Source organism: Lactuca serriola, chromosome 4 (genome assembly GCF_051521515.1).
Source record: "Lactuca serriola cultivar US96UC23 chromosome 4, Lser_US96UC23_V15, whole genome shotgun sequence".
Taxonomy (NCBI): Eukaryota; Viridiplantae; Streptophyta; class Magnoliopsida; order Asterales; family Asteraceae; genus Lactuca; species Lactuca serriola.
Window position 1 is genome coordinate 12,816,974 of NC_136411.1, and position 144,179 is coordinate 12,961,152.

Here is a 144,179-nt window from a genome sequence, read left to right on the forward strand (position 1 = left end):
TTGAGAATTTGAGGAGGAAGCAATGAGCAAGTCGACCTTCTCATGCAGCTCCTTAAGGTGCTTCTTTGTTACTGGAGCTTCCTTATCATCGTCGCTTTGCACCTGAAACGGACTGTAATAGACCGAATCAAATGTCATGTTCTCCCCGCCAAGGAAAGGGTTATCTCCATCAGAGGCATGACCTGGAGATGGTGGTGGTGGTGAAGCTGGTGGTGTTGTGGTATGAGTAGGTTCAGGTTGAGTGTGAGTAGGTTCGGGTGGTAGTTAGGTTTCGGTTGTGTGTATGGTTTCAGTTACTGGGGGTGGTTCGGTTGCATCGGTATGAACCCCCGTATTAGATACGTTGGTTGTAACCTTTGCAGTAGATGTGGTTGTTGAATCGGTGAAAATGGGTGGTGGTATAGGGAAAGAGGTTTTAGGAATGGTGGTAGAGGGGTTTATGGTGGGAAAGGAAGTAGGAATTGTTTGAGTGGGAGAGGGAATTGGTGAGTTATGGATTTCCATGTCAGGGGTAGGTGATCTGGGTGGGGTATTGCCTCTTGGAGGGGTTTCGCCTCTTTGAGAGCCATCCGAATCCGAACTCTCACCGTCCGATTCACTCGAAGAGGAAGCGATAATGAGCTTTCGCTTCGGTAGAGTCTTTCGCCTCTTCTTCTGCGGGGACTGTGCAGCTTTCGTTGATTTCCTCTTCCTAGGAGAGGGACCTTTAGCCCCTTTGGCCACCTGCTTGCCTTTATCTGCCTTTTTGCCTCTCGAAACAGGCTTATCGACATCATGAATGGACTTGAGCATCTCCGGCGTGAGATCCCTCGGACCAGACTTCTTGAACTCCTTGTAAGTCCTGATGATCCTGCTGTCAGCTGGGACATCAGCGTACATGGTTACCGGGATGGAACCATTGAAAGGAAATTTTGATGCATCTGAGACGATAATCTTCGTGGTATGGAATGTACCGATCGAAGACATCGATGCACCGGCAACAGTGGGGACATCGTGCTTATCCATCGCCCACTTAGTGATGAGGGTCCAAAACCTTGCATACGACACCTCAGAATGTCGTGAAGAAGAAGATAAACTCTGGATGAGTTGTTACCAGAGAACCAACCCATAGTTGACGTTGATGCCATTGTAAACTCCGTACATAATGGACAGGAATAGTCGACTGGAGCCATCTGAACCTGAGCTCCTTTCTGAGAGACCCTTGAAAAGTACAGTGAACATACCGTTCCACTGTGGCGGCAAACACGACTTTTTGAACTTTGCGACGGAGGAGAGCGCCTCCGTGTACCCCATATTGTAGAACATATTTTAGAGGTGCCCTATCGGAATCGTCTCCGGATTAACCCTTGAAGGGTCAGCAGCAAACCCTAGCAGTGAGCCAAATCGTTGCTTGGAAATAGAGGCTTTGTGATCAGAAACCTCGAAGAAGATCCTATCGACCGCTTTATCATAATGTGCAGTCGCATAAATCTGCGATAAGAGCTCCATGGGCACTGATTCCACCCTAGAAAGCGCAGGAGCTATGGGCGAATATTTCAGACACTCGATGATTGGGAACATACAGGAGTCGTATGCCTGAGGGGTTAAATCGATTACCAAACACTGTTGAGGGCGAATGGGAAGGATGTGAGAGGTAGCATGAACGGAGGATGAATCTGCCACTGTTGAAGTTGGGAAGAAGATGATGAACAGTAAGGGTTTCAGGGAATTTTTGCTCTCTTGGGAATTTTGATGCAGTAAAGAGGTAAATGAGAGAGAATGTCGCCTTTTATAGTGGGTGTAAGGAGAGAGAAAAATCTGCCCAAATCGTCTATCGAAATACGAAGAGTTTTTCCGGAATTTAACCGATGCGTGACAGTTAAGGTAAGCGATGATCACGCATGAGAGAGAGTGTCAGATTCCTTGGAACACGCCTCCCATCAAGCGTCGTTTCTGATAAACCATTTCAAATCCACACGCGCTTTTTTGTGCTTTTTAGAGAAGAACCGTTTCAAATTCGTACATGCGTTTGCGACGTCATTTGGAGATTGGACGTTTCAAACTCGCATGCGTTCCCTTTTTACCGCCGTTTGAAATTAAATTAATTAGACTCCCGCCAGAGTCAGCAACCCTTCATCTTATCCCTGTAACGGCATCTTTTGAATAAGACTCCCACGTGGATTATTTTTTACCACATCTTTATAATTAACCACCAATTCAATAAAACAGCCTGTAATTATTAGTACCATAATTTTGGAAAATCAAAGATTTTCGTGCTAAGAGTGTAAAAGAAAATAAATAAAGCAAATATTTTTGGGAATAATTGTGATGTCAATAATGACACGAAACAAATGATCCCGGGCACGAATCTCTTCCTTCAAAGTCAAGAGAGACCTTAAAGTGTTAGTGTAGTTTCCCGTTGAATAACGATCAAACACTTATTAAGAAGTGTTGAAAGGCTTCTTTTAATTAGGCATATTTGAGTGGCTTTAGCTTTGATTCAACAATCCTAATCTTGAAATAAGATAGAAAGTGAACAAAGTACTTGTGAGACCGGTGTAGTCTGTTGAACAAGTAGGTAGGAAATGTGTTTAAAGTGGCTTGGAAAATACAAAATCTCAACAAAAAATTAAAAACTGGATCCCAAGGGAAGAAATGTTATGGTGTTTAACAATTTCATAGTAATCACACGAAATAAAAATTTGAGATTTCATGAAGATACATCCGTCAATTCTTTGGTGAAAACTTGAGCAAATTTATTGTTCACCGTCAATTCAGATTTGGTATTGAATTTTGGGTTTCACTCAGCTCGTAGTGGCATGAAACTAAGATCATAAACACAGTGTTTGAGTAACCATAAACCTCAGTGGTAATTTCTGAGAGTCTAAAGGGTTACGTTGATGAAACGAATTTGATGAAGAAATGTAATGGAGATGGTGTAAGAAAGCAAAGTACCTCTGCTGTGAAAAGTAGGACTAAGTAGGAAACTCTTATCTCATGTGAGAAGAGAGTGAGGTAGCTCATGATTAGAATAAATGTGATAGCCTAATTGGGAAGACAAGTTTTGTGTATACCAAGTCATTAAGGCTATTATTCAGAATCTTATGAGGCTTGGGACACATACAGTAGCATGCTTCTAGGGACACTTAACTAATCCAACAATTATATCCCCATAAACGAACGAACACAAAAATAAAATGAAAGACAAAAATTAAATAAAAATAAAATATTTTTGGAGTTTTTGAAAAAAAATAAATAAACAAGACAGTAAAAAAAATAAGACTCAGAAAGAAAATAAAAAAGAGTAAAAAAAACTTTGCAAAATTTTGGAACCGAACCCGAGCGTTCGGTTGGTTTCGGTTGAGAAAAATTTTGAAAAACCGAACCCGAGCGTTCGGTTGGTTTCGCTTTTGAAAAATTTTAGAAACCGAACCCGAGCGTTCGGTTGGTTTCAGTTTTGAAAAATTTTAGAAACCGAACCCAAGCGTTCGGTTGGTTTCCGTTTTGAAAAATTTTGAAAAACCGAACCTGAGCGTTCGGTTGGTTTCGGTTTTGCAAAATTTTGAAAAACCAAACCCGAACCTTCGGTTGATTTCGGTTTTGAAAAATTTTGAAAAACCGAACCCGAACCTTCGGTTGATTTCGGTTTTGAAAAATTTTGGAAAACCAAGGAATTTAGACTTTCAAATAGGAAGTACTTTAGACAATTAGATAAACAACTTTGTACATGAAATTTACAACCAAGAAAACTACCTTTGAAATGATGAGCGAGTGCAGATGATTCAACCGAACCCGAACGTTCGGTCTATTTCGCTTCTGACGTTTGAGTTTGAGAGGTAGTTTGTGGTACTGACTCTGATTCCATCATACCTAGCCCTTGTAGTATTTTGTTGAATGACGCTTCAGGAAGAGCTTTGGTAAAGACATCAGCCAGTTGATCAGTCGTTCTAACAAAGTGTACTTCAACGTTTCCATCTTCCACATGATCTTTAATGAAGTGATACCTTAGTGCTATGTGTTTGGTTTTGGAGTGTTGCACTGGGTTATGACAGATCCTAATTGCACTTTCAGAGTCACAATATAGTGGGATCTTTTTCATATTGAGTCCATAGTCTCGAAGTTGACTCTGGATCCAAATCACTTGAAAGGTGCAGGATGCAGCTGCAATGTATTCTGCTTCAGCTGTAGACAAAGACACGCACGTTTGTTTCTTTGATTGCCAGCTAACCAACTTCCCGTCAAGGAATTGGCAGCCACCAGTGGTGCTTTTTCTGTAGAGTCCACAACCTCCAAGGTCTGCATCTGAGTAGGCTTGAACGAAGAAGCCTGAGTTGGAAGGATACCATAGACCTAAAGAGGTAGTTCGCTTGAGATATCGTAGAATGTTCTTCACTGCAAGCATGTGAGGTTCGCATGGGTTTGCCTGAAATCTAGCACAGTAACAAACAGAAAACATTATGTCAGGCCTGCTAGCAGTGAGATACATCAGTGAGCCTATCATCTGACGATAAAGCGTTATATCAACAGCCGGTTTGTCCAAGGATGGGGTGAGCTTGGTGCCGAACGCCATTGGAACTTTGACTTTAGAATCTCCCATCATGCCAAATTTTTCTAGGAGAGTCTTCGTGTAAGCTTCGTGATTAATAAAGATGCCTTCGGGTCCCTGTCTAATATTTAAACCAAGGAAAAAGTTAATAGGACCCATTGAGCTCATTTCAAATTTAGTCTCCATCAGCTTTTTGAATTCAGCTGTTAGGCTAGGATTCGTTGAGCCAAAGATGATATCATCAACATAAATTTGAACGATCATAAGGTGGTTACCTTCCTTCTTGCGAAAGAAGGTTGGGTCAACCGAACCTTGCTTGAATTTGGACATCTTTAAAAATTTAGTAAGTGTTTCATACCAGGCTCTCAGAGCTTGTTTCAGTCCATACACGGCTTTATCCAAAATGTAACAATGATTAGGATACTTTTCGTTCACGAATCCAGGAGGTTGCTCCACATACACAGTTTCTTCGAGTTCTCCATTGAGAAATGCACACTTGACGTCAATTTGGTAGACCTCAAAGTTTTTGTGGGCAACATAAGCTAGAAATATTCTTACTGATTCAGGCCTAGCTATAGGAGCGAAAGTCTCTTCATAATCAATCCCTTCCTCCTGACAGTATCCTTTCACGACCAGACGAGCTTTGTTTCGAATTACGTTTCCTTCCTTGTCCATTTTGTTCCTAAAGACCCATTTAAGACCAACAACCGAGGCATCTGGAGGAGTTGGAATAAGGCGCCAGACTTTGTTCCTCTCGAATTCGTTCAGTTCATCTTGCATGGCTTGAACCCAATCGGAGTGATCAAAAGCAGTATTAACTGTCTTTGGTTCAACTTTTGATACGAAGGAGTTAAACATGCAGAATTCAACTTTGGAAAATAAGGAGGTCTGTTTTTCCTAGAGTTGTGATCGAGTCAGAACCTTTTCAGATACATCACCAACAACTTGAGAGACAGGATGATCTCTTGTCCATTTTGTGAGAGGAGGGTAGTTAGGATCAAAGGTTGGATCTAATTCAGCATTTATCATTTCTACTGGTTCGGACTGACTTTCATAGTCGTAAGACATATCAGCATGCTCCCCCTCGATAGATGAGCTTTCAGGAATGCCTTTCGAATCTTGAGGTTCAGAGGTTTCTTGTGGTGTGGAGCTTTCGGGAAATGATGCACCTTCGGATGGTGAGGCACTTTCGGTTGGTGAAGTGCTTTCGGGAGCAGTTTGAGACTTTGGCTCTCCCTCAACATGTGAGGTCGGCTGAGATGACGATGCATGATCCTCCCCCTCGACTGAAGCATTGTGTGGTGGAGGTTCGTTAGAACTTGATCCTCCTTCATTCATTCTCCTGGCAGCTTCTTCGACAATTTGCTTCATATGATCTACCTTGTTGTCTGCTGCGCCTGCTTCTGAGAGAGTGGCTTTCTCTGGTTCATCAAAGAGCTCCATGAACTTCTCGAATAGATTAGCGATCGAGGCTGTGACTTGGCCAGTTTGAGGAAAGATTTTCCCAGTTTTGTCTTCGTTGGCCTTTAGCTTTTTGACATAGCTATCATCAAAAGTCACATAGTAAGTTTCTTCGATTTTCCTCGAACGCTTGTTTAATACCCTGTACGCTTTAGAAGTAAGAGAATAGCCCCGAAATTGATGGGTTTTAGCCATAAGAACATTCATATGTGCGCATGCAAAACCCTATTGCTTGGATCTAGGCTTTCTAATAAACATGCTTTGAATCCAAGACTTCTAATGACTAATTAGGTTAAATAACAACATTGAAACAGATCTAGAATCATACCTTTGAGTTCCTTGTTGATCTTCAGGTCTTGGAGCTTTTAGAGTCATAAATGTCACTCCTCTAATGGCTTACAAACACCAATAGCAAGAAGAATGATTTAGGAGAGAGGAGAGGGGAGGAATTCGGCTGTGACATCCCCAAAATCTCGGCCAGAAAAGACCGATTTTCATTTATGCTTTTAAATATTTTCAGAGTAAATCCTTTTGATTTGAAAGAGTTGCGGAATTTGTTCCCAAAAACAAAACATGATAAAACAATGTTTACCGAAGCATTTCATAAAAGAAATGTATTTTCATTATAATCAAAACTCGGGGTGTCATGTTCCGATACAGACCAATAAGCATAAACGAATACATTACAAGTCATATAACAAATATAAACATATGCAGACTTGTAAACAAAACAACTTTATGGTTCATCCATCTCATGCCCTTCCGCCACTTCCTGTAATACAATTTAAAACTGAGTGGGTCAGGCTTGGGAGCCTGGTGAGCATATAGGGTTTTCAACCCACAATAAATATCATATTTAATTTTCACCAAACAACAATAACCCAATTACCCATTCCCGTTATTCTCACTTTAATGTCCGTAAAACAACTAACATAAGGGACCTAGTCTAAGAATATTTCATCGGGGCGACAACACATGCTTCGGGGGTACCTCAGCAATACAAGTCAAATAAGGCAACCATGAGGGGGATGGAGTACAGCGAATGAACACCCAAGTTCATTAACACCTACAGGTGGCGAACCTGCTAATGTTTCCACAAGACTCTCTAGAAAAGTATGTGGTCGTCATCTAAACTCCGCTAGATGACTAAATCAAACAACAACGAGGCCTCTCATCTGTTTATTACACACCAACTATCTACCCATGTTCTACCCAACATATTAGTAGATAAAAATATACATTTGTATACATAGTTTAAAGAAAACTTGTATAGCATGCTTTAATCAACACATATATCACATAACAGATGAGGCACAACACACATAACACATATCTCATAAAGAAATAAGCAGATCTATAAGATAGAAGAGAATGAATACACATTCACACATAACACAACCAAATATATACACATAGCACGTATTTTATATAAAATACTTCGTATTATTCTATTAGAAAGAAAATAACTACACACTCACATGATCAGAAGACGATCGGACAGCACTACGGCTTATAGAAGTAGTAATGCACAGCAGATCTGGAAGATCTTCACAAAAATCGAACTTCTCGCGGGCAGAGCTTCGACTCGGAAACCGCACTTCTCGGGATCTTCGGGATCTCGGGACTTGCCTCGGGGCTCGAGTATGATACCGGGGCTTCGGGGTATTTCTGGCACGCAAAATGATGCAAAACGGGAGAGAGAAGAGAAGAAATTGGCAATTGGGTCGGCTGCCTTCGGTTCCTATTTATAGGAGGCTGGAGCCTCGGAGTACGTGGGGCGTACTGCCCATAACGTCATTGCTTACGTATCCGAAGTGCTCGAGTGCGAGTGTCGACATCCCTCGGAGTACGCGGGGCGTACCTCGGATCAGATCGGTGACTCCTTCGGATAATGCTTCCGAATTTCCAATTAAATTTAAATACAAAATATTAAATAAACTTCGGAAATTCATATCTTCATCATACGAACTCCGTTTTCGACGTTCTTTATATCCACGCGAAGGTGAGACTACGCTCTACAACTTTCGTTTCGACTCCGTCGGCTAATTTCGAATTTATTTTTATTATTTATTTTTAATAGGCCGCGACAGAAAAACTTCGTTATAAATTCATAACTTCTTCGTTTGACGTCCGTTCTCGCCTAACTTTTTATCGCTTCGATACCAACAACGAGACCTTCGATTCTCGTTTACATTGCTTCGGTTAACAACCGCTCGATCTCAAATCGAGTAAAACAGGCTGTATACTGCTAAGCCGGAACTTCGATAAATCATAACTTCCTCATACGAAGTCAGATTTGGGCGTTCTATATATATTCGGAAACCTCGTTTCAACTACTACAACATTATTCAAAGATATTAAGTTTATTTTACACTTAAATTTTGACGCTTATTTTTATTCTTAATTATTCAAACCACATAATTAAGCAATTAAGCACAAAACACACAATACTCAAATAATACAATCTTATTATTTCAAAACGGGTTACAAAGGTTAACCTAGACTATTACATTGCTACAAGTGGCAAGCCCGGAAACACAGGCGTTACAATTCTCTCCACCTTAGAATGATTCCGTCCCCGGAATCACACATCGACAAACAAATGCGGATAGCGACTCAACATGTCACTCTCCGTCTCCCAGGTGAGATTCGGCCCATTCGTGTGTTTCCATCGGACAAGCACTAACCCAACCATTTTGCGTCGCAACTTCTTAGTCTTTCGGTCAACAATTGCCTCTGGTTCTTCAATCAACCTTTTGTTCTCATCAATTCTCAATTCAGAAATTGGAATTATATCGAGAACTTCTCCCGTGAACTTCCTCATATAACACACATGGAAAGTGTTGTGAATTCCATTCAGTTCTTCGGGTAATTCGAGCTTGTAAGCTTGATTCCCAATCCTCTGAAGGACTTTAAACGGTCCAATAAACCTTGGACTCAACTTTCCCCTTTTACCAAATCTTATAAGTCCCTTCCACGGCGAGACTTTAAGCAAAACCGAATCTCCAACCTCAAAAGTCATCGGTCTTCGCTTCTTGTCAGCATAGCTCTTTTGACGATCTTGAGCTGCTAACATTCTTTCCCTAATTATTTTCAACTTCTCAGCAGTTTGATGAACCAACTCTGGTCCCGTAAACTGCTTTTCCCCAGCCTCAAGCCAACAAGACGGCGTACGACACTTTTATCCATACAAAGCTTGATAAGGTGCCATCTTAATGCTCGAGTGAAAGCTATTATTATAGGAAAATTCTACCAACGGTAAATGTTCATCCCAATTACCTAGGAATTCCAAGGTACATGCTCGCAGCATATCTTCAAGTGTTTGTATTGTTCTTTCACTCTGACCATCAGTCTGCGGATGGTAAGCTGTGCTTAAACATAACTTGGTACCCATTTCCTCTTGTAGACTTTTCCAAAACCTTGAGGTGAAACGGCTATCACGATCCGATACAATCGTTAACGGAACACCGTGAAGCCTCACAATTTCCTTCACGTAAGAATTCGCAAGCTTTTCCATAGACCATTTCTCCCTGGCCGCTATGAAATGAGCACTCTTAGTGAATCGATCAACGACCACCCAAATCATGTCGTGACCATTCTTTGTTCTGGGCAGTTTAGTGACAAAATCCATAGCAATGTCTTCCCACTTACCCATAGGCACAGGAAATGGTTCTAAACTCCCGTAAGGTTTCTGATGTTGTGTCTTGACTCTCGCACAAGTCACACACTCGGCCACATACTTTGCAACATCAAGCTTCATCGTCGGCCACCAGTAGTAGGGTTTCAGGTCCCTATACATTTTAGTGCTACCCGGATGAATTGAGTACACGGTTTTGTGAGCTTCTTCCATCAGAAGGTCCCTAATTCCTCCTGACTTAGGTACCCAAATATGATCTTGGAATACCTTCAGTCCATGACCGTTAGTACCAAACACCAACGTTTTACCCAAACGTTCCTCCTTTCGGTCATTTTTCTCAGAAGCTTCCTCTTGAGCTTTCTTTATACTTTCCACAATAGTCGAGACAACTTCAATTCTCAACGCTCTTGGCCTTTTCCTTTCAAGATTGACTTTCCGACTGAGAGCATCAACAACAACATTAGCTTTACCGGGGTGGTAAAGTATCTCACAGTCGTAGTCTTTAAGTAATTCTAGCCAGCATCGTTGCCTCATATTCAATTCTTTCTGATTAAAGAGACATTGGAGACTCTTATAATCAGTGAAAAGTTTGCACTTCGTGCCATAGAGGTAATGCCTCCATATTTTCAGAGCGAAAACTACCGCTGCCAACTCCAAATCATGAGTCGGGTAATTCTTTTCATGCTCTTTCAGCAGTCGAGACGCATATGCTATCACCTTTTCTCTTTGGGTCAAAACACAACCCAATCCAACCCCAGACGCATCGCTATAAACAGCGAAGTCTTCAACTCCATCGGGTAGAGAAAGTATCGGTGCCTCGCATAACTTTTTCTTTAACTTCTCGAATGCTTCTTTATGCTTCTCACTCCAAGCATAAGTAGCTCCTTTATGGGTCAAAGTTGTTAATGGTGTAGCAATCGAAGAAAAACCTTGGATAAACCTGCGGTAATATCCGGCTAATCCCAAAAAGCTTCGAATCTCCGTGGGACTTTTCGGTTGTTCCCACTTCGTTACAGCTTCGATCTTCGCTGGATCAACCATTATCCCCTCTTGGTTGACCACGTGACCCAAGAATTGGACTTCTCGAATCCAAAAATCACATTTGGAGAACTTTGCATACAACTTCTCCTTCTTCAAGACTTCTAACACTTCTCGCAAGTGCCTGCCATGCTCCTCCTGGCTTTTCGAGTAAATCAGAATGTCGTCTATGAACACTATCACAGATTTATCAAGGAACGGGTTACAAACCCTATTCATCAAATCCATGAACGCTGCTAGAGCATTGGTTAGTCCAAACGACATAACCAAGAACTCGTAGTGTCCATATCTAGTTCTGAATGCAGTCTTCTCGATATCTTGCTCTCTTACTTTCAGCTGATGATATCCTGACCTAAGATCGATCTTCAAGAAATAGCTCGAACCTTGCAATTGATCAAACAGGTCATGAATCCTCGACAACGGATATCTATTCTTTATTGTTCCCTTGTTCAGCTCTCTGTAATCAATGCACATTCTCATGCTTCCATCTTTCTTCTGTACAAATAACACCGGAGCTCCCCAGGGTGATGAACTAGGTCTAATGAAACCTTTGTCCAATAACTCCTGAAGTTGCATCATCAGCTCCTTCATCTCCGTCGGTGCTAATCGATAAGGTGCTTTTGCTATTGGCGTGGTTCCTGGTAACAAGTCTATTCTGAACTCCACTTGTCTATCAGGTGGTAATCCAGGAAGATCCTCGGGGAACACTTCCGGAAAATCACACACCACTGGAATGCTCTGCATCACCTTCTTTTCCTTCTTAGCATCAATCACAAATGCTAAATATGATGTACATCCCTTGGTCAAACACTTTCTGGCTTTCATTAGAGAAATGATCCCAGAATTCACTCTTCGTTTGTCCCCATACACCATAAACGAATCTTTTCCAGGCGGGTTTACTTTAACTATCTTCTTCTTGCACAAAATTTCGGCATCATTGGCGCTAAGCCAATCCATTCCCAACACGATGTCGAAACCATTAAGTTCGATAGGCAATAACGCCTCGTGAAACTTATTCCCATTAAGGTCGATCAAGACGTTTTTCATACAATGGCTAACAGGTACAAACTTGCCACTAGCTACTTCGACTAATAAAGCATTATCTAGTCTATCAATAGGCAAAACTAGCTTTCTACCAAACTCATGTGAAATAAAGGAGTAGTTGGCTCCAGAATCAAACAATATTTGAGCAGGTAATTCGTTTACGAGAAAGGTACCTGAAGCGACATCAGCTTCATCCTTCGCAGCCTCAAGTGTCATCTGGAAGGCTCTCGCCTTCGGCTTTGGTGGAATGTTGGGCCTAGCTGCCTCCTTCTTCTTCGGACAGTCTTTCAAAATATGCCCCTCTTGATTGCAACCAAAACACATCCTTTTGTTGTTCGGACATTCATTGGCAAAATGTCCAACCTTTCCACACTTGTAGCTGGTCACATCCTCGCTACATTTCCCAAAGTGCTTTTTCCTACACTTATCACACCACTTCGCTTCGCCTCCTTTTCCTCCAAACTTTTTCGAATCAGATTTCGAAAATTTGCTCTTCTTATTGGAACCAGATGTTCCTTCAAACTTCCTTTTCTCACCAACCTCAACCTTGACGGTGGTTCTCCCCTTGGTCATGTTCTCCACAGACTTGGCAGCCCAGATAGCTGCCTCTAGAGTAAGTGCCTGACGTACTGGCACCTCGTACTCCCATGGAAGTCCCTTCGCATACCGATCCACCTTCGTCAGCTCGTCTGGAACGATACGCAAGGCAAACTCCATCTTATCGGTGAAGTTATTGGTGTATTCATCAACTGACATGCTACCCTTCGTCAATGTCAAAAACTTATTCTCCAACTCCAACAGATTTTGAGCCGAGCAGAACTTGCGCTTGAACTGCACTAAGAACTCTGCCCATGACAATTGCAGTGGCTCATTAGGGCTTAAGGTCTTCCCTAGAGTGTTCCACCAACGAACGGCTCCACCTCGGAATTGTCGCACGGCATAGATAGTCTGCAACTTGCCTCTACAGCCACATGTCATAAAGGCTAACTCCATTTCGGAGATCCAATCCATAACCCCAATCGGATCCTCCCTTCCAGTGAAGGTCGATGGTTTGCAAGTCAAAAAGTCCTTGTACTTGCATCCCATTCCATCGTTCCTTCCATCACGGTTATCTTGCCTAACTATCGGTGGGTTGGCTGGACCAAGAGACCCACTGAAGTTTCCACCTTCTGAGTGCCCTTCATTTAATTCAGGCTCTTCCACACGAATCGACAGTTCTTCACGATTTTGGTGAAGCAACCGTCTAGTTTCATCCATCTGACGATCCAACATCGTCTGAATCATCAATTGCACACCAGCCATGGTTATTGGCTCAGGTGCTGCTGCTACGACAGGTATTGGCTCAATCACTGGTGGTTGATTCCTGTTTTCGTCAGCATTTCCAACTCCACTTCTTGTTCTCACGATTTTGATGTACACACCGAATAAGGTGAAATTAGATCCTCAATCATGATAGATATTCAAATCATCCTTATCACTCCGAAACATTTACATGATAGTTCTAATATCGTAGACGTACGCTTAGAATCCTACACACATAAGGTTTCTAGATCCGGTCGGCAACAGACCATAGATCCGAACAAATAATATCATATATGGCAACATATAACATTTAGCACATAAAGCATTTTAGGCAACTTTCCTAAAATAAACTAGTGCTCGTGTCTAAATCACAACAGACACACATCTCAAAATTTCACTTAGCATTCTAAATCAAAAGTCACGTAGTAAGTTTCTTCGATTTTCCTCGAACGCTTGTTTAATACCCTGTACGCTTTAGAAGTAAGAGAATAGCCCAGAAATTGATGGGTTTTAGCCATAAGAACTTTCCTATGTGCGCATGCAAAACCCTATTGCTTGGATCTAGGCTTTCTAATAAACATGCTTTGAATCCAAGACTTCTAATGACTAATTAGGTTAAATAACAACATTGAAACAGATCTAGAATCATACCTTTGAGTTCCTTGTTGATCTTGTGGTCTTGGAGCTTTTAGAGTCATAAATGTCACTCCTCTAATGGCTTACAAACACCAATAGCAAGAAGAATGATTTAGGAGAGAGGAGAGGGGAGGAATTCGGCTGTGACATCCCCAAAATCTCGGCCAGAAAATACCGATTTTCATTTATGCTTTTAAATATTTTCAGAGTAAATCCTTTTGATTTGAAAGAGTTGCGGAATTTGTTCCCAAAAACAAAACATGATAAAACAATGTTTACCGAAGCATTTCATAAAAGAAATGTATTTTCATTATAATCAAAACTCGGGGTGTCATGTTCCGATACAGACCAATAAGCATAAACGAATACATTACAAGTCATATAACAAATATAAACATATGCAGACTTGTAAACAAAACAACTTTATGGTTCATCCATCTCATGCCCTTCCGCCACTTCCTGTAATACAATTTAAAACTGAGTGGGTCAGGCTTGGGAGCCTGGTGAGCATATAGGGTTTTCAACCCACAATAAATATCATATTTAATTTTCACCAACCAACAATAACCCAATTACCCATTCCCGTTATTCTCACTTTAATGTCCTTAAAACAACTAACATAAGGGACCTAGTCTAAGAATATTTCATCGGGGCGACAACACATGCTTCGGGGGTACCTCAGCAACATAAGTCAAATAAGGCAACCATGAGGGGGATGGAGTACAACGAATGAACACCCAAGTTCATTAACACCTACAGGTGGCGAACCTGCTAATGTTTCCACAAGACTATCTAGAAAAGTATGTGGTCGTCATCTAAACTCCGCTAGATGACTAAATCAAACAACAACGAGGCCTCTCATCTGTTTATTACACACCAACTATCTACCCATGTTCTACCCAACATATTAGTAGATAAAAATATACATTGTATACATAGTTTAAAGAAAACCTGTATAGCATGCTTTAATCAACACATATATCACATAACAGATGAGGCACAACACACATAACACATATCTCATAAAGAAATAAGCAGATCTATAAGATAGAAGAGAATGAATACACATTCACACATAACACAACCAAATATATACACATAGCACGTATTTTATATAAAATACTTCGTATTATTGTATTAGAAAGAAAATAACTACACACTCACATGATCAGAAGACGATCGGACAGCACTACGGCTTATAGAAGTAGTAATCCACAGCAGATCTGGAAGATCTTCACAAAAATCGAACTTCTCGCGGGCAGAGCTTCGACTCGGAAACCGCACTTCTCGGGATCTTCGGGATCTCGGGACTTGCCTCGGGGCTCGAGTATGATACCGGGGCTTCGGGGTATTTCTGGCACGCAAAATGATGCAAAACGGGAGAGAGAAGAGAAGAAATTGGCAATTGGGTCGGCTGCCTTCGGTTCCTATTTATAGGAGGCTGGAGCCTCGGAGTACGCGGGGCGTACTGCCCAAAACGTGATTGCTTACGTATACGAAGTGCTCGAGTGCGAGTGTCGACATCCCTCGGAGTACGCGGGGCGTACCTCGGATCAGATCGGTGACTCCTTCGGATAATGCTTCCGAATTTCCAATTAAATTTAAATACAAAATATTAAATAAACTTCGGAAATTCATATCTTCATCATATGAACTCCGTTTTCGACGTTCTTTATATCCACGCGAATGTGAGACTACGCTCTACAACTTTCGTTTAGACTCTGTCGGCTAATTTCGAATTTATTTTTATTATTTATTTTTAATAGGCCGCGACAGAAAAACGTCGTTATAAATTCATAACTTCTTCGTTTGACGTCCGTTCTCGCCTAAATTTTTATCGCTTCGATACCAACAACGAGACCTTCGATTCTCGTTTAGATTGCTTCGGCTAACAACCGCTCGATCTCAAATCGAGTAAAACAGGTTGTATACTGCTAAGCCGGAACTTCGATAAATCATAACTTCCTCATACGAAGTCAGATTTGGGCGTTCTATATATATTCGGAAACCTCGTTTCAACTACTACAACATTATTCAAAGATATTAAGTTTATTTTACACTTAAATTTTGACGCTTATTTTTATTCTTAATTATTCAAACCACATAATTAAGTAATTAAGCACAAAACACACAATACTCAAATAATACAATCTTATTATTTCAAAACGGGTTACAAAGGTTAACCTAGACTATTACATTGCTACAAGTGGCAAGCCCGGAAACACAGGCGTTAGATCGGCCAGGGTTCTCTTACTTTAGGAGATGTGTCGAATTCCCTATGCCATGGGGTCTATTTATACTTGTAGACTCCTTAAGGGTTACAACCTAAACCCTAATTGGATAATCTTCTCTTAAGGCTATCCAAATCCATTCCTTAGATATCTATATGGACGATTTTAGCTATCCTAAAACCCTTAGAATTCGTCCAAAGCATATCCTAATGGATTTACAATCTAAAGCTTAACTATCAAACAATTGACAGTTTATACCCCTTTATTTAATTAATCTCTTTAAGTCACCAAATTAATTCTAGTTAATTCTATGACTTATATTAATCAAATAACAAATATATTATTCATTATATTATTCTCATAATATATTAATAATATTTACTCTCTCTTAATAAATCATCCTATCAAGTTGCTATGGTGAAGGCAACCCAAAAGGACCATGCATAACCGGGTCAAATACTTGTCTAATATAGTTGCAGCCTTAGACACTATTCCAACAGTCTCCCACTTGGATAAGTCTAGTAACTATATTCACAAGTACAATTCGGTTTGCAATCGTAGCTCTCAAAGACGCTGTCAACTCTGATCTAATCAATCTTGTCCTTCAAATAAGGGAACGTACAGTCCTCTGTTAGATATCATGCTGACAATCCTATGGAATGGTTAGTCAAGCATTTAGGTTTCTCGATCTCTGATTTATTTGACATAGAATTTAATCGAACACATCAATTCAGTTCTGACCGGGCCCAGCACATAAGTCAAATCAAATCATCGAGCGGCCGAGATATCGCTTTTACCTTCTTAGATAAAAGTTACAGATAAACTTTGACTTATATGCATTTACTTATTCATTAACCAACTATTCACAACAATACGTTTTATAACACCAAGTTACTGATGCGTTTTCGTATTATCAATGTACAATCAATTAACAAATAATAAACCATATATCTAGGTTTTAAGACTATATGATATTATCGTCTTGCGATCACCTTTTATATCGTATTCCATAAGGTGATTCCAGCAAGCGCGGGTTTATTCCAATGCTCAAAACTAGTTCATAAGCACTCATGAACGTTGCAACAATCTTTTGCTATGTCTAACACCATTTAGACATTCTACACACCAATTCATGACAATCTTCATTCATATCTACTCCCAACATATGAACGATTGTGGTCCATTTGAACAATTCGATTATTCCTAATAAACTCAATTATTCTGGAAGTCAAAACATGCAAAGTGAAATAATAGCTAAACAATTAACATAAGATAGTAACATTACTCATAAATAAAACTCCTTTATTTAATCATCAAATGTCAATTACATTTATCTATTACACGTTTCTAATACTATCTAATCTATGCTAATATCATCCTTCAGCCCAATACTCCTAGCATGCTGCAAGTGCTTAACCCTACTCAGTCCCTTCGTAAGCGGATCTGTTGGGTTATCTTCTGATGATATCCTCTTCACTACGAGTTGTCCTTCTTCTACACGATGTCTAATGAAGTGGTACTTTCTGTCGATATGTCTTGATCTACCATGATCCCTCGGTTCCTTGGTCAAGGCAACCGCGCCTTCGTTATCACAGAAAATCTCCATTGGCTCCTTTATGGCAGGTACAACTCCAAGATCACCGATGAAGTTCTTTAGCCAAATTGCCTCCTTCGACGCTTCGCTCACTGCAATGTACTTTGATTCGCACGTAGAATCAGCTACGGTCTCCTGCTTGGAACTCTTCCATGTCACTGCTCCTCCATTTAGGGTAAAGACCCAGCCCGACTGCGAACGGTAGTTGTCCCTGTCGGTCTGAAAGCTAGCGTCACTATACCCTCGCACCTTCAAGTCATCACTCCCTCCGAGGACTATGAACCATTCCTTCGTCCTCCGAAGGTACTTAAGTATGTTTTTTTCACCGCAATCCAATGTGCCTTGCCAGGATTCCCTTGATATCTACTAACCATGCTCAAAGCGAAGGCTACATCAGGGCGAGTACAAGTCATAGCGTACATGATTGAGCCAACTGCGGAAGTGTATGGTACTCGGCTCATTTCTACTATCTCAGCTTCGGTACTCGGACTTTGAGTCTTACTCAATTTGGCATTACTTTGTATCGGTAGTTCTCACTTCTTTGAGTTTTCCATACTAAAACGTTTTAGTACCTTCTCTAAGTAAGTATTCTGACTAAGTCCAATTAGTCTCTTACTTCTTTCTCTTACTATCCTTATTCCCAAAATGTAAGAAGCCTCTCCGAGGTCCTTCATAGCGAAGCACTTCCCGAGTCAGGACTTAACCTCCTGCAGAGTCGGGATGTCGTTTTCTATGAGTAATATGTCATCGACATATAGAACGAGGAAGCTTACTATACTCCCACTGGCTTTAACATATACACAAGATTCGTCTTCGCTTCGTACAAATCCAAACTCTTTGACTTTCTCATCGAAGCAAAGATTCCATCTGCGAGACGCTTGCTTAAGTCCATAAATGGACTTCTCAAGCTTACACACTCTATTCGGATGCTTCGGATCCACAAACCCCTTTGGCTGAGCCATGTAAACATCCTCAGCCAACTTTCCGTTAAGGAAAGCGGTCTTGACATCCATTTGCCAAATCTCATAATCATGAAGTGCGGCAATTGCTAGCATCACTCTAATAGATTTAATCTTCGCAACTGGTGAGAAGGTCTCATCATAGTCAACTCCGGGAGTTTGAGTAAAGCCCTTCGCGACCAATCGCGCTTTATATGTGTGTACGTTCCCATCCACGTCGGTCTTCTTCTTGAAGATCCATTTGCACCCCACGGTCTTATGTCCGGGCACGTAATCAACCAAATTCCAAACTTGGTTATCATACATGGATTGGATCTCGCTATCCATTGCCTCTTTCCACTTTACAGACTCCGGGCCTGCCATGGCTTCCTTATAGCTATTAGGTTCATCAAGATTTACTAGTGTACCATCACTAATATACGTGTCCCCTTCGGTAGTAATATGAAAGCCATAAAACTGGGGATGAATTCTAACTCTATCGGAACGTCTAAGAGGTAAGGATTTGTCAATCGGTTCAACCGGAGTTTCCTCCTCGGGTTGAATGCCAGCGGTAGAGGTTCCTTCATCTATCGACTCTTGAATCTCTTCAATTTCGATTTGCCTCCCACTGTCTCCTTGGCTTATGAGTTCTTGCTCTCGGAAAACTCCTCTCCTCGCAACGAAGACAACATTGTCCTTCGGTCTATAGAAGAGATATCCAAAGGATATCTGCGGGTAACCAATGAAAATACATCGCTCACTTCGAGGTTCAAGCTTGTCGTGAGTATCTCGTCTTACGAAAGCCTCGCAACCCCAAACCTTGATATGTGCCAACGAGGGAGCTTTCCCTGTCCACATCTCGTGAGGTGTTTTGGCAACCTTCTTAGTAGGGACTCGGTTAAGGATATGGGCGGCAGTTTCTAAGACATACCCCCAAAAAGAGATTGGTAGTGAAGCACGACTCATCATAGAGCGAACCATATCTAATAAGGTTCGATTACGCGTTTCTGCCACACCATTCAACTGCGGTGTCCTAGGAGGCGTCAATTGTGAAACTATTCCACACTCCTTGAGATAATCGTGGAATTCAAGACTTAGGTACTCTCCTCCTCGATCGGATCGAAGTATCTTGATTTTCCTGCCCAATTGATTCTCCACTTCATTCTTGAACTCTTTGAACTTTTCAAAGGTGTCTGACTTTTGCTTGATTAAGTAGATATACCCATATCTACTATAGTCATCGGTAAAAGTCACATAGAAGCAGTTCCCATCCTTCGTGGTTGATCTAAACAGTCCATATACATCGGTATGTATTAGATCCAATAGACCCTCGCCCCTTTCACATGTACTCGTGAAGGGTGACTTAGTCATCTTTCCAAGCAAACAAGACTCGCATGTGTCATCTTCCCTAAGGTCGAATGACTCCAACACTCCATCCTTTTGGAGTTGGGCTATGCGTTTCTTGTTGACATGTCCAAGACGACAATGCCACAAGGATGCTTTATCCGTACTAGTGGAAGAATCAATATTCAAAACATCATTACCTAAGTTATCAACAATCATAACGGTTTCATATATTCCATTACATGGTATAGCTTCAAAGTAAAAGACACCATTTAGATAAGCCAAAATAGAACCATTCTCATTATTAAAAGAAAATCTAAATCCTTGTCTATATAAACCACGAAAAGAAATGATGTTTCTAGGCATTTCTGGCGAATAGCAACAATTGTTCAAATCTAAAACCAAACTATTCCTAAGCACTAAAGAATACACTCCAATCTTGGTCACATGCGACGATCTTCTGTTCCCCATGATTAGATTGATCCTTCCTTGCTCCACATCCCTACTTCTTCTTAGTCCCTGCACATTAGAACAAATGTGATAACCACAACCGGTATCAAGAACCCAAGAAATAGCATGATTAGAATCGTTAGATTTGATTGTGTATATACCTGCGAAAGATGGCTTGATCTTTCCCTCTTTGATTGCTTGCAGGTAATCCGGGCAGCTTCTCTTCCAATGTCCTATCTTGTGGCAGTGGTGGCACTCTGCCTCCTTCGGGTTAGAGCAGGGCTTAGCGGGATCAACTTTGGTCCCACTAGAAGAGGCACCATCTCGGGCTTTCGCCTTGCGATAGTTCTTCGATGAAGCTTTCCTCTTCTTTCCCTTCCCTTGACCAATAGCCAAGACAGGAGCAGCGGACGGATTGGGAGTAGGTGCAACAGACTTATCCTTGAAGTTGCTCTCAACGACCCTCAAGAGACCTTGGAGTTTGCTTAGGGTGACCTCTTCTTTTTTCATGTGGTAGGTCATCCTAAATTGGTTGTACATCGGAGGCAAAGAGTGAAGCACCATGTCGATCGCCAAGTCCTCACCGAAGTCAACATTTAACTTGCGAAGGCGGTCGACATACCTTTGCATCTTTTGCAGGTGCACGGTAAGAGATTCTCCATGACCCATCTTCGCGGAAATCATGTTGGTGAAAATCTCATAACGCTCTTGTCTCGCGTTTTGATGGTATCTCTCCAATAAGTCTTGGTGCATCTCGTATGGGTACATGTCCTCGTAGGACTTTTGGAATTCGGAGTTCATGGTGGCGATCATGATGCAATGTACCTTCGTTGCATCTCGCTCATGAGTTTCAAAGGCGGTGATTTCGGCGGGAGTAGCAACTTCGGGGTTGATTTTCTCGAGCTTCTCATCGAGGACATACTCCTTATCCTCATAGCGAGCAATGGTGCGAATGTATCTTATCCATTCGCTAAAGTTCGTTCCATCGAAGGTGACCTTTTGGCAAAGGCTCATCAACGTGAAAGAACTAGCAGCAACATTGTTTGCGTTTGACATCTACAATTAGAAAAGGACAAAGATAGATTAGAATAAGAATCCCTAATTATCACCCAATAAGAAAAATTAGGGCTAGGATCCAACAATAACATTTACATACTAGAAAAGGGATGCCGTAATCTAACATGCAAATAAATTGAAGGTAAGTGAATGACGATTCACTAATTCTCCATTACAAAACTTAAACTATTAGTCCTAAGTGTTTTTGAGAATTCCTAGGTTCGGATGAGATTCATTGAAACTATTCAATGGCATGTTTAAATCTCGATATGCCCCTCTTGTTTGTGACTGGGATGCCGAGGATCACAAAGCGGGTGTGAATTACCATGCAAATTCACATGGTTCCTTCATTGTAACGATCACCTATTCGATGTGCCGGTAAACCACACACGCTCCATCGAACTATGATAAACAATGAATCACCCTTTGCCACCTTCGCTTAGAACCAATTAGTGTGTCAGTAAACCACACACACTCCACTAACTTCTTAGCAAGGTGCAAAGTGTAATTTCATGGGATTGCATTAATTCACTTTTCCTAAAGTAACTAGGATTGGAAAATTTTAAAAAATGTGTAGTTACTTTATATTTCTTATTATACTTTTAGTGAGAGGATGAGGTAGCCCTATCCTACCCGTTCGGCTAACGACCCTCCACCAATCAAGCAAGCGGTGGGTGTGAGTGTACACCCATTAAGCGCCATTTTATAGGCCGCAACCTTATACCCACCTTATAGATCGGCTTCGTGAATGAGGCCTAATAACGGTAAGACTAGCATTTAGTTATACATATATATATTATTCTAGTAATATCATATTAGTATAGGGTTGTATTTTAAAACTTTTAAAATCTAGGGTTTGAAATTTAAGTTGTCTAAATTAAAACTTTTAATCACAAATATAAATTTCAAAACTTGAGGGTAGGTTTTAAACATTTAAAACATGGAGGATCAAATAACAAATAATTCCAATTAACAATTAATATCCTAATTATCTATATTTGATTTTATTCAAGATAATTACCAAAATAATTAAAATAATTAATTAATTATCATATAAGGAAATTAAATATTTTATTAGTTGATAAATACCTTTAACTAGATCAAGATAATAGTCATATATATCAAAAAATCGGATTTAGATTGATCTATTATGATTAAGGTAAGTTTCCATAAGATAATCATGAAAAAATCCCGAATCTGGCCATTGCTGACGCCTGGACTCGCCGAGTGCACAAGGGGACTCGTCGAGTCAGGCCTACTCGCCGAGTCCACCTTGGGACTCGCCGAGTCAGTGACTCAGAAACCTAAAAATCGAATTTTGCAGGTTTGTTTCAGTTAATCAAGCAACAATTTAAATAAAACCAAGCTAGTCTTTGATACCACTGATGGGTTTTAGCCATAAGAACTTTCCTATGTGCGCATGCAAAACCCTATTGCTTGGATCTAGGCTTTCTAATAAACATGCTTTGAATCCAAGACTTCTAATGACTAATTAGGTTAAATAACAACATTGAAACAGATCTAGAATCATACCTTTGAGTTCCTTGTTGATCTTGAGGTCTTGGCGCTTTTAGAGTCACAAATGTCACTCCTCTAATGGCTTACAAACACCAATAGCAAGAAGAATGATTTAGGAGAGAGGAGAGGGGAGGAACTCGGCCAGGGTTCTCTTACTTTAGGAGATGTGTCGAATTCCCTATGCCATGGGGTCTATTTATACTTGTAGACTCCTTAAGGGTTACAACCTAAACCCTAATTGGATAATCTTCTCTTAAGGCTATCCAAATCCATTCCTTAGATATCTATATGGACGATTTTAGCTATCCTAAAACCCTTAGAATTCGTCCAAAGCATATCCTAATGGATTTACAATCTAAAGCTTAACTATCAAACAATTGACAGTTTATACCCCTTTATTTAATTAATCTCTTTAAGTCACCAAATTAATTCTAATTAATTCTATGACTTATATTAATCAAATAACAAATATATTATTCATTATATTATTCTCATAATATATTAATAATATTTACTCTCTCTTAATAAATCATCCTATCGAGTTGCTGTGGTGAAGGCAACCCAAAAGGACCATGCATAACCGGGTCAAATACTTGTCTAATATAGTTGCAGCCTTAGACACTATTCCAACAGAAATATGTTGGAATAGTGTCTAAGGCTGCAACTATATTAGGCAAGTATTTGACCCGGTTGTGCATGGTCCTTTTAGGTTGTCTTCACCATAGCAACTTGATAGGATGATTTATTACGAGAGAGTAAATATTATTAATATGTTATGAGAATAATATAATGAATAATATATTTGTTATTTGATTAATATAAGTCATAGAATTAATTAGAATTAATTTGGTGACTTAAAGAGATTAATTAAATAAAGGGGTATAAACTGTCAATTGTTTGATAGTTAAGCTTTAGACTGTAAATCCATTAGGATATGGTATGGACGAATTCTAAGAGTTTTAGGATAGCTAAAATCGTCCATATAGATATCTAAGGAATGGATTTGGATAGCCTTAAGAGAAGATTATCCAATTAGGGTTTAGATTGTAACCCTTAAGGAGTCTACTAGTATAAATAGACCCCATGGCATAGGGAATTCGACACCTCTCCTAAAGTAAGAGAACCGTGGCCGATTTCCTCCCCTCTCCTCTCTCCTAAATCATCTTTCTTGCTATTGGTGTTTGTAAGCCATTAGAGGAGTGACATTTGTGACTTTAGAAGCTCCAAGACCTCAAGATCAACAAGGAACTCAAAGGTATGATTCTAGATCTGTTTCAATGTTGTTATTTAACCTAATTAGTCATTAGAAGTCTTGGATTCAAAGCATGTTTATTAGAAAGCCTAGATCCAAGCATTAGGGTTTTGCATGCGCACATAGGAAAGTTCTTATGGCTAAAACCCATCAGTGGTATCAGAGCCTAGCTTGGTTTTCTTTAAATTGTTGCTTGATTAACTGAAACAAACCTGCAAAATTCGTTTTTTTAGGTTTCTGAGTCATGGACTCGGCGAGTTCCAAGGTGGACTCGGCGAGTAGGCCTGACTCGGCGAGTCCCCTTGTGCACTCGGCGAGTCCAGGCGTCAGGAATGGCCAGATTCGGGATTTCTTTGTAATTATCTTATCTAAACTTTCCATAAACTAATTAGATCAATGTTAATTCGTTTTTCTTATAAATATAACTGCAATCTTGATCTAATTAAAGATATTTATCATATAATAAAATATTTAATTTCCTTATATGATAATTAATTAATTATTTTGATTATTTTGGTAATTATCTTAAAAAGAAATCTTGAATAAATCAAATATAGATAATTAGGATATTAATTGTTAATTGGAATTATTTGTTATTTGATCCTCCATGTTTTAAATGTTTAAAACTTGTCCTCAAGTTTTGAAATTTATATTTGTGATTAAAAGTTTTAATTTAGACAACTTAAATTTCAAACCCTAAATTTTAAAAGTTTTAAAATACAACCCTATACTAATATGATATTATTAGAATAATATATATATATATATATATATATATATATATATATGTATAACTAAATGCTAGTCTTACCATTAGTGGCCTCATTCACGAAGCCGATCTATAAGGTGGGTATAAGGTTGCGGCCTATAAAATGGCGCTTAATGGGTGTACACTCACACCCACCGCTTGCTTGATTGGTGGAGGGTCGTTAGCCGAACGGGTAGGATAGGGCAACCTCATCCTCTCATTAAAAGTATAATAAGAAATATAAAGTAACTACACTTATTTTTAATATTTCCCAATCCTAGTTACTTTAGGAAAAGTGAATTGATGCAATCCCATGAAATTACACTTTGCACCTTGCTAAGAAGTTAGTGGAGCGCGTGTGGTTTACCGGCACACTAATTGGTTCTAAGCGAAGGTGGCAAAGGGTGATTCATTGTTTATCATAGTTCGATGGAGCGTGTGTGGTTTACCGGCACATCGAATAGGTGATCATTACAATGAAGGCACCATGTGAATTTGCATGGTAATTCACACCCGCTTTGTGATCCTCGGTATCCCAGTCACAAACAAGAGGGGCATATCGAGATTTAAACATGCCATTGAATAGTTTCAATGAATCTCATACGAACCTAGGAATTCTCAAAAAACACTTAGGACTAATAGTTTAAGTTTTGTGATGGAGAATTAGTGAATCGTCATTCACTTACCTTCAATTTATTTGCATGTTAGATTACGGCATCCCTTTTCTAGTATGTAAATGTTATTGTTGGATCCTAGCCCTAATTTTTCTTATTGGGTGATAATTAGGGATTCTTACTCTAATCTATCTTTGTCCTTTCTAATTGTAGATGTCGAACGCAAACAACGCTACTGCTAGTTCTTTCACGTTGATGAGCCTTTGCCAAAAGGTCACCTTCGATGGAACGAACTTTAGCGAATGGATAAGATACATTCGCACCATTGCTCGCTATGAGGATAAGGAGTATGTCCTCGATGAGAAGCTCGAGAAAATCAACCCCGAAGTTGCTACTCCCGCCGAAATCACCGCTTTTGAAACTCATGAGCGAGATGCAACGAAGGTACATTGCATCATGATCGCTACCATGAACTCCGAATTCCAAAAGTCCTACGAGGACATGTACCCATACGAAATGCACCAAGACTTATTGGAGAGATACCACGAGAACGCGAGACAAGAGCGTTATGAGATTTTCACTAACATGATTTCCGCTAAGATGGGTCATGGAGAATCTCTTACCGTGCACCTGCAAAAGATGCAAAGGTATGTCGACCGCCTTTGCAAGTTAAATGTTGACTTCGGTGAAGACTTGGCGATCGATATGGTGCTTCACTCTTTGCCTCTGATGTACAAGGTCACCCTAAGCAAACTCCAAGGTCTCTTGAGGGTCGCTGAGAGCAACTTCAAGGACAAGTCTATTGCACCTACTCCCAATCCGCCCGTTGCTCCTGTCTTGGCTATTCGTCAAGGAATGGGAAAGAAAAGGAAAGCTTCATCGAAGAACTATCGCAAGGTGAAAGCCCGAGATGGTGCCTCTTCTAGTGGGACCAAAGTTGATCCCGCTAAACCCTTCTCTAACCCAAAGGAGGCAGAGTGCCACCACTGCCACAAGATAGGACATTGGAAGAGAAGCTGCCCAGATTACCTGCAAGCAATCAAAGAAGGAAAGATCAAGCCATCTTTCGTAGGTATATACACAATCAAATCTAACGATTCCAATCATGCTATTTCTTGGGTTCTTGATACCGGTTGTGGTTATCACATTTGTTCTAATGTGCAGGGACTAAGAAGAAGTAGGGATGTGGAGAAAGGAAGGATAAATCTAATCATGGGGAACAGAAGATCCTCGCCTGTGACCAAGATTGGAGTGTATTCTTTAGTGCTTAGGAATAGTTTGGTTTTAGATTTGAACAATTGTTGCTATTCGCCAAAAATGGCTAGAAACATCATTTCATTTCATGGTTTATATAGACAAGGATTTAGATTTTCTTTTAATAATGAGAATGGTTCTATTTTGGCTTATCTAAATGGTGTCTTTTACTTTGAAGCTATACCATGTAATGGAATATATGAAACCGTTATGATTGTTGATAACTTAGGAAATGATGTTTTGAATATTGATTCTTCCACTAGTATGGATAAAGCATCCTTGTGGCATTGTCATCTTGGACATGTCAACAAGAAACGCATAGCCCAACTCCAAAAGGATGGAGTGTTGGAGTCATTCGAACTTAGGGAAGATGACACATGCGAGTCTTGTTTGCTTGGAAAGATGACTATGTCACCCTTCACGAGTACATGTGCAAGGGGCGATGGTCTATTGGACCTAATACATACCGATGTATGTGGACCGTTTAGATCAACCACGAAGGATGGAAACCGCTTCTATGTGACTTTTACCGATGACTATAGTAGATATGGGTATATCTACTTAATCAAGCAAAAGTCAGACACCTTTGAAAAGTTCAAAGAGTTCAAGAATGAAGTGGAGAATCAATTGGGCAAGAAAATCAAGATGCTTCGATCCGATCGAGGAGGAGAGTACCTAAGTCTTGAATTCCACGATTATCTCAAGGAGTGTGGAATAGTTTCACAATTGACGCCTCCTAGGACACCGCAGTTGAATGGTGTGGCAGAAAGGCGTAATCGAACCTTATTAGATATGGTTCGCTCTATGATGAGTCGTGCTTCACTACCTATCTCTTTTTGGGGGTATGCCTTAGAGACTGCCGCCCATATCCTTAACCGAGTCCCTACTAAGAAGGTTGCCAAAACACCTCACGAGATGTGGACAGGGAAAGCTCCCTCGTTGGCACATATCAAGGTTTGGGGTTGCGAGGCTTTCGTAAGACGAGATACTCACGACAAGCTTGAACCTCGAAGTGAGCGATGTATTTTCATCGGCTACCCGCAGACATCCTTTGGATATCTCTTCTATAGACCGAAGGACAATGTTGTCTTCGTTGCGAGGAGAGGAGTTTTCCGAGAGCGAGAACTCATGAGCCAAGGAGACAGTGGGAGGCAAATCGAACTTGAAGAGATTCAAGAGTCGATAGATGAAGGAACCTCTACCGCTGGCATTCAACCCGGGGAGGAAACTCCGGTTGAACCAATTGACGAATCCTTACCTCTTAGACATTCCGATAGAGTTAGAGTTCATCCCCAGTTTTATGGCTTTCATATTACTACCGAAGGGGACACGTATATTAGTGATGGTACACTAGTAAACCTTGATGAACCTAATAGCTATAAGGAAGCCATGGCAGGCCCGGAGTCTGCAAAGTGGAAAGAGGCAATGGATAGCGAGATCCAATCCATGTATGATAACCAAGTTTGGAATTTGGTTGATTATGTGCCCGGACGTAAGACCGTTGGGTGCAAATGGATCTTCATGAAGAAGACCGACGTGGATGGAAACGCACACACATATAAAGCGCGATTGGTCGCGAAGGGCTTTACTCAAACTCCCGGAATTGACTATGATGAGACCTTCTCACCAGTTGCGAAGATTAAATCTATTAGAGTGATGCTAGCAATTGCCGCATTTCATGATTATGAGATTTGGCAAATGGATGTCAAGACCGCTTTCCTTAACGGAAAGTTGGCTGAGGATGTTTACATGGCTCAGCCAGAGGGGTTTGTGGATCCGAAGCATCCGAATAGAGTGTGTAAGCTTGAGAAGTCCATTTATGGACTTAAGCAAGCGTCTCGCAGATGGAATCTTTGCTTCGATGAGAAAGTCAAAGAGTTTGGATTTGTACGAAGCGAAGACGAATCTTGTGTATATGTCAAAGCCAGTGGGAGTATAGTAAGCTTCCTCGTTCTATATGTCGATGACATATTACTCATAGGAAACGACATCCCGACTCTGCAGGAGGTTAAGTCCTGGCTCGGGAAGTGCTTCGCTATGAAGGACCTCGGAGAGGCTTCTTACATTTTGGGAATAAGGATAGTAAGAGAAAGAAGTAAGAGACTAATTGGACTTAGTCAGAATACTTACTTAGAGAAGGTACTAAAACATTTTAGTATGGAAAACTCAAAGAAGGGAGAACTACTGATACAAAGTAATGCCAAATTAAGTAAGACTCAAAGTCCGAGTACCGAAGCTGAGATAGCAGAAATGAGCCGAGTACCATACGCTTCCGCAGTTGGCTCAATCATGTACGCTATGACTTGTACTCGCCCTGATGTAGCCTTCGCTTTGAGCATGGTTAGCAGATATCAAGGGAATCCTGGCAAAGCACATTGGATTGTGGTGAAAAACATCCTTAAGTACCTTCGGAAGACGAAGGAATGGTTCTTAGTCCTCGGAGGGAGTGATGACTTGAATGTGCAAGGGTATAGTGACCCCAGCTTTCAGACCAACAGGGACAACTACCGTTCGCAGTCGGGCTGGGTCTTTACCCTAAATGGAGGAGCAGTGACATGGAAGAGTTCCAAGCAGGAAACCGTAGTTGATTCAACGTGCGAATCAGACTACATTGCAGCGAGCGAAGTGTCGAAGGAGGCAATATGGCTAAAGAACTTCATCGGTGATCTTGGAGTTGTACCTGCCATAAAGGAGCCAATGGAGATTTTCTGTGATAACGAAGGCACGGTTGCCTTGACCAAGGAACCGAGGGATCATGGTAGATCAAGACATATCGACAGAAAGTATCACTTCATTAGACATCGTGTAGAAGAAGGACAACTCGTAGTAAAGAGGATATCATCAGAAGATAACCCAGCATATCCGCTTACGAAGGGACTGAGTAGGGTTAAGCACTTGCAGCATGCTAGGAGTATTGGGCTGAAGGATGATATTAGCATAGATTAGATAGTATTAGAAACATGTAATAGATAAATGTAATTAACATTTGATGATTAAATAAAGGAGTTTTGTTTATGAGTAATGTTACTATCTTATGTTAATTGTTTAGCTATTGTTTCATTTTGCATTTTTTGACTTCCAGAATAATTAAGATTATTAAGAATAATAGAAATTGTTCAAATGGTCCACAATCGTTCATATGTTGGAAGTAGATATGAATGAAGATTGTCATGAATTGGTGTGTAGAATGTCTAAATGTTAGACATAGCAAAGGATTGCTACAACGTTCATGAGTGCTTATGAACTAGTTTTGAGCATTGGAATAAACCCGCGCTTGCTGGAATCACCTTATGGAATACGATATAAAAGGTGATCGCAAGACGATAATATCATATGGTCTTAAAACCTAGATATATGATTTGTTATTTGTTAATTGATTGTACATTGATAATACGAAAACGCATCAGTAACTTGGTGTTATAAAACGTATTGTTGTGTATAGTTGGTTAATGAATAAGTAAATGCATATAATTCGAAGTTTATCTGTAACTTTTATCTAAGAAGGTAAAAGTGATATCTCGGCCGCTCGATGATTAGATTTGACTTATGTGCCGGGCCCGGTCAGAACTAAATTGATGTGTTCGATTAAGTTCTATGTCAAATAAATCAGAGATCGAGAAACCTAAATGCTTGACTAACCATTCCATAGGATTGTCAGCATGATATCTAACAGAGGACTGTACGTTCCCTTATCTAAAGGACAAGATTGATTAGACCAGAGTTGATAGCGTCTTTGAGAGCTACGATTGCAAACCGAATTGTACTTGTGTATATAGATACTAGACTTATCCAAGTGGGAGACTGTTGGAATAGTGTCTAAGGCTGCAACTATATTAGGCAAGTATTTGACCCGGTTGTGCATGGTCCTTTTAGGTTGCCTTCACCATAGCAACTTGATAGGATGATTTATTACGAGAGAGTAAATATTATTAATATGTTATGAGAATAATATATTGAATAATATATTTGTTATTTGATTAATATAAGTCATAGAATTAATTAGAATTAATTTGGTGACTTAAAGAGATTAATTAAATAAAGGGGTATAAACTGTCAATTGTTTGATAGTTAAGCTTTAGACTGTAAATCCATTAGGATATGGTATGGACAAATTCTAAGAGTTTTAGGATAGCTAAAATCGTCCATATAGATATCTAAGGAATGGATTTGGATAGCCTTAAGAGAAGATTATCCAATTAGGGTTTAGATTGTAACCCTTAAGGAGTCTACAAGTATAAATAGACCCCATGGCATAGGGAATTCGACACCTCTCCTAAAGTAAGAGAACCCTGGCCAATTTCCTTCCCTCTCCTCTCTCCTAAATCATCTTTCTTGCTATTGGTGTTTGTAAGCCATTAGAGGAGTGACATTTGTGACTCTAGAAGCTCCAAGACCTCAAGATCAACAAGGAACTCAAAGGTATGATTCTAGATCTGTTTCAATGTTTTTATTTAACCTAATTAGTCATTAGAAGTCTTGGATTCAAAGCATGTTTATTTGAAAGCCTAGATCCAAGCATTAGGGTTTTGCATGCGCAAATAGGAAAGTTCTTATGGCTAAAACCCATCAAAATATTCCTTCGTCGGCTTTGACATCGAACTTGTTGCGGTGTTCTTTAGAGTTAAAGATGAAACACCGTGAACCGAACACATGGAAAATTTTCACATTTGGCTTCCTGTTGTTGAGAATCTCATAAGGAGTGAGCGTGAATCGCTTGTTGAGATATGACCTGTTCTGTGTAAAACAAGCAGAAGAAATAGCATCAGCCCAAAAATAAAGAGGTAAGGAAGCGAAACTTAACATGGTTCGGGCTGCTTCACACAAAGATCGATTTCGTCGTTCGACAATCCCGTTTTGTTGAGGTGTGTAGGGAGCTGAGAAGTTGTGACTAATTCCCTTTTCTGCCAGGAATTCTTCGAATTCTCTATTTTTGAATTCCAGACCATTGTCGCTCCTGATGTTGCGAACGACCTTCTTCAGTTGTACTTCAATCTGCTTGATGAACACCTTTAGCTTATGAGTCGCTTCAGATTTAAGCTTCAGAAAGAACACCCATGTAAAACGCGAAAAGTCATCTATAATAACAAGAATGTACTTGCTACCGCCGATGCTTTCGATAGATGATGGACCACATAAATCAATATAAAGTAATTCAAGTGGTTCAACAACTTTAGTGTTTATTATAGATGGATGACTTTGACGACTCTGCTTCCCCATTTCGCATGCAGCACACAAATGATCTCTATCGAACTTGAGCAATGGAAGACCACGAACATGGCCTCCTGTGACAAGTTTGTTGATGTCTTTAAAGTTGAGATGAGAGAGCCTTCGGTGCCACAGCCAGCTTTCGTCAGATTGTGCTTTTGATAACAGGCAGATAGTTGGGTTTCCTTTGATGGGTTTGAGGTTAAGAGGAAACATTTCACCTTTACGTTCAGATTTGAGAATAACTCTTTTCGTCTTCTTCTCTATTATTTTAGAACCCTCATCGTCGAATGAGACTTTGAGACCGGTACCTCCAACAAGCTGAGATACACTGATGATGTTGTGTTGTAGCCCTTCCACGTATGCAACCTTCCTTATTGTGAAATCACCGTTAGTAATCATTCCATAGCCTTTTATGGTGCTGAAGGAGTTGTTTCCAAACTTGAAGTTTCCACCATTTGAAAGAGATCTGTATTCCCTTAGCTCTTCCTTCCTTCCTGTCATGTGACGCGAGCAGCCACTATCAATGTACCATTCTTCGTCAAACTGCTCGTCACTGATAACCTGCAAAAATTAAGCAGATTTAGGAACCCAAAACTTCTTCGGTCCACGTGAGCCTTTCACAGGAACAGGAATAGTAAGAGAGATGTCAATAATATATGTTCATTTTATTATTGTTGTTTCATCTTTCTTTTTGATGGTAAAAACTTTAATTTTATTAGGATTTGGTGCTTTCGGTTTTGACTCTGGTTTAACCACTGAAACCTTCTGTTTTCCTTTTTGTTCAGCTGATGATTGAGATTTTAGAGAAGGAACAGAATGGAACTTAGGACGAGATGGAGAAGAGTTAGAAGAGTTTGAAGAATTGGAAGAGTTAGAATGAGAGAGCTTAGATTAAGATGACTTCTTGGCTGGAGACTCTAGGTGACCCTTTTGCTTTTGATCATTAGAGGGTTCGACCCTAGAGTTTTGATCTCTTTTGATTTCAGAACCGAACCGTTGCTTTCGGTTGATGTAGTTCTCTGAACCGAACTTCTGCTTTCGGTTGGAGTCATTTTCAGAACCGAACCTTTGCTTTCGGTTGGAATCATTTTCTGAACCGAACATTTGCTTTCGGTTGATGTTTTTCTCAGAACCGAACCTCTGCTTTCGGTTGTTGTTGCTCTCTTGTGTTTTAACAGGATTTTTCTCCGACTTTAAGTTCCTGTCTTGATGTGAGAAATAGGCATTCTGGGATTGCCAAAACTGTTTTCTTTCAGAGAGATTCTTCCTGTATCTCTTATTCCTTTGACGTTTTTGATTTCTCATCTGTTTCGGTTGATGATGGATGTTAGCTTTCGGTTTTGGTTTTTCTTTGGCTGGTTCACTCTGAACTGAGGAAGTTTCACTTGAAGATGTGACTTGTTTTGCTGGAATTCCTTTTTCTTGAGGAATGTCTTTCGTACCGCTAGTACTTGGCACATCGAAGTTATCAGGTTTATTCAAGGGTTCTGGCATGTATCTGCCTTTGCTTTTCCATGAGGTCCTTTCAGACAAACCTACTGTTTCATCAGCATTATCGATTGGAGCTGACCAGAAGAACTCATCACAGCCATCAACATTGTCTTCGTTTACAATAGCTGTGAGTTCAGCAGTCTGATGTTCGGTTACGCCTGTGACCTTGTACACCTGATTTGGAGTGGTTCTAACCTTTTGATATACAACTGCCTTCTCTACAAGATTCGGGGACTTTTGTTGGGACATACGAGCGAACTCCACTGAATTTTCTGAAATTAGATTCATGTGGTTTTCAGGTTCGCTTTTTACAAATTATGAACAGTCAACCATGTCCTCTATATAAATTTCACTCATATTGTCGTCCTCATTAAGCTCAGATGCATTTTCAACATCAATCTTATTTTCTGAGCTCAAGTTGGCGTTTAAAGAGTCAAATTTTTGTATGGTTTCGGTTCTCAGTTTCAGTTTATCATTTTCATCCAAAAGGTTTTTAAGCATGTCCTTATGGTCCTTGGACTTAACAAAAGATTCGATTTTGTCCAGTCCATACATGTAGGTAGGATTAACGTCCTCAGATGATATAACACTCTCACAATTATAAGCTTCAGCATCAATTTCATCCTCCTTAAACTCAAGGAAGGATAAAATCATGCGATGAATCTTTTGTCCTATTTCACAATCCAAATGAAGCTGAGTAATATTAGTGTAAAGACGTTTAGCAATCAAACAAAAAACATTTCGCTGTTTTAAAAGCTTTAAATTGTCTCTTTGCAAATAAATGTTTTCATCTTTTGTTTTGATTAACTCCGATTCCTTCAGTTCGATCCACATCCGCCGTTCCTCACTCTTCGAAGACACCCTGCTTAATTGGTCAGTTAGGTTAGAGTTGGTGACTCGAGTTTGAGTTAAACTACTATCTAGATGAGAGATTCTTGAATTAACACTTTTTAGTTCTTTTTCATATGAGCTTTGTGGGACTCTAAATGAGACAAAGATGGATCGTACCTTCTTGATCAGTTCGTCAAGTTCGTTGAACTGCATGCTAAGCGGTTTAGCTGTAAATCACATATCATGTTGCTCCTTCGGTTCATTACTCCCACTATCAGTGTTGTATCCCCTCATCTGAGATACGTCGGATACCATCAAGCATCTTCCTCCACTGCTTTCTTCTTTATCCACATAAGCCTTTCCATGAGAAGGCTTCCTCACTTCATCATCTTCAGAGTCGGTTGACCAAACCTCCACGCCACCGAACTCATCATCAGCAACCGAACCTTGCACAATTAGAGCATTCATAGAAGGGTTAGCGGTAGATTTCTTCTTCCTAATTTCATCCAGCTTTGTCTGCAACAAAGCTTCTTCATCCTTTTCCTCATCCTTTTCTGCCATCTTTTTTAGGACGCAATCTTTTGCGTAGTGGTTCTTTCCTCCACAATAGTAGCAGCTTACTCCAGAATCACCCTCAGCCTTCGGTTCCTTCTTTGATTCTTCAGCCTTCGGTTCATCTTTAACCTTTTCAAAACTATAACTCCCCTGCCTATTTCGGTTTTTGTTGGTGGGGAATCTCTTCTTGATGAACCGCTTGGGGTTCGACACCATCATAGCAAAGTCCTCAGAAGTGAGGTCATAGTCCTCCAAGTTGAGGTCTTCTTCATCCATCACAACTTTACTTTTGGACAGGAGGGCCAACGAACCTAGGCTTGAAACCACACTTTTCTCCTGTAGCACGATCTTTTCTTGAGATTTTAGAATGCCCACCAGTTTCGCCAAAGAATATGATTTAAATTGCTCGTGGGCTTTAACAGTAGACACAACTGCTCTCCACTCTGATCTGAGACCGTTCAAAAATGTAACCTTCTGCTCAATAAGCTTCCTATCGATGTCGTGTTTGATCATCTTGCTAAGAAGATGATTGAAGCGATCGAACGTTTGGGTCACAGTTTCTTCGGCTCCTTGCTTGAATTCACCAAACTCAGACAAGAGTAAGGTTTGAATGGAGTGTTCAAGATCTTCGTCTGTAGAGTACAATTCACGTAGCCTGTCCCATATCTCTTTTGCCGTCGTGCATGAACTCACCAGCCTGAACGTATCGGACTGAAGGGCGAATCTGATCAATCGTAACGCTTTGATATTGCACTGAAATTTATCTTTTTCATCTTGCACAATATCTTTAACATCTTTCAGAAGATCATTATACTCCTTTTGAGTTTTAATAATTCTTGAAGTTGCCGAGTGAGAAAACAGTCCAGAAACAATTGCTTCCCAGATGAGGTATCCATTATCCTCAGATCCTATAACATAATCTTCAAAGTGATGCGCCCAGACTTCATAATCATGGGTGTACAGGATGGGAATCTTCGTTGTTGATCCAATGTTGTTTGAAATATTAATAGGATTGGATTGCGACTCGTCCATAATGATTGAATAACCTGTTCAAAGATCAGACTTGTAATAAATCAAATTAGGGCAAAACAATAAATATCGAGATACGTCAATAATGAGATGACGGCTCAATAAATATCAGTAATTGCGGAATAACCCTAATCGAAACCTTTTTCACAGAAAAGAAGTGTATCGATTACACAGCCTCCTGCTCTGATACCAATTGTTAAGTTTAAAACTTAAACTTGAAGATCGATTAGATCTTAAACAGCTAAAACAAAGAACACGAAAACAGTAAATAACTCAAGAATGGATCGAACAATGTCGAATGATTGATCAACAATCCTCAGAAGAGCTCGATAAAGAACTTCTACTGTAGAGGATTAAAGGGTTTACAAGAACGATGAAGAAAATATTCTAAGAACAATTGTAATCGCTATCGTCTTCTAGATCGTTAACCTAATATGCATGCAAGCACATTATTATATAGTAAACCCTACAAGCTCACGGTTGGACAGGCCCAAACCGGAGCAAAAAAAACTTTGGACTATTAACCGAGCCCAATGACGCAACATAAAATAAATCTGCTACCCAACACGCTGTTTAATGAAACCCTAATTTCTCGAGTTTGAGGCCTATTTAAAGGGCCTTATGGCCGTCATTTTCACTCATCAGTCCCCAGAGTGAGATCCTAGAGCATTTGAGTGATTCAAGTGAGGGAAGGAGCCATTGTTGATCTTGGAGTTATTGTCTAGCAAGGGAAGAGGAGATCTAGCCAAGAGGAAGCAAGAGAGGGGTGGATTCTTGAAGAACTGAGGTCCAGGACATCACAACTGAGATACCATTTCGAATTCTTCCTTGTTATTGTGATGTTCATATAGATTTAGGGCTTTTGAACCCATTTGTGGCTAGATCTAGTATCCCCATGGTCCCTTGGCGAGTTATGGCTCTGAATCTGGACCCATAGAGGTCCAGAGCACCTCTTTGCCGAAGCTTTATATGCATCCATGGAGGTTTTGGGTTGCGATCAATGTATTTGAGGCTAAAACACCATTAATGAGCTATTTGATGCTTAATGAGCACCAAGACTTGGACTTTACATGGTCAATAAGCTTAAGGGGACTGGATCTATGAGTTAGTAGAGTGGATCTGACCTCAGAAGGTCGTTTGGGGTTGTGCATGGAATGCACTCACCGAGTCCACTCCCAGACTCGACGAGTTGGTGCAGGTTGTTCAGTGATTTCGAACCAGGGGCTGAGTAACCGAGTCGGGTGAGTGACTCGGTGAGTTGGAAGAGATTCAGAGGGATCGGGTTCCCGTAGGGACTCGGCGAGTCCACGCCAGACTCGGCGAGTCGGGTCAACCGTTGACCGTTGACTAGTTTGACTTTGTAGTGTTAGTCAGCCAGGGTCAAGGTGGTATTAAGTAGAGATATGCTTGTGTTGTAGGAGGACGATAGCTCGGGAGATCGAGCACTAGTAGTTACGAGATTTACGAGTTACTGAGATACGCGAGGTGAGTCTTCTCACTATTCATTACCTTGAGTAGGTATTTCGAGTTGACCAGAGGGTCTCATGTGCTATGTATGAGTTTATGTGTTGTCTTAGAGATTTCGTGCTATGTGTTATTTGTATGCTGTATGGTTATATAGACCGGGCCGGAGGGTCCAACGATTCTGACCGGGCCGGAGGGCCCAACGAGCTATGACTAGACCGGAGGGTCCGACGAGCTGTGGGACTGGAGGTTCCCGCTGAGACATCTTGATCGGAGGGTCGGGTTTAGCCTTGAGTGGCGTATTTGTGATATGTGGTATTTTGGGGAACTCACTAAGCATTTATGCTTACAGTTGTTGTGTATGATGTCTCAAGTACCAGCGAGGACCGTGGGAAGGCGAAGGCTTGACTCGTACACACCCACACCGATGGAGTTCATGTTAGAGAGATCTTGGGATTTGTTTTGAAAACATTGTTGTTATGGATTTGAGATTTTGATATGTTATACATTTTTTGGTTTGAAAATGAAAAATTAAATTGGAAATTTTACTTTGTTACATTATCCAATTGATTCAAAGCCATTTTGCACCATAAAACACCCCACCATGAGTTTACAGCTGTAAACTCATGGGGAATGGGACTTAGGGCCGAAAAATCTAGTATGAGTTTACTCTTGAAGAGTAAACTCCATATCCAAACCATATGTGTCCTTAAATGCCACCCGGGTCCCTCCAAACGCTTGTAATGGAGTGTTTTCGCGATTAGAAGTGTTTGTCCCTAGCTAATAAATAATTCAAGTCCTAATTAGATACAAATGTGTATCTTTTCAAAATACATAGGAATCTTGTGCGTTCGCAAACCCAGAACTGACGTTTAGGATCCAAACCGACGCGTTCCTCTACCGGTGAGTTCATACCCCTACCCTTTTTCAAATGTTTTCAGGAGGGGAATACAAGCAAAAGTACAAGGAAATCTTGTGCTCATACTTATTGTTTTCAGTTTAAATGTCTATATTATGTATGTTTTAATATCGAAAACTGTGTTTATCAAATAGTTTGAATTACGAAGTTAGCTTTTAGACTAATCATAGATTTCTTGATAAAATGTTACAATCTAAATTATATTTCATAATCTACGAATAATTCATACTAATCATCATTTAGAACTAATACAAATACGAATACGAAAGTACAACTAGGAACAGAACGAATATGAAAGTATAACTAGGAATAGAACAAATAGGAATACTAAAATAATAATGCGAATACGAATACGAATACGAATACAAATAGGATTAGGATTAGGAGTAGGAATACGAATACGAATGCGAATACGAATACGAATACGAATAGGATTAGGATTAGGAGTAGGAATATGAATACGAATACGAATACGAATACGAACATGAATAGGATTAGGATTAGGAGTAGGAATACGAATATGAATGCGAATACGAATACGAATACGAATATGAATACGAATACGAATAGTATTAGGAGTAGGAATAGGGATATGAATATGACTGCGAATGCGAATACGAATACGAATATGAATACAAATAGTATTAGGAGTAGGAATAGGGATGCGAATACGACTGCGAATACGAATGTGAATACGAATACGAATAGGAATATGAATAGGATTAGGATTTGGAGTAGGAATACGAATACGAATACGAATAGGACTACAAATATAAATACGAATACAAATATAAAATATAAATATGAATATGATTAAGAATAGAAATACAAATACGAAGGCATGTATCTAGGTAAATTCAAGTGTAACACCATTAGGATATCAGAATACCTAGCTAATATAACAAGTACGAAAGGTAATCAAAAATTACATCGAAACTCAATAACTAAACTTACTTTTAGGAAAATATAGGATTTTCCTGGGATATCAATTGTACATAACTACATTTGTGTAATAAAACAGTTAATCAAGCTTTACCTATAAGAAAATATAGGATTTTCTTAGATATCAATCTTTTCGGAAAACTAAAGGGAACTTGTACATTTTCAGAAAACAAACATCTTATGAACTCACCAGCTTTATGCTGATTTTCAAACTGCTTGTATTCTCAGGTCCATTTTAGACAGGTACCCAACGATCCTTTTTTGAGAAGACAGAGCGTACAGAAGACTCGTCTCTACTTTTGTATATATATATATATATATATATATATATATATATATACATATGTATCATCACTTGTAGCACTTTACTTTTGAACATATGTAAATTCTAATATGTAATGTAATGGTTGTTTACTTGCTTACTATGTACATTGGATTCGATACTCAACATGGAGTCCACCCCGGAACGTTTCCGCATTCGGTTTCGGGGTGCGACACTCCGAGGCACGAAAACACTTCATTTCAAGTGTTATGAGTGATCCGTGTAGCATCTAAGGGTGTATATGGCCTAAATATGGAGTTTGCTCTTCAAGAGTAAACTCCTAATGGAGATTACGGCCCTAAGAACATATCCGCATGAGCTTACGGCCGTAAACTCATGGGTGGTGGGTTCTTGGTTGCTAAATGGTCTTACAACACTTGTGGGTTGATGCTAGGCTTAGTTCTAAGGAATTAGAAGGGGATTTGATCAACATATGGACCATTTAAGGAGTTTATGGCAGTAAACTTGGAGCTTACAGCCTTAAACTCTCAAGTACTCTCTCCTTATGTGTTTTGTGGATCCTAGGTCAAGTATAAGTGTTTCTAGTCCAAAGTACAAGCCATGGAAGGAAGTTAGGGCACCATTTGACCACCATATAGGAGTTTAGGGCCCAGGAACCATTCCTTGTGGGTTTTACGGCTGTAATCTCCTAAAGGGATGGTTTATTTCATGTCTAAGGTCCCTAACACAAAGTTGGATGGTTCTAGACATTATACCAAGGCTTAGGAGGTGTTTAAGGGGCATCTTAACACCTAAAAAGGTGTTTGCAGCCTAAGAAATGGTGTTTACGGTACAAGCATGTTCTTGGGCCATAAATTCATGTTTACTCCTCAAATGTTAAGGTTTTGGTATTCTAAGTCCAATCTTGTAAGCCCCTAAGTCGTATCTAGGCTCCAGAAGTGGTTTGGAAGGATTTTGGGGCTCCAAAACCCCATTTGTGTGTTTTTACGGTTTGGGATAGTTCCTGGGCCGTAAACACAAGTTGTTGGTCCTATTTCATGATTTAAACACGAATTTGAAAGCCAAACATGTTATACTATGAGCTAGGATGGATTTCTTACCAAATAGGAACTTGAAATGGATGATTTTGGATCAAAACTTGGATTTGATGAGAGAGAGTAGAGAGAGAGAGAGAGAGTGGAAAAGTCTTAAATGAGGTCCACTCAACTTTATATGTGATTTGATTTTGAGACCCGGTGGAAATCTACCCGATACTGACGTTAAACGAGGCATATGGTCGTACTCGATTTAGTTGTTGTAACCCGATGTGGTCGAAACTAAAAATTTTCTAAATAATAATTTGGGATGTTTTCATGTTTTTCTAACAGGTTTGGATCCTCATGAGGTCATAATAAAAGTCTTAAATTAAATGACCTAATCCAAAATGTTAACGGAAAAATTGCAAGACAAACGGGTTTTACTGACGGGAACAAGATACCGTGACGGAAAATTTTTCGGATTGTCACACTCCGGTCCCATAAATTGCTTCTCCCCAGCCTCAAGCCAACAAGACGGCGTACGACACTTCTGTCCGTACAAAGCTTGATAAGGTGCCATCTTTATGCTCGATGGAAACTATTATTGTAGCAAAATTCTACCAATGATAAATGTTCATCCCAGTTACCTTGGAATTCTAGGGTACATGCTCTTAGAATATCTTCAAGCGTTTGTATCGTTCGTTCTCTCTGAGTTGAAATGGCTATCACGATCCGACATAAACATTATTTTACGTAAGAATTCGCAAGCGTCTCCATAGACCATTTCTCGTTGGCTGCTATGAAATGCACACTCTTAGTGAGTCGATCAACGACCACCCAAATCATGTCATGACCATTCTTTGTCCTGGGCAGTTTAGTGACAAAATCCATCGTGATGTCCTCCCAATTTCCTATAGGCACAGGCAAAGGTTCTAAACTCTTGTATGGTTTCTGATGTTGTGCCTTGACTCTCGCATAGGTCACACACTCCGCCACATACTTCGCAATGTTGAGCTTCGCCGTCGGCCACCAGTATTAGGGTTTCAGGTCCCTATACATCATTGTGCTACCGGGATGAATGGAGTACATGGTTTTGTGAGCTTCTTCCATCAGAAGATCTCTTAATCCTCCTAACTTAGGTACCCAAACCCGATCTTGGAATACCTCCAGTCCATGACCGTTTGTATCAAACACCAACATTTTACCCAAACGTTCCTCTTTCCGGTCATTCTTTTCAGAAGCTTCGCTTTGAGCTTTCTTTATACTTTGCAAAATAGTCGAGACTGTTGGATTGATGTCTAAGTCCATAACTATAATTGGTAAGACTTGACCCGACCCGACATGGTCCATTTGGGTTGCATGGCATCATGCATTTGGATAGACTTTAATGAGAGAAATAAAACTTAAGGATTATTAATATATGATAAGTTCTAATATATTAATAGGATTATTTAATTAATATTGATCAAGAATTAATTTAGAATTAATTAAGTGATCAAAAGAAGACTAATTAAATATATGGTTTGATTGTGTAAATCATCCATACTTGTATAGTGGGCTAATGCTCCATGGATTATCAAGTTGGGCTAAACCCATAGGATGCTCCATGATTGCTCCATGGTGTATTTGAACCCATGGATCCAAGGAAATGGAAAGCCATGACAATTAGGGTTTACCCTAATTGTGACACCATACAAAAATCATATTGTTGGGAAAAATCGGCCACTATGAGTAATAGAAAGGGCTAGCTGGTTTTTCATGAAGTGTGGAATTCACTCAAGTCTTCCAAGTGCATATGATGTTGTGTGAACCATTTGAGGTGTCACACTTGGGGCACTAGGCACTCAAGCTTCATGAAGACATTCTACATCAAAGAGGTATGCATTCTATCTTGTTATATTTATTGTTTTGTGTGTTAGATCAGGATATTACCTTGGAAAGTTCATATTTGCATGTATAATAGAGAAAACATAGATCCAAGGTATTTAGGGTTGCATGTACACTTAGGAGTGTTAGAATGCTCAAAACCCAACAGTGGTATCAGAGCGTAGGCTTGTTTTCTTGTTATACTTGCAAAATTGGCTAAAAAAATCGAGTTTTTATGTTGTCTGCTCAGCAGACTCGCCGAGTCAACTGATGGACTCGCCGAGTCCAAGGCAAAATGCATCCAACTCGCCGAGTTTGTTCGTGCACTCGACGAGTTGGACCCCCAGACAACATATATTCGATTGTTTTGGCTGGAATTGGACTAGGAACATTACCCTAAGATGTTTTTGGGCTGATAAACTGTTTTTTGATGTGGTAAGGTTCATGCTAATCCAATTTCAAAGATAATTGTCAATAGATTCAGTTTTTGTATTAGTTTAAGGTTTAGACTAATTATATGAAAATTTTGAATTATCTTGTTCTTATTAGTTGCTTAGATTAATAGAAAAGTTAATTGATTATGTGTTTTCAGTCCATTTTAATCTAAGAGTTGATTCTAAAATGTGTTTTTGTAACTTTTCCTCAAGTTATATGGAAAGTCACATTTAAGTTTCATAAAACTCATAAAAGTTGACAATGGTTACAAAAATGAAGAGTCTTGTCCTCAAGTTATGGAGGTTCAAGAGTCACTTCATTAAGTAATAAAATGTGTAACCTTAATTAATTCCATAAGTTAAAAAATAAAGAAAAAGTTACATTCTTTTATTAGTTTGAAGTCTTCCATAACTTGTCCTTAGTTATGGAACTTGAGGAGGTTTTTAATTAAAAGTACTTTAAACACATAAGTTATGGAATTAATTAGTTTTGACTAGTTTCAAAACTTGCCCTCAAGTTTTGGAATTTGAAATTTTTTTCACTTATGAATACTTTAATTCCAAGTTATCCCTTAGATTTTTAAAAGTTAAAATTCAACCCTTATACTTTATAATACTATAAGTTAATAATATTTATATATATATATATATATATATATATATATATATATATGTATAAGAGTAAAGTCAGTCTTACTGTTAGTAGGCCTCATTCATGAAGCCGGTCTATAAGGGGGTATAAGGTTATTGCCTATAAAATGGCAGTTTAATGGGTGTCCCCTCTCACCCACCGCTTCCTTGACTGGTGGAGGGTCGTTAGCCGAATGGGTAGGACAAGGACTATAATTCTCCCTTCATTAAAAGTATTAATGATAAATACTAAGTAACTAAACCTTTTATAAATACCCAATCTTAGTTACTTAGGAAAAAGTGAATAAGATGCTAATCCATGAAATTGCACTTTGCACTTTGTTTAAGTCGTTAGTGGAGCGTGTGTGGTTAACCGGCACACTAACCTGGACTTAACAACGTAGGCAAAAGGTAACTTAATATTTATCATAGCATCAGTGGAGCGTGTGTGGTTAACCGGCACATTGATTAAGGGGTAAACATTAAGGGTACCAAGTATATTTTCATGGTTACTTCACACCTTGTTTTGTGATCCTCGGCATCCCAGTCACAAAACCTGAAGAGCACACTCGAGATTGAAACATGCCATTGAAAAGTTTAATGAATCTCAAAGATCTAGGAGTTTCAAAACCAGATAAAACCTAATATTGCATTTCGTTTATGTTGGTGGAAATTGGTGAATCTTCATTCACCTACCTTCAAATATTTTATAGCTTGGATTACGACATCCCTCTTCTAAGTTATAAAATAGTTTGTTGGCTCATAGCCTTAATATTTCATATTGGATGTTATATTAAGGACTTTTAATCAACTATCTTGAACATCTCCCAAAAAGATGTCTGGTTTAGACATTTATGATCTTCCCAAATCTCTTGAAACAAGCTTTCCTAAATAAAGATGATGTCCCATGGAAATCATACTTCTTTCACCTCCTCCAATTATTCTCCCTAACCCACAAGTTCTTGAAAAATTTAAGGTCACTCAAACCCTATTGGTAAGTAAAGGTCTATGTGTGGTCACATCTTGGAGATGTAGTCACATATTGACAAGCCGGGAGAGTTGGGTGTCAAAGTCTTGAGAAAGTTGGTGGTTCAACTACTTTCTAAGTTACATAGTGAGTTCCTTTGGCACTCCTATGAAACACACTATGACAAGACCCTTAATGATCTTATCTATTTGCTAAGATCAACTTCCTAAAACTTTATAGACATTGACAATGATGACATTGGATATCCAGTAAAGGTCTCTCTTCCCAATGGAAAGGGATCGGCCATAGTTAACCTGGTTCACCAAATGGTAAAGAAAGAGGCTAAGTCTAAGATAGTCCCATTATCAAGGGTCCATTGCCAAAGAAAGGGGCATTAGTTGCAAAGTTGCCAAATTTACCTAAGGATGGTAAAGTCAATAAGTTTGACTCTACTTCAAGTAAATTCCACTATCTAACTCTGCTAAGTTTCTATTCTGAGATCTTTGATACATGATGTGACTAGGTCACATGTTGATGTTTTAAAAATCAAAGAAAAGTGAAGAAACATAAAGAAAGAATATGTTGAATCTGATCGCGTAGATGGATTTCTATCGCATAGTTTGAAGATCGGATTCTTGAGCTACTTCTTAGGAGTTATGAGATATTGCTTAGGAATAGATAACAAGAAGTTTTCATATGGGTTGTAAGGATAAGTTTTTCCGCAAAGTTTTTAAAAACAAAAGGAAAATTTTGATTTTATTTATTTTAGTCTCCTTACAATGGCGTTTGTGAAAAAAATTGTTGCTTATATGATTCCATTAATACAAGAGTGGAAATATGAAATTGATTCTTTCATTTGTGGTAATGTCTAAATTTACCAAATAAGGAAAGATCCTCATCACCCAAGTTTCAATTGGATCGGAACTTGGAATCCAGCAAGTTGTATAGCATGATGAATGAGAACTTTCAAGCATTGGAAGAATTAAGACTAACTACTTGTTTACATGGATGTGTGAGTCAAGTACAAGACTAAGGGATCGAGTACACATTCTTGTGCACTGGTCAAGTCCACCACAAAATATCGATATGATTATTCGTCATAATTTATTAAAGCTCAATAAATATGGTTATACTTACAAGCTTAAGTGTAATGATTAGACATTGGAAAAGGTTCCAATGTATGGCACAACGAATAAGAAGAATCAAATTAGGCAGAAGGATAAAAGTTTCTCAATTTTGAAAAGATGAGAGAGTACTTTAGTATCAGTTTTTGTGATCATCTTAATGATTAAGAAACCATAGCACAATTAGTTCTCTAAGGAAATCTTAGTGCATTCTTAACAAGAGGAATATTGAATTGTTGAAATGGTTAAATCAAGAAGATGAGTCATACTTCGTACCAATACAACTCTTAGAGTCGTTCTCCAAGATTGTAACTTGAGTGACATGTTTTAGAGAAGGTTTAAAACACATGTGAAATGTAAGAGTAAAAGTTTTATACTCTTGTACATTTGAAATTGGTAAGTTGTGATGTTTTGGATAAAACAAAGACCAACTAAGGCCAATTGTGTGAAGTGTTTGTCTTGATTAGAATCCACACTATCTCTTGAATATCTGACAAGAAAGTCTTATATGTCAAGAGGAGAGTAGGAGTCTTAAAGGTCTTGAAAGTCTCAAGAACTAATCAAGAATAAAACCTGAAGTTCTTCACTAGCATACGACTTGAGGTTCATAACCTATCGTGTTGACATATTCTGTGCCTATTCCAATTAAAGTTGGCTTTGCATATGAATTCTTAGAGTTCTCAATTGGTTGCACAACAACTTGGAAGCAATGGCAGGCCCTTGAGCTGCTAGGTGGCAAGAAATTAAGATTGAGTTCAGTCCATATGAGTTTGAATTTGTCATTATCCTTGTCTTGTGACTATGGTTTTCACAATTCACATGTATAAGAACACATACACCATTAAATCTAAGTGTCATAAGGTTTCTCTCCTATTCATGTAAATGATGGTGAGGAAACACTTTCACTAAGTAGAATTTAGCTAGATGGCAATTGTGATATTTGCATTCTCAAAGTCGTCAGTGGAGCGTGTGTGGTTAACCGGCACACTAACATGGACTTGTGAGAAGTGGCAAAGGTCGAAACAATCAATACTATGATTACGACATCCCTTTTCATAGTTCTTAAAATTGTTTAGACACACCTGTGAGCTATCTAAGACAAGGTGTATGATTATGATAAAGTTTTATCAATGAAATATAGTATTAGAAATCTGAACTATGGTAACAAGACAATAAAGTATTGATTTCTAGAAGTCCAACTGATTTCTGAGTACATGTCAAAGCTATTGGGAGCATAAGTGTTATGCTAATAATCACCATGTTAGTGGGAGCATGATAATTATGATAAAAGTTGCAAGTTATCAATGTTAATTATAGAAAACAAAAGTTTCAATTGGGAAAGAGTTGTTTTCCTATATTTAAGGGAGAGGAAATTGTCACTCCCCGAAAACCAAGGCGGAAACATTTCCGGGGCAGACTCCATGTTGAGTATCAAATCCAATGTACATAGTAAGCAAAGTAAACAACCATTACATTGCATATTTGAATTTATATTTGTTCAAAAGTAAAGTGTTACAAGTGTTATACATATATCATATGAACAAAAGTAGAGACGAGTCTTCTGTACGCTCCGTCTTCTCCAAAAGGATCATTGGGTACCTGTCTAATATGGACCTGAGAATATAAGCAGTTTGAAAATCAGCATAAAGCTGGTGAGTTCATAATATGTTTGTTTTTCTAAAAATGTACAAGTTCCCCTTGGTTTTCCGAAAACGTTTGTTATCCAAGAAAATCCCATATTTTCTTATATGTAAAGTTTGAGTAACTGTTTTATTACACGAATCTGGTTATGTACAATTCCCAGGAAAATCCTATATTTTCCTAAAAGTAAGTTTAGTTATTGAATCCCAATATAATTTTTGATTATCTATCATACTTGTCATATTAGCTAGGTATTCTAATATCCTAATTTGTGTTACACTTGAATGTACCTAGATGCGTACCTTCGTATTCGTATTCCTATTCTTAATCATATTCATATTCGTATTTTATATTTGTATTCGTATTCATATTTATATTTGTATTCCTATTCATATTCGTATTCGCATTTGTATTCATATTTATATTTTTATTCCTGTTCGTATTCGTATTCGCATTCGTATTCCTAGTCCTATTCCTAATCCTATTTGTATTCGTATTTGTATTCGCATTCGTATTTGCATTCGTGTTCGCATTCGTATTCGTATTCCTAGTCCTATTCCTAATCCTATTCGTATTCGTATTCGTATTCGCCTTCGTCTTCGCTTTCGTATTCCTACTCCTAATCCTAATACTATTCGTATTCGTATTCATATTCGCATTCGTATTCGCATTCGTATCCGTATTCCTACTCCTAATCCTAATACTATTCGTATTCGTATTCATATTCGCATTCGTATTCGTATTCCTACTCCTAATCCTAATACTATTCGTATTCGTATTCGTACTCGCATTCGTATTCGCATTAGTATTCGTATTAGTTCTAATTGATGATTACTACGAAGTATTCGTAGATTATGAAATACAATTTAGATTGTAACATCTTATCAAGAAATCTATGATTAGTCTGAAAGCTAACTTCGTAATTCGAACTATTTGAATAAAACAATTTTCGATATTAAAACATACAGAATATAGAGATTTAAAATGAAAAAAATAAGTATGAGTACAAGATTTCCTTGTACTTTTGCTTGTATTCCCCCCACCTGAAAACATTTGAAAAAGGGTAGTGGTATGAACTCACCGGTCGAGAAACGTGTCGGATTGGATGCCAAGTGTCGGTTCGGGGCTTGATAATGTGTGAGGATAATATGTAATATGAAATGATATACAAATGTATCTAATTAGACTTTAAATCACTAATTAGATATGATTATACACTCCAAAACGCGAAAACACTTCAAATCAAGTGTTTAGAGTGACCCGGGTGACATCTAGGGATGTATAAAGCTCGGATATAGAGTTTACTCCTCAAGAGTAAACTCATAAGAGGGTTTACGGCTCTAATGACCCATTCCCCATGATTTTACGTCCGTAAACTCATGGTGGGGTGTTCTATGGTGCTAAATGGCCTTATATGACTTGGGAAAATTAGCTAGGATGAAATCTAGGGCTTAGGAATGTATTAAACTCACATATGGACCATTTAAAGGAGTTTACAGCCTAAGAAGATGTTCTTGCGAGGTTTACGGTCGTAAACATCCATAGGGTTAGTTTTGGCATGATTTAAGCTCCTTAACTTGATTGTGGTTGCTTCTAGATTCATTTCTAAGACTCATGGTGTGTTTAAGTGGCATATTAACACATAAAAAATGAGTTTAAGGTCTAAGGAGGTGAGTTTACGGTCCAAGAATGTTCTTGGGCTGTAAAATCAAGATTGTCCCTTTTGTGTGAGTTTTGGAGCATTTCTTGCAAGGTTATAATGTTCTATACTCTCATGGAAGCTTGTTGGAGGTGTTTATGGGCAAACTAACACCTTAAAATGAGTTTACTCCCCATGTATAGGTGTTTACGGTTCAAGCATGTGCTTGGGCCATAAACTCATGCTTATACCCCAAATGATGAGTTTAAGATGTTCTAAGTACATGCAACTAGGTCTTTAAGTCATATCTAGGCTCCAAATGAGGTTTGGAAGGGTTTTATGGCACAAAAACCCCATTTACATGAGTTCACGGCCTAGGGATGTTCTAGGACCGTAAACTCATGCTAATGGTCCTAATCCTCATATAAAACTCGAATTTGAAGGCCAAATGTGTTAAACTAGGAGCTAGGATAGTTACCTTGATGATTTGAAGCTTGATTTGGATGATTTTGGCTCAAAAATCGGATTTTAGAGAGAGAGTAGAGAGAGAAAGTAGAGAGAGAGTGGAAAGGCTTCAAATGAGGCTCTCTCAACTTTATATATGCTGAAAGTTTGGGACACAGTAGAATTCTACCCGATACTGTCGTCAAGTGAGGCTTTTGGTCGTACCCAATTTAATTATTTTTATAACTTGACGGAATAAAACAATTATTTTTCAAATTAATAAATTGAAGCGTTTCCATGGATTTCTAACGTATTTGGACAATTATTAAGTCATAATAACAAACTTAAAATAAATGACTTAATTTAGAAATGAACGAAAACAATTTAAGACGACCATTTTTTAATGACGTATCAGGTTACGACGACGGAACGAACTTCGGGTTGTCACATTATCCCCCCGTTAGAGAGAATTTCGTCCCGAAATTCAAACTTTAGAAGCGAGTCACGGAATTGGAAAGAGGATACGGATACTTTTGTTCTATCGGATCATCACGCTTCCAAGTGAATTCAGATTCTCGCATGGCATTTCATGGAACCTTTTACTTATCGGGAGACGGCTTGTTTCATACATTTAATCTTTTGATCTATGATTTCGATTGATTCTACCATGAAGTTCAGACTTTCGTTGATTTCGGTCTCATCAAAGGGATTACTATGGTTTCATCGTGTAGGCACTTCTTAAGGATAGAGGCGTGGAATGTCGGGTGGATGCTACTAAATCCTGAGGGTAGTCGGAGTTCGTAGGTTACGGGATCAATCCTAATGGGGATTTCGAAAAGTTCTATGTACCTTGGGATACGTGTTTCAGAATGTAACATGTCTTCTTTCTCATTGTTGGCTACCTTGATGGTGGACGTTTCGGTTACTAACTGAGGACTATGTTTATGAAGATGTTCGAATGAATAACTAAGAGTTCATCTTTCAATACTAGAATTGAAAAGGATTACAAGCAGAAGGGTTGTCGAAGAGGAATATACCTGTGGCAATGGTGGGATCGGCGGCTGTCTAACCTTGTCCTATAGCTAAGACTCTTCCAGTGTTGCCAGTTGTTGCTGCATTGGGGCAGTTTCTCTTATAATATCTGACTTTACCGCAACCAGAACAGGCCTGACTGATGCCCACTCCGGAAGCTTGATTTGTTGGTGTTCTGCAACTTCGCACAATGTGACCCTCTTGGCCATAATTTTTTCAAAATTTAACACGACAAGGACCAGGGATGCGGTGGTGGTAACTGCACTAGTTACACCACGGAAAAACACCGGCATATCCAGTGATAGGTTCTTGAGTTGAAGAACCGATGACAGAAACAGTGGCAGGAGTAGTTGCAGCGTAGACTGCCACTATCTGTTGTTTCTTCGAGAACTCGTTTGAAGGCTGACATTTCTCCCCCGCCTCCCAAAACTTTCTTTTCTCACCACTTCTTTCTGTCGATTCAGGAATGGTGGCTGCTTCCTCTACATCCTCACTATGGTCGATCAATATTTGCGCTAGGCATTTGGCACTGTCATATGTATCCGGTTTCACAACTAAAACGTTCCCTTTGGTTGGATGGGTCAGCCCCCATATGAACCTCTCTACCTTTTTGCTTTCCAGGGTAACCATCCCTGTACAAAGAAACTCCAAGTCGTCAAACCTTGAAGTGTAAGCGGTGATATCGGAACCTTTCATCTTCAGGTTCCAGAGTTCATGCTCCAACTTCTGAATTTCATGCCGAGGGCAATACTCCACGCACAGAAGTTCCTTCATAACTTCCCAACCCATAGCATTGGCTACAGGTAGAGTTAGGGATTTGACTCGGCCGTTCCACCAAGTCAGAGCTTTATCGATGAGAGTGCAGGCGACAAATTTCACCTTGTCGGATTCTGAACAAGCACAGATCTCGAAGATAGATTCGATTTTCTCTAACCACCTAGTTAGAGAAATGACACCTCCTATGCCCTCGAAGAACGTAGGTTTCGCACTCATGAAATCTTTATAAGAACCATCTTTTCGGTGTCTCTGGCTATCATCTATTTTTAGGGCTGGGGACCACCTCCTGAACTACCAGGGTTCATTTGTGACATGGCGGTTATCACTGCGGCAGTAATGGCTGCCTGAAGTGTTACCAGATCGATTTGAGGAGAAGGTGGTGGTGGAGGGTTGTTGGTCTTTGAGCTGGGTCTCTTTCTTGGAGGCATCTTGATCTAAAAAGATCAGGAAAGAGAGGATGGTAAGTCCTCTGAATTGAATCGAGAGATATGACACAAGGGATATCTCATTATGACAGATATAGAATTCTATTAAGCGATAAAGCAGGAAAGAGTTATCAAAGCAGATAAATTATTGCTAAAGGAATGATTAAGGAGCAACGTTGGGATAAGGATTTCTATACCGAATTTGGCTCGAGAAATACTCCCATAGTATTTCTTGTCTCGCTGCAACGTCGGCTCATTGTTTGGGTATTGGGTAAGTTTTAGGCATGCCGCACACCACAGTTACTCCCAAGCACATGTTGGCCATGTCTCGAATGAATATAGTTGGCCATGCTATATTGATCCTAGACACGACTACATAACTGCCCAGGTTTAACCGCAACGTACAACACCCATTTACTTATGTTCTGTTCTACTTGTAGTTACGGATCTCGGCGGTTGGGTATACTTGTATACTTTTGAAAATACTTATATTTTGAGGTATACTTTTAGTTCAGAGCACTTAGGCCCCTTAGTGTTTATAGTCTTATACCATGTAAGGTTTCGTATACTAGTTCACTATAAACAAGGGCTCTGATACCAATCTGTCACACCTCAAAAACCAAGGCGGAAACATTTCTGGGGCAGACTCCACGTTGAGTATCAAATCCAATGTACATGGTAAGCAAAGTAAACAACCATTACATTACATATTTGAATTTACATTTGTTCAATAGTAAAGTGTTACAAGTGTTATACATATATCATATGAATAAAAGTAGAGACGAGTCTTCTGGACGCTCCGTCTTCTCCAAAAAGATCGATGGGTACCTGTCTAATATGGACCTGAGAATACAACCAGTTTGAAAATCAGCATAAAGCTGGTGAATTCATAAGATGTTTGTTTTTCTGAAAATGTACAAGTTCCCTTTGGTTTTCCGAAAAAGTTTGTTATCCAAGAAAATCCCATATTTTCTTATATGTAAAGTTTGAGTAACTGTTTTATTACACGAATCTGGTTATGTACAACTGCTATCTTAGGAAAATCCTATATTTTCCTAAAAGTAAGTTTAGTTATTGAATCCAAATGTAATGTTTGATTATCTATCATACTTGTCATATTAGCTAGGTATTCTGATATCCTAATTTGTGTTACACTTGAATGTACCTAGATGCGTACCTTCGTATTCGTATTCCTATTCTTAATCATATTCATATTCGTATTTTATATTTTTATTCGTATTCATATTTATATTTGTATTCCTATTCGTATTCGTATTTGCATTCGTATTCGTATTCGTATTTATATTTGTATTCCTAGTCGTATTCGTATTCGCATTCGCATTCGTATTCGTATTCCTGGTCCTATTCACAATCCTATTCGTATTCGTATTCGTAGTTGCATTCGTATTCGCATTCGTATTCGTATTCCTACTCCTAATCCTAATCCTATTCGTATTCGTATTCGTATTCGCATTCGTATTCCTACTCCTAATCCTAATACTATTCGTATTTGTATTCGTATTCGCATTCGTATTCGCATTCGTATTCGCATTTGTATTCGTATTCCTACTCCTAATCCTAATACTATTAGTATTCGTAATCGTATTTGCATTCATATTCGCATTCGTATTGGCATTCGTATTCATATTCCTACTCCTAATCCTAATACTGTTCGTATTTGCATTCGTGTTCGCATTCGTATTCGCCTTAGTATTCGTATTAGTTCTAATTGATGATTAGTATGAATTATTTGTATATTATGAAATACAATTTAGATTGTAACACTTTATCAAGAAATCTATGATTAGTCTGAAAGCTAACTTCGTAATTCGAACTATTTTATCAACGCAGTTTTCGATATTAAAAACATATAGAATATAGATATTTGAACTAAAAATAATAAGTTTGAGTACAAGATTTCCTTGTACTTTTGCTTGTATTCCCCCCTGAAAACATTTGAAAAACATTTGAAAAAGCGTAGGGTAAGAACTCACCGGTCGAGAAACGTGTCGGATTGGATGCTAAGTGTCGGTTCGGGACTTGATAACGCGTGAGGTTCCTATGTAATATGAAATGATATACAAATGTATCTAATTAGACTTTAAATCACTAATTAGATATAATTATACACTCCAAGACGCGAAAACACTTCAAATCAAGTGTTTGGAGTGACCCAGGTGACATCTAGGGACGTATAAGGCTCGGATATGGAGTTTACTCCTCAAGAGTAAACTCATAAGAGGGTTTACGGTTCTAATGACCCATTCCCCATGAGTTTACGGCCGTAAACTCATGGTGGGGTGTTCTATGGTGCTAAATGGCCTTATATGACTTGGGAAAATTAGCTAGGATGAAATCTAGGGCTTAGGAATGGATTAAACTCACATATGGACCACTTAATGTAGTTTACGGCCTAAGATGTGACAACCCGAAATTTCCATTTCTACGAACATTATCTATTCAATAGAAGCTAGTCCAGTTTCAGTGATTTTCATACTTTTTCGAACAAGTTTGTGTACATTAGGGTTTACGTTTAAGGAGATATTAGGAGAGTGGATGCTCCTGGACTTGTGAAATTTGAACATTCCAAGTTTCATAGTGTTACAGTCCAATATCCAGAACAAAAATATTTTCTGCCAAAATATTTCAGGACTATAAATAGTTTTCTGAATTAAATTAATTCATTATTCACAATTCCAAATAGAGAAAAGCCATTTTCTCTCTGACGGATCTTCGGGTTTTCATCCCAGATTGTGAGTCTACTTTCCTAGATGTGTTTCATTACTTGTTAGATGCTTTATAACATCAATTACATGTTCAAAATGCAAGATCCGGGAGTTTACCGCCCAAGAACTTTCTTGGGGAGTAAACTCCAAAATGGAGCTTTAAGGCTACCTAGTCCCATTTCCTTGATAGACAACTTGTTAAGGACTAGTGTATGATCTTTAGAGACTAGAAAGCAATCAAGAAACACAAGTAATAGGAGTTTACGGCCAAGGACTTTTCTTGGGCCGTAAACCCCTTTTCAAGGGCTTTAAGTGCCCTAAACCACCCCTAAAGCTTAAGGACAATTACCCTCTAATGCTTGTGGCTATTTTGGACTTCAAAACACTCCAAAGTCATTAAGTTTTAGGAGTTTACGGCCAAGATATGCTCTTGGGCCGTAAACCCCTTTTTCAAAGGCTAAGTGTACCACAAACACCCCTAAGGCCTTAAGACTATTACCCTTAAATGCATAGGACTTGAATGGGGATTTAACTACATCAAAACCATCCCTGAAAGGGAGTTTACGGCCAAGGAACATTACTTGGGCCGTAAACTCCAAGTGAAGGCACAAATGTGTGCCTCTTGTCCCCTTTAGCCTTAGATAAAAACATGGAAGCTATCCTACACGTGCAAGGGCCTCAAATGAATTAAAAACCATCACCCCATAGGAGTTTACGGCCGTAAACTCTAGGGGACATGGACATTAGGCCGTAAACTCCCCTATGGAGCATTCTAGGGCCTTAAACTACTTCAAGGGTTATTCCAACAAAGCTAGGCTAATTCTAGGATCAAGATTACACCTTAAAACACCCAAAACCACCAAGTGAGGAGTTCACGGCCATAAAACCATGAGTTTACGGCCGTAAACTCCAAAGGGTGGGGTTTGTTGGGTGGTGAACTCATATACAAGCCATTTGATGCTTCAAACCCTTTTGCCTTGTCCCGTAGCAACTTAGATGCAACCATTAGGACCTTTAACACTTATGAAAAGTCTTTACATGTTCCTAAGTGTCTTAACTTATTTGTTAAGTTATTATTTGGCTAATTAGTTATATATATGCTTATTATATGATAACTAGGCTCGTGCGTGTAAACAAGTCTCCGTTTGCCACCTAGCACGGTATCCGACACTGCAATTCGTCGACTCACCACAAGTGAGTTCATACCCCTTTAATCAACCTTTGAAATGATTTTAAATGTTTTAAATACTTTATGGGGTGGAATACAAGTCAAATACTTATAGTTATTGCTTCAATCACATGTGATTGCATTTAATCACATGTGATTAATAACTAGGAAACCAATGATTTTTACCACTGTTCAACTGTTTATCAAACTGCTTTACTTTGAAATGTTTTACAAACCCTTTTACTATCCAAACTTATTTACAAACTGTGATTCAAAGAAATGTTTCTTATACTTAAAACTGTTTTATCAACATATGCCTTCAAATTGTTTTATAAATTGACATCAAGTCGATCTTCTCTTGAAATTATATTTATGTTTCAAATGTCTTATGAAAACTTATTTATGCTTTTATATATTCAATTGCATGCCCATATATGTATAGATGTATGAATAATGTTTAAAGGACTTAGGAAGGCCATCCGCCCTATTTCCTTTTCGCGCCTTGAGATGTGGTCTGGTGGGATTTCGGGTGACCATCCGAAGGTCGTTTCAATATTAGTTATATATCATATATACATATATAGACATAAAAGTACTTCCATATTCATACTTATCAATACATCAATAGTTAGTTACCATCGGGGTAACGCAGGAACATATACAACTATACTAGAAACATCTACATATACAACTATACTAGAAACATGAACATATACAGCTATACTAGAAACATGTACATATACAGCTATACTAGAAACATGAACATATACAGCTATACTAGAAACATGTACATATACAGCTATACTAGAAACATGAACATATACAGCTATACTAGAAACATGAACAGATACAGATATACTAGAAACATGAACATATACAACTATACTAGAAACATGTACATATACAGCTATACTAGAAACATGAACATATACAACTATACTAGAAACATGAACATATACAGCTATACTAGAACGAGAAACATTACATATACATGAATACGTTAACAATTGTGATCCACTGTGTCGGAGCATGCCTTAAATGTCATGGCCCGTGTTGTAGCCAGAATTCTCTTGGAGGGAGAGCGTGAGTTTGCGTATAGATCTATACTTGATTGACTATCCTACACCTTGCTGCTAGCTACAGCCGGACTTGCAGGTCTGCGGGTGCCAAACGTCATACCTTTATTACGACCATTCATTATGTCGTTCTTACCAGTCGATAGTATGGTGCAATTTTGATCACATTATACCTTAATATAAATCCGGTTTAAGGTAGTTAGTACAACAGTAGTTCTTATTATACAAAACTACAATACTACAATGATTTACCCATTACATATTTTAGTGATAATCTCACTTAAGCATTAATGTACAAACTATATTTTATTAAATGATAGTTATACTTGGGTAATTACGCACTTTTACAACGAACGAGTATACAAGACAGTTAAGCCTTGGTAGAAGGTTACTTTAATAGAAAATATAGGATTTTCTGAGAGATTCAAACTTTTACAACCACTTTCAAACGTTTACTTACATTTTTACAAACTTATACATTGAGACAGGTTCAAACGTTTTTGACAACAAACATTGACACTAAAATACTTATGAACTCACCAGCTTAATGCTGATAAACTCTTTCAAAATAACTTGTATTCTCAGGTCATCAGTAGACAGGTACCGATGCCAGCTTTTGAGAAGATGGAGTGCATTCAAGACTCATCTCATATTATTTTGTGTTGCATTATTTTTGGTGTCTATAACTGTACAGAACACACTTGTATTAAAATTATGTATTTAATGCAATGGATGATGTTGTTTGCTTATTTACATTTACTGTGTTGTGATACTATACATGACGTCCTCCGCCCCAGAACGTTTCCGCCGTTCTTGGTTTTGGGGTGTGACAGATTGGTATCAGAGCATTGTTTATAGTGAATTAAGTATATCAACCCATAAAAGATATACTAACTATAAATACATAAGGGACTAAAAACACTCTGACCAAGAGTCTATACTTTAAATAGTAAAATATTTAATTAAGTATACTAGTCTGCATTCATACTAAAATCAGTGTCACAACGACAAGAACAAAAAGTATTACGATTGTTAAATATCACAAATGAGCTCGGGGATGTATGGTCAGTCCTGGGAATGGCATAGCCTGATCAACTATGCTGGTCCTAGGAGTGATTAGCATATGCCCTAGAATGGTTGTGATATGTTAACAAGTCTAAAAACTTACCAACAATACCACAAGAAGATCAGTAGAACTTAAACTTAAAATACAATAGGTGTATTTTTGTGCTAGTAGTTACACGTATACTATATCCTTATACCTCTCTTCTTGCGTAGATCTAAATGGCTGGATTCCATCATGGCGACCCGTACTTTCCAAATGAAGGCAATGCCGGGTGGATCGATGAAGAGCCCGAAGATGAGCATCCAATTCCTCTAGATGATCACCTCGCAGAAGGCTTTTCTGATGGATCTGACTCCGAGCCTGAAGTCAATAACCTACCGCTTGTAGGTCAAGCCCCGAACAACAACCCTCGACCAGCTTTTCCAGGTCCTACTCCCATGTGGGCAAACAACTTGAATCGTTGGAGTGATGAGCAGGGTCAACCCTTACCATACTTTGGGGACCGAACCTTTTACAACGTCAACGATGGTGGCTCTGCTGACAGAGCTCTGCCTGTCATTATCCACAGAATAGCTCGTAATGTCGAGCAAGGTCAAGCAGCCATCGACCGGGTCATGGAGATTGATGCCAACTCAGGTGTCAATACAGTCCGCATCTGCTGCCTTGAAGAAGACACGGAACGGACCCAGAGAACCAACGAAACCCTGCAGCAACAGCTGACTGCCTCCCGTGCTGAAGTCTTAGAACTTCGAGCTCGTCAGAGAGCTCATGATCGACACCTTCAAGAGGTGTTTCGCCAAGTGTCCGACCTCAGGGCTCGCCCGAGGAATTCCCATCGCCATTAGATGATGTCTAGTACATCTCTGGCTTTTGATTTAGGAATAGCCTTGAACATCTGTGCTCTAAGTAGCGCGTGTCTGTGAAATATTCCTAACTTTCAGTACTCTAATTAGGAATCTAAGAACTGTCAAACTTATCCTTTTGGTATGATGTAAGACCTACTGTTAGGTCGATTTTCCTTGAACTTATTACATCAGTAATACCCGTACTATTGAAATCTATCTAATCTGTGGGAAAAATCTATACACTTGTGTATTCCTACTGATATTTCTTATTGTGATTTCAAACACTCATTCAACTGTTGGGCTATGGTTAGTTAGTCCATGTGTCACTCTCACGTTGCTTACAAATTGATTCTTACCATCTTTCTTATCTTTATAACCTTATAGCTGAAAGATGCCTCCTCGCAAATCTCCCAGGAATAGGAATAACCCTACGCCTCCACCGCCTCCGGTCATCAATACTGCAGCCCTGAATGCTGTCGTAGCTGCAGCAGTGGCAACTGCCATGGCTCAGTATCACTCATCAGATGCCAGCAGAGGTGGAACCCCTGTTGAATCTATTCCAATCGAAATCCATGTGTGCTCGAGAGAGTGCTCTTACAAGGATTTCACAAACTGCAAGCCGAACCCTTTGTATGGCACCGGCGGAGTTATTGCCCTCTCGCAATGGTTCGAGAAGACTGAATCAGTCTTCGAAATCTGTTCATGCCCTGTTGCGTGCAAAGTGAAATACGCCGCATGCACCTTTGAGGGAAAAGCCCTAACTCTCGTCGTGGCTAACGACATGGGCTGGGAGACGATGAAGGACCTCATGACTGAGGAATACTGCCCGAGGGGCGAAATCCAGAAGTTGGAACATGAACTCTGGAACCTGACCATGAAGGGCACCAATGTGATCGCTTACACTGCCCGATTTAGCGAACTGGTGGCCCTCTGCCCCAATATGGTTCCCACTGAACGGAAAAAGATCGAACGGTACGTATGGGGGCTAATGCCTCCGTATCAGGGGAATGTCTTATCATCGAACCCCGCTACCTTCGACAGTGCCAAGCATTTGGCACAGAGACTCATTGAACATGGAGTCAAAACCCCTGCAACCACAACCACCCTAGCCATCCCAGAACCCTCCAAACCCGCTGGCACTAAGCGGAAGTTCTGGGATGAGAGGAAGAAGCAGCGAGCTGCAAAGAAACAACAAATCGTGGCAGTGCATGTCGTGGTAGCCCCTACTGTTGTTACTGCTCCGGGGAAGCAGTATGCTGGAAGTTTGCCGAAGTGCAAGAAATCCAACTTCCACCACAACGGCGCCTGCCGTGAAATGCAGTGTTCTAACTGCAACAGAAAAGGACACACCGTCCGTTTCTGTAAGTTCCCGGCACAACCGATCTCCCAAGTTCCTGGCTCAGGGGCGAGCCCAACTTGCTATGGATGTGGTGAAACATGCCACTTTAAAAGGAACTGCCCCAAAGCGAGGAACGCTGGAGGAGCAGGGAGGGTACTAGCTATAGGCCACGGGGAAGCAGTTGCTGACCCGACAGTGGTAACTGGTACGTTCCTCCTTGATAACTCATATGCATGCATTCTGTTCGATAGTGGAGCGGAGCGAAGCTTCGTAAACCACAAATTTGCTCGCATGCTTAAGCAACAACCACACGCACTTAATGAACAATTCACAGTAGAAATGGCCAATGGAAAAACTGAAAGTACTAATAGCATATACTAAGGTTGTCTCCTAACCTTAGATAACCATTCATTCCCAATCGACCTTATGCCGGTCTCAATAAAAAGTTTCGACGTTATTATCGGCATGGATTGGTTAAGTCTTCATCGCGCCGACATCATGTGCTACGAGAAAGCAGTCCGTCTAAACCTCCCATCTAACGAAAATCTTATAGTCTACGGCGACAAACCTGGTGCGAGTCTTCGCATTATATCAAGTATTCAAGCACAGAAATATATGCGCAAAGAATACCACGCATTCCTTGCTCACGTCGTCAACACGAACCTAGAAACGAAAGAACTAAAGAACATCCCAGTAGTGAGCGACTTCCCCGAAATTTTCCCAGAAGAGCTACCTGGATTACCTCCGCAACGACAAGTCGAGTTCAAAATCGACTTAGTCCCAGGAGCTACCCCAGTAGCCAAGTTGCCCTACCGTTTAGCACCGACTGAGATGCAGGAACTCTCTAGTCAACTTAACGAACTGCTCAGCAAGGGCTTTATAAGACCGAGTTTCTCACCTTGGGGAGCACTGGTCTTGTTCGTTAAAAAGAAAGACGGATCATTCCGTATGTGTATTGACTACAGAGAACTCAACAAATTGACGATAAAGAATCGTTACCCTCTGCCACGCATAGATGATCTATTCGACCAACTACAAGGGGCGAACTATTTTTCCAAGATTGATCTGAGATCCGGATATCACCAGTTACGAGTGCTAGAGGAGGATGTGCCGAAGACAGCCTTCCGAACTCGTTACGGACACTACGAGTTCGTGGTGATGCCATTCGGATTGACCAATGCGCCCGCAGTCTTCATAGATCTGATGAATAGAGTATGCCGACCTTACTTAGATCAGTTCGTCATCATTTTCATTGACGACATCCTGATCTACTCCAGAAGTAAGAAAGAACATGGCGATCACCTGCGACAAGTTCTAGAGACATTATGAAAAGAGAAACTTTATGCGAAGTTCACGAAATGTGAATTTTGGATCCGAAGAGTCGAATTCTTAGGACACGTGGTAAGCGAAGAGGGAATCCACGTGGACCCATCCAAAATAAAAGCCATTGAGAAATGGTCAGCGCCAAAGACGCCTATAGAAATTCGTCAATTTCTAGGTCTCGTTGGCTACTACCGCAGGTTCATTCAGAACTTCTCCCGAATAGCGAAACCTCTTACGACCCTGACCCAGAAAGGCGTGGCCTTTGACTAGGAAGAGAAACAAGAAAGAGCGTTCCAAACGCTCAAACGAGCCTTGTGCACCGCGCCAATACTATCCCTTTCCGAAGGGATAGAAGACTTCGTAGTCTATTGCGATGCATCCAATCAAGGACTCGGATGTGTTCTGATGCAGCGAGGTAAGGTCATTGCCTACGCCTCGAGACAGTTGAAGACACACGAGGTTAACTACACGACCCACGATCTTGAACTAGGAGCAGTAGTGTTTGCTCTGAAGATCTGGAGACACTACTTGTATGGAACGAAGAGCACTATCTTTACCGACCACAAGAGTTTACAACATATTTTCGATCAGAAGGAGCTCAACATGAGACAACGACGGTGGGTCGAGCTACTCAGTGATTACGAATGCGATATTCGTTATCATCCGGGTAAAGCCAACGTAGTAGCAGACGCCCTAAGTCGGAAGGAATATTTTGGTCGCAAAGTCAAGTCATTATCAATAACTATCCATTCACACCTGACTAAGCAAATTTAGGCGGCTCAACTTGAGGCCATGAAACCTGAAAATGTGTCGAGTGAATCCTTTAGAGGAATGGACAAGAACTTCGAAGCCAAGGGTGACGGAGCTTTATATTTCATGAACCGGATCTGGACACCGAAACACGGTGGTTTCCGAGACTTGGTCATGACCGAGGCGCACAACACTCGGTATTCCATCCACCCAGGTTCAGATAAGATGTATCTGGATCTTAAAAAGCTATACTGGTGGCCTAATATGAAATCAGAGATTGCTACCTTCGTAAGTAAATGCCTTACTTGCGCAAAGGTTAAGCTCAAGTACCAGAAGCCCTCTGGTTTACTGCAACAACCAGAGATTCCGGAATGGAAGTGGGAGCAGATCACTATGGATTTCATAACCAAGTTGCCCAAGACAACGGGTGGACTTGACACCATATGGGTCATCGTTGATAGATTGACCAAGTCTGCACACTTCCTGCCTATCAAAGAAACCGACAAGATGGAGAAACTTACGAGAACATACATTAGGGAAATTGTACGACTACATGGTGTACCTATGTCCATTATCTCCGATAGAGATAGTAGGTTCACCTCAAGATTTTGGCAATCACTACAACATTCCCTAGGAACAAGGCTGGACATGAGCACAGCCTACCATCCACAGACCGACGGACAGAGTGAGAGGACCATCCAAACACTGGAAGATATGTTGCGAGCCTGTGTGATTGATTTTGGGAAAGCTTGGGATACTCATTTACCCCTTGTCGAATTTTCCTATAATAATAGTTGTCACACGAGCATCAAGGCTGCTCCATTCGAAGCTCTCTACGGCCGAAAGTGTAGATCCCCTCTGTGTTGGGCTGAGGTGGGTGATACCCAATTAGCAAGGGGGCAAGCTTCCGACAGTACTCTCACCGGTCCGGAAATCATTCGGGAAATGACAGAGAAAATCGTTCAGATCCGTGAACGATTGAAAGGCTCTAGAGATCGACGGAAGAGCTACGCTGATAAACGAAGAAAACCTTTGGAATTTCAGGTAGGAGACCGAGTCCTTCTCAAAGTCTCACCCTGGAAAGGCTTGATACGCTTCGGCAAGCGTGGGAAGCTTAATCCGAGGTGCATAGGGCCTTTCGAGATTCTGGCCAGAGTCGGCCCCGTAGCTTACAAACTCGACCTACCCGACACACTTCGTAACGTACATTCTACATTCCACGTATCTAACTTGAAAAAGTGTCTGTCCGATGAGACTCTTGTAATGCCACTCGACGAGATCGAGATCAACGAGAGCCTCAACTTCGTGGAAGAACCTGTAGAGATCATGGACCGTGAGGTCAAGCAGACGAAGCAAAGCCGTATCCCTATCGTGAAGGTTCGCTGGAACGCCAAGCGAGGACCGGAATTCACTTTGGAACGCGAGGATCAGATGAAGCTGAAATACCCTCATCTTTTCGCTTAATTATTTGTAACTCTTATATGCTTAAATTCTAATTTCGGGACGAAATTCCCTCTAACAGGGGGATGATGTGACAACCCGAAATTTCCATTTGTACGAACATTATCTATTCAATAGAAGCTAGTCCAGTTTCAGTGATTTTCATACTTTTCCGAACAAGTTTGTGTACATTAGGGTTTACGTTTAAGGAGATATTAGGAGAGTGGATGCTCCTGGACTTGTGAAATTTGAACATTCCAAGTTTCATAGTGTTACAGTCCAATATCCAGAACAAAAATATTTTCTGCCAAAATATTTCAGGACTATAAATAGTTTTCTGAATTAAATTAATTCATTATTCACAATTCCAAATAGAGAAAAGCCATTTTCTCTCTGACGGATCTTCGGGTTTTCATCCCAGATTGTGAGTCTACTTTCCTAGATGTGTTTCATTACTTGTTAGATGCTTTATAACATCAATTACATGTTCAAAATGCAAGATCCGGGAGTTTACCGCCCAAGAACTTTCTTGGGGAGTAAACTCCAAAATGGAGCTTTAAGGCTACCTAGTCCCATTTCCTTGATAGACAACTTGTTAAGGACTAGTGTATGATCTTTAGAGACTAGAAAGCAATCAAGAAACACAAGTAATAGGAGTTTACGGCCAAGGACTTTTCTTGGGCCGTAAACCCCTTTTCAAGGGCTTTAAGTGCCCTAAACCACCCCTAAAGCTTAAGGACAATTACCCTCTAATGCTTGTGGCTATTTTGGACTTCAAAACACTCCAAAGTCATTAAGTTTTAGGAGTTTACGGCCAAGATATGCTCTTGGGCCGTAAACCCCTTTTTCAAAGGCTAAGTGTACCACAAACACCCCTAAGGCCTTAAGACTATTACCCTTAAATGCATAGGACTTGAATGGGGATTTAACTACATCCAAACCATCCCTGAAAGGGAGTTTACGGCCAAGGAACATTACTTGGGCCGTAAACTCCAAGTGAAGGCACAAATGTGTGCCTCTTGTCCCCTTTAGCGTTAGATAAAAACATGGAAGCTATCCTACACGTGAAAGGGCCTCAAATGAAATAAAAACCATCACCCCATAGGAGTTTACGGCCGTAAACTCTAAGGGACATGGACATTAGGCCGTAAACTCCCCTATGGAGCATTCTAGGGCCTTAAACTACTTCAAGGGTTATTCCAACAAAGCTAGGCTAATTCTAGGATCAAGATTACACCTTAAAACACCCAAAACCACCAAGTGAGGAGTTCACGGCCATAAAACCATGAGTTTACGGCCGTAAACTCCAAAGGGTGGGGTTTGTTGGGTGGTGAACTCATATACAAGCCATTTGATGCTTCAAACCCTTTTGCCTTGTCCCGTAGCAACTTAGATGCAACCATTAGGACCTTTAACACTTATGAAAAGTCTTTACATGTTCCTAAGTGTCTTAACTTATTTGTTAAGTTATTATTTGGCTAATTAGTTATATATATGCTTATTATATGATAACTAGGCTCGTGCGTGTAAACAAGTCTCCGTTTGCCACCTAGCACGGTATCCGACACTGCAATTCGTACAGCTCACCACAAGTGAGTTCATACCCCTTTAATCAACCTTTGAAATGATTTTAAATGTTTTAAATACTTTATGGGGGGGAATACAAGTCAAATACTTATAGTTATTGCTTCAATCACATGTGATTGCATTTAATCACATGTGATTAATAACTAGGAAACCAATGATTTTTACCACTGTTCAACTGTTTATCAAACTGCTTTACTTTGAAATGTTTTACAAACCCTTTTACTATCCAAACTTATTTACAAACTGTGATTCAAACAAATGTTTCTTATACTTAAAACTGTTTTATCAACATATGCCTTCAAATTGTTTTATAAATTGACATCAAGTCGATCTTCTCTTGAAATTATATTTATGTTTCAAATGTCTTATGAAAACTTATTTATGCTTTTATATATTCAATTGCATGCCCATATATGTATAGATGTATGAATAATGTTTAAAGGACTTAGGAAGGCCATCCGCCCTATTTCCTTTTCGCGCCTTGAGATGTGGTATGGTGGGATTTCGGGTGACCATCCGAAGGTCGTTTCAATATTAGTTATATATCATATATACATATATAGACATAAAAGTACTTCCATATTCATACTTATCAATACATCAATAGTTAGTTACCATCGGGGTAACGCAGGAACATATACAACTATACTAGAAACATCTACATATACAACTATACTAGAAACATGAACATATACATCTATACTAGAAACATGTACATATACAGCTATACTAGAAACATGAACATATACAGCTATACTAGAAACATGTACATATACAGCTATACTAGAAACATGAACATATACAGCTATACTAGAAACATGAATATATACAGATATACTAGAAACATGAACATATACAGCTATACTAGAAACATGTACATATACAGCTATACTAGAAACATGAACATATACAGCTATACTAGAAACATGAACATATACAGCTATACTAGAACGAGAAACATTACATATACATGAATACGTTAACAATTGTGATCCACTGTGTCGGAGCATGCCTTAAATGTCATGGCCCGTGTTGTAGCCAGAATTCTCTTGGAGGGAGAGCGTGAGTTTGCGAATAGATCTATACTGGATTGACTATCCTACACCTTGCTGCTAGCTACAGCCGGACTTGCAGGTCTGCGGGTGCCAAACGTCATACCTTTATTACGACCATTCATTATGTCGTTGTTACCAGTCGATAGCATGGTGCAATTTTGATCACATTATACCTTAATATAAATCCGGTTTAAGGTAGTTAGTACAACAGTAGTTCTTATTATACAAAACTACAATACTACAACGATTTACCCATTACATATTTTAGTGATAATCTCACTTAAGCATTAATGTACAACCTATATTTTATTAAATGATAGTTATACTTGGGTAATTACGCACTTTTACAACGAACGAGTATACAAGACAGTTAAGCCTTGGTAGAAGGTTACTTTAATAGAAAATATAGGATTTTCTGAGAGATTCAAACTTTTACAACCACTTTCAAACGTTTACTTACATTTTTACAAACTTATACATTGAGACAGGTTCAAACGTTTTTGACAACAAACATTGACACTAAAATACTTATGAACTCACCAGCTTAATGCTGATAAACTCTTTCAAAATAACTTGTATTCTCAGGTCATCAGTAGACAGGTACCAATGCCAGCTTTTGAGAAGATGGAGTGCATTCAAGACTCATCTCATATTATTTTGTGTTACATTATTTTTGGTGTCTATAACTGTACAGAACACACTTGTATTAAAATTATATATTTAATGCAATGGATGATGTTGTTTGCTTATTTACATTTACTGTGTTGTGATACTATACATGACGTCCTCCGCCCCAGAACGTTTCCGCCGTTCTTGATTTTGGGGTGTGACATAAGAAGATGTTCCTGGGAGGTTTACGGCCGTAAACATCCATAGGGGTAGTTTTGGCATGATTTAAGGTCCTTAACTTGATTGTGGTTGCTTCTAGACTCATTTCTAAGGCTCATGGTGTGTTTAAGTGGCATCTTAACACAAAAAAATGAGTTTAAGGTCTAAGGAGATGATTTTACGGTCCAAGAATGTTCTTGGGCCATAAACTCAAGCTTGTCCCATTTGTGTGAGTTTTGGAGCATTTCTTGCAAGGTTATAATGTTCTATACTCTCATGGAAGCTTGTTGGAGGTGTTTAGGGGCAAACTAACACCTTAAAATGAGTTTACTCCCCATGTATAGGTGTTTACGGTCCAAGCATGTGCTTGGGCCGTAAACTCATGCTTATACCCCAATTGATGAGTTTAAGATGTTCTAAGTACATGCAACTAGGTCTTTAAGTCATATCTAGGCACCAAATGAGGTTTGGAAGGGTTTTATGGCACAAAAACCCCATTTACATGAGTTCACGGCCTAGGGATGTTCTAGGACCGTAAACTCATGCTAATGGTCCTAATCCTCATATAAAACTCGAATTTGAAGGCCAAATGTGTTAAACTAGGAGCTAGGATAGTTATCTTGATGATTTGAAGCTTTATTTGGATGATTTTGGCTCAAAAATCGGATTTTAGAGAGAGAGTTGAGAGATAGTGGAAAGGCTTCAAATGAGGCTTTCTCAACTTTATATATGCTGAAAGTTTGGGACACGGTGGAATTCTACCTGATATTGTCGTCAAGTGAGGCTTTTGGTCGTACCCAATTTAATTTTTTTTATAAGTTGACGGAATAAAACAATTATTTTTCAAATTAATAAATTGAAGTGTTTCCATGGATTTCTAACGTATAACAAACTTAAAACAAATGACTTAATTTAGAAACGAACGGAAGCAATTTAAGACGACGAATTTTTAATGACGTATCGGGTTACGACGACGGAACGAACTTCGAGTTGTCACAAAAATTATACTTTATCTCAAATCTAAAAGCTATATTGAGGTTTTAATCGTATTTAGTCAAGAATATATATATATATATATATATATATATATATATATATATATATATATATATATATATATATATACTAGTGGTGTACCCGCGCGATGCGGCGGTATCGATTTGCTTTATCTGGTAACTTCTGTTTGTTAATTTAGTTATATTATTAGATATTTATACAATCTAGTTATCTTAGTTTTGTATTTGTAAATAATTTTTATTTTAAGTAAGATGTGTTAATGCTAATACATAAGATTGTATTAATTAAAATGATAAGGGAAAAATGCAGAAAAGCCCAAGCAGTTATACATGTATATGCAGAAAAACCTTTATATAATTTTTATATTCAGAAAAACCCTTATATTAATAGTTATCTTTCGAAAAAGACCAAAATACAAGGTTTTAAGAGAAATTGGCAACTAAAAATCTAATGTCGCTTACATTTTTGTTTATCAATACGACATTGGTTTTAATTGGGATAAAAACAATTAGTTAAGAAAGAAAAAATCAAACATATTCAGCTTAAAGTCGGATGAAAGTAATCGAAATTGACATGTTTTTGCATATAATCAAAGAAGTATAATCGATATGTATATCATATCATATTTTTAGCTGACCGTTTCTTCTAAAAATCTATAATTTGGTTTTATTTGAAATGTAAATAATAATATAAAGGGTTTTTCTCAACATAAAAATAATATAAGGGTTTTTCTGCATATACATGTATAATTGGTTGGACTTTTCTGCATTTTTCCCAAATGATAACTTAGAATTCCATACATGTTTTATAATGTTTAATCGCATTTTTCCCAAATGATAACTTAGAATTCCATACATGTTTTATAATGTTTAATCGGAGCATTATTGATAGGAGAGTTCTAAACCATGTATCCAAATTTTCCGATACTAAGTCTGATACTAACATTGGGTATCCGAAAATTTTTACATTTCAAATAAAAACTCTTAAATTTTTTTATTTACACCTTCCAAGTCCATGGATTGTGCAAACTTCAAAAACCTTATTTTGAAAATAGATTAAGACACTCAAAATCTACAATCCAAAAATGGATAATTAGCAAACCCAAAATCTAATAAAAAAAAGAAAAAAAAAGACACATTGATTTAAGAGTAAATAAACAACTTTTTTTATTATAATTATTTTTATCAAACACCAGGCCAAAGCAATCTCGTTCGTGGAATATAGGATTTGAAAACCAATATGAATTACATACATTAAAAATTTTAATTTATGGGTTTCAAATGAGAATTAAATTAAGATTTTGTCTGTTGCGATGTGGCATCATTAAATTTTGTAATTGTAATAGCTCATTAGCTTGGCCTTTTAATTTAATTCTATGAAAATGTCGGTTAACCAAAATGTATCCGACGGAGCTTAATCAGGATTGATCATTGCCAAGCACGACTAACCGAAATTTGTCGGGATTGTCAACCATGAAGCCAAACAAAAAAATGTTTTCCAATTATAACAAAGCAATGCCTTTTGGATTTTTAGTTTCCGTTTTTCGCCTTTCATCATATTGGTTGATTATATTTATTTTATAACTAAAATTACCTTTGGCCTTTAAAAAAAATGAAAAACTGCAACCATCCCAATGTTATTTACATTCTTTTCAAAAGTGTTTGTGCGAGTTAGTAGTTGAAATTCACATGATATATCGTAAACATGATTTATATTACAAGCTCAAATAGCTCAAATTAAAATGACAATACACCAATATCAAGCTTCAGCCGAGACTTTCTTTGTAGCTTTTGCTTGCCTTTTGGCCAGGGTTAAAAAGCGAGAATACATGTTAAGACTATTGATTGTATAATTTCTTTCTATGCTAATTGAGATTTTCCTTTGCATATATATATATATATATATATATATATATATATATATATATATATATATATATATATATATATATATATATATATATATATATATATATATATATAATAGCTGTAAAAATGGGGTATGACATATCAAATAAGATTCTAATAAAAAAATATACACTTATCAAAATATCCAAATCAACATCTATTATGGTCATTCTCCTATTTCACATTAATATCTCATTTTTAAAGCAGAACACAATTCACCATATCATTAACTTTTTTTGATGCTATGATACTTTGTTAAAATGTTTATGAGTTCCTTATTGAATGAAAAATACGAAGGAAGAAGGGTAAATTGCATTTTACTACAACTAAAGCAATTATCGAGTCTTATTCCATAGACTCTTGTATCAGCATACACATTTTCCAAATGGAGTATGGCTTTCATTTCACTTATCTGTTTTCTTCCGAAAGAGATTGAACCTGCAGTAAGAGTGCTTCGGAGGGAATGGATTTAAAATGAAAATTTGGTGTGAGGAAGTCTTTAGAGGATAATCACAGAAACCAAGAGTCGGTGATTAAATGAAGAGTCACGCATGGAGGTTTGCTTGAAAAATTAAATGACTGAAAAGCATAACATTTTTTGGGAGTAGTGTTTAAGCAACCGATCCATCCCATATCCGATTAAAGTGTATTGCATATTGCTTAGTACTAATATTCATATATACTTTTATAAGTTTTATAACTAAAAAAAATTCATATTTCAACTAAATAACTAAGAAAGGCATAACATTTTTGTTGTAAATCGTCGGTACCATGCTCTCATTTTGCATCTACTTCTAGAAATCATGCACGACAAGAATTTTCACCTATTTTCTTTTTGTTCGACTTGATGATTTTGTTTCTTTGACGTCATATATTACCATATCAAAAATTAAACAACACAATCACAAAAATAATTAACGAAGTTAGAAAAATACCATGCACATTATACTTCTAATTAAAAACTATTTTTCATACAAATCTGAAAAGAATGAAGGGTTTATTACTATTTTTTCCAACCAAAAACTTCATAAAAAAACACATAGTTACACTTCTCTTACAACAACACTCTCTGATTTACATGAACCCAGCAACAATAATCGTTTGATAGCAGAAAACATTTTCAAGGCATACCAAGAAGGAGGTGACGACGGTGGTGGTAGGGTTGCACGGTAATGGTTGTTGTCGAGTCTTTGTGACTTTGTGAATGTCAAGTCTTTCTGAAATTGTGCATAATCATTACAAGAGGATCAATGAATATAAGTTTAGAATCTAATAGATTTTAGTAAATGTCATGAATTTGGAATTCTTGCATTTGCAGTAAGGATTTGGGACTGTGAAAAGAGGATCATTGGAGTTATGTTCAGTTGATCTATTTCGCAAAGTAAAGATCATAGACAAACATAGTATGCATACTTGGTGTATGGCATGACTAGTGTTTAGAAAACATAGTGTACATGCTTGTAGTATGGGGCAACTATTGTTTTAAATTCAAGAATAAAGTTGATAGCTGAAACAGTATACAATGAATAATATGTAATCATATGGTGATAAATAAAAGGTGTTTTATTTATACTCATAGGTTTTGATACCATATTGGATTCAATTATTATTGTGTTTCAGTTTGCATGTTTTAACTTCTTGAATAACTAGGTCATTGTTCTGGATGACTAAGTTATTCAAACCATCCACAGTCGGTCATATGTTGGAAGTAGATATGAATTAAGACTGTCATAGGTTGGCTTGTAGAGGTCTAAGATGTTGGACAAAAGGCTACAACACTCATGAGTGCTCATAAGTTCTGTGTACTGGATTCAACCCGCGCTCATTGGAATCACTTCATGGATTTTATCACGAGTGATCATGAGATGATAATATCTTATATTCTTCAAACCTAGAGATATGAGTTATTACTATGAGTTGGTAGTACATTGATTGCACGAAAACGCATTAGTAACTCGATGTTATAAAACGTGCCTTTGTGTATGATTCAACAAGTAGTAGAACAAGCCATATGAGTCGAAGTTTATCCATTCCTTTTATCCTCCTCGATGATTTGGTGATGACAAATGTAAGTGCTCGACTGGGCCATGACTGATTTGATTTGTTCAATTAGTTAGTTGTCATAAATCGGAAATCGGGAAACAACAAATGGACAAAGAGAATGATTATAATCCATGTCTCAGTCCATATGATATCTAGAATGGAGTAATATATGATCTCTTATCTAATGGACAAGTCATTGACAAAGGTAAGAGTTCATCGACAAGGTCAGAGTTCGACTGAAGCTTTTGAGAGCTACGATTGCCAGTCGGTTCTTGAAGTCATACACAATAATAGTTTTAGACTTATCCAAGTGGGAGACTGTTAGATTAATGTCTAAGTCCATAACTATAATTGGTAAGACTTGACCCGACCCGGCATGGTCCATTTGGGTTGCATGGCATCATGCATTTGGATAGACTATAATGAGAGAAATAACACTCAACGTTTATTAATATATTATAAGTTCTAATATATTAATAGGATTATTTAATTAGTATTGATCAAGAATTAATTTAGAATTAATTAAGTGATCAAAAGAAGACTAATTAAATATATGCGTTGATTGTGTAAATCATCCATACTTGTATAGTGGGCTAATGCTCTATGGATTATCAAGTTGGGCTAAACCCATAGGATGATCCATGGTGTATTTGAACCCATGGATCCAAGGAAATGGAAAGCCATGACAATTAGGGTTTACCCTAATTGTGACACTATATAAAGATCATATTGTTGGGAAAAATCGGCCACTATGAGTAATAGAAAGGGCTAGCCGCTTTTTCATGAAGTGTGGAATTCTCTCAAGTCTTCCAAGTGCATATGATGTTGTGTGAACCATTTGAGGTGTCACACTTGGGGCACTAGGCTCTCAAGCTTCATGAAGACATTCTACATCAAAGAGGTATACATTCTATCTTGTTATATTTATTGTTTTGTATGCTAGATTAGGATAATACCTTGGAAAGTTCATATTGGCATGTATAATAGAGAAAACATAGATCCAAGGTATTTAGGGTTGCATGTACACTTAGGATTGTTAGAATGCTTAAAAACCAACAGAGACAACTTCTATTCTCAACGCTCTTGGCCTTCTCTTTTCAAGATTGACTTTTCGACTGAGAGCATCAGCAACAACATTAGCTTTATCGGGATGGTAAAGTATCTCACAGTCATAGTCTTTAAGTAATTCTAGCCAGCTTCGTTGCCTCATATTCAATTCCTTATGACTTGTGACAACCCGAAAGTTCCATTCTGTACAAACTATATATATCACTTCAATAGAAGTTATAGCAGTCACAGTTGATTTTCAGACTTTTCGCGTAAGTTTGAGTAATTCAGGGTTTACACTTTAGGAAATATCAGGAGAGTGGGTGCACTAGGGTTTTGTGCAACACTGTTATTCCAACACTCTATTATATTAGAGATCATTTCAGGAATAAAAATATTTTCTGCCAAAAATATCTCAGGACTATAAATAGATTTATGAAGCAAATTCATTCATTATTCACATTTCCAACTAGAGAAAAGCCATTTTCTCTCTCACGGATCTTCAGGTTTTTATCCCATATCGTGAGTACCTCTTTCTAGTAGTGTTAGAATGCTTGTTATGTGCTTATAACATGATTTAGATGGCTAAATCATTAGATCTAGGAGTTTACTCCCCAAGGTGTTCTTGGGCGGTAAACTCCCAAAACCGAGCCTAGATTGTTCCTTGTGTTATGCTACTACCCTAGACTCATTTGTATATGTATTTAGGACAAGAAAACAATCAAGAAACACAAACACATGGGAGTTCACGGCCCAAGAGCAATCTTAGGTCGTAAACTCCATTGTAATGGACAAAGGGGTGTTTTTAAGACACCTAAAGCCCTAGACCTTTACATAGAATTGTTTCCCATTTAATCTAAGGCCTTAAGCACATCAAAATCACTTATCAAAGTGAGTTTACGGCCAAGGCTTTGCTCTTGGGCCGTAAACATGAAAGAATGGCACCAAAGTGTGCCTAATGTCTTCATATGCTTGGAATAAAAGCCTAGAACCAATACCACATGTGCAAGAGACTTGAAAGCATCTAAATCACCTCTTGAAGTGAGTTTACGGCCTTGGTAATGCTCCTAGGCCGTAAACACCAAACAAGGGCACCAAAGTGTGCCTAGGGTCCTCATTAGCTTTAAACAATTGACTAGAACCTATCCTTCAAATGCATGAGGCTTGAAAACAACAAAAACACACCATACTTAGAGTTTAAGGCCGTAAACTCTAAGGGGAATGGCCTTAGGGCCATAAACTCCTAAATGGAGTGTTTCTAGACCTTAAACCCTTTCAAGAATTGAACCACCAAGTTGGAATAATTCTAGAAATCATTTGGGACTTCAAAACACACAAATACCCCATGGTTGGGAGTGTACGGCCGTAAACTCAAGAGTTTACAATCGTAAACTCCATCTGTGTTAGTATATGGGGAGTAAACTCACATATAGGGTCCTTTGGAACCCTAAACACAAGTGCCATGTCCCACAATAGCTTAGATGCAATCCTTCGGGCTTAAAACACTTATATAAAGTGTTTATTATGTCTAGGATGTATTAACATTATCAATTAGTGATTTAAGACTAATTGAATGCATATATGTGTGATTATATTTTCATTAGGATCGTAGTGTGTGTACAAGTCCTCGCTTGACACCTAGCAATCCTATACCGTTCAGTTCATTCCAATCACCAACTACAGGTGAGTTCATACCCCTAATCAATGTTTTAAATGATTTTAAATGTTTTATGGGGGGATACAAGTAGAAAACAACATGTTATTAAATCATATATATGTATTTTATAACTGTGTCAAGTAGAAAACAGCATGTTATTAAATCATATATATATATATATATATATATATATATATATATATATATATATATATATGTATGTATTTTATAACTGTGTAACATGTTATTAAATCATATATATGTATTTTATAACTGTGTTTTCATTCAACAGAATTTCACATAATGCAAAATGTGATGCATGAAACGGTTTTATATCTTAAAATAACTTGTTACCAAACGTTTTATATTTAAAATGTTTATCAAAATGACATCAAGTCACATTTATGTTGCTCAAAACCTGAGATATCTTACAAAACCAATTTACATTCTTGAACTAAACTGTGCATATACACTTATATTTTTATATATATATGTATTGATGTTATAGTTTACACCTTTCATCTAGTTTCCAACACTCTTGAGTTGCAAGAGTGTATAAACTTACTTGAACAACCAATTACCTTTAAATTACCTATCATAGGGATAGTTAGAGGATAACAAAACATTATTCCTATTACAAGGAATCACACAAGAGTCAGTTCATTCATGAGTCTTTACTAGTACCTTACCTGATACATGAGTACCTTTACATATGCTTACATGATACATGAACACATAACATGGGTACCTTTACGTAGATACCTTTACCTGCGTATACTTATTTGAATATTTGTATCACGAATTGCGAGGATGATTTATTAGTACCTTCTGTCTAAATCTTCCTGCATATCCCTATTACCTCGGGATATCTAGACAGGACCCTATCCCTAGTACCTCGGGATACCTAGATGGGCCTCTATCCCCAGTACCTCGGGATATACGTACGGGACTAACCATTCCGGAACCCATCTGTTAGCAACAGTGAGTGATGAACATCTACGGATGCCGACGGTTATTACTTATACTAGGAGTACCTTTACAGGGACTAACCCTTCCTCCGCACTGCTGCTGCTACAGAGGACAATTGGACAATCTTCGGATGTTCATTAGGTTATATAACTCGTGTTAACCCTAGTACCTTGGGATAACAGTTACGTATGCTGTGTTAGTCCTAGCACCCAGTGACAACACTTACAGTAGTACATTTTCCTGTTTATTTTATTTTGTGATTCTTTCACATAAACGATGAGTTAGACTAAGTACTTTTAGTACTAGTTAATAGAAAGGAAAAACTATCATTTTACTTACAAAACATTCAGGTCTTGGTAGAAGACTACATTTCATACTTATAGAAAATAAGGGATTTTCTAGGGTTTTTCATACTTACATCAACATTTTCATTTAAATGGTTTGCATGGCCTATATAACAGATTTTCACCAACAAGACAATGACACTTAAATACTTATGAATTCACCAGCTTTAAAGCTGATACTCGCTTTCAAAATAACTTGTATTCTCAGGTCATCAGTAGACAGGTACGGAGGCCAGGTTTTGAGAACACGGAGTAGACAAGTCTCGTCTTTTATTTTGATTGTATATTTTTGGTGTCTTACTACAATGAAAGAACACACATGTATTAAACATTTACTTATAATGCAATGGATGATGTTGTTGCTTGTTTATTATGTTACACTGTTGTGATACTGTACATGACATCCTCCACCCTTGAACGTTTCCGCCGTTCGTGGTTTTGGGGTGTGACATGACTAAAGGGATGTTGGAGACTCTTATGATCAGTGAAAAGTTTTCACTTCATTCCATAGAGGTAATGCCTCCATATTTTTAGAGTGAAACCTACCGCTGCCAACTCCATATCGTGAGTCGGGTAGTTCTTTTCATGCTCTTTTAGCTGTCGAGATGCATACGCGATCACCTTATCTCTTTGGGTCAAAACACAACCCAATCCAACCCCAAACGCATCGCTATAAACAGCGAAGTCTTCAACTCCATCGGGTAGAGATAAGATCGGTGCCTCGCATAACTACTTCTTTAGCAACTCAAAAGCTTCTCTATGCTTATCATTCCAAGCATAAACGACTCCATTGTGGGTCAAAGCTGTTAATGGACTAGCGATCAAAGAAAAGCCCTGGCTAAACTTTCGGTAATATTTGGCTAATCCCAAAAAGCTTTGGATCTCCGTGGGACTCTTCGGTTGCTCCCACTTTGTCACAGGTTCAATCTTTGCCGGATCAACCATTATACCTTCTTGGTTGACCACGTGACCCAAGAATTGGACTTCTCTAATCCAAAAATCACACTTGGAGAACTTTGGATACAACTTCTCCCTCTTCAAGACTTCCAACACTTCTCGCAAGTGTCTTCCATGCTCTTGTTGGCTTTTCGAATAAATCAGAATGTCATCTATGAAAACTATTACAGATTTATCAAGGAACGGACTACAAAGCCTGTTAATTAAATCCATGAATGCTGCTGGAGCATTGGTTAGTCCAAACGACATAACTAAAAAACTCGTAGTGTCCATATCGCTTTCTGAATGCAGTCTTCTCTATATCCTGCTCTTTCACCTTTAGCTGATGATATCCTGACCTTAGGTCGATCTTTGAAAAATAACTTGAACCTTGTAGTTGATCGAACATGTCATCAATCCTCGGCAACGGATATCTATTCTTTATTGTTGCCTTGTTCAGCTCTCTATAATCGATGCACATTACCATACTTCCATCTTTCTCTCTTCATGAATAACACCGAAGCTCCCCAGGGTGATGAACTAGGTCTAATGAAACCTTTGTCCAATAAATCCTTAAGTCGCATCATCACCTCCTTCATCTCCGTCGGTGCTAGTCGGTAAGGTGCTTTTGCTATTAGTTTTGTTCCGGGTAACAAGTCGATACAAAATTCTACTTGCCGATCAGGCGGTAATCCAGGAAGATCTTCAGGAAATACTTCCAGATAATCACATACGATAGGAATGCTCCGCATCTCCTTTTTCTCCTTCTTTGCATCAATCAAAAATGCCAAATATGATGTACATCCTTTGGCCAAACACTTTCTGGCTTTCATTAGAGAAATGATCCCAGAGCTTACTTTGCGTTTGTCCCCATACACCATAAATGACTCTTTCCCTGGCGGGTTTACCTTGACTGTCTTTTTTCTGCACAATATCTCGGCATCATTGGTGCTAAGCCAATCCATTCCCAATACGATGTCGAAACCATTTAGTTCTATAGGCAACAATTCCTCGTGGAACTTATTCCCGTTCAAGTCAATTAAGATGTTTTTCATACGATGGTTAACCGGTACAAACTTGCCACTAGCAACTTTGACTAATAAAGCATTATCTAGTCTATCGACAGGCAAAGCTAGTTTTCTACCAAATTCATGCGAAATAAATGAGTAGTTAGCTCCAGAATCAAATAAAATTTGGGCAGGCAATTTGTTTACGAGAAAGGTACCTGAAGCAACATCAACTTCATCTTTAGCAGCTTCCAAAGTCATCTGAAAGGCTCTCGCCTTCGGATTTGGCGGAATGTTGGGTTTTGTTGCCTCCTTCTTCTTCGGACGATCCCTCGAGATGTGCCCCTCCTCACCACAACCATAGAAAACTTTCTTGGTAATGGTGCATTCATTGGCAGAATGCCCTGGCTTTCCACATTTGAAGCATGTGACCACTTCCCCATCACATTTCCCATGATGCTTCTTCTTACACTTGTCGCACCATTTCGCCTCTACCATTCCTCCACTTCCTCTTGAACCAGATTTTGAGAACTTTCTTTTCTTGCTGGACCCTGAAGATCCTTCGAAATTCCTCTTTTCACCAACCTCTGACCTTTCCAGATCTTTTTCCCTAATCTGGGTCTCAACATTTATAGCAGCCCAGATGGTGGCTTTCAATATGGTTGGTTGCTTAACCATTGGACCATAGTTCGCTGGTAGTCAAAGGGCAAACTTGTTGACCTTAGAGAGTTCTGTTGGTACTAAATATGGGATAAGCTTCATCTTTTCTGTGAAACTAGTAGCATATTCAATAACGCTCAATTTCCCCTTCTTCAAATTCTAAAACTCATTATTGATTTCTAGAAGGTCCTGCTCAGAGCAGTATTGCAGTTTTAGTTGTTCCACAAAGTCTTCCCAAGATATTTTGCTCGCTTCTCCCTTGGGCATAGAGTTGGCCAACAACTTCCACCAACTCAACACGCCAGATTTTAGCAGAGGGATTGCAAGAGCGGTCTTCTGCCTATTGCTACATTCACAACTTTCAAACATTATCTCCAGTTCGGAGATCCAGTCCATAACTTGCACCGGCGTTGGGCTTCCGGATAGACATGGTGGTTTGGATGCCATGAAATCCTTGTACTTACATCCACGCCCATAATTTCCTCCATACTAGTTGTTGTGTCTAACCACCGGTGGGTCGTCTTGACCAATGATCCCACTAAAGTTTCCTCCTTCAGACTTCCTTCCATTCTCCTTGGGCTCTTCCACATGAATTGACGGTTCTTCACAATTATGCCTAAGCTGACGTCTTGTTTCTTCCATCTGACAATCCAACATGATTTGAATCATCATTGTACACCAGCCGTTGTTATTGGCTCAGGTGCTACTGCTATGACAAGTATTTGCTCAATCATTGGTGGTTGATTCCTATTTTCATTAGCATTTCCAACTCCACTTCTCGTTCTCAATATTTTTGATCTATATATTGAATAAGGTGAAATTAGATCCTCATTCACGATAGGTATTTAAATCATCCTTATTACTCCGAAACGATTACACGTTAGTTCTAATACCATAGACGTACGCTTAGAATCCTAAACATATAAGGTTTCTAGATCCGGTTGGCAACAGACCATAGATCCGAACAAATAATATCATATATGGCAACGTATAACATTTAGCACATAAAAGCATTTTAGGCAACTTTCCTAAAATAAACTAGTGCTCGTGTCTGAAATATAACAGACAAACATCTAACAATCTCCACTTAACATTCTAAGTTTAAGTCTAGAAATCCTATAAATTCCTAGTTCTCTTAAACTAATGCTCTGATACCAACTGTGACATCCCAAAAATCTCGTCCAGAAAAGACCGGTTTCATTTATGCTTTTTAATCATTTTCAGAGTAAATCATTTTGACTTTAAAAGAGGTGCAGAATTTGTTCCAAAAAACAAAACATGATAAAATAGATTTTTATCAAAACATTTCATAAAGAAATGTAATTTCATTTCATAATCAAAAATCCGGATGTCATGTTCGGATACAGACCATAAAGCATAAACGATAACATTACAAGTCATTCAACAAATAAATACATATACAGACTTGTAAACAAAACAACTTGATGATTCATCCATCTTATGCCCTTGCGCCACTTCCTATAATACAAATAAACTGAGTGGGTCAGGCTTGGGGGCCTGGTGAACATATAGGGTTTTCAAACCACAATAAATAAATATATTTAATTCAACAATCAACAACAACCCGATTACCCATTCCCGTTATCCTCACTTTACGTCCCTAAAATAACATCTATCTAAATGGACCTAACCTAGGATTTTCATCGGGACGGACATTACTTCAGAGGGGCTTCCTCAACAATAAGTGTCCTAAAGGCAACCATGTGGGGGATAGAGTACACCGTTGAACACATCGTTCACAACACCTGCAGGTTATGAGCCTGCTAGAATTCCACAGGACTGTCTAGAAAGAGTCCATGGTCGTCATTCATACTCTGCTGAATGACTATAAAGAGGTCGTCATTCATTGCAGACCAACTGTCTACCCATGTTCTACCCAACATATTAGTAGATAAAAATATACATGTTTTATACATAATTAAAAAAAATATGTATAGCAAGCTCTTTCAATATTCCATCCAAATTGCAAGTAATACGTAAACACATAACAAGAAATTTTAAGGAGAGTCATATAAGTCTATGTGTTAGAAGGTAATAATAATACCCTCACACAACCCGTATTCTTAAATACATTCAACGATTACTTGTATAATATCGTTTATTGAAAGGGACTATACACTCACCTTGATCAGAAGATGATCGGGCAGCATTACGACTTGCAGAAGTAGTATTCTTTAGTAGACCAGGAAGATCTTTACAAAAACCGGGCTCCTCGCGGGCAGAGCATCGGCTCGGGAATCTCACTTCTCGAGATCCTCGGGGCTTCGGAACTTGCTTTGGGGCTCGGGAATGATACTGGGGCATCGAGATATAATTGGCACGCAAATCGAGGCAAAAACTAGAGAGAAGAAAGAAAATGAGCAAAGAAAATGGATGATCTCGGTTTCTATTTATAGGCTGCTGGGTTTGGGATTATGATGGGCATAATTTCCAAGTACGTTAGGCGTAATCTTGGTTACGATGGGCGTACGCTTCGGATAAGCTTTGGTATGCGTGCCACGATCTTCAAAAATTCATAACTTTAGCATACGAACTCCGTTTTCGACGTTCTTTATATCCACGTGTAGGCGAGATTATGCTCTACAACTTTCATTTAGACTTCATTGGCTAATTTTGACTTTATTTTTATGATATTATTTTTAGTACGCCGGGATAGGGAAACTTCATTATAAATTCATAACTTCTTCATCCGACGTCCGTTTTCGTCTGTCATTTTACCGTTGGACTACTATCGATGAGATATTCTATTCTCGTTTAGATTGTTTCGACTAAAAACCAATCGATCTCAAATCAAGTATTCGGGCTACAAACTGTAAAGTCGAAACTTCGAAAAATCATAACTTCCTCATACGAAGTCAGATTTGGGCATTCTTTTTATGCACGCTCTCAGTTTAACGTATTCTACGACTTTCGTTTAGACAACTAAGGCTAAATATCTCTCTAACATAAATTTCACTTTTTACATTAATCAGCGTCGTCGGTTCTGCCGCGAAATTTCGACAGGTCGTAACTTCTTCGTTATAACTCGGATTTCGGCATTCTTTATATCTCCATAATCCTTGTTTCAACCACTACATCTTAATGCAAAGATATCGGACTTATCTCACACTTTAATTTTAACGCTTATTTTATTCTTAATTCATTAAATTTTAATAATTAAGAAAATAAACACAGAATTCACATAATCCGCATAATTCACATAATATTCAAACATTTCATCATTAATACTTCAAAAAAAAAAGTTACAAGGGTTAACCTAGACTATTACATTGACAATAATGCCTAGCATGGAAACGCAGGCGTTACAATGAAATGCAGCAATGGCCAACATCACCCTAATAGACTTTATTTTGGCAACTGTTGAGAAGGTTGCATCATAGTCAACTCTAGGAGTTTGAGTAAAACCCTTCGCAACCAATCGCGCCTTATATGTGTGCACATTCCCATCCAAGTCGGTCTTCTTCTTGGAGATCCACATGCACCCAACCGTCTTACGTCTGGGCACATGGTCAACCAAATTCCAAACTTGGTTGACGTACATGGACTGAATCTTGCTGTCCATCGCCTCCTTCCATTTCGTAGACTCCGGGCCTACCGTGGCTTCCTTATAGCTATTAGGTTCATCTAAATTTATTAGTGTACTATCACTAATATACATGTCCCCTTCTGTAGTAATATCAAAAACCATATAACTGGGGTACTCTAACTCTTTCGGAACGTCTAAAAGGTAAGGACTCGTCAATCGGTTCAACCGGAGTTTCCTCCTCGGGTTTAGCGCCAGTGTTAGAGGTTCCTTTATCGCTCGAATCTTGAATCTCTTCAAGATCGATTTGCCTCCCACTGTCCCCTTCGCTTATGAGTTCTCGCTCTCGGAAAACCCCTCTCCTCACAACGAAGACAACATTGTCAATCAGTCTATAGAAGAGATATCCAAAGGATTTTTGTGGGTAGCCGATGAAAATACACCGCTCACTACGAGGTTCAAGCTTGTCATGAGTCTCTCATCTTACGAAAGCCTCGCAACCCCAAACCTTGATATGTGCCAATGAGGGAGCTTTTCTTGTCCACATCTCGTGAGGTGTTTTGGCAACCTTCTTTGTAAGGACTAAGTTAAGGATATGGGCGGCAGTCTCTAAGGCATACCCCCAGATGGAGATAGTCATCATGGAACGAACCATGTCCAACATGGTTCGATTATGCCTCTCAGCCACACCATTCAATTGCGGTGTCCTAGGTGGCATGAATTACAAAACTATTCCGCATTCCTTGAGTTAGTCGTGGAATTCAAGACTTAGGTACTCTCCTCCTCAATCGGATCAAAGCATCTTGATTTTCCCGCCCAATTGATTCTCCACTTCTTGTTTAAACTCTTTTAACTTTTCAAAGGTTTCTGACTTGTGCTTGATTAAATAGATATACCTATATCTACTATAGTCATCAGTGAAAGTCACATAGAAGCGGTTCACATCCCTTGTGGTGGATCTAAAGGGCCCACACACATCGGTGTGCATGAGATCCAATAGACCCTCACCCCTAGCACAAGTGCCAGTGAAGGGTGACTTGTTCATCTTTCCAAGTAAACAATACTTGCACATGTCATCATCCCTAAGGTCGAATGACTCCAACACTCCATCCTTTTGGAGTTGGGCTATGCGTTTCTTGTTGACATGTCCAAGATGACAATGCCACAAGCATGCTTTATCCATACTATTGGAAGAATCCACACACAATACATCATTTCCTAGGTTATCTACAACCATAACAGTTTCATAAATTCCATTACAAGCCAATGCTTTAAAATATAAAACACCATTTATATATGAATAAATCTAACCTTTCTCATTATCAAACGAATATCTAAATCCTTGTCTAAACAAACCATGAAATGATATGATGTTTCTTTCCATCTCTGGCGAATAGCAACAATTATTTAAATCTAAACCTAATCCATTACTAAGCGCTAAGGAATACACCCCAATCTTGGTGACAAGCGACGATCTTATGTTCCCCATGACTAGATTTATTCTTCCACGCTCCACATCCCTATCTCTTCTTAGTCCATGCCAATCAGAACATCTGTGAAAACCACATCCTGTATCAAGAACCCAAGAAATAACATGTGATGAATCATTAGATTTAATTGTGTAAATACCTGAGAAAGACAGCTTGATCTTCCCATCCTTGAGGGCTTGCAAATATTCCGGGCAACTTCTTTTCCAAGCCCTATTTTGTGGCAGCGGTGGCACTCTGCCTCCGTTGGGTTAGAGTTGAGCTTAGCAGAACCCACTTTTGTTCCACTAGAAGAGGTACCATCTTGGGATTTAAGCTTGTGGTGGCTGTTGGAGGGAGCCTTCCTCTTCTTGCCCCTCCCTTGCCCTATGGCCAAAATAGGAGCAGCAGTTGGAATGGGAGTTGATGCAACAAACTTGTCTTTGAGATTGCTCTCAGCAGTTCTCAACAATCCTTGGAGCTTGCTCAAGGTGACCTCTTCCTTATTCCTGTGATAGGTCATGCGAAACTGGTTGTAGCAGGGAGGAAAGGAGTGAAGGATGATGTCAATCGCCATCTCTTCATCAAAGTTAACATTCAACTTCAGCAGACGATCGACATATCTCTGCATCTTTTTCAGATAAGCGGTAAGGGACTCTCCACTGCCCATTTTGGCAGTGATCATCAAAGTGATGATCTCATACTTCTCTTGCCTCGCATATTGATGGTAACGGTCCACCAAGTCTTGATGCATCTCATAGGGATAGTAGTCCTCATAGGACTTTTGAAGTTTAGCAGTCATGGTCTCTAGCATGATGCGATGGAATTTCGTAGCATCACGCTCATGGGCCTCAAAGGCAGCGATCTCTTTGGGAGTAGCAGTGTTGATGTTCACCTCCTTCAGCTCCTTATTGAGGACATACTCTTTGTCCTCATAAAGAGTGACCATTCAGATGTTACGGATCCAATCATTGAAATTGGACCCATCGAATATCACCATCCCACACAAATGCATGAGTGAGAACGAGCCGGAAGCATTGTAGTTGTTTGAGTTCGACATCTGAAATAGAAAAGAACAAAGTTTGATTAGAAATGAATCCCTAATTAAACACCCAAAAAGAGATATTAGGGGTAGGACCAAACAACATTATTTACACATTATAAAAGGGATGCCGTAATCTAAGATGCAAATAATTTGAAGCTAAGTGAATGACGATTCACTAATTCTCCACTATAAAAAATAAATTTTAAATATGTTGAAAAACTCCTAGATTCCTTTGAGATTCATTGAACTTTTCAATGGCATGTTTAAATCTCGATACCCCCCTCTAGTTTATGACTAGGATGCCGAGGATCACAAAGCGGGTGTGAGTAACCATCCAAATATACATGGTGCCCTCATTGTTACAGTCACCTATTCGAGGTGCCGGTTAACCACACACGCTCCATCGAACTATGACAAATAACGAGTCACCCTTTGCCACCTTTTCCTAGAACCAAATAGTGTGCCGGTTAACCACACACGCTCCAGTAACTTCTTAGCAAGGGTACAAGGTGTAATTTCATGGGATTGCATCAATTCACTTTGCCTAAAGTAACTAAGATTGGGAATTTTGTAAAAACGTTTAGTTACTTTATATAGATTCATTAAACTTATTAATGAGTAGAGGATTACTCTATCCTACCCCGTTCAGCTAACGACCCTCTACCAGTCAAACAAGCGGTGGGTGTGAGTGTACACCCATTAAGCGCCATTTTATAGGCAGCAACCTTATACCCACCATATAGACCGTCTTCGTGAATGAGGCCTACTAACGGTAAGACTAGCATTTTAAATTATACATATATATATATATATATATATATATATATATATATGTATATATATATATATATACACACACACACATATACTAGGCTTGTAATAATATAATAGTATAGGGTTGAATTTTAAACTTGTAAAATTCTACGGTTTGAAATTTAAATTATTCAAAATTAAACTTTTAATCACAAAATTTAAATTTCAAACTTGACGGCAAGTTTTGAACTTTTCAAAACACAAGGGATCAAATAAAAAATAATTTAAATTAAACAATTAATTCCATAATTATCTATATTTGACCTACTCAATATTTCTACCAAGATAATTCAACATTTAATTCAAATAATCAAGTATTATCAAATAAGGAAATTATTATTTAAACAATTGGTAATTATCTTTTGTTTTGATGTGGATATTGATAAAAAGGTAATAAAATTCGGATTTTATTAGTCGAAAACAATTTAGGCAATTATCATTAAGCAAAACAGCAAGAAATCCTGAAATTCCCTCTGTCTGACGCTCCGACTCGCCGAGTCCCTATATGGACTCGTCGGGTTCATCCTACTTATCGAGTCCACAATGGGTCTCGCCGAGTTCATAAGGCAGAGAGCAAGAAAAAATTATTTTTAGCAAGAATCAAAACACAAAGCATCAAATTCCAGAGAAGCCAATCAAGGATCTGATACCACTCATGGGTTTCAACCATAAGAACATTCCTATGTGCACATGCAAACCCTAACGCTTGGATCTAGGTTTCTCTAATGAATGTGCTTTTCATCCAAGACTTGCAAACCCTAGATCTATGATACACATTTCGAAATTGACAATACAAAGTAGATCTAGATGATTACCTCTTTCTTGGAAGCTTGAATCTTGTTATCCTTGGAGCTTAGAGTCACAATTGTCACTCCTCTAATGGCTTACAAACACCAAGAAGCAAGAAGATCATATGGAGAGAGGTTGAGGGCACAAAATCGGCTCTAGGAACTCCTTAGGGTTTCTGGTAGCCGATTTCTGTAGCCTCTGGGTCCTTTAAATACATGAGCCGCTAGGGTTACAGCCTGAAACCCTAATTGGATTACTTAGGCCTTAAGCAGTCCAGGATTCTTCTAGGTTAGGGCTTGGACGATTCCACGGAGCCCATGCACCTTATTTTCGTCCACCCCATGACCCATAAGGATTCACAGCCCCAAAACCAACTATCACACAACTGACAGTTGTAGTCCCCTTTATTTAATTAATCTCTTTTAGCCACAAAATTAATTCTTAATTAATTCTTGTCTAATATTAATTAAACTATATGATTTATCTTTTAATATATTAATCATATAATATATTAATAAATCATAATAACCTCTATATTCATAAATCATCCTATCATGTTGTTCAGGTAAAGGCAACCCAAAAGGACCATGCATAACCGGGTCAATTGCTTACCAAATATAGTTACGGGCTTAGACACTAATCTAACAGATTAATCAGCAACATCTTTCTCTTTCTTTGTTTCTAGGGATTCTTCAACCATTTTTACTTAGGGATCTTCATTTGAAGTTAGAGCAACTTTAACAACTTCTTTTTTCTGTTGCATTTTTATTTCTTGTGACTCTTTCTCTTTCACTATCAAATGGATTACATCTAGTTCATTTATTAGAACTGTATCACTCTTCATAGGATGACACTTTTCGGACATCTCTTTTACACATACTTCCTTAGTAATGAAACCATTCTTCATGAGACGGTATATTTCATTAATAGTAAATGTTTCAAACTCATGAAATCCTTGAAGGTGCCATGCATCAGGAAAAATGTTTTCACAAAGAGAAAATGAAGCATCAGAAAAACGTAGATCTAACGTTGTATCTTCCATAAAAACAGATTGACAATAGAATGAATGTAGTTTTGATGAAAGAAAAAAACAGATCTAGAAAAACTATTCAAAAACCCCTTCCGATCTAGAATGTTTCTTCACAAGTCATTCAGAGTTGATGTAGATATATAAATTTTTTAGTATATATCACAGAATAACTAGAAAACTTACACCTGATATGTGAGAAGGATTTAAATACAACAATATGTCACCTCTGACCTTTAAAACGTGAAAGAACAAATGATTCTTCAAGGTGAGTTCATACTCGTTTCCGATCGAAGTGTTGCCCGCGAAAAGTCTCGTTTTCTTCAAATTATCAATCTTTCCAGGTGAGTTCATACCCCTTTATTTTCATGTTTTTACTATATATTTGGGGGGAGAAATACTTATGTTAAAATGCAAATCGTTACATATAGTTTGAAATACTTTATCTACATTTTGTGTATAAATGTTAAATACGTAAAATAACATTATTGCAAATGTTATACTTTACATACAAAGTAAGTAACACACTAAGTTTTATCATTCAAATGAATCACACTTTTGAAAAACTATAATAGTTATAGTTTACGAGATATTCATGATATTTTACACTCTATGAACACTATAGAAAGGAAACACTTACATTTACAAGAAAAATGGACTTTCCATGCGTATATCTACTTGATAAAAACTTTTATGAGACATTTAACTTCACGTACATTCAAGTACACATTTCAAGTCCTGTGTTATAAACCATAATCTCCTGTAGGGAGAGTGTGATACTTATGTATAGATCTATACGGGATAGACAATCCCACACCTAAACTGTTAGATATAGTTGGACCAGCAGGTCTGGGATGACAAACGTCATATCATTCCAACGTCTGAAGAACGTTGTAATAGGCAGTCTGGGTCAATAGTATGGTTATAAAACTCACATTAAGTATTTAAACATTTGATTTACGAGGCTATCAAACGCCTTAGTGGTTATATGTACATATATAAATCTACTTACACTATTTTAGGTATGAAAAATACTTGTACATTCCGGTTTTTAGAAACTTTTAAAACTACTATTTATTTATGGAAAATATTGGATTTTATAGAAACAAATTCAGTTACTTTATAGAAAAAGGCATACAATTCTTATACAAAAACACTTATGAACTAACCAACTTAATTGTTGACACTTTTTCAAAACTACTTGTATTTCTCATGTATTTAGTAGTAATACAGGTAACAACTGCTTTTGGGAAGGGACGCTAAGGCGTCAATTTCAAACTTATTATATCATCATTATGTAATTTCTTTTGAAACATGTAATACAATCAACGATGTAAATTTTTAAATTAAATTTATGATGGATGTGTTTGCTTTCTTTACTATTTACTCAACTATTATGATACTACATGAAGGCATCCGCCCTCGAACGATTCCGCCGTTCTGGTTTGGGGGTGTGACACAAACTATATGATCTTCCTTCCCGAAGGATTCTAAGAATCCATAGACCTTCAGTTTTAAATGAACCCCTAACTGTCTCGCGATGAATCTGGCCTGAAATTCCCCAAGACGACGGTCAAAAGCTCCCAAATCCCTTCCTTGGATGAACAAAAGACCACTAATGTCCATTTCCATAACTCCGCAAGTCATCTCTGATGAGATGAACTTGTGCGATCGCGCATTGATTGGTTCAGACCCTGCTCTTGTGCAGGAACCCAAATCTGAGTTTCGTTCTTGGGTGCTTAACACCATACCGAACTGACATTCCCAAGATCCGAATACACCCAAGAATTCTTCCCACCTTTTTGCTGACATTACCAACCCTACCACACCTGTAGCAGCCTAAACCCTTGGAGCGATAAACTCCCTTGGGCACTTTCCGGTACCTGCTACACTGACTTCGGCCCTACTGGCCTTTCACCTGATGATCAGGAATCATGGGTCTCTTCCATAGACCCTTTACTATACGCACCTAGCACAAAACCCTATTCTCAAAGTGCTCCAAATCGAGCTTGCATCTCTAACTTCTTGGAGAAAGTGATAGGGTCTAACACCCTATCACGTTCGCTAGCTTGCTTGCCAATGGCTAAGCTACAACAACTGGAACATCCTTTGTCCTTCAAACCGGGTCACAAACTCCTCCCTGAAGCTTCTCGGATTCTCCAAGACTCTCTTTGATTCGAGTATGGATCCTGTGCTTTCAGTAGTACAGGCCTAATACTACCTTTCACACCTATCCATACTTTCCTCAGCAATCCTCCCGAATCCCCCAAGTCAATTCGTCAAACTGGTACACCAAAGTCCCACTAAGCCTCACTACTAACCGACTGAAACATATCTTAGGCTTTCCGAGGTTCCCGAACTCATCCAGTCCTCAGCGGTAGAAAGATTCCCAGTAATGTCAACTAGCTACCTCATGAATATAGCTAGCTCATATTACTAAGAGTCCCACAAAGCACAAAGCAAGCAACATTCAAAAATTGGAAAATCTAACCATGATATTCCAATCAAACCTTTCTATCCTCTACCCCGGGATTTGTACATGCAATTCAGAGGCTCCTATGATCAAGCATAATCTAAACATGTTATCCTATTACTGACTGATCAGTACTAGCATGCAAGTCTAGAAGCACATATAATAGGAATATAAGGCATCCTTCCTAGATCCTCAACCTTAATCTAGCATGCAGTTCTCATAATCATATCATATCATAACATAACATGTATGGGTATATTAGGGAAAACTTACATGAACTCGGCTGACAGCACACATCACACACCTTGTTCTTTTCAAAGTTCTTTACTCTTTTCAAACTTCTTTATATAAAAGGGTTTTACTATTGAAAATTTTCATACCAAGTCCTTAGTTTGAGTTCAGACACACTTGAAAGGGTGCCTGAAACCCTCAAACCAAGGCTCTGATACCAACTTGTAACATCCCAAAAATACAAGCCAAAAGTTTCATTTTCAATTAAGTTATTACATAAAACCACCAGTATAAAAATGTTCATAATAATATCTCATATCAAAACCAGAGTCTCAATAATAAAACATAAAATCATAAAACCATATCAGAGTGTAATCCCAGGGATCTCGTGTGTGGAAAACATGGTGTGATGCAATGCAATCAAGCCGGCTCCTTCCCTTTGAAAATGAGGTAAACCAAAACTAAAACCGTGAGCACAAAGCTTAGTGAGTTCCCCCATCATACCAGATACCAAACAACATACGTACTGCCAGGCAATTCTAGGGTGCCCGACCCACCCATGTCAAGCCATTCTGGGGTGCTGACCTACCCATGTCAAGAGATTCTTGGGTGCTGACCTACCCATGTCAGGCCGTTCTGGGGTGCCGACTACCCTCCCGTCTATCTCAACCGGCAACGGGGACAATTTCACCCCTACCTCTATCATACAATAACAAATATAATCATACGATCAGGCATATCGGGGGTACTGATCTACCCTTCGGTCCTAACGACCAAGTCATGGAAAAGCTATTCCTTGCTACTACCACTAACACACATAGCATATCACATAAGCATATCTCATAAGCATATCACATAAGCATATCTCATTAGCATATCTTATAAGCATACCAAGATAATTATCACAAAGACAATTATCTACTAATTACTCCTATTGGTGGGCCGACATTGTGGCCTTAGACCCACCCCTACTGGATGGTAACTCACCTCACACTGTTGAAGTCCTGCAGACACAACCCTAACTGCTGGATGACAGATTCCCGATCTGTCAACATCAAAATAACACCCAATTAATAATTGGGTTCCAACACATAACCATAAATACATACTTGGAGGTAAATACTACTTTACCCCTAACTTAGCTTTATTTAAGCCCAAGGCCCAATCCAAATGCCCAAAAGTCAACTATGAGTCAAAGCCCAACATATGGCCCAATTTTCCAAATTGGGCCCAAACCTTATATGACAACCCGAAGTTTGTTTCATCGCCGTAACCCATTTCCATCCATAAAGTTCGTCTTTTTCGAATTGTTTCCGTTTGGGTTTTAAATTAAGTCATTATTTTTCAAACTTCTATTATGACTTAATGGATGTCTAAACATGGTTAGAACTCATTTTAACACTCCATATTAGTAATCGGAAACATTTTAGTTTCAACCTTATCGGGTTACGACATCTTAATCGGGTGCGACCAAAAGCCCCGTTTAACGTCGGTATCGGGTAGAATTCCAGCGTGTCCTGAACTTAGGACCTATTTAAAGGAGATTAAGCTTCCATTTGAATCTTTTTCCCTCTCCCTCTACTCTCTCTATAACCTCTCTCCTCAACCAAGTTTAAGGGTCCAAAATTGTCACACCCCAAAACGGAACGGCGGAAACGTTCTGGGGTGGATGACGTCATGTCAAGTATCACAACACATGCATTATAGAAATCAAAGTACAACAAAACATTGCATTAATAGTAATAGTTTTACATGGTTACATTACATCAATTTAAAGTAATACAAGTAATAGAATAAATACAGCGTGGTACTAAGCTATCTTCATCAACAGCTCCGGGGATGTACCTGTCTAATGCTAACCTGAGAATACAAGTTATTTGAAAAGCGAGTATCAGCATTTTTACAAATGTTGGTGAGTTAATAAATGCATTTAGTGACATTTCATTCAAATAACTTAATAAAGTAATAGTTTAAGAGATTTCAGTGTATTAGAGTCCTTTCCAGAAAATCCTATATTTTCTTTAATAAAAGCAGCCTTCTACCAACACTGGTCAGTGATGTGGGGTAAAAAGTAGTCTTCCCTAAATTGCTATCATTATCAAAATACTGAATTTGATTATTGAGGAAAGCAAACGACATCAGGGAATATCATATGCCTCAGCAGTGATGACTGTTGACTAAGGCAAGGAACCATAGACTCCAGGAAAGTATCAAACAAACGACACGCCTGGTTCAGTCTAACAAGTGGAGACACAGACCCCAGAAGGTACCAAATGAAAGGTACAACTAGTAGGGTCTAAAATAGTGAATACAGACCGCAGACAATATCAAATGAAAGATACATCTAGGAAGGTCAAGAACAGTGAACACAGTGAATACCGTAATTACAGTGGATTCTGTGAATACAGCGGATACAGACCCCAGACAACATCAAATGAAAGATACGTCTTGTAAGGTCAAAACAGAGATAATAGACCCCAGACAGTATCAAATGAAAGATACGTCTTGTAAGGTCAAAACAGAGACAACAGACCCCAGACAATATCTAATGAAAGATACGGCTTGTAAGGTCAAAACAATGTGACTCTGAAAATGAATTACCAGCATACAGTGTAGATTGCCGATGAAATACCGTTACCTTAAGGCCAAAGAATTATAAGGTAACCCGGGATACTCGTAACCATACTAACCGACACTAGAGAACCAGACGCCCTACGAGCTTCTTAAGAATGTGACATTTGTCACCCCTTGGCTTGGTGGGTCGTGGACTGTAGCTAGCAATCAGGGTGCGGGGGTGTCAATCCCGTATAGATCTATACACACAATGTCCGCTCTCCCTACAGGAGACTCTGGTTACCAACTAGACGACGGAGAAGGCTGTGTCCTGAAGATGCATCCCAAATAGTGGGTAGAGACTTCCAAATAGTGGGTAGTGTGTAAGTGTTGAACTAGAGGTAGAGACTTCCCAATAGTGGGTTTCTAATGTAAGTATAGACTAGAGGTAGAGACTCTTAACTGAGCTGACTAGAGAATTCCTATATGACCATACTCATATACATAATATATAACTAATGAGTCAAACAACCTTCGGACGGCCATCCGATCCCACCAGACCACATCTCAATGAAGAAAAGGAAATAGGGCAGACGAGCCTTCCTAAGTCTTTCAACCATTACTTATATGTACCTATATAAGCACCGACATACATCTAACTATGACTGAGTGTGTATCAAGTAGAAGTGGTCTTTATGAAGTAGAAGTGTCTAACAAGTGAAGTAGAAGCGGTCGCAAGTGAAGTAGAAGTGTCAAACAAGTATAAGCGTATCACGAAGTAGAGGCGACAATAAGTGAAGCAAGAGCATAGCAAGTATAAGTGAAGTAGGGTCGATATCAAGTATAAGCGAAGTAGAATCATATCTCTACGTAAGAGCGTGAATAAGTAAAAGCGTCATCAGGTATAAGCGACTACAAGTATAAGTTAAAGCGTTACCGAGTAGGAATATAAAATAAGTATAAGCGAAGCAACAGTATTTAACAAGTAAAAGTATACGTCGAAAAAGGAAATCTTTAATGCAAAGCCTTTATGTACAAAGAAATTCACAAATTGTATTCTTTTGTAAAATATGTTTAAAAACCTTAGAGAATCCTTCATAAACCAATTTAGAATGAATTTGGATAAATCAGTATAAGTAAAAGTTATGAAATAAGTAAAAATCATTATAGTGTCCCACTCGGTAAAACAGTGTAAAATGGTAAAATCTTGTGCATGCGGGATGTTTAACTTGTATTCCCCCCTATAAAACATTTAAAAACATAAAAAGGTTCATTCAGGGGTATGAACTCACCTGGTGTAAGTAGGTCCGACGAAGGTGCCGTTTGGGCGTTCGGTGTCACGCAAGGACTCGCACACACACAATAACCTATTTAACATATGATAACATATGTTCACATACAATTAGTATATTTAATACTAATTAAACCAATATACGTGCTCAAAGGAGCGGAAAACACTTTGGCTAAGTGTTTGGGTGTAACGCCCGCATATCCGGGCTAGTCAATTTAGAGGCAATAGGGGTCGAAAACGACTTTTCGACAAAAAGATTATTTAGAATAAATAATCTTAACCAAGTTGTAGAAGATGTCACAGGGTTTCCGTACATATAAAGAACGCCGAAATCCGAGTTATAACGAAGAAGTTATGACCCGTCGAAGTTTCGCGTCAGAACCGGCACGGCGCCGGGAAGCGTAAATAGTAAATTTATGATAGAGCGAGATTTAGATTTAGCGCTCTAAACGAAAGTCGTAGAATATGTTAAACTAAGAACTTCGATAAAAAGAACGCCCAAATCTGACTTCGTATGAAGAAGTTACGATTTTTCGAAGTTTCGGATTAGCAGTGTACAGTCCGAAATTCGAATATTAGGTCGAGCGATTTTTAGCCGACACAACCTAAACGAGAATTGAAGATCTCATTATTAGTAGCGTAACAATAAAAAGACAGACGAAAATGGACATCGGATGAAGAAGTTATGAGATTATAACGGACCAATCCTGTCCCCGCCTGTTAAAAATATAACTTTAAAAATAAATTCAAAATTAGCCGAAGGAGTCTAAACGAAAGTTGTAGAGTGCGTCTCCACCTACGCATGGATATAAAGAACGTCAAAAACGGAGTTCGTATGAACGAGTTACAAATTATAATAGCATATTTACGTATTAAAATAAAGTATAAATCATATATACGTACACATATATATACATATGTATATATCATTAGAAAGGTATCGACGATGCGGTCATTATAAGACTAATGTTGAGTTCTTTCGACATTAGTTTAGTACAAATATCTTTAAATCTATTTAAAATAGTATTATAAAGGGGTGTTTAGTTGTTTATATAACTATAAGGTCATTAAGTAATTATGGGGGGTAGTTTTTGTAAATTCAATTACTATAAATAAGAGGCTTGGGCTCTCATATTTCTTGCACCATTCTCTTGATTCAAGAGTCTTTCTCTCCTTATCCCCCGAGCATTTCGGTCCCTCGTGATTCGACTTCTCTTTCTGTAGTTTTAGTATAGTAAGGTGAGCGCTGAAGCGCTGCACGAATCTTTCTTAGAAAGATTCAGCGACGAAGTTCTGCCCCTGCAGAGCCCAACTCCTAGCTAAAATCCCCTTGTAAGTAAGTTATGCTTACCCTATTTTAAATATAGTTTATATTTAAAATTAGTATTGTTATTATAAATTTATAATAAATATTTGAGCTATTATTATGACTTATATAAGTGTCTTTATAATATCTTTTTAACTACTCGCGGTACGGGGAATCTGGTTTAAAGGGCCGCATAGGGTTGTTGGATTTCAGAAGTGCTATATGCCAAAATGGTCCTGCCCTCCGGTGTTTTATGTCTGGCCCCTGTCTGTACATAGTGGTTGGAAAGTATTGTTTAAACGCTTATATAATAATAATAATAAGACTAATAATTAGTCACGATAAATATTAGACTAAAATCTAGTGGTAATAATACTAGGTTTCGTCGAAGGAAATTATTTTAAAGTAAACGAAGCGCTATCCGAGTACCGAGTCACCACCTTCTCAAGTGAGTGCATAGTCCCTTTCATCTTACACATAGATATGAAGTATTTTATATAAACCACGTGCTATGTGTGCATATTATCTGAATAATTGCTGTCTATGCTGGATGAACGTTTTATACATGTTTTAAAGGACTTAAATTGTATACGTATTTTATATATACGAAAATGTTGGGTATGAGATGGGTAGATGAATGATGAGAGATAGAAGATGACGTGAGTATACATTGGCAGCTACAGACTTAGTGCCTATGGGACAAACACCGGTAGCTATGGACTTAGTACCTTTTAGACGTTGGTAGCTATGGATTTAGTACCTGTAGGAATTGGTAGCTATGGACTTAGTACCTGTTGAACATTGGTAGCTATGGACTTAGTACCTATTAGATAAAGACTGGTAGCTATGGATTTAGTACCCGATGAATAGACTATAGCAGCTATGGAATTAGTGCTTTATGAACGAACATTGGCAGCTATGGATTTAGTGCCAGTCCCATAACCCTGGAAGTAAGGGACTTCGGAATAAACGAATGCAGGATAGATGACTCTTAGGTTAAATCCTTAAAGAGTAAAGAAGATAATGGGGATGGTTAATTGGGTTGATTGTTTGATTGAACATAATAATTATATTATTGTGGGTTGAAAACCCTATGTACTCACCAGGTTTCCCAACCTGACCCACTCAGTTTATGTATATCACAGGTGACGAAGTGAAGTGACATTACACTGAGAGATTTAAAAGAGATGTAGATCACTAGTGTAAATCATTGTAAGTTCTGTTTATGCTTATGTTTCGGTATTAACGATGACATCCCAAACATTTTAAAATGAAATAAATACGTTTCTTCGAAAATGTTTTAATAACGTATTTACCTTGTTTTTCTGGGAACAAATTCCGCAACCTTTTTATAAAATGAAGTACTCTGATTTTTATAAAGCATAAACAAAATCGGTCTTTTCTGGCCGTGATTTTGGGGATGTCACATTGGGTGTCCCGGGTAGCGTTTAAGGGTGTGTATGGTTAAGGAATGGAGCTTACTATCCGAGAGTACACCCTTATTACATAGTTTACGGCCCAGGGACTACTCACCATGAGTTTACGGCCGTAAACTCATGGTGATGGGTTCTAGGGTGTTTTAAGGCTTCTAATTGTTCATTGAATTATTCTAAGTACTTTTCCCAAAAGGCATGAGTGGTTTTGAAGCTTCTAAGGGCATTATCTTGGAGTTTACGGCCTAGGAACAACTCCTAAGGGAGTTTACGGCCGTAAACTCTCACCCTTAGAGTTTTGTGAAGTTTTAAGTCCCTAATATCATTTCTAGTAATTATCCAAGGCTATAGGGGTGTTTGGGGTTCCAAGAGGGCACTCCTTTAGAGTTTATGGTCCAAATGACCAATCATTGAGAGTTTACGACCGTAAGCTCTATGGCTTGGCCGTGAACTGTCATACACCCACAACTCTTGGAGTTTAAGCCCTTAAATCATTCCTAGCATTTTATAAACATAGTCTAAGGCCATTTGGGCGGCAAAAACCAACATTTGGGCATGTTTTGGGGAGTTTACGGCCTTGACATGTGTCTGGGCCGTAAACTCCTTTTTCCCCTTCATTTTGATGTGTTTAAGTGATCAAAACCCCAAATACTAAGTCCCTAAATTATGTATGAAGCCTAAGGGTGGTTTGGGAGTGATTTTGGGACATTTTTGTTGGATATAGTGTCTAAGCTCATAACTATATTTGGTATGTACTTGACCCGACCCGGCATGGTCCATTTGGGTTGCACTTCACCCAAACAATTTATGGATAATATTTGAGAATAGTACAAGTTATGATTTATTAATATATTATAAGTTCTAATATATTAATATAAGATCATATTATTTAATTAGTAGTGATCTATAATTAATCTAGGATTAATTTAGTGATCAAAGATATTACTAATTAAATATGGGCTTCTATATTTATATTGTGTGGGCTAATGCTTATTTAGAATGGGCTAGGCTTGGATGGAAAAGTCCATGGATACTCCATGGAGCTTTGACCCATGGATCTCATGGAAATGAAGAGACATGGGTATTAGGGTTTACATGGATGTAACCCTAATCCACCACACTATGTAAAGGAGGCTTTTGTTCTTGAAATCATACTAGTTGACACTTGTTGAGGTGAGGCCGATTTCAAGATAATAGTATTTATTCTCTCAAAGTTCCAAGTTTGTGGTGATTTGTGATTTCCACTTGAGGCATCCACACTATTGGTGCTAGGCTCTAAAACTCCAAGCAATCAACTACAACTTCAAGGTAAGCATTTCTACTAGCTTTATTTGATTCATGTTCCCCATGCCATGCTAGTTAGGATATGAACCTTGGAAAAATAATTATTTGCATGTATCTTAGAAAAACATAGATCCAAGGTTTATTAGGGTTGCATGTACACTTAGGAAGTGTTAGAATGCTCAAAACCCAACAGTGGTATCAGAGCCTGGTTTGTTTGTTTGATACTTGATGCAAAATAGTTGGAAAAGTCGAAAATAATTAAAAAAAAAAAAAAAAACGGAATTTCGACTTTAGTTGCTGGAAATGGATTGGAAACATTACTCTAAACTGTTTTGGTACTTGAAAACTTGTTTTAGATGGAGTAATGTTTTTGCTAATTCATTTACAACAACTAGTTATCAAAATTACAAAGTTTTATGTGATTTTGATTCTTGAAAGTGTTCATATTCATATTCTTGTTCTTATGATGTTTAGATGATCATAGGAATTATTTGTAACCTATGTGGTAATTTAATTCTTGATCATAATGTGTTTTAATGGAGTCCATAACTTGTCCTCAAGTTATGGAAAACCAAAAGTCTCTTGGATTAAAAACCATTAAAAGAACATAAGAGTTAGAAAAATGAAGAGTCTTCATTTTATTACTCTATTAAACTCATAAGTTACAAGAAATGAAAAGTTTTGAAAGTTTACAAAACTTGCCCTCAAGTTTTGGAACAAGTAAAGTCAAGTTAAAACTTTAGTTCCAACCCTTAGAATTTTAAAAGTTAAAATTCAACCCTTATACTTATATTATTATGATTTAATAATTATATATATATGTATAAGAACAAAGTCGTCTTACCGCTAGTACGCCTCATTCACGAAGCCGGTCTATAAGGTGGGTATAAGGTTGTTGCCTATAAAATGGTGACTTAATGGGTGTCTACTCTCACCCACCGCTTGCTTGACTGGTGGAGGGTCGTTAGCCGAACGGGTAAGACAAGGACTTATAAATTCTCGTTCAAAGTATGATGAATATTATAAAGTAACTAAATGTTTTATTAAATTCCCAATCTTAGTTACTTTAGGAAAAATGTGAATAAGGTGCTAATCCATGAAATTACACTTTACACTTTGATTAAGTCGTTGGTGGAGCGTGTGTGGTTAACCGGCACACTAACTTGGACTTAACAAGGTAGGTAAAGGGTGACTTAAAGGTTTATTATAGTATCGGTGGAGCGTGTGTGGTTTACCGGCACATCGATTGAGTGATAAACCTTAAGGGTACCAAGTGATTTCCATGGTTACTTCACACCTCGTTTTGTGATCCTCGGCATCCCAGTCACAAAACTTGGAGGGCACACTCGAGATTGAAACATGCCTTTGAAAAGTTCATTGAATCTCAAAAGAATCTAGGAATTTCTAAGAACCAATCAAAAACCTAATATTTAATCATTTCGGTTTTCGTGGTGGAAATTGGTGAATCGTCATTCACCTACCTTTCAAATATGGTATAGCTTAGATTACGGCATACCTCTTCTAAGTTATATTATATTATGATTGGATCCTAGCCTTAATATTACATTTGGGTGTTTTATTAAGGACTCTCTTATATCTAAACTAATCTTGTTCTCTTCTTTTCAAGATGTCTTCAAGTAATGTTGCTTCTGGCTCGAATCCTCATGGCTCCTTTACTCTTATGAGCTTGTGTGGGAAAGTTACCTTTGATGGATCCAACTTCAATGAGTGGATCAGAAACATCAGGATGATTACCCGCTACGAGGACAAAGAATATGTCCTTGACAAGGAGCTTAAGGAAATCGATGAATCCACTGCAACTCCCCAGGAGATCGTTGACTTTATACTCATGAAAGAGATGCTACCAAGGTGGCTTGCATCATGTTGGCCACAATGACAGCTGAACTCCAAAAGTCTTATGAAGATTTCTACCCTTATGAAATGCACCAAGATTTGATGGAAAGATACCATCAAAGTGCACGACAAGAGAGGTATGAGATCATATGCTCCATGATAACAACCATGATGAAGGACGGGGAATCCGTCACGAGCCACATGCAAAGGATGCAAAGGTATGTGGATCGGTTGCTGAAACTTAATGTGAACTTCCCTGAGGAGCTTGCAATAGATATCATTTTGCACTCCTTGCCATCGTGCTATGATCAATTCCGGATGACATATCACATGAATAAGGAAGAGGTCACACTCAGCAAACTTCAGGGACTTCTCAAGACCGCAGAAACGGGTCTTAAGGGGAAGTCGGTTGCTATCACTCCTACTCCAAACTCAACTCCGGTTTTGGCAATCGGGAAAAGTCGAGGGAGGAAAAGAAAGAGCTCTTCGAAGGGTACCAAGGTTCGGACCCTTGATGGATCTTCTTCAAGTGGAACCAAGAAAGGTTTCATCACTCCTTCTTCTGACCCAAAAGAGGCTGAATGCTTCTATTGCCATGAAAAGGCTCATTGGAAGCGGAACTGCCCAAAGTACCAGCAGGATGTGAAGGATGGGAAAGTTAAACCCAACCATGCAGGTATTTACACTATCTTATCTAATAACTCACCCCATTCTAAATCTTGGGTCCTTGATACCGGTTGTGGTATTCATATTTGTTGTGACTTGCAGGGACTAAGAAGAAGTGAGAATGTGGAGCAAGGAAGAATAAACTTGATCATGGGGAATAGGAAAGCTTCACCTGTCACCAAGATTGGAGTTTATACTTTATCGCTAAGTAGTGGGTTTTGTTTAGATTTGAATAAATGTTGTTATTCACCAAGAATGGCAAGAAATATTATTTCCTTTCATGCTTTGTACAAACAAGGGTTTACCTTTTCATTTAATAATGAAGTTGGTTCTATTGATGCTTTCTTTAATAATGTTTTTTATTTTAGAGCATTACCTTGTGATGGTGTGTATGAAGCTGTATCTGTTGTAGATAACTTAGGAAATAATGTTTTGTGTATTGATTCTACTAATAATAATAACTTGGATAAAGCATCATTATGGCATTGTCGTCTTGGACATATAAGCAAGAAACGCATAGGCCAACTCCAAAAGGATGGAGTCTTGGAGTCGTTTGACCTAAAGTCAAATGATAGTTGCGAATCATGCTTACTTGGAAAAATGAAAAAGTCACCCTTCACAGGCTTGTGTGAGAGGGGTGAAGGTTTGTTGGACCTTGTACACACGGATGTGTGTGGACCATTCAAACATGCCACAAGGGATGCTAATCGTTATTATTTGACTTTCACTGATGATTACAGTAGATATGGATATGTCTACTTAATCAAGCATAAGTCAGAGACTTTCGAGAAGTTTAAGGAATTTAAACAGGAAGTCGAGAATCAATTGGGCAGGAACATTAAGATGCTTCGATCCGATCGAGGAGGTGAGTATCTTAGTTCAGAGTTCCTTGACTATCTTAGGGAATGTGGGATTGTCTCACAATTGACACCTCCCAGGACACCACAGTTGAATGGTGTGGCTGAGAGGCGTAATCGAACCTTGTTGGATATGGTTCGTTCCATGATGAGTCGAGCTACGCTACCAATCTCATTCTGGGGGTATGCCTTAGAGACTGGCGCCCATATTCTTAATCTAGTCCCTACAAAGAAAGTTGCCAAAACTCCTCACGAGATGTGGACTGGTAAAGTACCTAAGCTAGACCACATCAAGATTTGGGGTTGCGAGGCTTTCATGAGACGCGAGACTCATGATAAGCTCGAACCTCGAAGCGAGAGGTGTATTTTCATCGGCTACCCACAACAATCCTTTGGTTACCTCTTCTACAGACCTAGTGATAATGTGGTCTTTGTAGCAAGAAGAGGAGTTTTTCGAGAGAGAGAATTTATAATCCAAGGAGACAGTGGGAGGCAAATTGATCTTGAAGAAATTCAAGAGTCAAGCGGTGAAGGAACTTCAAACACTAGCCCTCAACTTGAGGAGGAAACTCCTGTTGAGCCAGCTGATGTGCCTGTACATCTTAGGCGTTCCACGAGAGTTAGGAATGCACCTGAGCATTATTATGGCTTCCATATTACTGCGGAAGGTGAGACACTTATTAGTGATGAGACACTAGTAGGTCTGGATGAACCTAACAGCTACACGGAAGCCATGGCAGGCCCCGAGGCTGCCAAGTGGAAAGAGGCAATGGATAGCGAGATACAATCCATGTATGACAATCAAGTTTGGAACTTGGTTGAAAATGTACCAGGTCGTAAGACAGTGGGGTGCAAATGGATCTTCAAGAAGAAGACCGACATGGACGGTAATGTACACACTTATAAGGCACGACTGGTTGCAAAAGGTTATTCTCAAACTCTGGGAGTTGATTATGATGAAACCTTTTCACCAGTGGCCAAGATAAAGTCTATTAGGGTTCTGTTAGCCATTGCTGCATTTCATGATTATGAAATATGGCAAATGGATGTCAAAACCGCTTTCCTTAATGGAAAGTTGGCTGAGGATGTTTACATGGTTCAGCCAGAGGGTTTTGTCAGTACAGAGTACCCCAATAGAGTGTGTAAGCTCGAGAAATCCATTTATGGATTGAAACAGGCACCTCGCAGACGGAATCTTTGCTTTGATGAGAAAGTCAAGGAATTTGGCTTTTCAAGGAGTGAAGATGAATCTTGCGTCTATATCAAGGCTAGTGGGAGCATAGTCAGTTTTTTGGTACTGTATGTGGATGACATACTACTCATAGGAAATGACATCCCAACCTTGCAGGAAGTAAAGTCCTGGCTTGGGAAGTGTTTCGCTATGAAGGACCTTGGTGAAGCTGCCTATATCCTAGGGATAAGGATTTTGAGAAACAGGAGTAAAAGACTAATTGGACTTAGTCAAAGCCCCTATGTGGACAGAGTGTTGAAAAGATTCAACATGCATAACTCCAAGAAAGGTGAGTTACCTATTAAGAGTAATGCCAGATTGAGTAAGACACAAAGCCCTAGCACTGAGGCTGAGATAGCAGAAATGAGTCGACTACCTTATGCTTCAGCTGTAGAATTGATCATGTATGCTATGACGTGTACTCGACCTGATGTAGCCTTTGCTTTAAGCATGGTTAGCAGGTATCAGGGGAACCCTGGCAAGGAACACTGGACTGCGGTAAAGAATATCCTCAAGTACCTGCGAAGGACTAAGGACTGGGTCCTTACCCTCGGTGGGAGTGATGACTTGAGAGTTGTAGGGTATAGTGATGCTAGCTTCCAGACTGATAGGGATAATTTCCGCTCTTAGTCGGGCTGGATCTTTACCCTAAACGGAGGAGCAATTTCTTGGAAGAGTTCCAAGCAGGAGACAGTGGCTGATTCCACTTGTGAATCAGAGTATATAGTAGCAAGCGAGGCAGCAAAGGAGGCGATATGGCTAAAGAACTTCATCGGAGACCTTGGAGTTGTACCAGCTATAAAAGAGCTAATGGAGATTTTCCAGTGACAGCAATAGTGCGGTTGCCTTAGCCAAGGAACCAAGGGATCATGGGAGATCCAGACACATCGACAGAAAATACCATTTTATAAGACATCGAATCGAAGAAGGACTCCTCGTGGCGAAGAGGGTATCATCGGATGAGAACCCAGCAGATCCCCTCACGAAGGGACTGAGTAGGGTTAAGCATCTCCAGCATGCTCGAAGCATAGGGCTGAAGGATGATATTAGATTTAGTAGTTAGGTAACCTCGAAATTTGTAAAGTGTAATTGACATTAGATGATGAATAAAAAGTGTTTTATTTATGAGTAAAGTGTTGCTATCTCTTGTCGATCGTTTACTATATTTCTTTTGCATGTTTTGACTTCCAGAATAATTATGTTTGGTATATCATAATATCCAAACCTCCACAGTCGGTCATATGTCGGAAGTAGGTATGAATCAAGACTGTCATGATTGGTTGCAGAGGTCTAAGGTGTTGGACAAGGCTACAACAATCATGAGTGCTCATAAGTTCTGAGCATTGGACTCAACCCACGCTCACTGGAATCACTTCATGGAATTCTATCTCGAGTGATCATGAGACGGTAATATCATATAAGTCTTCAAACCTAGAGATATGATTTGTTACTTACAAGTTGGTTATGCATTGATTGTACGAAAACGCATTGGTAACTCGATGTTATAAAATGTGCTTTTGTGTGTAATTCAATGAGTGGTAGAACAAACATATGAGTCGAAGTTTATCTGTTCCTTCTTGGATTAGAAGCTGATATCTGGGCCCCTCGATGATTTTGTTTTGAACTATGTACCGGGCCCGGTCAGAACTAAATTGATGTGTTCAGTTGAGTTCTATGTCAAACAAATCGGAAATCGGGAAACAAATGTTGGACAATAAGCAAGACAATGTTCCATGTATTTGTCCGGCTGATATCTAGAACAGAGGATTATATGATCACTTATCTAAATGGCGCGTTCTAGTTCAACAGAGTTTAAAGAGCTACGATTGCTGATCGGTTCCTAAAGTTATACTTGCAAATATAGTTACTAGACTTATCCAAGTGGGAGACTGTTGGATATAGTGTCTAAGCCCATAACTATATTTGGTATGTACTTGACCCGACCCGGCATGGTCCATTTGGGTTGCACTTCACCCAAACAATTTATGGATAATATTTGAGAATAGTACAAGTTATGATTTATGAATATATTATAAGTTCTAATATATTAATATAAGATCATATTATTTAATTAGTAGTGATCTATAATTAATCTAGGATTAATTTAGTGATCAAAGATATTACTAATTAAATATGGGCTTCTATATTTATATTGTGTGGGCTAATGCTTATTTAGAATGGGCTAGGCTTGGATGGAAAAGTCCATGGATACTCCATGGAGCTTTGACCCATGGATCTCATGGAAATGAAGAGACATGGGTATTAGGGTTTACATGGATGTAACCCTAATCCACCACACTATATAAAGGAGGCTTTGGTTCTTGAAATCATACTAGTTGACACTTGTTGAGGTGAGGCCGATTTCAAGATAATAGTATTTATTCTCTCAAAGTTCCAAGTTTGTGGTGATTTGTGATTTCCACTTGAGGCATCCACACTATTGGTGCTAGGCTCTAAAACTCCAAGCAATCAACTACAACTTCAAGGTAAGCATTTCTACTAGCTTTATTTGATTCATGTTCCCCATGCCATGCTAGTTAGGATATGAACCTTGGAAAAATAATTATTTGCATGTATCTTAGAAAAACATAGATCCAAGGTTTATTAGGGTTGCATGTACACTTAGGAAGTGTTAGAATGCTCAAAACCCAACAATTTTGACATGATTTAGAGGTGTTTACGGCCTAAGCTTGTGCTTGGGCCGTAAACTCTCTTTTATGTCTTAAATCATTGTGTTTTCATGCTCAAACACTCCTAGGCTAATCCCTTAATTTATTTCTAAGCCTTTAGGGACATTTGGGGGTCATTTTGGCCTCTTTTTAAGGTGTTTACGGCCTAAGAAGGAGCTTAGGCCGTAAACTCCTTTTCAACAGCTTCTAGGTTCGATTTCTAAGCTATAAACATGAATCAATATGTTTAGAATAGGTTAGGGTAAGCGCACTTACAATTTGGAAGCGTTTGGTTGCGGATTCGGGGCGAAAACGAGTCTAGAGAGAGAGTATAGAGAGAGAGGGTGGAAAAGCTCCAAATGGAGTTTACTCCCCTTTAGATATGGGTGGGAGTTGGAGCTCAGCGGAATTTTACCCGATACTGCCGTTAAAACGGGGCTTTTGGTCGCACCCGATTTAGTGGTCGTAATAACAAAACTCAACATTTTCCAAATAAATGGAAATGTGTGATGTGTTTTTATGTCCCTTTTATCACGACTTAACGGCATGTTAATGTAAACAAATTGAATGTTTATTAAATTGACGCCCTCTAATTAACGGAACTTTTATAAAGTGGAATATTCCGTTAACGGTAACGGGGAAATGTAACGGGACAACTTGGGTTGTCACAAAAATCACCAATTTAAGGCTTCTAATCACCAAGGTACCTTCCCTAAATCCTAGTACAACATCTTTGGCTTTCAAATTCGAGATTAAAACATGATTTAGGGCCTTGTTCATGTGTTTATGGCCCTGGAGCATGCTTGGGCCGTAAACACATATTAAAGGGGTTTTTATGCCCTTAAACCCTTCGAAAACTCCATTGAGGCTTAGATATGACTTGTAGAATTATGGAATTGGCCTGGGAACACCTTGAACATTAATTTAGAGGAGTAAACATGAGTTTACTGCCCAAGGACATGCTTGGGCCGTAAACTCATTTACTTGGGGAGTAAACTCCTTCTAATGTGTTAAAATGCCATCTACACACACCATAAGCCTTGGGATAAATTCTAGAAGTGACCACAATCAAGTTTGGGACCTTAAAACATATTAGAACACCCTTCTAAGGAGTTGACGGCCATGAGGGGAGTCATGGTCCGTAAACTCCTAAATCCATGCCAAAAGTCCCCCAAAAATTCATACAAGGCTTGGAAAAATCATTCGGAATAACATGTGATTGATTAAGGACCCAAAACATTAAGGATTTGAGTGAGGGGGAGTTTACAGCCGTAAACTCCATGTTTACTGCCGTAAACTCCAATAAATGGTCCCTATGTGAGTTTTAATCCATTCCAAAGCCTCAAAACCAAGTCTAGCATTAATCCCAAAATGTTATGAAGCCATTTTGCACCCAAAAATACCATCCATGAGTTCACGGCTATGAACTTATATGGATGAGGTGTTAATGGCCGAAAACTCTAGTATGAGTTTACTCTTGAAGAGTAAACTCAATATCCAAGCCTTATGTGTCCTCAAATGTCACCAGGGTCGCTCCAAACACTTGATTTGAGGTGTTTTCGCATCCTAGAGTAAATAATCATATCTAATTAATGAATTAAAATCTAAATAGATACAAATGTGTATAATTTCACATTTCATAGGAACCACACATGTTTTCAAGCCTTGAGCTGACGTTTAGCATCCAAACCGACACATTCCGCGATTGGTGAGTTCATACCCCTACCCTTTTTCTGTGTTTTTCAATGTTTTCAGGGGGGGAATACAAGCAAAACTATAAATGTTTTCAAAAACCTAATATTGATGTATTTCTATAAATATCTGGCTAACTTTAAATATCTTTACCCTTATGTATTATGTTGAGCATAAGGAATGTTTTTGTAACAGCCCGGAATTCCAGATATTGCTATAATTATGATTTTGGGTATTTTAAGAGGGGACTCGGTGAGTTGGAGCTCAGACTCGCCGAGTAGGATCGCAGATCTGGTCGCGGGTTCGCGACTGGACTCGACGAGTCCGGATATGGACTCGGCGAGTCCACACTGTTTAGCGAAACACTAACCGTTCAGGTTTGGGACGTATATGAGGGACTTTATGGCCGTCATTGTTCACTCTAGCCTTCTGAGAGAAACCCTAAATTGATTGTGAGCGTCTGGAGCAAGGTTGAAGGCCATTGTTGATTTTGGAAGAGTTATTGTGCAAGGAAGAGAAGGCTTGATTAAGGGAGCAACAAGGGAAGTCACGTTCTGAGGATTGGGGACACAGAGAGCACATTATTCAGGTAAGAATTCGAGTTATACTCTGCTATGTTGATGTGCACATGGATTTAGGGTTTATGGAACCCTTTTGTGACTAGATTGAATGTTACCCTAGTCCCCCAAATGATTGGAACCCTGTATTGGGACCTTTGGAGGTCCAGAATGTCCGATGCCTGAGCATTTCGGGAATTGATGGAGGTTTTGGATTGGAATCCTTATGCCTTAGGTCAAAATGTAAATTATGAGTCATGGGGTGTATTATGAGCACCGAAATGAGGACCTTACGTGATGGATCAGTTTAGGAAGGCCAGACCTATGAATGGTCGGAGCAGTTCTGCCCTTAGAAAGCAGTTTGAGCGGTTGCATGGCATGGACTCGCCGAGTCCGATGAACAGACTCGGCGAGTAGCTTGAAGATTAACTGGGACTCGTCGAGTTGTTCTTCAGACTCGGCGAGTTGAGTCGGGGTGGCCCCGCGATTCTTCCAGGAGGAACTCGTCGAGTCAAAAAGGGGATACTCGACGTGTAGAAAGGGAATCTTAAGGAATCGGTGAGTTAAGGGCGAGTGGACTCAGAGTGGTTGAACTCGGCGAGTCTTGGGGTGACTCGGCGAGTTAGGTCGCGGGTTGAGTGAAGTTCTGAGTATGGGGACTCGGCGAGTCATAGGGTTGACTCGGCGAGTAGGGTCAGTTAGGGGTTGACTTTGACCTTGTCTTTGACCAAGGATTGACCAGTGGTTCCAGGGGTATTTTGGTAATTGTTGTTTATTGTCTGAGTTCAGTGCATTGGTGACTGTCCAGAGGTGGAGATCATATCAGTGATCCGAGCAGCTTGAGCTATCTGTTCAGTTGGCAGTTTCGAGGCGAGTTATCCTCACTATATCGCTAGGGTTTATGGCACCAAGGCCGACCCTTTTATCGGATGGAAATCCGGGTAGTTGTCATTGTTATGATATAGGCCGGAAGGCATTACATGTTATGGGCCGGAAGGCATTGCTATGTGGACCGGAAGGTCATGGCCTGGAAAGGCGTATGTATGCATTTAGTATGTTGACTGATTCGTAGGGTAATGTTATGCTAGTGACCGGCTAGACCGGTATCTTGTTTAGAGTAATGCTATGATATGTGATCTGTTGATCAATTGTTGTCTATGAACTGCTATATGATTATTCGTTATGTTGTATATGCATTTTATGCTTATGGGCCGGAAGGCAATATGTTATGGGCTGGAAGGCGATTATGTTGTGTGATGGACCGGAAGGTCGGCGTGGGTAGGACCGGAAGGTTTACCCAGTAGGGACGGAAGTCCCCTGAGACACATGGACCGGAAGGTCAGGGCCTGGAAAGGCGTATATGCGGTTGGTATTCTGGGGGTATCTCACTAAGCTTTCGGGCTTACAGTTGTGGTTTTATGTTTCAGGTTCTCAAGAGTCTGTGGCAAGGCAAAGGCGTGATCGTACCGTTCCTCGCGTTGGTGTTTTATGATATGAACCTGGGAAAATACTCTGTTAATTAATGTATTGAAAACCTTTTTGTAACAACGTTAATAAAATGGGTGATTTTGAAAAGTTTTAATTGTTTTGAAATTTTGGACGTTACAAGTTGGTATCAGAGCCTTGGTTTGAGTGAATTGGGGGAAACATTCGTGTGAATCCAATCTCAAATCGAGGAGGATTTTAAAAAGAGAAATTAAAATGGTTTTAAAATTTAGTAAAAGGAGGACGCGGAGGTACGATCAGCCGGAGCCAATAAGTAACCCCAAGATACCATACATGATATTTGTTTATTTGAGCTTGATAGAACAGCATGCTAGAGTTAGGCTAGGGATCTTCAGGAATTCATGATAATGTTGCCTGATTTGTGATGCCTGTAGCCTAGGGTCCCTTATGGGATATTCTCAGTGTTCCTCTAGTGGTGAGGGTTGATAGTTGTTATGCATGTGCTCTAGGGTATTGTGGTAATACTTCATACAAATATGGGTAGGTGTGGAAGGTAGTATGGGCCCGTACTACTGAAAGCACAGGACCCATACGCGTATTAGGGAAACCATGATCTCTAGGGTTGGGTTGCGAGAGTTGGATCCCAGGATCGTAGGAAGTGTCTGGGATGTGGTATGGTGTTTTCGGTATGGAGATTTCGAGGCATGATGATAGAGGATCCGGATCAGGATCGGGAGCTGGAGAGCGAGTTCCGAGTGGATCGGTGCTGTCGGAGGTTATCGATCAGACGAGCACGAACGAGCGGGATGCGAGGATTCGCGAGATCCTGCATGATGGGGTTGCTGCATTGTTCCGGGCGGAGTTGCCAGAATTGTTTGGGTCGATCAAGACCGCCATGATTGAGTATTTTGATGAGCGATATGCGGCTCTCGCAGAGACGGTTGCCGCGACGGCTACAGCGGCTGTAGCAGCGGCAAGGGGAGGAGCTAGTCGGGGTTTTCAGTATCGGGACTTCTATTATACGAAGCCTCCCACATTCGATAGATTTCAGGACCCGATTGTTGCTATGAGATGGTTATCAGACGTGGAGGGGTGTTTCTCCACGAGTTTATGCCCTGCTGATCAGAGGGTGAGGTGTGCTCTGAACCTATTGAGGCTCGGAGCGAAGGATTGGTGGAGATTGACTACGGGGTCATTTTCCGATGTGCAAAGGGCTGCGGTTTCATGGGATCAATTCAGAGAGATGTTTATGTTCCACGGGATGAGAGGGAGGGATTGGCTCGGGAGTCCCTTGAGCTGAAGCAGGATTTGGAGTCGGTGACTGAGATCACCAGGATGTTTATTGAGATGGCGATGTTTTGCCCTGAGTTCGCTTCGGAGCAGGCTCAGATGTCCCGATATCTGAGTATGCTCAAGGGGGATATCAGACAGTTCGTGTCTGCGCAGAGGAGCGAGACCTTGTTGGTGTTGCAGGAGGCCGCCATGCAGCGTGAGTTAGAGGTTGAGTTGCAGTTGCGTGAGCTGAGGCAGGCTCCGATGCAGTCGCAGCCAGCGCCGAAACGGTCCAGTACCGTTGATGTTAGAATGGGGGATCGGAGCGGCCACACTTGTGGGAAGTGTGGGAGGGGTTACACCGGAGTTTGCTGGTCCGGTGGTGCATGCCGCAAGTGTGGAAAGGAGGGGCACTATGCGCGGGATTGTCGGCAGTCAGTGCCGATTCGGGATTTGAGGATTTGTCATCATTGTCGGCAGGTTGGACATTTGAGGGTCAACTGTCCACAGCTTTCTGCAGGACCGGTGCAGGCTCTAGCACCAGCCACCTTGAGGAGTTCAGGAGGAGGACAGGATGGAGCGGAGCCCCAAGGGCTCAGGGTCGTGCTTATCGGCTTGCGGCAGAGGGAGACGGAGCAGTGCCGGAGGCAACTGCGGGTATGATACTTTCTTGATGTCTTGATTATCTTGCGTTGATTGTGGCGTATTGTTGTGCTGGTATCTTGTGTGGATTTCGATGCGGTATTCGTTGTTTCGCGGGTTTGGCATGGTTATGGATTGGTGTTTCAGGTTTTCGCTTTGGCATTCGTTGTTCCCTGATGGTTTGGTATGGTTATAGTCTGGTGTTTTGGTGCCGATATTATTGTGCGGTTTTCGATGCGGTATCCATCCTTTTGCAGGTTGTGGGTTTGGTTATGGGTTATTGTTTGGGAATTCCGTTGGTTATCATTCGTGAGGGTTGATAGTGGAGATGCGGCACTGGGTTGAATGTCGGGTAGCATCTGCAGTCGTGGAGTGGATAATTGAAAGACCGGATTCTTTTGAGCGGATTAATCAGGGAGGAGATGTGTTTTGCTGAGGGTTGCTTATGCTTGTGGGAAGCAGTCAGTGTGTAAGTGTTCTCTTTGTACGGGGTTGTTCTGGAAGGTCGTTAATGGCGATCGGTGGCTGTTAGTCAGTGCTTTAAGTGGGGGAGAATTGGAGAATTCTCCGGGAGATCGATGAGTATGTGAGGGTGCTTAGCTGTTGGGATTCAACAGTGTTCTGTCAGCTCAGAGTATAGGCTGACAAGAGCGAGTGTCGGGTATGCGGGGCAGGATACAGACCTAGGGCATTTGATTGTGGAGGCCTGGGAGCAGGCCGGGATCAAGTTTGAGTAAGTAACCGGGGTTATGTGATCAGAGTATTTGTATGCTTGAGGTACGTGATGGGTTGTACTACATTAATCCCACGGGATTTATGTTGTTCATGTTTCTAGAGTTGGAACCGGAAGGTTCCCAGAGTTAGAACCCGAGGGTTCACAGAGTTTGGGTGTACGGACCCACAGAGATATAGCCCCGAGTGGCTAGTGTGTGTTATGAGAGTCGGTCTAGTCATGCTGGGGACTCTGATGGTATTGTTGGATCGGTTTGAGATTTCGGATTGTGTAGGTTGTAGTGTGATTACATTGGAAAGGTCTGGCCCCGGGTTAGTGATCTTGTTTAGCTGAGGCAGTGATTTTGATGAGTGGAGAGAGTGCATGAGATTGAGAGCCCCTGCAATGAGAGCCAGAGTATGTGAATAGCGGTTACGCAAAAAGGGTGGTGTCGCTTGGGGCGAGCACCGTGACACTGGTTGGAGTGGCATTATGGCCAAGAGGGTTCCTTGGAAAAGGAAAAGAGAAAGGTGTGTAACTCCGAAGGGGAGTGCAAGTTCACGAAAGTGAAAGCTGCAGAGCAGAAGTTATGGTTAGAGTATTTCGAGTATAGCTTTGAGCATCGTGTTCGCGGCAGCGAAGTAGGAACCCATCCGGTTTGGGATGTCTGTCGAGGCTCAGAAGGGATGCAGGGGGAGAGAGAATCTTGAATTCTCAGTGTGATTCTGATCAGGGTATAGGGTGGATATTAGTGGTTCATCCTGGGAGATGTTCGAGGATATCAGCAGTGTATCGGGTCTTCCAACCTGCGGGTGTTGGGGGCTAGTTCAGCAGGTGTATGTGATTGCAAGAGGAGAACTCGTGAGAGTTGCTCTGAGAGTGATAATGGGTCTCTCAGTCGGTCCGGTATGGACAAAGTGGGCTTTGGATCGGGGATCCGGTGGTTTCTGGTTTCCTAACCCTTATGGTTCGAGTGATTGTTGAGATTTAGAGCAGAGTTGCATCTTGGGTAATTCTCGGTTACAGAGAGTGATGGGTAGTACAGAGATCGTGCTTCAGTCGACAAAGCAGATTCAGCAGATGAGACAGAGGTTATTGACCGCCCAGAGCCGACAGGAAAAGTTATGCAGACAGACGCCGGACCGAGCTTGAGTTTCAGGTCGGCGACTTCGTACTCCTGAAGGCCTCTCCTTGGAGAGGAGTGGATCGATTCAGGAAGAGAGGCAAGTTGGGGCCCTGGTATATTGGGACTTTTCATGTGATTGCGGGGGTAGGCCGGGTGGCCTACCGTTTGGAGTTGCCCACGGATTTGAGACAAATCCACGACATTTTTCATGTGTCGCAATTGAGAAAGTATATAGCCGATGAGTCGGCAGTGGTCCCATTAGAAGACATTCAGGTGGATGCGAGCCTGGATTATGCCGAGAGACCAGTGGTCATCAGAAATCGGAAGATCGAGGTTCTGAGGTATAAGGAGATACCTCTGGTGTTAGTTTAGTGGCAGCACCGGAGGGGATCGGAAATGACCTGTGAGCTGGAACGTGAGATGTGGGAGCAGCATCCGGAGCTATTTTCAGAGTGAGACTTCGAGGGCGAAGTCTAGTCCTAGTGGGGGAGAGTTGTAACAGCCCGGAATTCAAGATATTGCTATAATTATGATTTTGGGTATTTTAAGAGGGGACTCGGCGAGTTGGAGCTCAGACTCACCGAGTAGGATCGCAGATCTGGTCGCGGGTTCGCGACTGGACTCGACGAGTCCGGATATGGACTCGGCGAGTCCACGCTGTTTAGCGAAACCCTAACCGTTCAGTTTTGGGACGTATATGAGGGACTTTAAGGCCGTCATTGTTCACTCTAGCCTTCTGAGAGAAACCCTAAATTGATTGTGAGCGTCTGGAACAAGGTTGAAGGCCATTGTTGATTTTGGAAGAGTTATTGTGCAAGGAAGAGAAGGCTTGATTAAGGGAGCAACAAGGGAAGTCACGTTCTGAGGATTGGGGACACAGAGAGCACATTATTCAGGTAAGAATTCGAGTTATACTCTGCTATGTTGATGTGCACATGGATTTAGGGTTTATGGAACCCTTTTGTGACTAGATTGAATGTTACCCTAGTCCCCCAAACGATTGGAACCCTGTATTGGGACCTTTGGAGGTCCAGAATGTCCGATGCCTGAGCATTTCGGGAATTGATGGAGGTTTTGGATTGGAATCCTTATGCCTTAGGTCAAAATGTAAATTATGAGTCATGGGGTGTATTATGAGCACCGAAATGAGGACCTTACGTGATGGATCAGTTTAGGAAGGCCAGACCTATGAATGGTCGGAGCAGTTCTGCCCTTAGAAAGCAGTTTGAGCGGTTGCATGGCATGGACTCGCCGAGTCCGATGAACAGACTCGGCGAGTAGCTTGAAGATTATCTGGGACTCGTCGAGTTGTTCTTCAGACTCGGCGAGTTGAGTCGGGGTGGCCCCGCGATTCTTCCAGGAGGAACTCGTCGAGTCAAAAAGGGGATACTCGACGTGTAGAAAGGGAATCTTAAGGAATCGGTGAGTTAAGGGCGAGTGGACTCAAAGTGGTTGAACTCGGCGAGTCTTGGGGTGACTCGGCGAGTTAGGTCGCGGGTTGAGTGAAGTTCTGAGTATGGGGACTCGGCGAGTCATAGGGTTGACTCGGCGAGTAGGGTCAGTTAGGGGTTGACTTTGACCTTGTCTTTGACCAAGGATTGACCAGTGGTTCCAGGGGTATTTTGGTAATTGTTGTTTATTGTCTGAGTTCAGTGCATTGGTGACTGTCCAGAGGTGGAGATCGTATCAGTGATCGGAGCAGCTTGAGCTATCTGTTCAGTTGGCAGTTTCGAGGTGAGTTATCCTCACTATATCGCTAGGGTTTATGGCACCAAGGCCGACCCTTTTATCGGATGGAAATCCGGGTAGTTGTCATTGTTATGATATAGGCCGGAAGGCATTACATGTTATGGGCCGGAAGGCATTGCTATGTGGACCGGAAGGTCATGGCCTGGAAAGGCGTATGTATGCATTTAGTATGTTGACTGATTCGTAGGGTAATGTTATGCTAGTGACCGGCTAGACCGGTATCTTGTTTAGAGTAATGCTATGATATGTGATCTGTTGATCAATTGTTGTCTATGAACTGCTATATGATTATTCGTTATGTTGTATATGCGTTTTATGCTTATGGGCCGGAAGGCAATATGTTATGGGCCGGAAGGCGATTATGTTGTGTGATGGACCGGAAGGTCGGCGTGGGTAGGACCGGAAGGTTTACCCAGTAGGGACGGAAGTCCCCTGAGACACATGGACCGGAAGGTCAGGGCCTGGAAAGGCGTATATGCGGTTGGTATTCTGGGGGTATCTCACTAAGCTTTCGGGCTTACAGTTGTGGTTTTATGTTTCAGGTTCTCAAGAGTCTGTGTCAAGGCAAAGGCGTGATCGTACCGTTCCTCGCGTTGGTGTTTTATGATATGAACCTGGGAAAATACTCTGTTAATTAATGTATTGAAAACCTTTTTGTAACAACGTTAATAAAATGGGTGATTTTGAAAAGTTTTAATTGTTTTGAAATTTTGGACGTTACAGTTTTCTCAACTATAACTATGTGAATTTCAGTAAAGGAAACAATCAAACCAATTAAATTATTATGGGAATAATTTGGGATCTTTAGTTCATGTTTTATGAATATAGACTTATATAAAGTTAACAGATAAACTATGTCTGATTCAATTTATCTCTGTTTAATTTAGATTATATTGCCAGATCATTCCATTGTATTAAACTGTTTGTATTGTATTATGTTTCTAAATGATTAGTATGTTTGATAACGTTCAAGAACATCGTGAATAGTATAATACTAGTTTATGAGGTTCGTCGTCTTTATTAGTAAATCCTCCCCGGAAGTGTAACCAGAGTCTCCTGAAGGGAGAGCGTGGAATTTGTGGATAGATCTATTCGGGACTGACAATCCCACACCTTAACTGCTAGCTACATTTAGGCGGCCACGCCTGGGGTGACAAATTCTTGGGTAGAGTTTCGACGTCTGACAAACGTCAAGGAGGTCTCTTTGTTGTATCAGTATGGTTACCCGACTCACAATACGTATTAATATAAGTTTATTCACGGAAATTGAATTTCATATCTGCCTTCTATCTATAATTCTTATATCTAGTACAGGATAATAATCCTATGCTTTTCAATCTATATTTGGTACGAGATGATAATCCCATGGTTTTGAATCTATATTTGGTACGGGATGAAAACCCCATGGTTTTGAATCTATATTTGGTACGGGATGATAATCCCATGTTTTGAATCTATAATTAGTACGGGATGATAATCCCATGGTTTTGAATCTATAATTAGTACGGGATGATAATCCCATGGTTTTGAATCTATAATTAGTACTGGATGATAGTCCTATAGCTTTAAATCTACATATATCTATTATTTTGTGTATATCAAACTGTCTTATATTTGGTACGGGATAATAATCCCATGATTTTTCAGTGAATAGTTTTATGAGTAAAAGTTTACATTGTGGTCTTTAACTAAAACCTTACTTTTAGGATAATATAGGATTTTCCTGGGATAATAAATATACATAACTAGAATCGTGTAAGCAAACCATTAACTAAATACTACTTTTAAGAAAATATGGGATTTTCTTGGATTCGTAACTTTTTCGGAAAACCAAAGGAAACTTAAACATTTTTAGAAAACAAATTTCTTATGAACTCACCAGCTTTATGCTGATTTTCAAACCGCTTGTATTCTCAGGTCCGCATTAGACAGGTACCCAGCGATCCTTTTGGAGAAGACGGAGCGTACTGAAGATATCGTCTTTACTTTTGTTAATATGATACATATGTATATCACTTGTACAACTTTAATTTTGAAACAAATGTAAATTTCTATATGTAATGTAATGGTTGTTTACTTTACCTACTATGTGCATTGGATTTGATACTCAACGTGGAGTCCGGCCCGGAAATGTTTCCGCCTTCGGTTTTCGGGGTGTGACAGATTGGTATCAGAGCCCTTGTTTATAGTGAATGGAGTATACCAAACCTTACATGGTATAAAACTATAAACACTAAGGGTCCTAAGTTCTCTGACTAAAAGTATCCTTCAAAGTATAAGTATTTTCAAAAGTATACAAGTATACCTAACCGCCGAGATCCGTAACTACAAGTAGAACAAAAATAAGTATATGGGTGTTGTGCGCTGCGGTTAAACCTAGGCAGTTATGTAGTCGTGTCTAAGATCAATATAGTCTGGCCAACTATATTAATTTGAGACACGGCCAACATGTGCTTGGGAGTGACTGTGGTGTGCGACATGCCTAAAACTTACCCTAATATCCCAAACATCGAACTGTGGTCGTAGCGAATCATGAAATACTATAGGAGTATTTCTCGAGCCAATCCTTAGTAGAAATTCTCATTCAAGCGGTGTTCCCCGATTATTCCTTAGCGATAAAATTATCTGTTTTGATAACTCTTTCCTGCTTTATTGCTTATTCGGGATATATAACTGTCATATCTCTTGATTCAATTCAGAGGACTTATGAACCACTCTTTCCTAATCTTTTTAGATCAAGATGCCTCCAAAAAAGAGACCCAGCTCAAAGAATAACAACAATCCTCCTCCGCCACCACCTCCTCCTCAGTTTGATCTTGCATCGCTTCAGACAGTTTTGACTACCGCAATGGTAGCAGCCATGTCGCAAATGAACCCCGGTAGCTCAGGAGGTGGTCCCCAGGCCTAAAACCCATAAGATAGCCAGGGACACAGAAAAGGGGGTTCCTATAAAGACTTCATGAATGTGAAACCCACATCCTTCGATGGCACTGGAGGTGTCATTTCCCTAACTCGATGGTTCGAGAAAATCGAATCTATTTTCGAAATTTGTGCTTGCTCTGAGTCGGATAAAGTGAAGTTCGCCGCTTGTACCTTCACCGATAAAGCCTTAACTTGGTGGAATGGCCGAGTCAAATCCTTAACTTTACCTGCAAATAATTCTATGGGTTGGGAGGCCATGAAGGATCTTCTTCTTGCCGAGTACTGCCCACGGGGTGAGATGCAAAAGTTGGAGCATGAACTATGGAATCTAAAGATGCAAGGTTCCGACATAGCCGCATACACTTCAAGGGTTGACAACTTGGCGCTACTCTGCTCGGGAATGGTTACTCCGGAGAGTAAGAAGATAGAAAGATTCATCTCGGGGTTGACCCAGCCAACCAAGGGAAATGTCCTAGTTGCGAGGCCGGATACTTACGACAGTGCCAAATGCCTTGCGCAAATTCTGATCGACCACGAAGATAACACTGATGAGGAGACCGTCACTCCTGAGCTAACTAAGAGTAGTGGTGGAAGTAAAAAGAAATTATGGAACAAGCGGAAGGCCCAAAGTACACAGAGATCTTCTAAGAAACAACAAACAATAGCAGTCCATGCTGCTACTATCCCTGCTACCGTCACTGCCGTTGGATCTACAGCTCAGACTCCTACCAGTGGATATACCGGTACCCTTCCTTGGTGTGACAAATGTAGCTATCATCATCGTACTCCTGGACCATGTCGCGAAAGACTCTACAACAACTGTGCCAAGAAGGGCCACCTTGCTCGAACCTGCAGAAAACCAGCCAAATCAACAAACCAATCATCCGGATCAGGTGTCAGTCGGGCCTTCTACGGTTGCGGCAAAGTAGGGAATTTCAAGAGAAATTTCCCTAAAACAGGAGCAGCTGGCAATGCTGTAAGAATCCTAGCTATAGGACAAGGTGAGGCAGCCGCCGATCCCACCGTTGTCGCAGGTATATATATTCCTACTCGACAGCCCATATACTCACAATCCTTTTTGATTATATGGTTGAAAGAAAATTTGTTATCCATTCAATCAAAACATCACCTTAACCGCAGTCCTCCATTAGTAACCGAAATGTCAACCGTCGAGGTGTCTAATGTGACAACCCGATATTTCAAGACGATATGTTGGGACGCAAGTCAAATTAAGGTCAAAATTTAACTTTCCTAAAATCTTAGTTGGGTTAAATAATATAGAAGGAATCGTATCAAGGTTTCCAAGCATATAAAGAACGCTAAAATCCGAGTTATAACGAAGAAGTTATGACCATTCTAAGTTTTCCAACAGAAAAACGACAATACGAAGTTACGTAAAAACTCGAATCGGAGATCGAGCGACTTTTGGCTGAAATGACCTAAACGAGAATTGAAGGTCTCGTCAATGGTATTTCAGCGGTAAAAAGTCTGGCAAAAACCGACGTCAGATAAAGATGTTATGGATTTTTTTTAAAGAAATTCGTTAATCACGTCATTTTAATAAATAAATAATAAAAATTATTTCATAATTTGCCAACGGAATCTAAACGAAAGTTGTAGATCATAGTCTCACCTTCGCGTGGATATAAAGAACGTCGAAAACGGAGTTCGTATGAAGGAGATATGAATTTTTGAAGTTTATTTAATATAATTATAAATTTAAATAACAACTCCCGGTATTATCCGAAGGGGAGTCATCGGATAGGGTCGGAGTACGCCCTGCGTACCCTCGTACGCCCCGCATACTCAGATCGAAGGCCTCGGATCGTCCACGTCGCCCTATGCGAAGCTACCGACCCGCCATCCGACCCGCCGTCCGACCCGCCCGTTCGACCCGCTCCATCCGAAATACGTAAGTAGTGACGTTTAGTACGCGCTGCGTACCCTCGTACGCCCAGCGTACCGAGGCGGTTCAGCACCCCTATAAAAGGGATGCGAGGGCTTCCGAGAAATTTGCTAAATTCTTCTCTTTTCTCTTGCGTCTTGCCTCATTTTCCGTGCCCGTTCAAACCCGAAGCTCTGGCCTTTTTGCTCAAGTCCCGAGGGTCGATTTTACTCCCAAGATTCCCGAGAATCCCGAGAAAAATCCATTTCCCAAGACGAAACTCTGCCCGGTTTTCCATCTTGCTATCTTCAAGCTTTCAAGTGAGTTCATACCCCTTAAATAATGTTTTAAACTACTTTTAAATGCTTTATGGGGGGGGATACAAGTAGAATCATGCTACTTATTATGTCAAGCGCATGTGATTAGTAAGTAGGAGTATATTACTTATTACATCAATCACATGTGATTAATATACAACATTCAAAAGATTTGGCTACTCATTAGCCGTTTTACCAAACAGTTTCCTTCAAATGATTTTTATAAACATTTTATATGTTTTAAACTCCTTATTACACTGTACCTCTTACTCTATTTATCATATTTCAAACTTATTTACAACTGTATTTCAAACAAATGTTCCTTATACTGATATTGTTTTATCAAACTTATGCCTTGAAATTGTTTTATAGATTGACATCAAGTCGATCTTTCCTTAAACTAATATTTATGTTTCAAATGTTTTTACCAAACTTATTTATGCTTTTATATTATAAATTGCATGCCTCTATATGTATAGTTATATAAGAAATGTTTAAAAGACTTAGGAAGGCTATCCACCCTATTTCCTTTTCGCGCCTTGAGATGTGGTCTGGTGGGATATTGGATACTCATCCGAAGGTCGTTTAAATATTAGTTATATATCATTTGTACATATAAAGTCATAAAAGGTCCTTCCAGTTCATCCTATGCCCTTGGGTAGCAAGGGTATACATCCACGTCCATACATACCACTTAGATTACTAGTAAGCTACCATTTGGGTAGTTCAGGAAGATACCAGAACCATTACTAGAATGCGATATCATACAATGAGTCAGTTCATTCATGAGTCAATACTTTCTAAAACATTACTATACATTACATGTACAAACTATACTAGGACGAGAACATATACATCTATACTAGAACATTTATATTACTATACTTGCTAGATAGAGAGAACATACATTACAGCTAGCACACGTAGAACCTTACCGTACTCTACTATAATATTTACATTACTATACTTATAGGAGTACTTGTGCATAGATACATCAGTAGGAGTCCTATTACATTTTATATGTATCGACTCCGTTTTTAAATCCGTGTTCTTACCTTTTCCTTGTGATAAGATCACATAATCGACGAGATAGAATAGATTATTATCTTCTTGTAATAGAGGATGCGAGTTGGGGGATTGACCATTCCTAGAATCTCTGTTAGCTACAGAGGTAAAAGTACATCTACGGATGTCAAAAGGTTGGTACCTTTTCAGGTGCACGAGGAGGGATTGGCTATTCCTATACCCGGCTGTTAGCAACAGAGGTAAAGAGTACGTCTACGGATGGCTTAAAGTTAACGTTTACTGTACCAAAGGGTATGATTCAAGTTAGTTATATTATTACCTATATTTGTGACTCATTCACATATCCAATGAGGTAAAATTATATTTAGGTATCCTTGTAACAAAGGATCAAATTTCTTATAATGATAATAATAGTAACACAATTAGGTCTTGGTAGAAGACTACAAAGAGCACAGTTAAGTCTTGGTAGAAGACTCCTTTTGTTACTAATAGGAATCATAGGGATTCTAGGGTTTTTAAAACGTTTACAGCTGATCTACAAACATTTTCATGCTTTTATGAGCTTTCTTTCAAAACAATGTCAAGTCTTAAAAATCATAAGTTTTACAAATTAAGACACATAAATACTTATGATCTCACCAGCTTTATAGCTGATACTCGCTTTCAAAATTACTTGTATCCTCAGGTCATCATAGGCAGGTACCGATGCAAGGAGAAAGGAAGATGGAGCTTATTCAAGACTTATCTTTCATTTTGATTTATGCTTTAGTGTTTATCAAAATTTGTCAGAATACAATTGTATAATAATTATTTTATTAATGCAATGGATGATGTTGTTGCCTGTTTACTACTTTACTTTGTTGTTGATATTATACATGACGTCCTCTGCCCCATAACGTTTCCGCCGTTCTCGGTTTTGGGGTGTGACAGATTGATACCAGATTGGTATCAGAGCATTGTTTATAGTGAATTAAGTATATCAACCCATAAAAGATATACTAACTATAAATACATAAGGGATTAAAAACACTCTGACCAAGAGTTTATACTTTAAATAGTAAAATATTTATGTAAGTATATGTGCTGCATTCATACTAAAATCAATGTCATTAGGACAGTACAAAAGAATTACGATTGTTGGGCAACACAAGTGGGCTTAGAGACATATGGTCAAAACTGGGAAGATATAGCCTGATCGCCTATATTATCCGAGGGTTGACTAGCATGTGCCTAAGTTTAAGTGTGTGGTTGCAACAAAGCTAAAATCTTACCAACCCTACCACAATGAGAACAATAGAACATAACAATAAATTTAAAATACTATAGGTGTATTTTGGTGTTACTATAAGTTCTTTATACTTGAGAATTAAAAACGGGATCTTCATTACTAAGTTGATAGTTGCTAAGTGGATACACTGAGGCTACATGTAATTAGGATGTTATAGACTCAGAATCTGTGATAAATTTGCCTTACCCCTATTCTGTGTGAATAAGGAGTTAAGGTCACTTATTCAAAGGTCTATCCTGTTTAGATTACACATAGCTGGTATGCACTTCACAAATAGCAATGTAACTAATGAAGGTTTTCTAAATAATTATCTAGATAGTTCGTCTAATAATTATCCTCTTACCCTAAATTCTCGCATAGAAATCATAGCTGGACTCCATTCCCTTGGCAACCAGTACCTTCCGAATGAAGTCATAGCTGGTTGGTTTGGAGAAGAACCAGAGAATGATCATCCTATCCCCTTGGATGATCACCGTAATGAAGACTTTTCGTACGATGCTAACTCCGAACCAGAGGTTGAGAACCTACCCCGAGCAACTCCCTTTCCAATTCCTAACCCTCTTACGTCTTTTCATGGCCCGATCCTGAGTGAGTGGAATGCTTGGAAACATGGAGCCAAGAACAAGATCAGCCCATGCCCTTTGTTGGCGACCGAAACTTTTACGACTTGAGCAATGGGGGCTCAGCAGATAGAGCCTTGCCGATCTTGGTCCGCAGAGAAGCCCGAAATGAGATTCAAGGCAAGACAGCTCTACATTAGATTACAGAAGTAGTAGCCTATGCTATAATGCATACCCTCCACACCATTCTTCTAGAGGATGCTCACGAGAGATCAGAGAGAAACCACGAAACCCTGCTGCAAGCACTGGCTGAATCGCGAGCCGAAGTCATAGGACTCCGAGTATGCCACATGGTGTGCGAAAGACATCTACTTGACAATGGAACGTCAATTGATTGAACTAAGAGTTCACCAGAGGGATGACCGTCGCCCGTAGTAGACGCCTTACTTTATTTCCCTTTTAAAAAGGAATTGTTTTCTGTCTATGCCCGATGTGGCATTTTCTATGAAATTATCTTGTTCAGTACGTACTTTAGTCAAGTCATTAGACTATAGTGATTTATCTCCGGAGACACTTCCAAGTCTCTTTCAGTGGTTGGATCTTGTTATTCACCAACCCACGATACCTCAACTCGAACGACAAACGTCTTGAGACCATTCTACGAACATACTCCCATACCGTACTAGGACTGCATTGTAGGAATGTAGGTCAAACCTTAGCAAACATACTTTCATTCTTTACCAGGACTACATCATAGGGATGTAGGTCAAACTTTCGAGATCATACTCTTACTCTTTTCATGAACAATCTAAGTACATTAGAGTCAACCAGAATCACTCACAAATCCTTACTCTTTCGTATTACAGAATCATGTCGTCATCCGGAAACAACCAGCCAAGCAACGAGACCTCTACTTTTACTATCGACGCCGCTATATTACAAGCTGCAGTAGCAGCTGCAGTGACAACTTTCCTTACACACATCAACACAGGCAGCACAAACAAGACTGAAAAAGGAGTCGAGAGTTCCGATGATAGTACAAAACCGGGAAACCAACAAATGGCAACAGTCATGGACTTGCGAAGCCTAAAGACCGAAAGGAAGAGACGATATCGTAAAGCCCTAAGGGAGCGCAAGAGAGCCCAAAGACTTGCCATGCCACCACCACCAGTGGCAACTCCGGCAGAACGCTTTAAAAAGCAATTTCCAAGGTGGAGTAATGAGGAAGGCACTCGTGTCCACATAACACTGGCTAAACACCGAAATCCCGTCACCAAGGCAAGTACTAGCCAGTCATGCCACCAATGCGGTGAGATAGGACACTTCAAGAAGGATTGCCCGATAACACAGAACTTTGGCGCAGACGGGAAGATTCTCAGGATCACAGCTGCAGGAGAGCCTGCTCAGGAACCACGTTAATGTATTTAAGGCGTTTCATTGTAGCAGACTTATAAACTATCTAGGACTAGTGCAACTAGAGTCTTACCTTTTGCGAGATCCTGTCTGTATAGGAATTCTCGTGCTGCGTATACTTGTCTTTTGTAGTATATCTTATTTGCAGCGATAGTCTTGCGGTAAACCTAAAGTACTGTAACTCTGTTCATGGTTGCTTAGTTGTGTTTTGTCTGTAACCGTCTTATGTTAATTCTAATGTCTTTAAAGTTTCTGTATGATTCCGACATTATCATACGACTCGATTAAAAATTGATCCTCACGAAAACAGCTTCATACGTACATCCCTATCTTCTAGATCACTTTTCCAGCGAAGCCGTCATATCAGAACCCCGAAGTACTCATACTCGGAGTACCTCTTAGTTAATTTCTTTCCGAAGAAATCCCCGAAGTACCACTCGTACAGTACGTGAAGTTCGATCCAAGGATTCATACGATTGATCTATCACTGAGGATGGTATACATAAAAGTGATATATAATCGAGCTTCTACAGGCTTAGAATTGATGATTCCACTTTAACTTCTTTTTCCCCGATGGGAAGTGAGCTTAAAGAAGAATCAGTTATTCGACTACCTTTTCAACCTTAATTATATGCAACTCGTATACCCGAAATTGTGATGGTGATACCATGTATGAATTCTAATATGAACTTCAGGACGGAGAAACTGCCTAAGTATACGAGTAATCACATCGTCATGTGAATAAACTTAGAACCCAGTACAACTCCCAAAAACAGATCGCCCTATAGTTTAAACACCCACGAAGATACAAGAACAACACGAGCAACTTGACGAACCACACAGAAGTAGAATTAGAAGACTAGGTTTCTCACCCTAGAGAACCCCGGTCAGATCCTTCCAGAGGTCGATGGATCGCATCATAGGTGCCTCGGTTATCGAGGAATCCGTCAAGATTTTCGTAGAAATCATTATCTCTGCCTCACATAGACAAAATGGTTGAGCAAACGTAAGGAAAGAATCTACTTCCAGGAATGGATCTGGAATCCGAATATCACCAGTTCGAGTGTTAGGGGAGGATGTCCGGAAGACTATCTCCTGAACCCGATACGGACACTTCGAGTTCGTAGTGATACCTTTCGGATAGGACCAATAAGCCCATGGTTTTCATGAGTTAAATGAAGGGTTACGTCTTTCTTACTTGGATCAATTCGTCATTTTCCCCATGAGATGACTTACTTATCTACCCTCGTAGTAAGAAGAAAGCCCATGGTAACAATCCTACAGTGGAACTTTTAGCAAAGTTCTCTAGGCACGAGTTTTGAAATTGAAGAGTCAAATTTCTAGGACACACTGATAGTAATGTGTGAAATTTTGAGTACTCTTTCAATTTGACAAAACCGTTGAGCATTTATCGACACCAGAGACGCCGACAGTTTTTCACCAGATTCTAGGTCTTACCGACCCACCGCATTAGTTCATTCAGAACACCTCGCAAGCTACAGAAACTCGTACGACTTTGACCCAGCAAAGGGTGGCCTTTGACTGGGAAGTTACGTAAGAAAAGGAACCTTTGAGATTCCAAGTGAGTGACCAAGTTCTTTAGGATAACTCACTTTGGGAATGGCTTAATACGCTTCGTAAAGCGTGGAAATCTAAATCCAAGTTAGACAAGACCTCCGAGATTCTTATCAGAATCGGTCCTGTGCCTCACACAAACAAGACCTACTCCGCAAACTCAGTAACGTACTTTCTACTCTTCGCATCTCGTTCGTGAAACCATACCTTTCCGTTAGGACTATTGCAAGTCCACTCTTCAAGATCCTCAACTTCGTATTAGAACCGTAGTGACCCTCGACCGAGAGGTCAAGCGGACGAAGAAACGCCATCGCCAGTTAGTGAAGGTTCGTTGGAATGCCAACCGAAAAACCCGTTATCAATTAGATGCACTAGAACCAATCGATTAGGAAGTTTCCTCCTCACGACTCGACCCTTCGTGCATACTTCCTTTCTAAAATTCTAATTTCAGGACGAAATTCCCTCTAACGGGGGGATAATGTGACAACCCGATATTTTAAGACGATATGTTGGGACGCAAGTCAAATTAAGGTCAAAATTTAACTTTCCTAAAATCTTAGTTGGGTTAAATAATGTAGAAGGAATTGTATCAAGGTTTCCAAGCATATAAAGAACGCTAAAATCCGAGTTATAACGAAGAAGTTATGACCATTCTAAGTTTTCCAACAGAAAAACGACAATACGAAGTTACGTAAAAACTCGAATCGGAGATCGAGCGACTTTTGGCCGAAATGACCTAAACGGGAATTGAAGGTCTCGTCAATGGTATTTCAGCGGTAAAAAGTCTGGCAAAAACCGATGTCAGATAAAGATGTTATGGATTTTTTTTAAAGAAATTCCTTAATCACGTCATTTTAATAAATAAATAATAAAAATTATTTCATAATTTGCCAACGGAATCTAAACGAAAGTTGTAGATCATACTCTCACCTTCGCGTGGATATAAATAACGTCGAAAACGGAGTTCATATGAAGGAGATATGAATTTTTGAAGTTTATTTAATATATTATAAATTTAAATAACAACTCCCGGTATTATCCGAAGGGGAGTCATCGGATAGGGCCTGAGTACGCCCTACGTACCCTCGTACGCCCCGCGTACTCAGATCGAAGGCCTCGGATCGTCCACGTCGCCCTATGCGAAGCTACCGACCCGCCATCCGACCCGCCCGTCCGACCCGCTCCATCCGAAATACGTAAGCAGTGACGTTTAGTACGCGCTGCGTACCCTCGTACGCCCAGCGTACCGAGGTGGTTCAACACCCCTATAAAAGGGATGCGAGGGCTTCCCAGAAATTTGCTAAATTCTTCTCTTTTCTCTTGCGTCTTGCCTCGTTTTCCGTGCCCGTTCAAACCCGAAGCTCTGGCCTTTTTGCTCAAGTCCCGAGGGTCGATTTTACTCCCGAGATTCCCGAGAATCCCGAGAAAAATCCGTTTCCCGAGATGAAACTCTGCCCGGTTTTCCATCTCGCTATCTTCAAGCTTTCAAGTGAGTTCATACCCCTTAAATAATGTTTTAAACTACTTTTAAATGCTTTATGGGGGGGGGGATACAATTAGAATCATGCTACTTATTATGTCAATCGCATGTGATTAGTAAGTAGGAGTATATTACTTATTACATCAATCACATGTGATTAATATACAACATTCAAAAGATTTGGCTACTCATTAGCCGTTTTACCAAACAGTTTCCTTCAAATGATTTTTATAAACATTTTATATGTTTTAAACTCCTTATTACACTGTACCTCTTACTCTGTTTATCATATTTCAAACTTATTTACAACTGTATTTCAAACAAATGTTCCTTATACTGATATTGTTTTATCAAAATTATGCCTTCAAATTGTTTTATAGATTGACATCAAGTCGATCTTTCCTTAAACTAATATTTATGTTTCAAATGTTTTTACCAAACTTATTTATGCTTTTATATTATAAATTGAATGCCTCTATATGTATAGTTATATAAGAAATGTTTAAAAGACTTAGGAAGGCTATCCACCCTATTTCCTTTTCGCGCCTTGAGATGTGGTCTGGTGGGATATTGGATACTCGTCCGAAGGTCGTTTAAATATTAGTTATATATCATGTGTACATATAAAGTCATAAAAGGTCCTTCCAGTTCATCCTATGCCCTTGGGTAGCAAGGGTATACATCCACGTCCATACATACCACTTAGATTACTAGTAAGCTACCATTTGGGTAGTTCAGGAAGATACCAGAACCATTACTAGAATGCGATATCATACAATGAGTCAGTTCATTCATGAGTCAATACTTTCTAAAACATTACTATACATTACATGTACAAACTATACTAGGACGAGAACATATACATCTATACTAGAACGTTTATATTACTATACTTGCTAGATAGAGAGAACATACATTACAGCTAGCACACGTAGAACCTTACCGTACTCTACTATAATATTTACATTACTATACTTATAGGAGTACTTGTGCATAGATACATCAGTAGGAGTCCTATTACATTTTATATGTATCGACTCCGTTTTTAAATCCGTGTTCTTACCTTTTCCTTGTGATAAGATCACATAATCGACGAGATAGAATAGATTATTATCTTCTTGTAATAGAGGATGCGAGTTGGGGGATTGACCATTCCTAGAATCTCTGTTAGCTACAGAGGTAAAAGTACATCTACGGATGTCAAAAGGTTGGTACCTTTTCAGGTGCACGAGGAGGGATTGGCTATTCCTATACCCGGCTGTTAGCAACAGAGGTAAAGAGTACGTCTACGGATGGCTTAAAGTTAATGTTTACTGTACCAAAGGGTATGATTCAAGTTAGTTATATTATTACCTATATTTGTGACTCATTCACATATCCAATGAGGTAAAATTATATTTAGGTATCCTTGTAACAAAGGATCAAATTTCTTATAATGATAATAATAGTAACACAATTAGGTCTTGGTAGAAGACTACAAAGAGCACAGTTAAGTCTTGGTAGAAGACTCCTTTTGTTACTAATAGGAATCATAGGGATTCTAGGGTTTTTAAAACGTTTACAGCTGATCTACAAACATTTTCATGCTTTTATGAGCTTTCTTTCAAAACAATGTCAAGTCTTAAAAATCATAAGTTTTACAAATTAAGACACATAAATACTTATGATCTCACCAGCTTTATAGCTGATACTCGCTTTCAAAATTACTTGTATCCTCAGGTCATCATAGGCAGGTACCGATGCAAGGAGAAAGGAAGATGGAGCTTATTCAAGACTTATCTTTCATTTTGATTTATGCTTTAGTGTTTATCAAAATTTGTCAGAATACAATTGTATAATAATTATTTTATTAATGCAATGGATGATGTTGTTGCCTGCTTACTACTTTACTTTGTTGTTGATATTATACATGACGTCCTCCGCCCCATAACGTTTCCGCCGTTCTCGGTTTTGGGGTGTGACATCTAACAACGAGAAAGAGAACATTAGCGATATATTCGTGGGTTGAACTCTTACCCTCAGCAATCATCCTTTTCCTATCGATCTTATGCTGTTTTTGCAATTAAGAACTTTGAAATATTCATTGGCATGGATTGATTGAGCCTCAATCGTGCTGATATTCTCGTTCCGAAAAAATCTATCCATCTCAGCCTTCCCCGGCCAAACTCTCAATGTCGGAGACGATAAACTTAGTTCCAGCTGTTGTACCATTTCATATGCCAAAAGCACGAAGGGCTTCCCAAAAGAGTGTGCCATAATTTCCTAGTCTAATTGACCATTGAGAAGCAGGAAGTGCATCCCCGAAGTCTACAGTTTTCCTGGCATCTTTTCCCGAAGAGCTTCCAGGAATTCCTCCCGAGTGTCGAGTCGAGCTTTGCATCGACCTAATTCCTGGAACTACCCTCGTAGCCAAACCCCCATGTTGATTAGCACTAGCAGTAATCCAGGAGTTATTTAGTTAGCTTGATGAGTTTACCATCAAAACCGATATCCTCTTTCCTCGAAAAGATGACCATTTCGATCCACCTCAGAGAACCAACCACTTCTCAAAGATAAACCTTATGACAAGATACCATCGACTACGAGTCAACGAGAGTGATGTTCCTTAGACAGTATGCCAGACTCAATACGGTCACTATAAGCTCGTAGTGATGCCCATCGATCAAACCACTTCCCTTGGTCATGTAGTAGACAATGAATACATACGTGTGGAATCCTCATAAGATCAAGAAAATAGAGAATTAGTCGGCAACGAAGACACCCACAAAAACCCGTCAATTCTTGGGTCTTGCTGACTACTATTACAGGTTCATCCAGAATTTTTACTGAATCGCCAAAACCTTAACCATTCCGACATCGAAAGATGTACCCTCTTGTAGAAATTCTTACTTTGGAAAGACGTTGTACGCCTTGGAAAGCGCAGAGAACTTAACCCGTGGTACATTAGACCCGTCGAGATCTTCGTTAGTAACCTTCAAACTCCGATTACCTTCAGAACTTAGGAGCAACCATCCGGTATTCCACGTCTTTATTCGTAAGAAGTGCCTACTCGATGAAACCCTAGTGATCCCTTCAATGTGACCAAAACCAACAAAATTCTGAACCTCATGGGGAAATCAATCGAAACCGTAGATCGAGAGATTAAACATACGAAACAAAACCATATCCCGATAACGAAGGTTCGCCGGAATGTCATACAAAGACACGATTTCCTTAGGAGCGTAAAGATCCGATAAAATTGAAGTATCCATATCTCTTTCGAAATCCTTGAGTTGCATTTAAAGTTTGAATTCCGAGATGAAATTCTATCTAATAGGGCGATAATGTGACAACCCGAAGTTTGTTTCATCGCCGTAACTCGTTTCCGTCCATAGAGTTCGTCTTTTTCGAATTGTTTCCATTTGGGTTTTAAATTAAGTCATTATTTTCAAACTTCTATTATGACTTAATGGATGTCTAAACATGTTTAGAACTCATTTTAACACTCCATATTAGTAATCAGAAACATTTTAGTTTCAACCATATCGGGTTACGACATCTTAATCGGGTGCGACCAAAAGCCCCGTTTAACGTCGGTATCGGGTAGAATTCCACCGTGTCCCGAACTTAGGACATATTTATAGGAGATTAAGCTTCCATTTGAAGCTTTTTTCCTCTTTCTCCACTCTCTCTCTCTCTAACCTCTCTCCTCAACAAAGTTTAAGGGTCCAAAATCACCAATTTAAGGCTTCTAATCACCAAGGTACCTTCCCTAACTCCTAGTACAACATCTTTGGCTTTCAAATTCGAGATTAAACCATGATTTAGGGCCTTGTTCATGTGTTTACGGCCCTGGAGCATGCTTGGGCCGTAAACACATATAAAAGGGGTTTTTATGCCCTTAAACCCTTCCAAAACTCCATTGAGGCTTAGATATGACTTGTAGAATTATGGAATTGGCCTTGGAACACCTTGAACATTAATTTAGAGGAGTAAACATGATTTTACTGCCCAAGAACATGCTTGGGCCGTAAACTCATTTACTTGGGGAGTAAACTCCTTCTAATGTGTTAAAATGTCATTTACACACACCATAAGCCTTGGGATAAATTCTAGAAGTGACCACAATCAATATTGGGACCTTAAAACATATTAAAACACCCTTCTAAGGAGTTCATGGCCATGAGGGGAGTCATGGGCCGTAAACTCCTAAATCCATGCCAAATGTCTCCCGAAAATTCATACAAGGCTTGGAAAAATCATTTGGAATCACATGTGATTGATTAAGGACCCAAAACATTAAGGATTGGTGTGAGGGGGATTTTACGGCCGTAAACTCCATGTTTACTACCGTAAACTCCAATAAATGGTCCCTATGTGAGTTTTCATCCTTTCCAAAGCCTCAAAACCAAGTCTAGCATTAATCCCCAAGTGTTATGAAGCCATTTTGCACCCAAAAATACCATCCATGAGTTCACGGCCGTGAACTTATATGGATGAGGTGTTAAGGGCCGAAAACTCTAGTATGAGTTTACTCTTGAAGAGTAAACTCAATATCCAAGCCTTATGTGTCCTTAAATATCACCAGGGTCGCTCCAAACACTTGATTTGAGGTGTTTTCGCATCCTAGAGTAAATAATCATATCTAATTAATGAATTAAAATCTAAATAGATACAAATGTGTATCATTTCACATTTCATAGGAACCACACGTGTTTTCAAGCCTTGAGCTGACGTTTAGCATCCAAACCGACACATTCCGCGATTGGTGAGTTCATACCCCTACCCTTTTTCCGTGTTTTTGAATGTTTTCAGGGGGAATACAAGCATAACTATAAATGTTTTCAAAAACCTAATATTGATGTATTTCTATAAATATATGGCTAACCTTTAAATTTTTTTACCCTTATGTATTATGTTGAGCTTAAGGAATGTTTTCTCAACTATAACTATGTGAATTTCAGTAAAGGTAACAATCAAACCAATTAAATTATTATGGGAATAATTTGGGATCTTTAGTTCATGTTTTACGAATATAGACTTATATAAAGTTAACAGATAAACTATGTGTGATTCAGTTTATCTCTGTTTAATTTAGATTATATTGCCAGATCATTCCATTGTATTAAACTGCTTGTATTGTAGTATGTTTCTAAATGATTATTATGTTTGATAACGTTCAAGAACACCGTGAATAGTATAATACTAGTTTGCAAGGTTCGTCATCTTTATTAGTAAATCCTACCCAGAAGTGTAACCAGAGTCTCCTGAAGGGAGAGCGTGGAATTTGTGGATAGATCTATTCGGGACTGACAATCCCACACCTTAACTGCTAGCTACAGTTAGGCGGGCATGCCTGGGGTGACATATTCTTGGGTAGAGTTTTGACGTCTGACAAACGTCAAGGAGGTCTCTTTGTTGTATCAGTATGGTTACCCGACTCACAATACGTATTAATATAAGTTTATTCACGGAAATTGAATTTCATATATACCTTCTATCTATAATTCTTATATCTAGTACAGGATAATAATCCTATGGTTTTCAATCTATATTTGGTACGGGATGATAATCCCATGGTTTTGAATCTATATTTGGTACGGGATGAAAACCCCATGGTTTTGAATCTATATTTGGTACGGGATGATAATCCCATGTTTTGAATCTATAATTAGTATGGGATGATAATCCCATGGTTTTGAATCTATCATGGTTTTGAATCTATAATTAGTACTGGATGATAGTCCTATAGCTTTAAGTCTACATCTATCTATAGTTTTGTGTATATCAAACTATCTTATATTTGGTACGGGATAGTAATCCCATGATTTTTCAGTGAATAGTTTTATGAGTAAAACTTTACAATGTGGTCTTTAACTAAAACCTTACTTTTAGGAAAATATAGGATTTTCCTGGGATAATAAATATACATAACTAGAATCGTGTAAGCAAACCATTAACTAAATACTACTTTTAAGAAAATATGGGATTTTCTTGGATTCGTAACTTTTTCGGAAAACCAAAGGAAACTTAAACATTTTTAGAAAACAAATATCTTTTGAACTCACCAGCTTTATGCTGATTTTCAAACCGCTTGTATTCTCAGGTCAGCGTTAGACAGGTACCCAACGATCCGTTTGGAGAAGACGGAACGTACTGAAGATCTCGTCTTTACTTTTGTTAATATGATACATATGTATATCACTTGTACAACTTTAATTTTGAAACAAATGTAAATTTCTATATGTAATGTAATGGTTGTTTACTTTTCTTACTATGTGCATTGGATTTGATACTCAACGTGGAGTCCGCCCCGAAAATGTTTCCGCCTTCGGTTTTTGGGGTGTGACACCTTACAAGGTCTTACCATAAGGCCCAACCATTTTTTCCAGTCAACCCTTTGATATTCTAATGGTCCAATATCACATAATCATTAAGGCCCAACTATGGCCCAATTTTCCAAATTGGGCCCAACTCCTCATATGGGCCTTAGCCCAAAGCCAATTAATTATTCTAGTCCATTTTCTTGATCTTGGATGGCCCTTTAATAACCCAATAATCAATGCCTATTAGAAGGCCTAACAATAAACCCAAGTGAAATTAGGGTTTCACATAAAATTACGATTGGAGTTAAGTGTTTCTCACTTAACCCATTAAGGACTTAACCCAATAAGGACTTAATCTAACAAGGTCTTAATCCACTAAGTCCAATATTGCTTAGATTAATTTCTTCCAATGATTATTATTTAATATTTCAAGTTATTAAATAATTCTCGTGTGTGTCCTGATAAATTCTCAAAATTAGGGTTTCCAGCCCAAATACTAGCCCATTTATCAATTTGTTGGGCTTTTAGGTGAATTTGAACTTTATTGGGCCTATTAGTCCCAATAGAATATCATTAAGCCTATTAGGGTTTTATTGGGCCAATTAGGGTCCATTAAGGCTTACAAGACCCATTAGGGTTTCAAGAATCCTAAACAAATCAAACTCAACGAAGCAAGCACACCGCCACCCGACACGGCGGCTGGTGGCGGCAGGAGGCGGCATCCACCACCCTACGGCGGTGGTTTGAGATTTCTATTATTACTTTGGAACCATTACAATGTACAAGTCGATAATACACACACATACACTAATAATAACACACACGTACACACAGCCACTCTTGTGGTGGCCGGTGGTGGTAAGTGGTGGCAGCCACCGTGTCTGCCGGCCATGGTGGTTATCTTCTCCATTTTCCGGCCAACAAAACACCCAACACAAGAACTACAAGTGAAGATACAACCATACACCTTATGTCTTACGAAATGACCCTAGCCACCCACCCGTGGTGACCGAAGCAGCAATGCATTGCATAGGCAGCGACAACGAATGGAAAGAAAGGGGGGTAGGAGACGTAACCCCGACTGGTGACCGGAAACAACAACAATCACGCCCCACAAACTGCCCACTGCTTTGATGACAAAGGGCATCCTTCGACGGTCATGAAATAGATGCAGCTACGACATTTCTGGTGGTGCTACGGTCCAAACACAATGACAGTTTCCCCCATCTGGTGCCCAATCGCCTGTCACGGTGGTTCTTGGTGGCGTACCAGCAGCGAACGATAGCCATGAAGTTCATCTCCTCCGGCTTCAGTGGACCTCCCAGATGCTTCCTACTTCCCCGATAGTGGTGTCGCTACGATGGCTAAATAATGGCGATGGATGCGGGCTTCCATGGTGGCTATGACCGGAGGTGATGGGAAGGCTTAAGGAGGGTGGCGGCTGTAGTGGATATGAGAAGGAGAGGTAATGGCTATTTCTTCCGTTAGGGTTAGGGTTCCATTATGGGTTATATACCTAACACCATAAGCATATTGCCATAATGGCTGAATTGGTCCCTCCCCTTCAGATCTCTTAAATTTTAATCCAATATTTACCCTTTCTACCCTAGCCTTGGAAATATTCTTCAAATTAAATCTGATAATTACCATTTAAGCCCTTAGCATTAAAATCCTTTACACCTTAGGTACAAAATTTACCAAACAACCCCCAATATCATAATTATGACATAATCAGCCTTTCCACCTCATTTCCTTTTAAATTAAATACAAATAATTACCACAGAGCCCATGCATGTCTTCATAAAATTATAACATTTACCTCCCAAAACCAACATGTCACTGAATATTATGGATTTTAGGGCTACTACTCTTTAATAGCTTTTATCTATTTATTTATTAAATAAAAAGGGTGTTACACCGATATCTATGAACAAAATTTTAGTGGTCGTGACAAGGATTCTGAAGATATAAAGAAAGCCGAAATTCCTAGTTATAACCAATAAATTATGACCTGTCGAAGTTTCACAACAAAACCGACATGACACTGTGTAACGTAAAAAGTGAGTTTACTATAAAGTGCTTTTTAGCCTTAGCGATCTAAATGAAAGTCGTTGTACACGTTAAACCGAGAGTGTGCATAAAAAGAACGTCCAAATCTGACTTTGTATGAGGAAGTTATGAATTTTCTAAGATTTGGCATAGAAGTGTATAGCTCGGAATTCAAATTTTAGTTCGATCGATTTTTAGCCAAAACAACATAAATGAGAATTGAATATCTCATTAATAGGAGCTCAACAATAAAAGGACAGTCGAAAACGAAGTCTGTATGTAGAAGTTATGATTTGTACATGGTCGTTAAACAGTGTAATCTTCTCATACTGTTAAATTTAAAAACGATCAAGAAATAGCTGATAGAGTCAAAAGGAGAATTGTTGACCTTGTCAATATCTATGCATTGATATAAAGAACATTGAAAACGGAGCTCGTATGCAAAAGTTACAGTGCTTAGAAGTCGAAAGGGTGATGCAGCGAATTGGGTGATGTGGCGCAATCTGATGACGAAATGTGGCACCAACTCGACGAGTTGGAACAACAACTCGATGAGTTCACCTCTTTTTCAGCCTATAAATAACCTCCGAGATTTTCTTCATTTTTCATACCAAAATCCACTTCTTCTTCTCTCGAATCACTCTCTAAACCTCCCAAAACACCCCCAAAAGCGTAGGAAACTTCTCTAGCACTAGGAGAAAGCCCCGGGCGCCCCAAGTTTTTGAGAAAAAGAGTTTTTCGGTTCAGAAGCTCTACCCCTGTAGAGCTCGGTTTTTAAGCAAACCTTTCGTTTCCGTCGAAGCGAAGCTATGTCCACGTTGGAATCACAACTTTATCAAGTGAGTGCATATTTACTTTCAACTTTCACATAGATATGAAGGATTTTATATAATTTACATGCTATGTGTGTATATCTGTTTACTTGATATCTGTGTTAGATTAAAGATTGAAACCTTGTTTTTCAGATCCAAACTGTATATGTATTTTATAACTTGAGATCTGTATTGGATGAAAGATTTAAACCTCGTTTTTCAGATCTAGAAATTTTTTTCTTCAGATCTAAACCGTATATGTATATTCTTTTTAGATCTTAACTTTTTCTTCAGATCCGAACTGTATATATGTATTTTCTTTTTAGATTTAAACTTTTTCTTTAGATCTGAACTGTATATATGTATGTTTTTTCTACAAATATTTTGGGTAGAACATGGGTAGAACTGTTGGCTCGTCGTTAATACCTTAATTGTCGCCGCTAATACATTTACGTATACGACCGTAAACACCAAGTTATTTATGGTCCAAGACAAAAAAAAATACATTTTTCTAGAAAAGTAAAGTATAAACCATATTTTTGACCCAACAATCTCCTCCTTGATTTATAACTTTCTTTTCTTAATTGACCCAACAAGCTCCCCCTAAAAAGTAGCTGCCTTTTCTTGTTAATCTTCATTGGGAGATTGGCTTCAACATTTATCTTCAAATTCTTCACAACCTCATGATGAACTTGATGAATCTTCAATGAATGACTTCATCTTGAGCAGTTGAGCTTTTCTTCAGAATTTGACATTGAACACACATTGGGTGAGGAGGCTTCTAGTATTGATTCTTGAAAGATAGCGCTTTCAGTTTGAGAATCTTCAGAAAGAACATCTAAGAGAACAAATCTTATGTATCACTTCAGTAGGTACAACGATAGCAATAGACTGATTGAAGAGGCTTCATTGCAATCTGTCACATAATCTTCAATTTATGCTTCACCTTGCTTCTGGGGTTGAAGGATTGAATGTTGAAAGAATAATCTTCATTTCTTGCTCCTTCGAATGAGAATTCTTCGATGCTCACAGACGAAGCCTTGGCTCAAAAATCTTCGACACAAACTCCATGAGTTTCATCTACACCTGAAATCACTTTTCAAGACAAAACAAAACTAAAAGAAAACTTAAAACAAAAACAAAATAGAAATAACACTATTTTTGGATTTTTAATTTTCTGATTTTTGTTTGATTTTTGAAATTTTTTGATTTTTCTTTGATTTTTTTTAATTCTCCCCCTAAATTTGTGCATAGAGGAAAACTATGAACAAATTTAACAAAAACAAAAAAAAAATATTTGGGATCAAAGTTGTGAGATAGTATGAACTTGTTTATCAATACCTTCACCTTCATGAATATATCTGGTCAATTGTTGGTATTGTGGTCCACTTAAACACAAAGAATATTGACAAACTTTTCTAAATACACCATTTAGCTGACGACGACCACATGTATTGTTGTCCACTTAAATTAAGCAGTGAGATCTACAGACAACCTCTAGATGGTTCAATTTTAGTTGCACTAGAATGTGTTCCCCACTTGCTGATATGCCCTGGTTATCAAGAACTTCCAAAGAACTCCTTACTTTAGGTGAGTAAAAAATTATTAAGGAGGAAGTCAGATTTAGAAATGGGTACATATGTTGTGTCCCAGGTCGGATAAATTTCAATCACGCAGAGGGGACAACATATGACTAATAGAGATAGAGGGATTAAGAGGTAGAATGTTGCATATGTTGTGTCCCAGGTCGGGTCTTCCGATCACGCAGAGGGGAAAACATATGCCTAATAGATAGAAAGAATTTCATAGATAAGGAGGTGCGTAGAAATAGAGTTGCATATGTTGCAATCCAGTTCGGATCTTCCGATCACGCAGAGGAAGCAACATATGACTGACAGATAGAAAGCAAGAAAATAATTTCCTACATACCTACTTTATCAGAACCCCCCAGTCGCCCTATCAGAACTAGAATAAAGGACATAAGTCTGTACATCAAGGAAAAGTTAAGACAAAGTTCTAGATGTGTATTAATTTAGTGTATCTCATGGGCTCCTGTGTTTATCTCACTGCTCAATCTATCTGAGCGTCGTATGGTCAGTCCAAACAATCCTATCTAAATCCACACTGTCAAATCCTTCGTGCCTACCATCACATTGAACACAAAGTCTAGACAATTCAGATGCAGTCCTTTACACATGTTTTTGATTGCCCGTTATCACATTCTTGATATCACTTCCCAAATAATACTTACAAACAAAAACTGTTAAGAAAATGAAAAATTGTCTTTAAAACGAATCATAGTAACATAAACTCAGGAGTATAGAGAAGAAAACACAAACCGTAATTCACCGATTGAATTTGCATCTAGAAGGTTTGAGAATAGCACGCATAATCTCAGAACAGATCCAAAAATTCTTCACATCGTTAAGCACTAACCCCATGAGAAATCACTTCCTTTCTTCCCTTCCCGCAAGGACACATACTCTCAAACAAAATTCTGAGTGTTGTACTGTTGAGAGATGCCTCCTATCATGTGCCTGGAACAGCCACTACCAACAAACCGAAGTCTGATGATATGCCTCCATAGCTGCTCCGATAAAGAGCGGGATTAGTTGGTCTTTGGAACCCAGTCCATTTTGAAACTGGGTTGACCTTTGTCATCATGGGAGAGAGTACCTTGCATTGATGACAAAGGTCAACCCAGTTTCAAAATGGACTGGGTTTAACCCAGTTTCAAAATGGACTGGGTTGAGCCTTTGGAACCCATTTTTAGTTGGGTTTAACCCATTTCTTTTTCGATATGATAGGTGGCTCAGTGCTTGCTTTTGATCTTGACGTCAGCCGTTGAGATGACTTTGACTTAACCGGTCTTTGTTTCACTGGATCATCTCTTGGATTGGGCTTGTTGGCTGAAATTTCCTTCTTGCCCTTAGGATTAAGATTTTTGGCCTTGTGGGTTTAATTCTTAGTGTTCTGTGCATTCCAGGCACCATTGTCTGAACGTGGCCTTGAGGGGTTTCTGTTGGAGTATCTCCCTCTTGGCCTGTTCTGTTACCCTTGTGCATAGTAGGGAACGTATGCGCGATTAGGAAGTTGTCACACCCCAAAACCACGAACGGCGGAAACGTTCTGGGGCGGAGGACGTCATGTATGCATCACAACAAATGTAAAGTAGTAAACAAGAAACAACATCATCCATTGCATTAATAGTATAATTTTAGTTACAAGTGTTTTCTTTCATAGTACAAGACATGATGATAACTTATCAAAATAAAAGACGAGTCTTGACTGCTCCGTCTTCTCTAAACCTTGTATCGGCACCTGTCTATTTGTAACCTGAGAATACAAGTTATTTTGAAAGAGTAGATCAGCATTTAAGCTGGTGAGTTCATAAGTATTTAATGTCATTGCTTTGATTAGTTGATATGAAAGACTGGTGAATGAATGATGAAACATTTAGTATAAGTATGAAAAGCTCTAGAAAATCCCATATTTCCTACTAGTATAAAAGTAGTCTTCTACCAAGACTCGAATGTTTTGAAAGTAGTCTTTTACCTAGACCTGACTGTTTTGAAAGTACGCATCTCTTGAAAATGTGACGGTTTTCCCTTGATTAACTCTTATTAGTAGTCCCTTAAGTATACCTGAAATGGTATCAACCTAAAACATCCGTAGATTGTTCATTTACCTCTGTTGCTAACAGCCGGGTTTAGGAATAGTTAGTCCCTTATGTATACCCGCGATGGTATCAACCTAAAACATCCGTAGATTGTTCATTTACCTCTGTAGCTAACAGTGGTTGTCGGAATGGTTAGTCCCTCAAAGTATCATGTGGTACTAGGAGATAAAGTCCCAATCTATCTCGTCAATGATGTGATTGAATCACAAGGTAAAGATAGAAAGGCAAACGATATAACCGTATCTAGACATATAACATGTAATAGTAATTTGCCATATAATGTCTATGTAAAAGTATTCATGTATAAGTATTCATGTAAGAGTATTCCTTCATATAACATGTAGTAGTAATTTGCCATATAATGTCTATGTAAAAGTATTCATGTATAAGTATTCATGTAAGAGTATTCCTTCATATAACATGTAGTCGTAATTTGCCATATAATGTCTATGTAAAAGTATTCATGTATAAGTATTCATGTAAGAGTATTCCTTCATATAACATGTAGTCTAGACTCATGAATGAACTGACTCCGGTGTAATTTCTTGTAGTAGGGAAAATGTTTTGTTTACTCTAAACTATTCCTATAATAGTTTACTAGAATGTAATTGATGAGTGTCTAAGTAGGTTTATACACCATTGCTACCCAAGAGTATCGGAACTAAATTAACTGATGGAACATTTATGACCATATATGTATACATGATATATAACTGATATTTAAACGACTTTTGGACGAATACCCAATATCCCACCAGACCACATCTCAAGGCGCGAAAAGGAAATAGGGTGGATAGCCTTCCTAAGTCTTTTAAACATTTCTTATATAACTATACATATAGAGGCATGCAAAATATAAAAGCATAAAGAAGTTTTGTAATACCGTTGAAAAGTCTAATAAAGAATTTGTGACTTGATGTCAGTTTATAAAATGATTGAAAGTATTTTGTTTGATAAGACAGTTTAAGTACACGGAAAACCACTGTTTTGAAAACACCTTTGTAACCGAGTTTGAAAGGAAGCTTACAATATGTAAGACAGTTTGATAACGAGCTTTAATCATGTAAAAACGTTTAAGAAAGTCATTTGAAGTAATAGGTTTAGTAAAACTGTTAAACTTGTAGTAAATCCATTTGTATACTAGTTATAAATCATATATGATTGATTTATTAACAAGAAGTATCCCAAAATATTGATGTTTTTCGTGCCAAAATAATCGTATGTTTGTAGTATGAAAGGTGGACACATATACATACAGTATAAGCATAGTGCTTGATTTATATATAGATAACAACACTTTTCATCTCAAAAGATATGATGTTATCGTGATACATTTTGCATACGAAAGTTTCTTTATAATAATTATAAATCACATGTGATTCCGTTGATAAAAAGTGTATAATGAAACTTTATATAACATACGATACTCATCGTGTGTTTTACTTGTATTCCCCCCCTTAAAAGCATATAAAAATATTTATAAAATATTTAAAAGTGTGGATTATAGGGGTATGAACTCACTTGAAAGTTTGAAGATAGCGAGATGGAAAACCAGGCAGAGTTTCGTCTCGGGAAACGGATTTTTCTCGGGATTCTCGGGATTAAAATCGACCCTCGGGAATTGAGCAAAAAGACCAGAGCTTCGGGTTTGAACGAGCACGGAAAACGAGGCAAGATTGTGAGAGAAATGAGAGAAATGAGCATTTTTCTTGGAAGCCCTCGCATTCTATTTATAGGAAGGCTGAACCGCCTCGATACGCAGGGCGTATGCTCGTACGTAGCGCGTACGCGTACGTCATGCGTGACCGCAGCCTCGACTGCCTCGGCTTCGGATGGGACGGATCGGATGGGGAGGTGGGTCGGATGGGACAGCGGGTCGGACGGACGGGCGGGTCGGAAGCCTCAGATAGGGCGACGTGGACGATCAGAGGCCAAGTCTCTCGGGTACGCAGGGCGTACAGGGGTACGCAGCGCGTACCTCGGATGAGGATGCTGACTCCTCTTCGGATAAGGTCCGAATTTTGAATTAAATAAATATATAATTTATTTAATAAACTTCAAAAATTCATATCTTCATCATACGAACTCTGTTTTTGATGGTCTTTATATCCACGCGTAGGTGAGACTATGCTCTACAACTTTCGTTTAGACTCCGTCGGCAAATTCCGAAATTATTTTTTTTATTATTTATATTATAACTCATCGTTTTTAAGGAATTTCTTTGAAAATTCATAACTTCTTTATCTAATGTCGGTTTTTGCCAGACTTTTTACCGCTGAAATACCATTGTCGAGACTTTCGATTCTCGTTTAGGTCATTCCGGCCAAAAGTCGCTCGATCTCCGATTCGAGTTTTTACGTAACTTCGTATTGCCGTTTTTCTGTTGGAAAAACTTAGAATGGTCATAACTTCTTCGTTATAACTCGGATTTTAGTGTTCTTTATATGCTTGGAAACCTTGATACGATTCTTTCTACTTTATTTAACCCAAATAATATATTAGGAAAATTAAATTTTGACCTAAATTTGACTTGCGTTCCATCATATCGTCTTGAAATATCGGGTTGTCACAGAAGTAGAAACATTAGAATCTTCAATCTGAATACATCCTGACACAAATCCAGATGGTTTGCCATATTGAAGATGTGCCTCCCTGTTAATTTCTTTTTGTGTCATAGGGATGGATGTGTAGTTATGATTGAAAGGTGGAGGAACACTATCATACCCTAGACCCTTGTTTTGATTATCTTTGAATTTTAATTGGATTTCAAATAAGGACTCGACTGTCTGACTTGATGCAGTATAATTTTTGAAACTAACATCTGTTTTTTCACACTTAATTTTCAAAGTGTCAAGTTCTTCAGTTACAGCAACAAGTTGTCTCTTAATATAGTCATTATTTTCACACTTGTTGCTATACTCCTCCTGAAGCTTCCTAAAGTCTTTGGTTTTTGCTTCCAATTCAGCCTTCAGGGGTTTCTGTCCTTTCCTAAGTTGATATCCTTCATATTTTAGGTCCTCGACTTCCCTTTTTAGCAAATCATTATGTTCACGAAGAATTTTAATCGTATCTTCACAAGATGGAGTACATGAAGCTTCATTGACTGGGATGTTTGCAGAACTCATTTCTTCTCCACATTTCAAAGCATCAAGCTCTTCAATTATATCAGCAATACTAAGACGACTGAGATCTTTTGTCTTCTTGATGACAACTACGTTCATATCCCACGATTTCGGAAGTGAATTCAGTAGCTTTTTGTTTATCTCAGATTTAGTCAAGAAGATCCCAACTATATTCATCTCAGTAGTGAGTGTGGTAAATCGCTGCAGCTGAGCCTCCAAGGTTTCTCCGACAATATAGTTGAACATGTTGAAATTTTGTCTTAACATATCCTGACGATTCTCTTTCATGTCTTCAATTCCCTTGTTGACCTTAAAAGCATTAAAAGCACAACTCGAAGCTAAAATAAAACTTAAAAGTCAAACTTAAATTTAAAAGTGTCCTTTGACTATAAAACTCAAAAGTCAACCTTAAAAGTCAATTTTAAAAAGTCAAACTCAAAAGTCAGACTTGGGAAAGTCAAACTGAAAAGCTAAATTTGAAATTTTAAAAGTTAAACAAAAAAGTCAAAGGTCAAACTTGAAAGTCAAAGTGAAAATTTAAGGTCAAAAGTTATAAAAATAAAAGTCAAAAATCAAAATATAATTTTATTTATTAATTTTAATTTTTTGATTATAATTATTATTATATATATATATATATATATATATATATATATGTATATATTATTTTGGATGAAAAGGAAGTTAAAAAAAAAACTAAAAGAAATTGAATTTTGGGTCAAAAGTGTGAATTTTGAAAGTTGGAACCGAGAGGGACTCTTTAAGAATTAAGTTTCGAAGGAAAGACACAAAGGAATGGGTAGCTGAGTTGGTCAAAGCGTGGATTTGTTGAGCTTGAGGTCGTGGGTTCGATCCTCGGCACCCTCGAAATCACGTCCCCCCCCCCTTTTTTTAATTAAACGTTGTGCAAGGTTGCTGCTTGCGAGGCTGAGGTGTGAGGCCGCTGCTGACCACGAGACCGAACACGTGTGAGCCGTAAAACACCGAGGACCACAAACCGAGGCCATAAACTCCGAACCGTAATCTCGGACCGCAAGATCTGGACCGTAAACCTCGGGCCGTGAACTCCGAAACCCTAGCTGTCAGCCGCAAACTGTTTCCAGCCGTAAACCTTCAGCAGATTCGCGAAAAAACGACGTTTTTCACCCTTTTTTGCTCAAAAACTCGTTTTTATGAAAAATGCAAAGAAGAACCCCCCCCCCCCCCCCCCCTTAATTTTTAGAGATCTATCCAAAAACGCAATAATCTTTCGAAAATAAGATCAAATAATGTTCTAGATCTTACAAAATCGACTGATACAATCCAAGCTCTGATACCAATTGTAAGTCCCTAATCTGCTTGTGTATCAATCAGATCCATTTGATAGTGCGGAATCCCAATCAAACGGATGATGTCAGATCAAATAGAAGAGAAGAAGAAGAAGAATAATATGAATCTTCAATGTATTGAATAGATTGGAATGATGCTACATTACATGAGATTCACACACACACTTAAGCTCTCGTCTCTCTCTATTCTGTTCATCAATCTACTCCTCAACCCTAACACCTATATATATACTAGGGAATATGCGCTTGGTGACCATGGACCGTAAATGGGTTTACGGCCGTAAACACAACTGTAAACATGTATACGGCCTTAAACACCAAGTTGTTTACGGTCCAAGACACCAAAATACACTTTTCTAGAAAAGTAAAGTATAAACCATATTTTTGACCCAACACATACATACACAAATATATACATAGTACACATACAAAAACATATACATGCATACATAATACACATACATACATGATACATATACTATTACACAAATACATACATAATACACATATAAAAACACATGTATACATACAAATATACATA